At 39.3% G+C, this 134,582-nt stretch overlaps 1 protein-coding gene across 2 annotated transcripts; it reads left to right on the top strand.

Annotated features, from left to right (window-relative positions):
- Positions 1-45,622: 45,622 nt before the first annotated feature.
- Positions 45,623-119,817, top strand: prmt3 (protein arginine methyltransferase 3). Of its 2 annotated transcripts, none has more exons than XM_008106190.3 (16): positions 45,623-45,758; positions 45,832-45,961; positions 49,759-49,841; positions 51,825-51,874; positions 53,856-53,958; positions 55,847-56,000; positions 57,019-57,160; positions 62,076-62,141; positions 68,888-69,009; positions 73,926-74,025; positions 83,711-83,789; positions 94,105-94,292; positions 98,016-98,102; positions 106,279-106,329; positions 106,518-106,605; positions 118,206-119,817. In XM_008106190.3, the coding sequence occupies exons 1-16, from the start codon at positions 45,731-45,733 to the stop codon at positions 118,313-118,315; spliced, it is 1,581 nt and encodes a 526-aa protein (XP_008104397.1). In that variant the 5' UTR covers positions 45,623-45,730; the 3' UTR covers positions 118,316-119,817. The 2 variants fall into 2 exon arrangements, with proteins under 2 accessions (XP_008104397.1, XP_003214723.2); XM_003214675.4 differs by having other exon boundaries at positions 45,657-45,758; positions 45,835-45,961.
- The last annotated feature ends 14,765 nt before the right edge of the window (positions 119,818-134,582 follow it).

Here is a 134,582-nt window from a genome sequence, read left to right as displayed (position 1 = left end):
CCTTCTTTGGAGGCTTTTAAACAGAGGCTGGATGGCCATCTGTCGGGGGTGCTTTGAATGCGATTTCCTGCTTCTTGGCAGGGGGTTGGACTGGATGGCCCATGAGGTCTCTTCCAACTCTACTATTCTATGATTCTATGATTCTAATATGAGCCTTTTAGAGACCACTGGAAATTGTCTTTCAAAATACATCCAGGGAACATGTATTCTTTCACTTGCTTACACTTTTGTTAAGATTTTCATTTTGGTGGGCAAACGTATAGAGCTATGCTTTTTTAACCTGTTGTGGGGAGCTGATGAATCCGGCTTCTTTGGTTCCTGCTTTTCTATTTTGCTGCTCATGCATTCAGTAAGGGATTCTGGAATCAGCTGCTGTTTACCTTATAAGGCTTACGCAGGAACACACAGACTGAAGTGATGGGCATTTTGCACTTGATCTTTTCATACAAGCAGGTTATCAGTTCAAGATCCTGTTCACAAGTGAACTGCATGCACATGTGAAGGGTTATTGAATCATAGAACCTCAGACCCAACAGAGATCATGAATGCCTTCTGTCTATCTCTGGCAATCTATTCCACTGTCAAACAGTACTTTACATAAAATGTTAAGATGAAGCCTGTTGTCTTGCAATTTGAACTCATTGATTTGTTTTCTAGTCTCTGGAGCAGCAGAAATATCTCAACAGGGTGTCATGTCACAGATTTTACATGACATCTCTTGAGATATTTAAAGATTGCTATCATATTATCTCTCAGTCTTCTCCAAGCTAAGCATATCATGCTCTCTCCAGACCTCATCACATGAATGAGGTCCCACGGGCCAATTCACCAACTGCTGTGGTGAATTGGCAGGTCAGCAAGGCAATTCTGGTGCCCCATACCCCACCTCATTCACAGCTGATGCTACCCCATAACACATGGGGAGGCATCGCCATACGGCCTCCCCCCCCCCCCCCCGCGCTGGCCCCGGGGTTGTCTATGGAACACAGGAAGCCTTCCGTGTTCTGAGGGAAGTGTCCTGCCATGCTGCCAGGACGCTTCCTCCGTATAGCCCCACTAGAATTCGGCGTACGTTGTGTGATGGTGGCATGGGGCTCCAAGGAGGAAACGTCCTCATGTGATGAGGTGGTAAGCTGATGAGGTGGTAAGTCTTGGGGCTGCTTTTAAAGAGTGTTCTGAAACTTCATCTGGCCCAAAGAGCTGAAGTCAGATTGTTAACTAGGGCTGGTTATAGGGAATACACAGCTACCCAGTTGCAAAAAGCAACATACTATATTTCAAAAATGAAGTAATGAGGTTTGATTTGTTCATAGTGAGTTTGATAACTTGCTGAACCCCATTTCAAATTTTAATCTTGATTCAGAAAGAAGTTGAATTCTAGGGACAGTGATCTTGGACAAAAAAAAAAGACTCTCAGCTGTTTCTGGGTACAATTCAAAGTGCTGGTTAAGACCTATAAGGCCCTATATAGCTTGGGTCCAGATTATTTGGCTGATTATATCTTGCTATATGAACCTGTCCAGTCTGTAAGATCCTCATAAGAAGCCCTTCTCGGTCCCACCACCATCCGAAGCACAGTTGGTGGAGACGCAAGAAAGGTCAGTGGCTGCTTCTCAACTGGAACTCCCCTCCCAGGGAAACCAGAATGCCTTCTGACAACAGGCTAAAACCTTTTTTTTCAACCAGGCTTTTAAAGCAGAAGGTTCTTAAGAATGAGCCAGGGGGTAATGTATGTTATTTCAATTGTTTTTAATAGTTTTCAATTTGTTTAATATGATTTAACTGACTTGTATTAATAATTCTATGTTTATTTCTATTTTAATATTCATTTTTTGTAGGTTTAAAATTGTATCTAAATTGATTTTAAGGTTGTGAGGCACTTTGGGTCTCAAACAAAAGAGAAAAGTGGAGTATAAATAAATTAACAAAAACAGCAGATTTCCAGATCAGGTATTGTATTGGTGGTCCTTTTCTGGACATGACCCATCTTAATAATCCCCTTTTTGAATTGTGGTGCTCAGAAATAGACACAGTTTTCTAGACCAGGTCTGACAAAAGCCAGAAGATTGTCTAATTTATTATGTACTCTATTTTTATTCTGCCTTTCTCCCAATAAAGAGACTAACTGTCCTCAGCTGTGAATACATTTACTAAATATAAAATAAGGATTGAGAAGGGGCATTCCCCTTTATTTCTACATTTTATGTTCCTATGAATTGTCCTGTTATTTATTACTTTCATATAAACAAGACTCTCCACTTGTAAAGAGTAGGGATACTAGTTTCTCAACATTTTGTTGTGATAATAGGTAAACAGAAACTTCCAACTGCAAATCAACAGCAGTAGGCTGAGAAATAGCATACAAACTATTCAGGGTAATGCTGATTCATATTAGGGTTTTTTCCCCCATGTCAGGAGCAACCCGAGTTGCTTCTGGAGTGAGAAAATTGGCCGTCTGCAAGGACGTTGCCCAGGGGACGCCCGGATGTTTTGATGTTTTACCATCCTTGTGGGAGGCTTCTCTCATGTCCCCGCATGGAGCTGGAGCTGATAGAGGGAGCTCATCCGCGCTCTCCCCGGGTGGGATTCGAACCTGGCAGCCTTCAGGTCAGCAACCCAACCTTCAAGTCACAAGGCTTTTATCCCTTAGGCCACCGGAGGCTCCTATTCGTATTAGGTGAAAAAAACACCAGTTTCCTGACACTAGCATGCCATCTAAATATGTTTGAAACTACAAAGGGGTTAATTATGCCTTTTCACACTCAGTGTCATGTGCAGAACCTGACAGGGCTGCTTCAGTGCTCACATTAGCAGCCTGTAAGCAGCAGGGTAGTTTAGGAGTTGCAAATCCCATGTTGTGTGACTTGCATTCTTTTTGCCCTTTAAGAGAAACAGAAGGCCAGGAGCCTCTTCAGGACAATTTTGGAGAGGATTTTAATGCTGCCCAACAGTGTCTGTTGCTTGAGGTGATTTCACCTTTCTATTTAATAGAAATAGTCCTGACTTGTATTTGTTCGCTTGCGTTGCCAAAAGTAGCCTGTAAACCACATCTTCTGTCCTGATACAAACCTCCAATCTACCCTCGCTTATCATTGATCCTCCAGCCACAATGTTGCTGTGCAGAAGCATTATTTGGATTATTTAGATTTTGACTCTGGCCAAAGACAGGCAATATGTAACAATTTTAGGAAAAGGTTCATTCAAAAGAGTGAAGAACGCAACTCTTACTCTATTGCACTTCTTTTTAAATTGCGGGTCCCGACCCCAAATGGGGTTCTCTTAGCTCAATGTTGGGTCATGAAAATTTGGTAAAGGTAAAATGTTTCTGAATGCCACCTAGGCATTTTCACAAATCTGTTAGCAACAATGTGCAGTGTTTACAGTGGACAAGGAGCCGGGGTGGCACAATGGGTTAAACCCTTGTGCCGCTGAACTGCTGACCTGAAGGTTGGGTTGCTAACCTGTAGGTTGCCGGTTTGAATCTACGAGACATGGTGAGCTCTCAGCTGTCAGCTCTAGCTTCCAGGACATGAGAGAAGCCTCCCAGCTAACACATCCGTGCATCCCATGGGCAACGTCTCTGTAGACGGCCAATTCTCTCACACCAGAAGAAACTTGCAATATGTTTTTAGGTCACTTCTAACACGATAAAAAGTGGACAATGCAGAAAATACTTCGGCTGTACTTCATAAAAAGGGAAATCAGCCTGTTTAGCAAGCCTTGGAGGTGCTGGTTTACTATCAGTAAATCTTTCATTTTATACTGATATTATACACCGGTATAGCAGTCACAAAAAGATTTTTTGGGAGAAAAGGGATTGCAAGAGGAAAATGTTTAAGAAACCCTACTCTATTGGATTTCCTTTCTTACTTCCTAGCCCAGAGCTCCATATATATTCTGAACAGCAGATTGAACTTTAAAGGAAATAAAAAAGAAATACAGACAGTCAATGGTGTGTGTGAGAGTGAATCTGCTGCCCAAAGAGAACAGCAGCCCTAGAAGAGTACAGCAGTCCATTAATGCATTTGAATTATTGTTCCTGTAAACATAGTTCATCATATACAGCAGGAAACAATAATTTAAGGGATATTTTTATATCTGTCACAACACATTAAATATAAGTATATTTTGAAAGATGTAAATTTTATCAGTCAGTCCATGCAGTAATATTGAATAAAAATTACTTTATATTGAATATTTATAATTTGAAATCATTGGATAAAGAATGAATTCCAACATTTGTTTTCCTTACTTGATCCGTATAACAACTGCAGCTTTTTTTTTTACTGTGTATCTTTTGTCTCACTGTGATATAAACACGGTTGAATAGATGCAACTCCTTTCAAAACTGTTTTCAGCCACTGCAAGAATTGCTCTTTCTGCAGTCAAATCCAAGTAACATCTGCTCAGAGCAACCAGTCAATATTGTGGAAAAGTTCAAAGAATGAAGATCATTAGTAGTGTCAGCTTTACAAGCAGAAGGTAATGGCGTTAAAGTGAGCAAGCATAATACACCCAAATAGTGGCTTCATTAACCAGTGATTTATCATGATGAAAGACCTGTTTAACCTTTTGATCTCCACATGCTTTCTGATTTTAACAAAAAGCCCTATTATTTTGTTTTGTCAAATGATAATTTGTGGGATGTTAAAGAAGTGAATTGAATTATTCCAAAAATTTATGTTTTCTTTAGATTTATGGTGGGATAATTCCAAAACTATATTAAAATATATGCTACATTTGCTTGCAGTTCTGTTTTTAATCTGCCAATAGGCTAATAGCCCCCTCCTTTTCAGTGTGCCTTGTAACAAATAGAGTCAACATCCCAAGGTAGTATCCAACCTTTTCCAACTTAACCGAAGCTTACTCCTCTTATTTTACAATATAATAGCTCTCTTTCTCTTTCTTTTCTTGTCTTAGTATCACCTGTGCTTTCTGTTCTATTTCTGTTTTGTTTTCTTTCTCTTTCTCTCACAATTTCTCTAAATTGAATTTGGTTAAAGTGACCCTATGATATGGGAATGGGCCTGTCTCAATGAACTTTGGCACTGTAGACTAAATCCAATTGTTAGTTGTAGAAAGACTAAATCTATTAAGTCAATAGATTTTATGTAAGTGATGACTTACCAAATTCCTAATGATTCTGTTGGTCTTCTCTAGTTGTTATTAACAATTGGATTTAAGCTTATGTGTTCAGACCACAGAATGAATCATAGTGGGGCATAGGACGGAAAGGAAGAAGTTGGACTGTGAGATTGGGAGCCATTATTAAATGGATATGATAAAAATACAAGAAGCATAGATCAAATGTTCCCACAGGCCCATTGTCAGGGTGTATTCTCAATTCTGGGCCAGAAATCAGACTTTCCTTTGCCTTTAAATGTTAAAATGGCCTTGACCCACATGACTCTGGATAAGCCCTGTGTGGTGTGCTCAGTGTAGACATAGCCAAAGTTAGCAGCCCGATCATCATTTTATTTCCTTTACAATACTTCAAATCAACCACACATCCAGGGAGTCATGTATTGGAGGAAAGAGAGGACCACAACCACAAGTAATAGCATAACAACAACACTCTTGAAAATAACCTTCAATTTTTAGGGAGTGGTAAGAAAAACTCTCTTAACTTTTCTCTTTAAAAAGAATTTAAATAAAACAGTAGCTGTTAGAACATCAATCAATGGAACTGGAACTTTTAAACACTAAATTATTCCATACATTTTTTGAGAAACTGAAAAATTAAAGTGTTGATCCTTATTGTTGCACACACACAAAAAGAAGAAAAGAGCATAAAAGAACCTTTGTTGTCTATGCAGTGGTCAAGAGTGTGGTCTATAACTATGCCCAGTTTTATTTTGCAAAACTAATGTTTGTATGTTCTGCTTTGGGTTACTGGACCAGGATTAGATAAACGTTGATCACCAATGAATGCAATACACTTTTACTGTTCAGAAAACAGAAAGTAAGACTAAAGATCAGTTTGATAAAAATGGCAGACACAGTGCTTCACATGAAGAAAGGAGCTTCACATGAAGAAAGGAGCCAGTTGTATGTGACAGCAGGTAAAAAACCCCACATAGTTTCCACCCATTACTTGCTTATTACAATATGCAAACTCAGCATTATACTGTAGCTTCTTTTTCTTCTGGGAATCCAGGATCATAAACAACCAATGAGTCATGAATTGTTGTTACAGAAAAATGCTGAAGTGACATCATTAGAAGCAAACCACAGGCAGAAAGCCTGTAGTTTGCTTAGTCATTGGCATTTGCAAGAGGAGTGAATGGAAAACATGTGTCAGAATACATTCTAATTTATTGTGAAGCACTATGGAAAACATAGGAGAGGGTCTCATTCGCAGAATATCCTATCCATTGAGATCTTAATGGTATTGATATTGGTTTCATGCAAGTGCTAAGTAAAATCATGGCTTATTGAAGCCAATCGGGCTTAACTCACTTTCTACAAATCTACATGTACATGCCCACACTTAATCTTTTAAACTGTTTTAACTCATTCAATTATTTAATATATTCATAATGTAGTGGTAATGTGATATTATGGTTTGAGTGTTGGCCTAGAACACTGGGAGATCAGGATTAAAGTCCTTGCTCAACCATCAGAACCCACTAGGGACCTCATCACATGAAGGTCCAGAGGCTTGGAAACAGCAGGGGACAGCATGAGAAGCCATGGAGCAGCACTCAGCTTCATCCTCTTACTGTGGTTGGTCACAGGCTGCCACCCCATGACATTTCCCCACTGTCCCTGGCTTCCTCCTATGCTGTCTCTAGATTTTTCAGGAGATGGGTAGGCATCTGTCTCCTCAGGGCTCCCTCTTTAACATGCTGCCGGCATGCTGCCAGGATGGAGCCCCGCTAGAAGTGGCCCTGTGTCATATGAAGGGCTCCAGCAGACTCTGTCCTAGCAGCATGCTGGCAGCACACTAGGATGGGAAAAAAGCCCTGTCTGATGAGGTGGTACGCGAACTTGAATAAATTGCAATCTTTCAGCCACAGAAAAAGTTAAAGGCAAACCCCTTCTGATTAAATCTTGCCAATAAAAAGCTCTGATAGGGTTGCCATAAATCAGAAATGATTTGAAGGCACACAACAACAACAACAACAACAACAACAACAGCAGCAGCAGCAGCAGCAGCAGTTTATAATCGAAATTATTTTTAATGGATTTAACTGTGAAACTGATTTTACTCTATCCCACCCTGTCATCTCATGACATAGAAAATGAAATATACAAAGATTTAGCAAAGATTTAAGCAGAACTGGTGTACAATAACAGTTTGAGTATTGGACATAGAATCTGGAAGACAAGGGTTTGAATCTTTGCTCACTGGGTTGTCTTGGGCACGCTGGGAAACATGGAGGACTCGGAAGAGGGGGCGGGACTTCCGAGTTCCTCTTCCAAGTCTTCCATGTTTCCCGGTGTGTCTGGCTGGAGCGGTGGCAGAAAAAGAAGCCTCGCCGCCTCTTTCACGCTCCTCTGCTGCTGCCCACCCTCACTCTCTCTCTCTCACCCTTCCCCCCTCACTCACTCGCTCACTCACTTACCAGGTGGAGCAGTCTTCCTTCTTCCTTGGCTGCAAGAGCAGAAGCAGCCAGGGCAACATGGCAGACAGAAAGCAAGGGGCCCACTGGTAAGAAGGGCTTCACTCTCCCCGGGGCTTGCAAGGGGGAGAAAAGCCACTTAACTATTAAAAGCAGCAATGTGGTGGGTAAATAAATAAATAAATAAAAATTCCCTGTGAAACAGCAAGTCTGCTACAAGTGAACCGCAAAGTAGCAGGGGAACACTGTAGTTGTTTTAGGTTTTATTTGTTGGCTTAAGGATATGCAGGGGATTGTGATGCTGATTGTGGATGCCACAATGGGATGGTCACCTTTTTTTAATTTGCTCTGGTTTTATTTATTTATTTATTTCCTGGTATTTCTACCCCGCCCTTCTCCCCTGGGGGACTCAGGGCGGCTTACAAATTGGCAACACAGTGCCATCACATCAATAATACAATACAAAAGGCATTAAAAACTAAAAACATTAAAAACATCATAAAAACCAATATACAATAATAAAACATTACCATGCACCGAGGTAATGTCCTTTCGTTCACTATCGTGGTTTTCAGATTAACATAAACACAAATACTAACACCTCCCTATTATCTCTCCCCAAGTCCACTGGAAAGCAAATAATCTTCCCGATCCCATTGTGCCACCACAATGAATGTATCTGTACTGTACTGAATGAAGATATGCTAGCTGAAAGATTAGGGTTCTTATTTAGGGTACAATGCCTTCCATTTGCCCCTACCTCTATATCTACACACCTATGCCTGCCCATTCTGCCATTGCACTTCCTTCTTGAAAAGACGCATTTACATAACACAGATTAAATGATAAAGTGGAGCATATTACTAGGTGTTCACAAAAAGTTTGGAAGTAACAAATTACAACATAACATTACTGCGTATTGAACTACTTTTTCTGTCAAATTTGTTGTATAACATGATGTTTTGGTACTTAATTTGTAAAATCATAACCTAAGTTGATGTTTAATACGCTTTTCCTTAATCCCTCCTTATTATCCAAGATATTCACTTATCCAAGGTTCTGCCAGCCCATTTAGCTTGGATAAGTGAGACTCTACTGTATTAAAACATGAGGCAAGAAAAAAGAACCAACAGAATAAAACTACTTTATTGACATAGTAACAGCTTCTAGTTATTTTCAAACATTATCTTTATGAGTACCCTTACATTTATTGTTATGACTAGTGCTGCTTCCCTTCATGTTACTAACAGTAAGGGCCTCATTTATTGGGTAAAAATACTGTTAGGCAGGAATGAGCCTCTTTGTCACAAAATATAATTGTGCTTGCCTGGGAAACTGGACCTACAAATAGCAGTGAAGGCTAGTGGCTGTGTTGTTAGTGGGGAAGTGAATCCACTCCAAGATTTAGCCTGAACTTCTAGGACATTGTCCAAAATGTTTGGAGATAGAGCCCAGTTTCTTTCATATCTCTTATAAAATTTGAACAAAAATCCAGGAAAAAAAACCTCACTGTCTCATTGGCAATAGAGTCTCCATTGGCCAATGGTACAAACACCAGGTAGGATGTCTAAAGCTTTGACTGTTCCCAAGTCAACTTGTACTATAGCAATGGAAATAACCCCAAATTGTAGCAAGGAATGATTTCACTTCTCCCTTGTTTTTATGCATTCATGCAGGTATACAAGAATTATATTTCTATTTGTCAACATTGTCATTTGCTTATAATATTACTGATATATATCAGAATTTCCTTCTTTTTTAAAGAACATATTTATCGGTTAGAAGCTTTATTCACACTTCTGCTTAACAAGCTGGAAAAATTAAATCTAATGAAAAGCTAAGCTCTGCTAGATTGATTGCCTGCTTGCTTCCTTTTACCAGCACTGGAAAACAATCTATTTGGTTTTAAAAAGCAGCAGCAGCAATTTCTTGAGCAGACTTGACATCAAAAACTGTATTTGGTTTTCATCATCTAGAAAAAAAGGATGCTCCGTGGGATATGAATGTTGTTTTGCATTAAATGCAGTATGCATTTTTATAGAAAGCAGCATCAGTTATGAAATAAACAGTGCTCTGTTCTCTTTGCATGGTGTCTAGGTACACACATGTTTGGTTGCATTGGTCTTAGAGCCGGGCATTCGCCTTCTCCCTCCTCTCAGTCTCCACCTCCCTCCCACCATCTCTGGGCCCTTCTCTGCTGCCTAACAAAAGCTCCTACACAAAAGAAATTCTTCCTGGTCTGTAAAACAGTTGTGTAAAACTTGAACTGTAAAAGCCACAGTTGACTGCGTTAAAGCAGAACAGTTGGGAGGGTGGGGGAATCGGTGGCAGGTTGGAGCAGGCTGCGGCCGTGGTGTCCCTATTCTGTGGAGGGAACGACTTAGTCACACCACCTGCTCCCCCTATTCTTTCAAAGGCAAACCAGTCATGGCAATATGGACAGACGGGTGTTTAGCTTCAATACCAGAGACACAGGACACCAGACGGTTTGAGGGGCAAGTGAAGAAAAGATAAATTAAGTGATCAATAAAGATAAGGGGGAGCAGGAAAATGGCAGGGACAGGTCAGACAAAACATGGGGGCAAACGTGAGTTTAATAATGCAAACAGTAGCTGACTTCACTGTTCCAAATCCACATTATATTTAAAGGAACTATTTTTTTCTTCCACGGGCAGCATGTGTCCTTCTGCTAATGATAACTGTAAAGCAAAGTGTGCAGATGGACAAACGTTTGGTTCTTGTTGGACTGTTCATTCAACAGACACAAAGTGGGGAGAATGTGGTATGACTGGAGACAGCCAGCTTAACTTCCAATAAATACAAATGTTTGTGTGTGGAGAAGTGGAGTTGAAGTTTTGATAAAGGAGGGAGTTTGCATTTAGAATAATTCTGTTCTAGAACTGACATGGCCCCCTTGGCAAATTAACATGCACCTAAAACCTCCTTTAAAGATATTCTGTTTCGCTATGTGGTCACCATGGGTTGGAAACAACATGAAGGCACACAACAACAATAACATGTGATACCATATGCTACACTGCATGGGAGTACAGTAAAGATTTTCAAAATGCATGCCTAAAATTTTAGAGTGGGAATGTCTGACAGTTCCTCTGACAGAACCTAATCACATTAGCATACTACAGTAGAGTCTCACTTATCCAACATAAATGGGCCAGCAGAATGTTGGATAAGCAAATATGTTGGATAATAAGGAGGCATTAAGGAAAAGCCTATTAAACATCAAATTAGGTTATGATTTTACAAATTAAGCACCAAAACATCATGTTATACAACAAATTTGACAGAAAAAGAAGTTCAATACACAGTAATGCTATGTAGTAATTACTGTATTTACGAATCTAGCACCAAAATATCATGATGTATTGAAAACATTGACTACAAAAATGCATTGGATAATCCAGAATGTTGGATAAGCGAGTGTTAGATAAGTGAGACTGTACTGTAGATTATGATATGTGATACCTTGCAGTCATGTTGTTGTTTCTTTATATTTTTATTTAGAGGTGTTCACCAGGACTGCAAAATGCAGGCACAGTAGATGTTATCTTTTCATCCTAGAATACAATCTTTTTCCCTCTTTCGTTTTGTTTTGTTCCTAGCCATTATCACAAAATAATAACACAAACAGCTACACAGAAGTATTACTGATTTTATTCTATGATTCTATATATTGCATTAAACCTGAGGGAGCGGGGAGGCTCCCATCAGCATCAAATAAGACACAAGTTAGGCAGCCTCCCAATCTACTGGTAATGTCTGTGTAGCTGTTTCTGTTGTTTCTGTTGTGATCATGGCTAGGAACAAAAGAGAAAAACGACCCTTTTCTGTGTGCTACAGTCCTAAAAATATTGGGTAGCCAATATGGTGTCTTATTTTGAGTCCTGAACAACAACATTTGGCTATGCACTGGCTGAACTTGGGCGAGCAACATTTCTCTCGGCTTCAGAGGCAAACCTATTCTGAACAAATCTTGCCAAGAAAGCCCCATGATAAGGTCACCTTATCATTGCCATAAGTCAGAAACAAATTCAAGGTACAGAACAATAAAACTGCACTTTTACTTAAACAAAAGAAAACACTGCAATGTGAGTGACACTTCCATATCACAGAGGGAGTTAAGGGTGACCAAGGTGAGGGACTATGGGTCAGTGGGAGGGTTCATTCTTTTTGACTTAGACAATCCAAAGTTTAGTATCTTCAGTTTTTAAAAAAGCATTTTCCAGGATTTACTCTACATTTTCTAAGGCTGGGCCTTGTCAGTGAATATATCTAAATCTTCAAAACTTCTGTTTCTAAGGAACCTCAAGGCTAATTATACTGCTTGCCTAGTGTGATCTATGAATTGGACCACTGATTGCCAAACCCAGTTCCTGCAAGCTATTGACAGCCGTGAAATCAATATTGACTTTGTCAGCATAACTTGGATCAATCCCTGAGAGCTCTGTAGTAATTGCTTTAATAAATCCCCTGATTAATGACATATATGTGAGAGGGGGCAATTTTATTTCAACAATAAAACAGTTCGCTTTTATGAGATATTGTATAATTCTAACTCTGTGTAAGGCATGGTACATTAGCCCTGGTAGATCATTTTAATGGGAAGATAGTCATAAAATGAATCAGGCAAACAACTGGAGGGTGTTAGGATGTGTTTTAGTATTCGACACAATATGAACATGATTCATTGGATAGATTTCTTTTAAAGCTCATTAATAGCTTAGTACAGCTAGGATTTATGTAAACATTTATTTAACTGTTATGTGGATGAGAAACAGCATGATATTGTAATATAATAATCATTGCTCTGCTGATATTACAGTACGAGCAGACAACACAAATGGTACTGCAGAACACATTACGGGCAGTCTCCTATTTACGAACAAGATAGGTTCTGTAGGTTTGTCCTTAATCTGAATTTATATGTAAGTTGGAACAGGTACGTTTTAAGTACAACTCTAGATATATATAGAGAGAGAGAGGGGGGGGGAGAGAGAGAGGGAGAGAAAGAGAGAGAGAGGGAGGGAGGGAGAGAGCACTTTGGATAGCATAGGGAAGGGTTAACACCCTTTGACATTTCATTTGCTATCTGTGCCCCTGTTTAGAAGATTTCACCTCACTTTCTGTCCCTGTGATAATTAGATTTTGAAAAAAAATGGCTTGTTGTGGAAACAAGGATTGGTGGGAAAACTTCAGACATCTTTTCCCTATGAAAATTCTTTTAGGAGTGAATTTCTCTTCCTAGAGGGAGATTTCTCATTTCTTGTTGTCTCACCCCCAATTCCTAACTATTTGTAAGCCAGATGTTTGTAACTCGGGGACTGCCTGTACTTACTTCTTAGATCCACTATTAAGGAGGCTCAAAAAGCTCTATTCCAAGAATAGCATGTAGGAAAAAAATCAGTAGTAACTCTGAAATATATTTCCCCCATAGAGGTAGGAGGTTTAGGTAGCTGTAGTCTATTGAAAATACAGTAGAGTCTCGCTTATCCAAGCCTCACTTATCCAAGCCTCTGGATAATCCAAGCCATTTTTGTAGTCAATATTTTTAATATATTGTGATATTTTGGTGCTAAATTCGTAAATACAGCAATTACAACTTAACATTACTGCGTATTGAATTACTTTTTCTGTCAAATTTGTTGTATAACATGATGTTTTGGTGCTTAATTTGTAAAATCATAACCTAATTTGATGTTTAATAGGCTTTTCCTTAGTCCCTCCTTATTATCCAAGATATTCGCTTATCCAAGCTTCTGCCGGCCCGTTTAGCTTGGATAAGTGAGACTCTACTGTAGCTCAGTTCTAAAAGATGCTTTCAAATCAAACCTAAGACAAGCTGAATTTTTCTCTTACGACCTCATCAGATGGGCAAAATTGCCCGTCCTACAACACTTGGACTTCACTTGAGGCACGGAGACCGCGGGCTCACACCACACAACATCAAACAACTTTCGTCAGGGCTCCGTGCCTCAAGTGAAATCCAAGTGTGGTAAGAAGCAGTGCTGGCAACATGTGAGGTTTCTCATGTTGCATAGGAAACAATAGGGGAAGTCTCTCATTCAATGGGTTGTCATAAGTTTAAGTTGACTTGATGGCAGCTAACAATAATAAAACTATTTTCCATAGGTTTTTGCTTCAGCTCAGCACTGCATCATCATGCATACCCCCAACTGTCCTGGTTTGACAGGGACAGTCCCAAATAATTTTGCTGTTGTCCTACTTTTTCATTTCTGTGTGCATCATAATAAATTGTGGCAAGTTCTTGGTGGTATGGAGATACCAAGTCACCTTGTCTGTCTCCTGAGGAATCTGTATAATGACCAAGTAGCAACAGTACGAGCAGACCATGGAACAACAGACTGGTTCAAGATTGGGAAAGGAGTATGGCAGGGCTGTATACTCTCACCCTACCCACTCAAATTGCATGCAGAACACATCATGCGACATACGGGGCTTGATGAACCCATTTCTGGAGTTAAAATTGCATTAACAATTACATTAACAACCTTAGATATGCAGATGATACCACTTTGATGGCTGAAAGTGAGGAACCTTCTGACCAATGTGAAAGAAGAAAGTGCAAAAGCTGGGTTTCAGTTAAACTTCAAAAAAACCCAAGATTATAGCGACCAGACTGATTGATAACTGGCAAATAGAGGGAGAAAATGTGGAGACAGTTTCAGACTTTTTATTTCTAGGTTCGAAGATTACTTCGGATGCAAACTGCAACCAGGAAATCAGAAGACGTTTACTTCTTGGGAGGAGAGCAATAACCAATCTCAATAAAATAGTGAAGAGTAGAAGGTCTGCATAGTTAAAACAATGGTATTCCCCATAGTAACCTATGGATGCGAGAGCTGGACCATAAGGAAGGCTAAGCAAAGGAAGATATATGCATTTGCACTGTTATGTTAGAGGAAAATTCTGAGAGTGCCTTGGACCGCAAGAAGATCCAACCAGTCCATACTCCAGGAAATAATGTTCAACTGCTCACTGGAGGGAAGGATATTAGAGGCAAAGATGAAGTACTTTGGCCACATAATGAGAAGACAGGAAAGCATGGAGAAGATAATGATGCTGGGGAAAATGGAAGGAAAAAAGAAGAGGGGTCGACTATGGGCAAGCTGGATGGATGGTTTCCTTGAAGTGACTAGCTTGTCCGTGAAGAAGCTGGGAGTGGCCGCGGCTGACAGGAGGTCATGAAGAGTCAGAAGCAACTGAATGAATAAACAACAACTTTTTCATTCCTTTTAAAATGTCCCAGCTTTTCTCTCCTCCTATCAATTACTCCCTTCATCAGAGATTTAATTTAATTGCTGCAAACTGAGTTCAGAGTGCAAATGTAGTTTTCACTCAATTAACTCAGCAGGGAGGAGAGAAGAGGTGGGGAGGGAGCAGAATTTTGCCATTCTCAGTGGGCTTGAGGGAAAAAAAATTGCTACATCCTATACTTGTTTATATATTCTCCCTCAATAATAAACTGCTTTCTTGACTCTGCTACTGCTTGGCCACAAATGTCACCATTTTTCTTAGTAAAATATTGGAAATCGCCAAGTTATAAATATCTGATTTACAAAGAACTCATAGTTAAGAACGGGGTTAGACAACAAGAAGTGAGAGAAAGTTCCCCTTGGAAGGGAAATTTACTCCTTGAAGAGTGATCATGGGGAAAAGGTGTCTCCACTAAAGCTTTTTCACTAATCCTTGTTTCCACAACAAGCCAAATTTTTCTAACTCCAACTATCACAGGGGCTGGAGTTGCACTGAAAAAATGTACCTGTTCTGACATACAAACAAATTCAACTTATGAACAAACCTGCAGAACCTATCTTGCTTGTAACTTGGGGACTGCCTGTATATGCATTATGCCTTTTGCTTAGCACATTTACTGGGACATACGTTCCATGAAAAGTCACAGTTCTACACAGATGTTTCTTCAAATCATTCTCTATAGAATCATAGAACTGGAGGAGACAACAAGGGCCATCTAATTCAATCCCTTTCATCCAGACCAATCCCTTGTTGGTCATGTGCAGCAAGATATGTACTATCTGTGCAGCAATTTATTATCCAGTTCAAGGGATTTTTTTCATGCTGCAGTAGACAAGTATGAAAGAAATGACCTAATGAATCAGAATGCCTATTGTTATCAATGGATTAAAGTGCTATGTGCTGCCATGGAAAGAATTTCAAAATGGCTTACATGTGATGATTGTTTCATTCACATCATTCCAAATCTGCTGAAACCCAATAGGCATGTAAAAACATTCAGAATTAAAGTGTACCCTTTTCACTATTTACATCAAAATGAAAGGCTGAAACCTAAATGCAGAATAGGGTTTAATAATGAGTATGTATAACCATAATTCATGTTTTTGCCCTTGAGGAAATATTTTTGTGAAATGCAAAATAACCAAGGCACAAACAAAAGAGAAAGATAGCTTTATGTAAGTCTGTTTTCCCAAATGCCATTTCTTGGTTTTTTATTAATGGATTTCGCCTTTAAAAAAAAACAAAGCATGAAGCAGGAATTTTGCTACAATGCAGTCGTGTCAGGAATATGTTCACAACACGTCACTTTCTATATATCCAAATGAAAATAAGGCAACAGACATAATATCCAAAACTAAATAGTCCACAAACTGCAATTAAATCATAAACCTAATTCAAATGTGTATTGTAATTCTTTATATTGCAACAGAATGTAATTTGTAATTGCGTATGCTGTGAATAACCAGATCTGGCTTTCAGCTTTTCTAAATAGCTGGGGTGGTTTTCCTAGCAACATTACTGGAATTGAGATTGTTGAATGCATGGGAGAAATAATATTGTAATTTTATTTAATCATGCAGTCACACATCATGATTACTCCAGCTGTACAAATAGCAGAGCAATGGATTTTTCACTCAGTGTTAACATTATGCATGCTCAGCAAATGCTCATAACAATTGGTTCTTAAGTCAGTGAAATTTTAAATCATTCACTTTCCTTGTTAGGAGCTTCCAGCTTCTTTTGATGTGGGAGTTGGATAAGCTCGAATGTAGAGAAGTAATAAAATAATAAAAAGGACTCCAGAGGTGTTTTATAGACTTCAATTATCTCTTGCTTTTCTATCCCAGGCTTGGACTAGGTTGGAATGTGTTGGGCTCTCAAGTACTACTTGAGTCTAGGCTGCATTTGATGCTGGTTTCACATTCTCCGGGGCTTCTTTTTTGTCACTGAATCGCCTTAGTGAGACTGATGTACAGAGGTGCTAAGGACTACCCAAGACAAAGCGGGCATGCTTCACAAAAGCAAAGGAGCAAAAGGAAACAAAATTGAATCTCTAGCACCCAGCTCCTGAGCAAACAGACACAACTAATGGATCCCCCCTTGCTCCTCCTATCCAATTACTGTGATCCAGTAGGGAGAATATGGCAACATCAGTTCACACAAATTCTAATACTCCTAATCCCTTCCATACATATAAACCTCACATTCACCCACATTGCTTCATTACCAAGCCACCCAAGCAGACGGAGTGTTGGAATGGGCCCACCAGCTGCAAACCCCTGCCTCCTTCAGGTTTTAATCAGCTAATGAGGGATATGCAAATTACAAGCTTATGGGATTATGGCTTGTCTAACAGCAGTCCTCCACACAGTGATACAGTACTAATACAGGTGTTAGTAAACTGGTTATTCGTCCCCAACTAATTTAGACTCATTCATGTTGTGATTATGTTTTCGGCCCCATCATTTGTACCCAGCAAGAGCTCAATTAGTACTGTGGTGGTCTGATGTGAACCCTGCCAGATATGATGTTAATAAATCCCATCAGTTTGGTATTTATGAGACTTCTTTTTGCCCCCTTGCTTTGCCTGAGAAATCACCAAAGATAAGGGTAATTTAATTAAATGTTACTTATCCTTCACATAGATTTTTAAAAAGTGTTATTGGAGTGTAAGGTGAACTAGTGTAATAATTCATTTAACCTCAATTTTCATTCAGTCATGAGGTGCCAATTTTTAGGTCTTAGGCACAATGGAATATAGCCATATTCGGGATCCAGAAGCACAACATTTGGATAAAGAAGAATAATTAAAAATTAGTAGCTTTTGCTAAAACTTGATGGCTATTTCATTTGTAGAACATCCTCCTGCTGACATTGATTTAAAGAAAATAGGAGGAAGATTGAACGTTGTCATTGACTGAAAAATGTGATGTATAAATGACTGTGGAAAACATCAAAAAGTCGAAATCTTGTTCTTAGACCTGCCAGAGTAGACCCATTCATTCAATAGGATTCAGCAGTTGATTGAAAAAGGCTACTTTAGTTGGGATTAACCAAAATGCCCTTAAATGTAGAACTAAATGTAGAATTAAATTTATTTATATTCAGAAGAGATCTCAGCTAATACAATAATGTTCCAGTATAGCAAAAGTAGGAAAATAAATAAGTAAATGCACAAAAGGAGAAAGAATTACAATTCCATAAAAAGATGACCAAATGTCCAACTGTAAGTCCATCCCTACATAATTTTAAAGATGTTTAATATTGTTAGATCTTCTGTCCATTGGATCTGAAGTCGAGAAAGTAGAGAAATAATATCTTTGTGGCAATGAAATATTAATCTTTTAGCAATCAAAAGAGTGTGAAAAACACGATTTATTGATTTCTAACAAATAGATAAATTATTCAAAAGAATATGTACTTTCCTGAATATCAAGGACCTTTGATCATGTGATTATAGCTACTATGGGACAACTCCAAAACATATACATTAAGGAAGCCTTAGAAGTACTACATCAACAACAATCTGTTGATTTAGAAAGGACTTCCTTGAGTAGATGTTATGGTGACCAATATACTTGGAAGAGCAATTGTATAATATGTAATCAATCAGAGATCTATAGCCATGATTAGCTCTAATTCACTGCATGTTTGAAATTACCTCTCCACCAAGACTATGGACTGAAGTGCCATGTTATCGCCTCTTTTAATAGCCATGCTTTTTACCCTCCTGTGTCCTAGGGGATAAACGCCTCGTGACTTGAAGGTTGGGTTGCTGACCTGAAAGCTGCCAGGTCAGTGTGGATGAGCTCCCTCTATCAGCTCCAGCTCCATGTGGGGACATGAGAAAAGCCTCCCACAAGGATGGTAAAACATCAAAACATCCGGACATCCCCTAGGCAACGTCCTTGCAGACGTCCAAGTCTCTCACTCCAGAAGCAACTCCGGTTGCCTCTGACAAGAAAAAAAACAAAAAAACAAATCTGTTGAAGCTATGTTATTGATCTACTTTTATATTGTTATATTTTATTGTATGTTGTTGGGCTTGGCCCCATGTGAGCCACCCCGAGTCCCTTAGAGGAGATGGGATGGGATATAAAAATAAAATAATAATAATAATAATAATAATAATAATAATAATTATTATTATTATTATTATTATTATTTATAAAAATTAAAACCAATGACTATTGATTAATGAGAATTGGATTTTTTATTTCTCCTCCATGTTGCATACCATATGTATTTATTTATAGACACAAACAGACAAAAATAAATGGTTGGTTTGGACAACTTTCTCAGTCTCAGAGGAAGGCAAGGGCAAAGCTTATTTGAACAAATCTTGTCAAGAAAATCTTTTGGTAGGTTCATCATAGCATTGCTGTAATTCAGTGGTTCCAAACCTTTGGGCCTCCAGGTGTTTTGGACTTCAACTTCCACAGTTCCTAACATCTGGTAAGCTGGCTGGGATTTCTGGGAGTTGAAGTCCAAAACACCTGGAGGCCCAAAAGTTGGGAACCACTGCTGTAACTCATAAATGACTTGAAGCTGCACAACAACTAAAATGCAGGGGACACCATTCCATGTAAATCTCTGTGGAGCCTGGAATTCTAATGCACATGGGATTGTCTCCTTAAATGAACATGCTCAACACACATGCCCAGTGACCCTTTAAGACTTTCTATTTGCCTAGAGTTTCATGCAATTACCTAGGTAATCTCTATTTAAAGTATCAGAGACAGTCGTCACCCTTTGCTCACCATGAAGTAGACACAAGGCTTTTAATACTGTTTAATGATAGCACTACAATTTCACTTGACTTCATGGCTACAGCCAATGGAATTCCGGGGCTTTCAGTTTTCTGAGACATTAGAGCATGCTGAGAATTGTAAATGCTCCTCCCTAAACTATACAGGGTGTTGCATAAGTTAAAGTGGAATCATAGTGCTATAACTAAGTAGTGTGATTGGGTCCAAAATTAGATCTTGTCAATTAGGCTGAATGGTAAGGAAAAGCTATTCAGACTGAATTCACTACCACCTCATCAAATGCTGACTATCAATTCCTCTGTGGAGTGACTAGTAGTTTCTTCCAGTTATGATGGCTACATATTATACCTACTATCAGAGACAGAATGCCTCTTAAAATAATTTCCTGAGTAGAAGGGTATTATTGTGGTCATGTTTTGCTTGCGGACTTCCCTTAGGCATCTGCTTGACCACTATGGTAAACTAATGCTGGATTAGACACAGGACTTCAGTCTGATCCAGCAGGGCTTTTACATCCAAAGGTTTGTATTATTACCAGAACTTGGGGAAAATTGTGGGTTTGGAATACAATTCTCAGAATTTTGACTGGAGCATTTAGAAAGTTATAGTCCGAAAGAGTAAAATTTCCAGGCACTACTTTGTGGATGGTTATTGATTAAAGTTAAGTTTCATTGCCATAATTGCTATCAAAACATAAAAATGTATAAATCTCACAGAACTAGGCATGTATAGAATGGCACTGTTAGATATATAACTCTAGCACACAATGCTGAAAAGTAAGATTGTCCCATGTGTTAGCTTAAGAGAGAGGGGAAAATGCACTATTGGTAAATTAATATTAGGGCATTTGCTGAAACAAGCAGAGGAGGGGAGTGACAATGTAAATAGCTATTTTACAAAGTAGACAAAAAGCCTACTTCTTACAAGCCAACCACAAGGAGATTTTTGAGAGGAATCCCTTCCAGATAGTGATATAAAAAGGTCAAATTGAACTATTCTCTAACTCTGGAGACAAGGTACTACTCAAAATTAGCTACTTAGAGTATTTTCTGGAAAACTTAACATATGCATTTTACAATTTGGAAAAGTGTGTAGAAGAATAGGGAACAATTGGGGATAAAATAGTAGATCAATATGGCATGGTCCTTTTCCCTATATAAACTGAAAGGCACTATTAATAGATGGGGGTTTCTATTTTCTAAAACAAAAGCAAAATGTGAGAAAATAGATCTCTTACAGAAGAAAGGTTAATGAGCACAAGAATGGACTTTTCACAGACAAAGCTTTAATAAAACACATCTGTGGTATACTCAACTTATGGTTTTGGGCCATTCTTTCTTCCATGTATTTTCCTTTCTTTGTCCTGCTCTAAGGCTGTTAATGAGCTATAATTTTATTGTATTTACAAGGCCATTCCATAGAGCTTTTCTGAGAAGGGATACAAAGTATATGCCGGACATTTGTTCATTGGTGGACAGCTTTCTCTGGTTTCCTATGGCATGTGTGATTTGACTTGTCCCATGCTAAGAACCTTTGTATCTTAGTGAAGATTGATCAAGGAGAAGTAAATAATGCCTAGGTCTGGATCCTGTAAGAAGATGGGTGATAACTGGATATTTTGATTGCTATTACAAGTAGGTATCCAAAATCCCTCTATGCAAGCAGCAGAAATAAAGGATAAGGAACAGGAGGTAGAAAGAGAGAAAGGAGTGACTAAAGAGCACAGTCGAAAGTTGCAGAAAAAAATGTGCAGTGACGCTTCCAGATAGAAGTCTCACAGGCTTAGTAGCGCAAGATGTGTAGATATTTGCCAGGCACTTTGAGCAGAAAGTAACTTGTAGTGGTTCAGAAATTGAAAGCAGCAATCATCCACTGAAACTTAATACAATACAGCACTACCCCTGTATCTGTGGGGGATACATTCCCGGACTTCACGTATTTTTGCAAAATCACAAATAAAGCAAACCCTATTGAAAGGACTTCCAGCCTAGAAATACCATAAAGTCATGCAGGAGGACCTAGAAAATGCCTAGAGAGGTCATATTTGGTTGGATGAGGATAAATGAAACTACAACTATGAGAATTATACCGTGGTTGGAGATTTAGGATAGAGCAAAGGAACCACTTCTTCCCATAGCTACTCAATGTACAGCTTTAAAAAGAAATTGAACACTAGTCATGATAAACAAATATCGGACCAACCAATTTGCCGATTTCAGACAAATTATGTCATTGAATATTATCTCCCAGTGGGAAACATGAGCAGAAGAGAATTCTTGTATCCCTTTTCCACATGTGGATTTCTCACTGATTTAAAGTAGTATGTGAAAAAAGAACTAATATGTCTCTTCATATGTGTTTACTGTATTTTGAGAGTTGGCATTGTGAGAAAGACAGAGTCTGGAAGGAATGAATATGAACATTGTAACCTCAATCCAAGGCATTTTTAGACAGTCTTTGTCACAGAATATCAAATAAATATATTCAAAGACAAAGACAACTGTTCAATTATAGAATTAGAAACAAAAACTATTAGTTAAAATGCTTTGGAGGGAGACTGAAAATATTGTTACTGTTGTTGTGTGTCCAAATCAGGGCCGGCCCCACTAATGAGGCACCTGACGCCGCCGCCTCGGGCGCAGGCCCGGGGGGGCGCCGTCAGGCTGGGCGGGAGGCGGGGCACCGCCCTGACGGTGCCCCGCCTCCTGCCCAGTGCGCCCTGGCCCGTCTGGCCTGCTAGAAAAGGCCAGACGGGCGAGCGGGAGTAGCGTGGGAGGCGGGGCCAGCTCTGACGCCGCTCCCCCCCCGCCCAGCGTGCCTTGGCCCTGCCTCCCACGCAGCGTGGGAGGCGGGGCCAAGGCACGCTGGGCGGGGGGGGGGAGCGGCGTCAGAGCTGGCCCCGCCTCCCACGCTACCCCCGCTCGCCCGTCTGGCCTTTTGTAGCAGGCCAGACTCAGCGGAGGTTTCTCCAGGCCGCGACTGCAATCGCAGCCTGGAGAAACCTCCGCTGAGTCTGGCCTGCTACAAAAGGCCAGACGGGCGAGCGGGGGTAACGTGGGAGGCGGGGCCAGCTCTGACGCCGCCCCCCCCGCCCAGCGTGCCCTGGCCCCGCCTCCCACGTTGCGTGGGAGGCAGGGCCAAGGCACGCTGGGCGGGGGGAGGAGCGGCGTCAGAGCTGGCCCCGCCTCCCACGCTACCCCCGCTCGCCCGTCTGGCCTTTTGTAGCAGGCCCGACTCAGCGGAGGTTCCTCCAGGCCGCAATCGCGGCCTGGAGAAACCTCCGCTGAGTCTGGCCTGCTACAAAAGGCCAGACGGGCGAGCGGGGGTAGCGTGGGAGGCGGGGCCAACTCTGGCCCCGCCCCCCCGCCCAGCGTGCCCTGGCCCCGCCTCCCACGCTGCGTGGGAGGCGGGGCCAGGGCACGGGGGCGGGGCCAACTCTGGCCCCGCCCCCTCACTATTCGCCCTGGCCCCGCCTCCCACGCAGCGTGGGAGGCGGGGCCAGGGCACGCTGGGCGGGGCCAGGGCGCCGGTGGCGGGGGCGCTTTTCAGCACCCCCGCTTTACATCAAAAAATATCTCCGGCCGGCCCTGGTCCAAATGGATAACAAGTACTCAATTTTGGATGCTCAGTGGAATCAAATGGACACATTTGATTCAGTGAAGTGCATAGTTCTCAGTCCCGGTTTGACATTTTCTTCAAGTTATTGAACATTAACCCTCCAATATTTTTTGCAATCCCAAATCAGTTATGTTTTTAAACATTTTTTCTAAACTTTGATAAGAGTTTTCTTAATTCAGGTGTCTTCTGGCAATGATAACAAAAATTGCTAGGATATTGATGTGTTTAAATATATTTACACCTCTGTATTGACATCCCTGGAAAATATTTTTTTAAACAGAATATAAATATCAGGACTGCATGGAGTAGAAAAAATTCCACTTGTAAAACTTTTGAAAAAGAAAAAGGGACATCCAATAATAGTTTCTTTAAAAAAATGTTGTGCCTGAAAAATGATCAAGGATCTCCCAATATCAAAAAGGTCAGCTCATTTAAATTATTAATTAAAACAGGGATTTCTTTCAGAAAGTTCCCCAGTACTTCATTTAATTGCAAATCAGTAAACAATCAGAAAGAAATAAACAAAAATAATCACAAAAAAACCTGCAAAAATTCTCAAAAGAATCCATACAACACTTGCAATAAAAGCAATTATATAGATGCACACCCAAGGAACTGCTAAATACAGACATAACTGCTCCCACTGTGAAGCTACAAAATGACAATCAGGAACAAAAAATAGCAAGCATATGAAAAGGCAGGGAATTCTAAGTTAAGCAGTCAACCAACTCTCTAAACAAGAGATAATAGGAAGTTTTTAAAAGGTAAACAGGATTCAAGGACTGTCCAAACAGAGACAGATCACTCTGATCTTGACAAATAATTTAAGCTCTTCTTTATGCTTCTTTTTGTGTCCTCCTTCTCTATTTTGGCCACTGTGCTTTGCTTTTCAGCAGAAATGTTCTGCTGCATTTGGATCTACTGTACTGTGTTTATTTTTGAATAATAAAAATAAAAGTCAATCATAGAAAATGGAGTCTACATTTTACACTTCCGACTGGGATTTAATCAAGAAATCATTAAGTATTCTGGCACTGGCACACTTCTGGGCATCCATAGATAATGCCCATTTGTGATCACAGCCGTGTCACATATTTTATATGAATAACACACAGCAGGATTAGGAAAGGCCTTTCATACCTTTGATTTATTGATCTTGCTGTCACAGCTGCCAACTACTATGGAAGAGGAACAATTCATCTCCAAAAATGTTGTATCACATTTTTCATGTGTATGATAGAATTTTCCCAAGAACTTGACAACCGTACTTTATCCTGATCTCAAAATCATAGAGTTAGAAAGGAACATGATCATATTTTATATTGATGAAATAGGGAGCACTGTTATCCATATAACAGTAGGAGAAGGAACTAAAACCAGTAAGACTCACTTCTCAGTATATAATTCAGTACATAACTTTTTTGTATAATATTTTAGTTGTATTCAGCTTTCTTTTAATTTAAAGTATGCTGCCTAGTGTCCTCTCACAAAGAAAGGTAGGATATAAAATAAATAAATAGATGTCAAATGTTTGTAAATAAAACAGAATGATATCAAAATGTTGTGGTAATGTCCCTTCATATCAAATTTATATTAGAGTTTTCTTGGCAAGATTAGAGGGGGCTTGGCATTGGCATCTCTTGAGGCTGAGAGATGGTAACTTGTCACACATCATCAATAATAATAATAATAACAACAACAAATTATTTATAGGCCACCCTATTTCTGGGCAAAAAGGCAAACATTCAATGCCTTGGTGATAAACAACACATAAATCAAAAACAGTGCAAGGTAACATCATTATAAACTCCTAAATTACTAAACAAGAAAATAAAATTGATAATAAGCATAATTATCTAAACCAACACATAATCTCCATAAGAACCAACAATAACAAAATTCATAATACAGATAAAATAATTTACGATTATTTATAGCAGCCTGCAGGATCAAGATAAAATTGCCAACATCCCAGAAGGTTGTCCTTACAATGTCCTAACCCTAATTCTCCTCCTCACCATAGGCTAAAGTGAATAAGTGCATTTTCAGAAGTTTTTTAAAGGAGACGAGGGAGGGGGCCATTTTTATTTCTTTGGGAAGGGAGTTCCAGAGGTTGGGGGGGGGGCAATCACAGAGAAGGCCCCTTCTCTTGTCCCCAACAGCCGTGCTTGAGATGGGGGGTGGGACCAAGAGCAGGGCCTCCTCCATTAGCAGCAGTGCGCAAGGTGGTTTATACAAGGAGATGCAATTTGTCAAATAGCTTGGACCCAAACCATTTAGGGATTTATAGGTAACAACTAGCACTTTGTATTTAGCCCGGAAGCAGACTGACAGCCAGTGGAGCTGCTGTAACATGGGAGTGGTTCTCTCCCTGTATGGAGCCCATTAATAACGTGACTGCCGATCTCTGGACTAGCTGAAGCTTCTGAACTATCTCCAAAGGCAGCCCCATGTAGAGAGTGTTGCAGTAGTCCAGACAGGATGTGACAGGATGTGTACTACCACAGCCAGATCTGGTGTCTCAAGGTACGGGTGCAGCTGGCGCACAAGTTTTAATTGTACAAAGGTGCTCCTGACCACCACCGACGCCTGAGGTCCCAGGGTCAGCGATGAGTCCAGGATTACCCCCAAGCTCTGAACCTGTGTCTTCAGGAGGAGTGTAACCCCATCCAACACAAGCTGTAACTCTATACCCTGTTCTGCCTTCCAACTGACCAGGAGTACCTCTGTCTTGTCTGGATTTAGTTTCAGCTTGCTGGCCAAATTACCATGCATGTTACCATGGCTGAGTTGGGATCTTAATCCTGGTCCAGGCATCCTATTCAACACTCAAACCACTACACCACACTACACCATACATGTGTGTGCATGTATGTGTGCGCGCCCAGGTATGTTATGCATGAACAGACACATATGCACCATGATTTGAGGCAGAGGAGGGCACAGGTTTGCCTATAAGCTGCGTAGCACAGAAAGATGTTTTCTTGGACTCAAAGTTCCCCTGCACTCCAAACACAAATTTTCCTTGAAAAAAAGAATAGCCATATGATGACCAATTTCAGCCCCCGAAGCTGTTGGGGAAGCAATTTTAATGCATGGCAAGGAGTGAGTTGGTTTTTTACCTACCACACTTTTTTCAAAATAGTGAGCGGATTACCACTTGACTATGCTGGCTCTGAGATTCTGGGAAATTTACTCCAATAATTATTTTATCTGAGTGTAGAATCCAGCCAATTTATTTCTCAGTGAATGCATTCAGGAAAATCCAAGAAAGTCCTCAAAGGCAGAACAGGTGGATGGTAACATGGTGCATGCTATAATGTCTGTGAAAGCATGATACAATGGTTGTGAAGGAGGACAAAGTCTGCAACAGATAAGAGGCCACCAACCATCATTGTATCCATACCATTGGATTAGAACCTTTTTTGTGACAACTGAGTGTTGATTGCTGTGCATCGATCCCTACACAATAAACAAATTCATGCACGGGCTTCTTCCAAGCATTCAAGATCAGGCTATACTTTTCTAACAATTTCATTTCCAAGTTTTAGGGAACTTACAAGAGGGAAGGAAGGAGTATCAGGAAAAATGAAAAGATGGATGAATACAGTAGCTAAGAAAAATACAGAGATCAATTTTGTAAATATTTGTAAGAGGAAATGAAAAAGGGCAATGATGGAGGGACACATGGTCCTGGACAACAGAAGCAGCAGAAGACATAATTAGATAAGAGTGGAAGATAGAAGGACTGAGATGGGGAAGAAATGACATGAGGCTTCATGCAATATTAACCATTGATATTTCTGAGAAGTTTTATTCTTGGGCACTGAATGAGGTGGGTATGACTCTGGTGAAATGTTTGAATAAAAATAGAGGTAAAACCTTGCATTTTTGCATGATTCATGTGTGTGTGTGTGTGTGTGTGTGTGTCAGTGTGTGCATTTATTTTCAACATCATTCATTGCCCAAACTCCAAACTTTCTCAAGGCAGTAATTTTTCAACTTCATTTTGATAAAGTTCATAATATTTAACATAAATTGAAAGACCAACGTAACATTGAGCAAATGCATATCTCGATGTAAACATAACATTTATTTTTTTTAAAAAAATCATTTTACTTATTATCAAAATTTCTATCACTTTGTCACTGACTTTCCTATATCTGTATACTATTTAGGCTAATCTCCAGCATTCTACACAGAATTAAAACCCAGTGCATTAAACTGAAGGTACTTTTTAGAAAGTGCACTTAAAATTACCAGTTTCTTCAAAACTGCCCTCATAAAAATTCACTTCTTCAGGAGACATGGAACACCCCACTACTATCGCTTTAATTTGCCAAAATAAATAATTCAGTTTTTTCCCCTTCTTTGCATAATCCAATATCTGCCAAGGACAATAACAAATCATTGGGGGAATTTTTAATCTTCTTTTCTTACGTTTATCCTCCCTAACAATACTTCACCCTTAATACATCATCGTGCATAAGGCAAATTAGCATTATATAGTGTGGAAGCTGTAGCAAGCAATATATATGTATGGAGAACCCAATTATTTCATAATAAAATATATGTACCTTTGGTCTACTTGGCTTAGAAATTAAATGGAATGATAAAACACAGAACATTTTAAAGTGGAAATTATAGAGCTGCTGCTTGTTATTAGTGCACAGAACACATTGCTACCAATATTTTGCCCTGTCTGGGAGCTGCAAACTAATTCTTCTCTCACCACTTCTTTCCATAATCAAGAAGTTGAGGGAAATCTCTTCTCCCAATTCCCTACTTGAATTGGGCGCTGGTGACTGTTTTCGGTAAGAAGATTACGCAGCCAGACGACCCAAACAGCAGTGCCACCAATTAGCCACCATTCAATATTAATAAACAGTATGATGATAACAAATAAAAAGATTGATTCTTCAGATGCAGGAATCATTTTAATTAATTTAATCCTTGCTGAAAGATCAGCTGTTCTCCATCCTGCCTGCCAGCGGGGGCCACTCATTCCCAGCACTCCTCATCACCTCACACAAGTGAGCGAGATCAGTAGCCAGCACTTAGGGAACAATGAGAAACAGATTGTACTGTCAGGCTTCATTAAAGATCATCATTAGTATTCCAATTTGGAAACAGTCCATCTATCCTAACCTTTTAGCTATTCTTTTGCTTTGCTTTGTGAAGTTTGGTTCAGCTGCTGAATGTAAAAAAGGACATAAATGTGTGTGTATATGTATCTTGCAAATGTGTGCATGCATGCACACACACCATCTTGAAAGTTGCAGAAAAAGTGAGATCTACTTGATGCCTGTCAGTCAAAAGCTTAAAAATAGATCTCTGAGGATATAAATATTTTGCAACTTAAAAAGACAAACAAAAAAACAACATCACATGCAAGTGCTTACGTCTCTGAAAATTCCTGAAGCACCTTAAACACATAACTGGGAGAAATGGGTTGTTTCTTCATTCCTCTGCTGATTTTTCTCTTTCCCAGGATTGAAGACTCTGAGGTTGGAGCAAAATGGGTTGCCTATGTTCCTTATCCGTCTCATTGCAGTGGGAATTTTGAGCATGTTGCAAATATGTGCTGTAGGCATCAATAGCAGATGTAGTGGTGTCTTTCTATCTGCAGTGCAATGCAAGAAAAAATATCAGTAAAGATTTAGGATGTCCACAACTGATAATTTTTTTTTTGGCTGATGTAGTTGTTTTTTTTAATGGGTTTCAGCTACCATGTACTTTCTGAAAATATGTCTGGAACAAAAGCACAATCCACATACTTTGGGGTTTGCAAAAGTTTTTCACCTAACAATATGTGCACACTTTTGCAGGGGATAGGGACTATGAACAATTCTAAAAGGCATACAAACTGGTCAATAGTTGCCTGCATTTAAAATGTGAATGGAAAATATGTACACGAGGGGCAGGCTTGAGAAGCTCATATAAATCACATCTACGTTGCCATATAATGTGTGATCCTTGCAAATATATGAACTTCTGAAAATAGGGCTTTCTAAATTAATGTCCCAGTCTTAGGCACATTTATTAAGGTTGAAGTTCCTTTAACTCAAGATGATTTATCTCTCAGTAAACACCAATACGAACTAGATCAGGCATGGGCAAAATATGGCCCATGGGCCAGATTCAGCCCCCTGGGTGCATACCTCAGGCCCTCCTAATTTTTCCTGTCCTCTCGGCATAAGGACATGGTGGCCCACCATATCCTTATGCAGAAGGGAAGGGAGAGGAAGGCACGCAGTAGCCGATAGCTCTCTGGAGCGCTCTCAGGCACTGCATGTCTTGCCCTCCTCCTGGCAAAAGGATGGTGCAAGCAGCTCTGCCCTTATGCTGAGAGGATGGCCTGAGGATGGCACGCAGCACCTGAGTGCTCTCCGGAGTGCTCTTGGTCATCGCTTGTCTTGCCCTCTTCCTGGCATAATGCTGAGAGGTCAGCCCAAAGCTCAGAGGAAGATCAGGGCAGTCGACGCATGTCTCGTTTTCCTCTTGCCATAAGGATGGGGCAAGTAGCAGGATGGCCTGGGTCCTTCCTGCTATCTTTCCAGTCCCACACTCTCACAGGCCTTGACCCTTCTGGGCCCGTCCCACCCAGCGTGTGCCCAGCTGCTCTCCCTCCCAGCCCTGCCCTCTCAGTCAGGCCCATAATGCGGTCCCAAGGCAAAAAGTTTGCTCATGCCTGAACTAGATGGAAGAATAACACTTTGGGAAGTATAGCAATTTGAAGAAGAATTTTAGATTGCTTTTTTATTAAAAACCTATTTTGCTATGTGTGTTCATAACTTAGTTTGAAGATAATGGTTCACACAAGAGCAGGGACATCTTTGTAGTATCTGCTTCCATCAATTTCTTCACTAAATTTGATTAGTTACACAGTCTGATCCTCACTCAAGTATGTTTATTTGTAAGCAAATCCCATTGTCTTCAGTGTGACAACAAATTTGTGTAAAACTGGAGGCTTCTGTTTTAATTTTATATGCTCACTGTATTTAAAGTAACAGAATGAATTGTTCCATGTGAAATTTTATCTAGCTTCTGTGTTAATCTGCAGCAAATAGTTTTTTTTAAAAAAATGTATAATTCTAATGTTGCTTTTTAATAAAAAAGGACAAAAAGATTAGTTTCAGATTGTGTTCATATTGGACCCAAAGATTACCATAGAGCTGTCTAGACATACAGCATGTTGCTTTTATATTTATTTTTCTTAAAAAAGAAAGAAAGAAAAGAAAAAAGCAAGATCAAAAAGAAAAGACTAGCAATATTGCTGAACTAAAAACAGTTCCAGGACTGGATAGCTTTTTCTTCTCAAAGAACTCAATCTTTGCAATCATTTCTGAAATGGGTTAGAACTGTACTGCCCTCTCGTGCTTTTAGTGGAAATTGCATCAAAACATTTCAAAAGGGAGGCCAGAACTGAAACGTTAGAAAATGGGTTTGCCACACAAAGTACTTAGCTTTTAAAGGGAATGTGTTAGAGTTTCACTTTTCCTAGGAAGCTATGTCAGGAGTTGTGAATGTGAGAAGGCTGACTGTGGTCACAGATTGCAATAATGAGATTTGGATTTAATTCTGATCACTCCAGCTTTCTGTTGGAAGCACATTCTCGGAATGAGCTGGAACTCAGACTCCTTCTACACGGCCCTGTATCCCAGGATCTGATCCCAGATTATCTGCTTTAAACTGGATTATATGAGTCTCCACTGTCAGATAATCTGGGATAAGAAGATAATCTGGGATCAGATCCAGGGATATAGGGGCAGTGTGGAAGGGCCCTCAGATCTTGGAGCTGTTGGCATCTTGGGAGGGCAACTGCTCAAGCTGGCTGGGAGATCCTGGGAGCTGTCATCCCAAACATTAGCTTTCTTGAGCTCTGCCTGAACCCATAAATCTCTGAATGAATATCCTCTATCAGATAACATGAACCATAAGCCATTCTGTTTCTGTTATGAAGAAGCAAGAGATTTACAAACAATAGACCTGCTTTCTCCCAAAGAGGACTCAATGGCACATGTGGTCTATTCGAACTCTATTATTTCATGAAAACCTTTTCAGTTGTTCTTTAATTCTCCATCCTTTTTTTCTTATTTGCAGAAACCTGGCTTAAATTTTGAAGTGCAGCAACTCATGATAACTGTATTATGGAGACAGATAAACAGAAAAGCAGGTGGATACCCCAGCAAAAAAGAGAGAGATCACCACAGAATCATTAATTCGTTAGGCAGCTGATCTCTTATTCATAGCTGCCTGCAAATAAAGTCTATTTATTTCTGACATCATAGGTTAAACTTCTAACAAAGATCTACAAACAACTGATCTTCAGCAATAGAATAACCTCAATCATGCAAAGAACTGCTTCTGTTTACACTAGTGGCATGAAGTTATATCCTCCTCGGAAAAGGGGTATTAAGATGGGCACTGGACAGCAAATAGCATTCAGTTCCATAGAATAGTTTCCGTTTTTCCAAACTATGGATCAGTTTTGTTCATTGCTTTCTCAAGCCTTGAACAGTCACTCCTCTGGTCACTATTCAGAGATGACATTAGAACTAACTGGGCCACACAAGTCAACCCCAGGCTGCACTAAACCCATGAGTCTAGTCACACCAAACAACAATAGCAGTATGACTCCACTTTAACTGCCATGACAACATCCTATGGAATCCTGGTTTGAGTATTTAGAATAGGATGTAAAATACTTATCCAGAAAGCAACTACAAAAGCCCAGAAATCCAAAGGATGCAGCATGATCATTGTAGCGCTATGATTTCAAGTTGAATCATATTCTATGACTGTGTAGGGTCATGTGCTAAGGATTCTACACATACAATCTAACTTCTGCTTCATTATTGCTGTCATTCTCTGCATTTCTCTATGATAGGAATGGACCACTATAGCAGGTATATTTTTGCCACCACAGACTTTACCACATGAGCCTCATATTCTACTACAGTCACGTTTTCAATAGTTGAGCACATTTGCTATTGCACCACTCTTCAATTATGAAATTGCACAGATTCACAAATTCATGGTCCTGTCATTGATTGTACTTATGCATGCTCTTTCCACACTATTACAGGCAGTCCCAAGTTGCGAACAAGATAGATTCTGTAGGTTTGTTTTTAAGTTGAATTAGTATGTAAGTAGGAACAAGCACATTTTAAAAGTGTAACATCAGCCATATATATATGTATATGTATGTGTATGTATATATGTATACACACACACACACACATACACACAATAAAAGTGAAAATATGTATGTATGTGTGTTGCTGGGGTATCCACTTCCACAGACAAGCTCCCACTTCTACAAATAGCTATAGCTCCCACTATCCAGGAGACACCATTGAATTCACCATGATTTATAGGAGTTGTAGGGTCTGGGATGTATAGTTCACCTGCAATCTAAGAACACTCTCAGCTCCACCAACAATGGACCTGGAACTAACTTGGCATACAGAAACCCCATGCCCAACAAAAAATATTTGAGGTCTTTGGAGGGATTGATAGGAGTTGTAGTTCACCTACATCCAGAGCTCACTATGAACCCAAACAATGAAGGATCTGGACCAAACTTGGCATGCATACCCAATATGCCAAAATTTGAATACTGGTGGGTTTTGAGTGGAATAGGCCTGGGCATTTTGGAGTTGTAGGTACTGGGAAGTATAGTTCACCTGCAATCAATGAGCACTCTGATCACCACCAACAATGGACCTGGAATTAATTTGGCACATAGAGATCCCATGACCAGAAAAAATACTGGAGGTCTTTGGGGAAAATTCACTTTGTTTTGGAGGAGTTGAAGTTTACCTACAGACAGAAAGCATTGTGTACCCAAACACTGATGGAGCTGGACAAAACTTATTTATTTATTTATTTACAGTATTTATATTCTGCCCTTCTCACCACGAAGGGGACTCAGGGCGGATTACAATGAACACATATATGGCAAACATTCAATGCCAACAGACAAACAACATATATAGACAGACACAGAGGCATTTCATATTTTTTCCAGCTTCACGATTCCGGCCACAGGGGGAGCTGTTGCTTCACTGTCCACTGGTGGCTGTACTTCCTCATTCCTTTCCTCGGGTTTTGCTGGCAGGTTTTATGATGTTGTAAATTAGTTAAATTAGCCTCCCGCATAAAGCGTACCTAAATTTCCCTACTTGACAGATGCAACTGTCTTTCGGGGCTGCATAGGTCAACAGCAAGCCGGGCTATTTAATGGTCGGGTGCTTAACCCGAACCGGGCTTCGACTTGGCACATATACCTGATATGCCGAAATTTGATCACTGGAAGGGTTTGGGGGGAAATGGTCTTTCTTTCTGAGAGTTGTAGTTCACCCACAACTGTGACCTCCACTGATGAGGGACCTAGACGAAATTTGGTACACAGAATCCCCATGACTAACTCAACCTACTGGAAGGATTTGAAGGGACTGACTCACCATAGCGGGAGTTGTAGTTTACCCTTCAGCCAGAGAACATACTGAATCCCACCGACGATGTATCTAGAGCAAACTTGTCCAACATAACACACTTTCAGTACCTGGAATGATTTCAGTTGTAGTTAATCCACAAGCTTATAGAATTAAAAATTGACTTTTTCAAATAATCCAGGCAATGCCAGGTACCCAAGTTCGTACCGTAAAAAATCAGCTTTGGATAGCATAGGGAAAGGTTATCACCCCGTAACATTTCTTTTGCTGTCTGTGCCCCTGTTTGGAAGACTTCGCCTCATTTCCTGTCCCTGTGACAAATGGATTTTGAACATTTTGGCTTGTTGTGGAAACAAGATTTGGTGATAAAGCTTCAGTGGATATACCTTTTCCCCATGATAACTCTTTCAAGAGGGAATTTCCCTTCCAAGGGGTAGATTTCTCTCTCACACTTCTTGTTGTTTCAACCCTGTTCTTAACTGTGAGTCATTTGTAAGTTGGATGTTTGAAACTTGGGGACTGTCTGAGCTATGCAGGTCCAGTTTTTGTGCAATTCTAGCTTTTAAAAAGAAAGGGAATAGTGAGGAGGGAGAATCTTGCCCCAATGTCATTTTTCTGCCAGCATGTGAGCACAGAAGCAGAAGGGATCCATCATACCAAGGTAGGTGCTGAAAATGTTGCAGGATTTCCTTCATGTTCTTCTCATTTGGAAATAACAACAGTATGTCACAAAGACACAAGTACAAGATTTTACCTTTCTTGTCATGCCTGCTTGGTACAATAAAATATTTCATGCCAAATTTGTGGCGAACTTGTGACTTATTTACACTAAAACCAACTGAAAACATAAGACTATTTGGTTGGCTTGAAATACAGAGATGCATCTTGTACCTTCTGGGTTCCAAAACCTATTTTGCTTCTGGAAGGGGTGGAGGGAAGGAGGAGGGAGACTGGATTCTTACCCCACTTATCAGATTGCTAATTCAATTTCCCTTCAGTTCCCAGGTTTCTAGCATTGCAGGGAGTAAGACAATTTAAATCATGTACATCTGCAAACCTTTTATTTACTCTGCTTGCAATCCTCTCGCTACCTTTCCTGTCCCTTTTCTTTGGATGCCTGAACTACGTTTCTAAATGTTCAGTGAAATTTTAAGTTACCCATACCCGACGTTAAAACGGCTGGAAGAAAACTGCCATTCCCTACGCCTCCCGTAGCTACACTTGCTCCTGCCTAAAGAAGCTTGGTTTCAAACCTGCCAATGAGAGCAAAGCTGTCAGAGGAGACTATGGCAACAGCAGCGCTGTGCAGGAATTGGCTGCTGCCTGCAAAGAGAAGTGCCTTAAAAGCATTACAAGTAGCAGAGCTGCACCTCTTCTGCAAGGACTCCCAGCACTGCATTGCACAAGGTTTTAATGGACTTGGAATAAATTAGTCCAATTATCCTACCTAAATCAATTCTGTTCATCATTAAGGCTGATCTCTGTTTCAATATATGGGCTGAAGTTTTGTCTTGGTTGCCATTTTCTTTACAACAAGAAAAAGAACTATATTATCCAGGTAGTTTTTCCACCTCTAAAAATTGCATTGAAGCCAATGCTATGAAGGTGAGCTATATCCAGAACTTAGAAACATTACTTTTGAATATATTACCATGCTCTCTGGGAATTATAGGACATGTAATTCAAAAAATAACATTTCAAGCTTTCATATATGTACCAAATCTGAACACTGGTTCCTCCAGTTTAAAGTAAAGGTAAAGGTAAAGGTTTTCCCCTGATATTAAGTCCAGTCATGTCCAACTCTGGGGGTTGGTGCTCATCTCCATTTCTAAGCCGAAGAGCCGGTGTTGTCCATAGATGCCTCCAAGGTCATGTGGCTGGCATGACTGCAGGGAGCGCTATTACCTTCCCGGCGAAGCGGTCCCTACTGACTTACTCACATTTTGCATGCTTTTGAACTGCTAGGTTGACAGAAGCTGGGGCTAATAGCTGGAGCTCACCCTGCTCCCCACACTTGAACTGGCAACCTTTCGGTCAGTAAGTTCAGCAGCTCAGCGGTGTAACCCACTGTGCCACTGGGGGCTCCCATGATAATGATAATCTGTCATATAGTAATTTCCATGTCTTTTCCCAGCTCGACTTAGAAAACCTTTTTCATGCAAAGGACCTATTTTATCACTCAGCTATAGCCTATTCCAGGTCACTGCTAATTCTCATTTTCTAACTATTCTGCTTCCAGTTTACCCGATGTTGGTTAATTCATAAAAAGCTGACATTAATCTGCTAATATTCCCTATGCAGAGAACTAGAATGGTTCAGCAGTTTGAGTATTGGACTATGACTATGGAGACCAGGGTTTAAAAGCCCACTCACCCATGGAAACCCACTGCCTGACCTTAAGCAAGTCACACTCTCTCCATTGCAGAAGAAGGAAAAAGCAAAACTCCTCTGTTCAAATCACATCCAGAGAACCCCGTGATAGGTTTGTCTTAGGGTTGCCATAAGTTATAAATAACTTGAAGGCACTCAACTATTCTTTCTTCTGGTTGTTTTGCAATGCTATTTCCCACTTATTCACACATATAAAATGTATCTTCAGACATTCCTCTGTTACATAGTAGACTTTCCATTTACTTCTAATACTAAGGATCTAGTAAAGGATTTCAGATTTCGCACGCTATTAAAAACATTACAGAACAACACTTTTCCCAGTTGTTAAGTTTCTGCCAAAAATGCTCACAAACAAGATCCCACTGTTCTGGCATTTGAAAAGATAGAAGGTCTAGATTTTTTTTTAAACTGTCTTTTATCTAAATCTTTTAAGATAAGGATTCAGCAGCCGCCTTCAAAGAAATTGCTTTCTTTCTTTCTCTTGTTGACTAGTGAAATGTACCATTAAAGAACACAGCTACCTTTGGTATTTGACGCTTTCTCCCCAGCTCAATGCTACGGGTATCGCACGGTGCGGAAAGAAACCAGCAGAAACTTAGCATCTTAAAAGACTAAATGTTTATAATCAGTTTGAGGACTCAGTGGATTTGTGAAATTGTTTGGGATTAACAGGCTATTGATAGCTAATAAAACAATATTTAGCTTTGTCTGGGGAATAGCAGTGGAAAAAGGTGTAGGCACCTTGTCAAACAGGACCCATTGAGGAAGGATGATGGGTTAAGTGTGGGGGTCGGCGTGGCAGCGTGGGTGCCCATTCTTTCAGAAGAACTTGTCAGTTGTTAGTAAAGCTAATGAAAGGAAGGACGCCAGCATCAGATGCCTGGGGTAGCATTGAGGCAAGTTAGCTGACTAATCAGATTGAAAAAGTCCCATGGTATTTATGTCACTTTAATTTGCCTCCAACAATTGAAGACGACAGCACTCTATTAAGGAAAGCTTGATCCAGAACTAAAGCTAAATAAATTAGGGTCTCAGTTTAATCAAATTATCCTTTTACTGGCCTTGGATTAACTCAGGGAGACAGCGTCGGTCTAGGGACTTATGATTGGCTGGCTAATTTTTAAGAAGCCAATATGAAGAATGAGAGATTTTACACACAACTACTACATATAATACTTCAAACGGCCTCCTTTCCTCTTTAAAAACTGGAAATAATGCATGTGTAAGGAGAATTAGTATTTTTGTAAGGAGAGGGCCTTCAACGGTCTTTTTAGCATAATTTGCTTGAATTAATTCAATTTAGTTGAAGTAAATGAGCTTAAAATACAGCTTCTCCCATTTTTGTGGTTGCTTTTCATTACATTTGGCATCAGGCAACAGCTATTCATTAAATCAATCTAAAAGGTCTCCAAAGACTGCCACTATCCCAGGATTGTGCAACAACTTCAAAAAACTTTTTCTTTCACAAACGGCTCTCTGACTTATTAAATATACAGTATTTTATTCTTAACCAAAAGATAAATGCAAGATATTAAAATTCAAAACCTTTTCATGGTTCTATTTACTATAGCATGAAATTCTGCATTGAGATGATTAATTCATACTATACATAAGACCATTTTTAATGAGATATTAGTGTCAATGCAATCCTATACTCAGTGGTAAGGCTGACAGTGTTCAGGGCCACATACCCATTGGTTGCTGTGCATGCACTAGCATTCCAATTTAAGAAATCATTTATACCAAATTTTCTATTACTAGTATCACTATAACATCTTTATGACTACATTTTATTAGTATACTATATTTTAATGGGCATATTGTAGAATGATGGTGGGAGTAAAGCTTTAAACTTGTGTCCCAAAGTGGGGCAATTTATTGATCTATATACTACAAATTGTACAACTACCTGTCTCTAGGGCAATGTAAATGGACAATATTTGTAAAATAGCCATTTAAACTAATACAAAATACTTGAATGATTTAAAGCTTCTTGAAATATCAGGAATTCATGCCCTGAATCTGGGAAACTAAACATAGAATGACCTCATTCATCAGCCAGAAGGCAAATGGTCACTGGGGATGTATCTATACTGTAGAATTAAGACAGTTTGACATGATCTACGGATGGAACAAATTAAGAACTTTGGTCCAAAAACAAGGTGCTGGCTGCTGAAGCTGATGAACAACTGCACTGCATCTTGTCAGATCCCTAAAATCTGGAGGAAAGCAAGAGTAATAGCCATTTTGAAACCAGGCAAAGACCGCAAAGATCCAAAAAGCAGTAGACCAATCTCCTTGTTGTGCCATCTTTATCAAGTTCTGCAGAGACTTATCCTGCACAGAATTATGGAAAAAATAGACCCATTTATGATCCCACAGCAAGCTGGTTTCAGGAAAGAGAAAAGCTGCATATCACAAGTGCTGAACCTGACTCAGCACATAGAAGATGGTTTTGAGACAGCAGATTACAGGAGCTATCTTCATAAGCCTGTCAGCAGCTTATGATACTGTAAATTATCACCTCCTCCTGAGAATAATGTATAATATCACAAAGGATTGCCACTTCACCCACTTCAAAGGAAATCTGCTACAAAACAGGAACTTTTTGTTGTGTTCCAGGGTCAGAGAAGCAGATGGCGAAAACAGAAGAACAGCCTGCCTCAGGGGAGCGTTCTTGCTCCATCAATGTCTAACATTTACACAAATGATCAGCCACTGCCTGAAGGGACAGAGAGTTTCATCTATGCTAATGATCGTGACATCACTGCTCAAGCAGGGAGCTTTGAAATGGTTGAACAGAAGCTCTCTGAAGCTTTAGGTGTTCTTACTGCCTATTACTGGGAAAACCAGCTGATTACTAATCCATCTAAAATGCAGATGTGTGCTTTTCATCTTAAGAACAGACAAGAACCTCAAGCTCTGAGGATTACCTGGGAAGGAATTCCACAGGAGCATTGCAGCACACCAAAATACCTGGGAGTCACTCTGGACGGTGCTCTGACTTACAAGAAGTACTGCTTGACTATCAAGTAAAAAGTGGGTGCTAGAAATAATATCATACGAAAGCTGCTGGCACAACCTGGGGATCACAACCAGATACAGTGAAGACACCTGCCCTTGTGCTTTGCTACTCTGCTGTTGAGTATGCATGCCCAGTATGGAATACATCTCACCACATTAAAACAGTAGATTAATTAGACTTACTGCATTATCATAGGATACCTATGCCCTACACCACTGGAGAAATTATTCACCACCTGATATCCGCTGGAAAGTAGCAGCCAGCAATGAAAGGACCAAGGCATTGATATCTCCGGCCCATCCTGTTCGGATAGAAGCCAGCGTGACAACTATTTAAATCAAGAAAATACTCATAGGAACACCACAGCAAGCAAGAGTCCAAAAGTGGCAGGTAAAAACCCAGAACCTCAATCAGTGGCTGATGCCTCTGGACCACACAGAAGACTGGGCGAATTGGAAGGTGCTGAACAGACTGCGCTCTGGCACCACAAGATGCAGAGCTAGCCTTAAGAAATGGGACTACACAGGAGTCCACGACAAGTGAGTGTGAAGAAGAGCAAACTACAGACCACTTACTACAATGCAGTCTGAGCCCTGCCACATGCATAATAGAGGACTTTCTTACAGAGACACCAGAGGCACTTGAAGTGGCCAGCTTCTGGTTAAATGAGATTTAGCACAATGCCAAGTTTTTAACTTTGTTTGTGGCTTTTTATACATTATAACTGTATTCTCAATTTGCTTCTGACACGGTAAATAAATAAAATTACTTTAACTGCGATGTCTCAATGTTATGGAATCCTAGGATTTGTAGTTTAGTGAAGCACCAGCACTCTTTGGTAGAGAAGGGTAAAAATCTAATAAAACCACAATCCCATGATTCCATAGCATTGAGCCATGGCAGTTAAAGTGGAGTAAAACTGCATTAATTCTACAATGTAGATGCATGTAACTATCTGTCTCAGTTATACAATCTTTAGCCCTCTCTGTCAAAGTGTTGGTGCCTCACCAAATTACAAATCCTGGGATTCCATAGTATTGAGCCATAACCGCTGAAATTATGTCAAACTGCTTTAATTCTGCAATGTAGATGTACCCCGAAAAGAGACCATCAGGGCACCTTATATCAACAAGAAACAAGTAGAATCATAGAATCATAGAATAGTAGAGTTGGAAAAGACCTCATGGGCCATCCAGTCCAACCCCCTGCCAAGAAGCAGGAAATCGCACTCAAAGCACCCCCGACAGATGGCCATCCAGCCTCTGCTTAAATGCCTCCAAGGAAGGAGCCTCCACCACAATCCAGGGCAGAGAGTTCCACTGCCGAACAGCTCTCACAGTGAGGAAGTTCTTCCTGATGTTCAGGTGGAATCTCCTTTCCTGTAGTTTGAAGCCATTGTTCCGCGTCCTAGTCTGCAGGGCAGCAGAAAACAAGCTTGCTCCCTCCTCCCTATGACTTCCCCTCACATATTTGTACATGGCTATCATGTCTCCTCTTAGTCTTCTCTTCTGCAGGCTAAACATGCCCAGTTCTTTGAGCCTCTCCTCATAGGGCTTGTTCTCCAGACCTTTAATCATTTTAGTTGCCCTCCTCTGGATGGTTTCCAGCTTGTCAACATTTCCCTTCAACTGCGGTGCCCAGAATTGGACACAGTATTCCAGGTGTGGTCTGACCAAGGCAGAATAGAGGGGGAGCATGACTTCCCTGGATCTAGACGCTATACCCCTATTGATGCAGGCCAAAATCCCGTTGGCTTTCTTAGCAGCCGCATCACATTGCTGGCTCATGTTTAACTTGTTGTCCACAAGGACTCCAAGATCTTTTTCACATGTACTGCTGTCTAGCCAGGGGTCCCCCATTCTGTATCTTTGCATTCCATTTTTTCTGCCGAAGTGAAGTATCTTGCATTTGTCCCTGTTGAACTTCATTTTGTTAGTTTCGGCCCATCTCTCTAGTCTATTAAGATTGAATTCTGCTCCTCTCTTCTGGAGTGTTGGCTATCCCTCCCAGTTTGGTGTCATCTGCAAACTTGATGATCGTGCCTTCTAACCCTTCGTCTAAGTCGTTAATAAAGATGTTGAACAGAACTGGGCCCAGGACGGAACCCTGCGGCACTCCACTCGTGACTTCTTTCCAAGATGAAGACGACGCATTGGTGAGCACCCTTTGGGTTCGTTCACTTAGCCAATTACAGATCCACCTAACCGTAGTTTTGTCTAGCCCACATTTTACTAGTTTGTTTGCCAGAAGGTCGTGGGGGACTTTGTCGAAGGCCTTACTGAAATCTAGGTACGCTACATCCACGGCGTTCCCTGTATCGACCCAACTTGTAACTCTATTGAAAAAAGAGATCAGATTAGTCTGGCATGACTTGTTTTTGGTAAATCCGTGTTGACTATTAGCAATGACCGCATTTGTTTCTAAGTGTTCACAGACCACTTCCTTAATGATCTTTTCTAGAATCTTGCCTGGTATCGACGTGAGGCTGACCGGATGGTAATTGTTTGGCTCGTTCTTTTTTCCCTTCTTGAAGATAGGGACATTTGCCCTCCTCCAATCTTCTGGGACTTCTCCTGTTCTCCAAGAACTCTCAATTATGATTGCTAGTGGTTCTGAAATAACTTCAGCTAGTTCCTTCAGTACTCTTGGATGTAGTTGATCTGGCCCTGGCAACTTGAATTCGTTTAGAGCGGCCAGGTGTTCCTGGACAACTTGTTTCCCTATTTGGGGTTGGATTTCCCCAAATCCTTCGTCCATTTCATGTTGCTGAGGTTGAAGATGGCTTTCTTCTTGTGAGAAGACCGAGGCAAAGAAGGCATTAAGCAGTTCTGCCTTTTCCCTGTCGCCATCACCCCATCTTCTCCTCGCAGAGGACCTATCGCCTCCTTTTTCTACCAACGTAAGCAAAAAAGCATTTTTGTTGTTTTTAATGTCCCTGGCAAGCCTGAGCTCATTTTGTACTTTAGCCTTGCGAACCTTTTCCCTACAGGAGTTGGCTATACGTTTGAATTCTTCTTTGGTGATTTCTCCCCCTTGCCACTTCTTGTGGATGTCTCTTTTGAATCTTAGCCCGGTTAGAAGTTCTTTGGACATCCATTCTGGCTTCTTTGCACTTGTCATTTTGTTTTCTTTGTTGGCACTGTTTGCATTTGCGCCTTGAGTATTTCACTTTTAAAAAACTCCCATCCATCCTTAACTCCCTTGTCTTTTAATATTGGCGTCCATGGAATGCTGCTCAGTATTTCCTTCATTTTTTGGAAGTCAGCTCTCTTAAAGTCCAGAATGCGGGTTTGACTTTTTTCGTTTCGGCCTTCATTTGTATTGCAAACTGCAGGAGCACATGGTCACTTGCCCCTAAGGATCCGACCACTTCGACTGTATTGATCAGGTCTTCCACATTTGTTAAGATTAGATCAAGAGTTGCTGATCCCCTTGTTGCCTCTTCTACCTTCTGGACCATAAAATTGTCTGCAAGGCAAGTGAGGAATTTGTTGGACTTTGTGCTTTTGGCCGAGTTTGTTTTCCAGCAGATATCAGGATAGTTAAAATCTCCCATGACTACTACATCTCTTCTGTGTGCCTGTTTGGTCAGCTGTTGACAAAAGGCTTCATCAAGTCCTTCATCCTGACTCGGGGGTCTGTAGTATACACCCACAACGAGAACTTTTTGAGTCCCAGTTCCCTTGATTCTTATCCAGATGCTTTCAAGCTGGTTTCCCGGATTACAGTCTTGCATTTCTTCTGCAACGTAACTGTTTTTGACATATAAAGCTACTCCCCCTCCTCTCCCCTTTGTTCTATTTCTGTGAAAGAGGTTATAGCCCTCAATGGCTACATTCCAGTGATGGGAGTCATCCCACCAGGTTTCAGTGATGCCTATGACATTGTACATGTGGTACTCTGCTAAAAGTTGGAGTTCGTCTTGCTTATTTCCCATGCTCTGTGCATTAGTGTAAAGACATGTAAGACCCTGTGACCTTCCCCTGAGCTGTTTATTTGGGATTATTATGCTCTCGGTAACTGGTCCTTGCTGTGTTTGTGCAGCCCTCCATTTAGCCTTTTGGCGGTTCCCTGTGGTCGTGGGTAATATAGTGTTTGCCAGGCTGTTGTTCCCCTCCCCCAGTGGCTCAGGGAATTTGCTTTGCACCTGACCCTCATCTATTGGCCAGAGAAGGAACTGCTGCCAGAATGCTGTCTTTTTTCCTTTCCTTTCTTGTATGTCTGCTTGTAAAAGCTATCTTTCAATATCTGGACAGTGCTTGGATAATTCTAGATGCGTCAACATTTCACAGGTGAAAATCAGAACATATGAAGTGAAGTAATATCAGGTGTTGTCAAGATTGTAGAAATTATTGTGGAAGAACACACAATCTAAGAGAGGAAGGTGCACTTTGCTTTTGTCTGAGACTGCTGGGAAAGGCAACTTTTTGTTTGTTTATTTACAGTATTTATATTCCACCCTTCTCACCCCGAAGGGGACTGAGAGCGGCTCACAATGCACATATATGTGGCAAACATTCAATGCCATTAGACATACGACATATATAGAGAGGCAATTTAACATTTGAGCTTCCGGCTTCATGAGGATATGCTCGATTCCGGCCACAGGGGGAGCTGCCGCTTGAGGCGCAAAGCCACTTGTGACACCTAGTCCTTGATGGAGTACTTCCTCATTCTTCCGCATGCTGCTGGCAGTTTTTTTATAGTGTTGTAAATCAGTTAAATTAGCCTCCCCGCATAAGCAGTCCCTAAATTTTCCTACTTTACAGATGCAACTGTCTTTCGGGCTGCTTAGGTCAACAATGAGCAGGGCTATTTTTTATTTTAATTGTTGGGTGCTCACTCCGACATGGGCTGACCTCGAATGCATGACCTCTTGGTCATAGTGATTTATTGCAGCTGGCTACTAACTAGCCTGCGCCACAGCCTGGCCCCGGATTGAAAAATCTTATTCATTCAAAAGTGTGCCAGTGTAACTATACAACCCAGACGGTTTCCGTGGGCTATGTAACTAACTACAAATGTATATGGACCCATACTATATGTTTCTGAAAATGGTGGCGACACAGCTACATTCTGTCTTGGTGGGTCGGAAAACATAAATAAGAACTGCTTACAGACAATAATTGCTAATAGCTTTTCATTCAATCCTTTCCCTTGAATGGGTGAGGACTACTTCAGGAAACAGCTATTCCAAATTCTAGTTTGTCTGATTTCCTGACTGTAGTCACCAGTCATGCAATCAAACTGAATTAGCTGATGCTTCTAGCTAATTGTGTGTATTTACACAATAGTTATAATGATTTTGTTCCACTTTAACTATCATAGCCCTATTCTGAGAAATACCAGGATTTGTAGTTTGGTGGGGATCTTTAAAATGTTCTACTAGGGCAGTGGTTCTCAACCTGCGGTCCCCAGATGTTTTTGGCCTTCAACTTCCAGAACTCCTAACAGCTGGTAAACTGGCTGGGATTTCTGGGAGTTGTAGGCCAAAACCATCTGGGGACCCAGGTTGAGAACCACTGTACTAGGGGTCTCTGTTGCAGTTCTAGAGGCGAAATCTGAGTATCTCACCAAATTACAAATCCCAGGACTCTGCAGGATAGAACTGAAGAGTGGGAGTGGAGTGGGACAAAATGAGGATACTGGCCCCCTCTACACTGCCATATAATTCAGTTTCAAAATCCAGATTAATTGCATTGAACTGGATTACATGAGCCCACAATATCACATAATATAGTTCAAAGCAGTTAATCTGGATTCTGAAATACTGTAGCATTATATGCAATGTAGGTGGGGCCCCTATGTCCCCAATAAGAATTCTATCCTCCCATCAAAATTTCCTTCTCAAATGTACTACCTTACATTAACTTTAAACCTCACCCAAACCATACCCAAGTCAACAAGCTTCTGACTTTTCACAAAGCCTTTTTGTGTTCCTCCTTTTCCTATTTGTCGTCTGTTTAACTGGCTGTTAGGAATTGTGGGCGCTGCAACACAAAACAAATGGAGGGACGAAGTTTGCCCATGCCTGATCTAGAGCCGGAGCCTCCGATGGCCTAGGGGATAAAGGCCTCGTGACTTGAAGGCTGGGTTGCTGACCTGAAGGCTGCCAGGTTCGAATCCCACCCAGGGAGAGCGCGGATGAGCTCCCTCTATCAGCTCCAGCTCCATGCGGGGACATGACAGAAGCCTCCCACAAGGATGGTAAAACATCAAAACATCCGGGTAACGTCCTTGCAGACGGCCAATTCTCTCACTCCAGAAGCAACTCCGGTTGCTCCTGACACGAAAAGAAAAAAAATCTAGAGCCATTGCAGTTAAAGTGGTGTTAACCCGCATTAATTATACTGTGGAGATGAATTTCGAGTGTGCTTCCCAGAGGACTCAAACCTGAGATCGAAACGCCTCCCAATCCGGGGCTCTTATTATTCTCTCTCTCTATTCGCCGCTTTTCTTAATACGTTTGTCTCACACAGCGCACCGTAGACTCTCTCAGTACTCCTTTCAGGACTCTGATTGGCCGGCGCCTGGAAGCGTAAGCCGGAAGTGGGAAAGGGAAACACAGAGCGGGCAGACCACGTGGAGTCCGCGCCTACAATCGCCGCGATGAGCGCCGGAGACGCCGAGGGAATGGGTAGGTCGGGTCCGCCCTGGTTCTCCGTCGCTCTTCCCGCGCTGATGTTCACTCCTGTTTTTTCTCCTCGCAGCAGCAATGACGGGAGGCGATTCGGAGGACGAGGCTTGTTCGTGGGGCAGCGGCAGCGAGGAGGCCTGGGCGGAAGAAGGCGAGGAGGCCAGGGGCTCTGCGCCCAGCGCATCGTGCCTTTTCTGTGACGGGTTCGTCTCCTTTTGGGAGAGGGGGCACCTCCAGTTTTCGTTATTCTCTTTCAGTATTCAGTTAGTTGTGCCTCTTAAGAGAAACTATTGCATAATAAGCGTTTGCCTCCGCTCCCAACATGTCACAGATGAGCATAGAGTGGCCAAGCAACATCATAGATAGGCCAGGATAGAAAAAAAAAACTGACCAGGACAGACATGGGCAAACTTTGACCCTCCAGGTGTTTTGAACTCCAACTCCCACAATTCCTAACCGCCTCTGTTAGGAATTGTGAGAGTTGGAGTCCAAAACACCTGGAGGGCCAAAGTTTGCCCATGCCTGAGCTAGGATAGGCACAGTTTGCTTTTGGCTGGATCTACTGAGAATGGCAAAAAACAATGCAGTTTAATAGTTTTGAGTGCTGGGCTGTGCACCCTCGCTGGGCCATGGAAGCCCACTGAAGATCTTGGGTAAGTTCACACTCTCTCAGTGTCGGAGGCACAGATCTTGCCAATAAACCCCCATGATAATTTTGCTTAAGGGTGCTCATAAGTCAGCCATGATTCGATGGCGCACAACAACTGAGGGTACATCGACACCAGGCATGTGTAGACTTTTGCCCTCCGGTAGGCTGTTAGGAATTGTGGGAGTTGAAGTCCGAAACACTTGGAGAGCTGAAGCTTTCCCATGACTGATACACTGTAGCATTAATGTAGTTTGATACCACTTTGACTACCATGGCTCTATGATATGGAATCATGGGAGTTTTAGATTTACAAGGCCTTTAGACTTCTCTGCCAAATGGTGCTGGTGTCTCACCAAACTACAGCACCCAGGATCCAATGCTTTTTGCTCGAACACTGTTTCCATCCTAAATATCTTGGTGTCACCTTAAATCGAACACTAACATATAGGAAACACTGCACGAACACCAAGCACAAAGTAGCTGCACGCAACAACATCCTGCGGAAACTGACTGGCAGCTCATGGGGTGCAGACCCACAAGTAATAAGAACATCAGCCCTGGCCTTGTCTTTCTCAACTGCTGAGTACGCCTGTCCTGTCTGGCAAACGTCTGCCCATGCGAAGCAAGTGGACATAGCACTAAACGAAACATGCAGAATAATCACAGGATGCCTTAAACCTACACCTGTTGATAAACTCTACAAGTTAGCTGGCATTGCCCCTCCTGACGTGCAACAGGAAGTTGCTGCTGTGAGAGAAATAAGGTTGAACATTGTGAAAGCCACCCACTGCATGACTATCAGCCTCCTCCCACCAGACTCAAATCAAGGAAGGGCTTCATGAGAACCACTACTCCTCTTGATGTTCCTCCAGCAGCAGCAAGGGTGTCTCTCTGGGCAGCTAAACCTGGCAATTCTAACTGGATGGCCCCCCAAGAGGGTCTTCCTCCTGGGGCAAACCAAGAATGGGCAACTTGGAAGTCCCTGAACAGACTCAGAAGTGGAGTGGGCAGATCTAAAGACAACTTGACAAGGTGGCACTACCTGGAGGAATCCTCCACCTTGTGTGACTGTGGAGCTGAACAAACAACTCCGCATATGTATGCTTGCCCACAATGTCCTGCCTCATGCACGGAGGAGGAGTTGTTTAAAGCTACGGACAATGCGGTTGATGTTGCCCGTTTCTGGTCTAAAACTATTTAGTTGTTTGTGATTTCCTCTATCATTTTTAAATGTATTTGTTACGCAATGCTTTTGACACGAAATAAATAAACACCCAGGATTTCGTAGCACTGAGCCATGACAATCAAAGCCTTTAAAATTTGTTTTTTTCCCCCCACACCTTGATCTCCTCTCTTCCTTGAATTAGTGAGTGGAAACTACTTTTTCACTTTGCTCTCAGTTTGCAGCAATTGAAGCAAACCAGAACAAAGAGGGAAAGTGGGAAGAAGAGAGGGAAACGTGGACAGTTTTAGAGCAGATGAAAAAGTAAAATGGTAAAGGATTAATTAATATATATGGGGTTATGCTTTTTTAAAATTCTAGTCCACTAATTAAGTTTCCCTGTTTTGAATTTAACAGTAGCTATTGTTATCACTACAGTTCCCCTGTTCATTGGTAGTGTCCTTTTTTTTCTTCTGTCATAAGAATAAGAAAAGGCAAGGGCTTTAGTTGGGATCCTTTTGGTTACTCCAAAGTACAGTAGGCTCATTCAATCAACTTGAATGGTGAGTCAGCATATAGGTAGAATCTATTTTCCTCTAATTTGAATCAGGTATTCTGTGTCTTAATTAAGGAGACCTTGATATTTTTTAGATTATTTTGTGGCTGTTATGTGTCTTCAAATTGTTTCTATCTTTTCACAAGCCTAAAATGAATATATCATATTCTTGGCATTACTTATTCTAAAGGGATATGTCATTGCTTTCCTCTGTGGCTGAGAGGGCCTGACTTGTCACCCAGTTGGTTTCTGTGGCAGAAGAGGGTTTTGAACTCTGGTCTTCAGTGTTCTTGTACAACACTCAAAGCATTATACCACTGGCTCTTCAGTGATTGACTATTAAAATAAGTTTTTTAAAATCCTAAAGAATGCAACATTCTACACCTGCTTCTCCTTGGCTGTGCCAGCCTGATCATTTAATGCTCTGTAGGCTGTTCAGTTGTACATAGCAAGCTACTCCAACAAGGTTGTGTTATTCATATGGATGCACTTGATAACAAAAGTTTCAGTCTAGCATGTCTAGATGACACCAGATTGGAAGTAGTTGATGCAGAAGCAAACATTATTATAGCTGGTATATTATTCAAGTTGCTTCATTATGGATGAGTCTCTGCAATATTTTGGCTGGACAAACCACCAGCTCTCCTCTTTTCAGATTAAAGGACAGAGGCAGTATGACTGGTTGTTGTGTGTTTGGAGATGACCCATGTGTCTCAAAGCATATTCTCCATTCTTTCCCCATTAGAAAGAGCAATAGGAGAATGGCTGCCTTGTTTCTCTTGGTCCGAGGTGTGTTGCTTTATTCCATTTGCCCTTTGTGCTATATGGTGGGAAAGACCATATCTTTCAAACAACTCTTATGTATTTAGTTGAGTCCAATGTGCCATCAAATCTAATGTGTACCTCAGTTTCCAAAATCCTGAAACCCCCAAAGTATTTGCTGACAAATGTAATGAGTCCAAAACATTCCTGGACATTGTGGACAAATGGTCCACAAACATTCCTTTTCTTCTGAAGCTTTTACACTTTTTGTTATTTGGCCTTTACAGTGGCTGCCTGCTTAGAATTCCTTCTTTAAAAGCAAGTTTTACAGCACTAAAGCTTTCAGCAATGGAAAAGAAAACCTTGGGGTGCATCTATTTTGTAGAATGAATCCAGTTTAATCGCCTTGGTTCAATGCTATGAAGTCATGGGGGGCTATAGTTTTATAAGGCCTTGAACCTGCTCTGCCAAAGACTGTGAACACCTCACCAAACTACAAATGCCAGGATTACATAGTATTGAACTATGGCAATTAAATTCCAGACGACATTGCTCAAATAGGAGCTCCTGAATCAGCTTTCCCTGTTGCTTTGGCTCAGCACTAAGCTTACTGTATTATGCGAATCTAATGCACACCATAATTTTGTCAAGGTGATTTAGCCAAAAAGTGAGTGTTATATTTGAGTAATATAGTAGTTTTCTAAGAGGTGTAAGTGGTGACTGCAAACTGGGAGACAATCTTGGCCTATCTTTTCAGTTTTAAAATTGACTGTTGTGTCTGGCAGTAAATAGGGCTGAATATAAATGATGGTGATGAACATCGCAGCAGGGTACACATATATATTCATATCTTTGTTTTTGGTTTTTCAAGGTTTTTCAGTTCAGCAGAAGATGTTTTTGGCCACTGTACATTAGACCATGGATTCAATGTTGGAATGTTGGCTCATAAACACAGTAAGTTTACCTCTGCATTTTATGTAGATATCTGGTTAGTTCTCCACAAGTTATTATAACCAATAATTTTATTGGTTATACACATTGAACATCAATGAAAAACTTATAATAGTTGAAAAAATAAAACTCAACATATATTGGAAGCTTTCTATGGACATCTTTCTCAATATCTACCTTAAATGGTAGCCTTTTGGGCGAAGAGAGGATACAAACACTGTAAATAAAATGAGTAATACTTCATTTTCTAATCTTTTAAAATGCAGTAGTAACAAGCAAATCATTCCTACCATCCTGTCCTCCAAAACAATGTTATAACAATGTGTCAAATGCAGTTATGCATCTCAAATCATTTAAAAAATAATATCTCAGTCCATCCATACATGGGGCTTCCTTTAGCAATAGTTCAGAAGGTCAGTAGACACAAAATGTTGTGGCCAGTTTGCTGAGTGAAACTGCTTATATATGTTTCTATGCAGAATTCAAAGTTCTAGTTAGAACTTTTAAAACCCTAAATGGCTTAGGTCCAGATTAATTAAAAGGGTACAGGACAACTTCCTTATCTACAGATTTGATATCCATGGTTTCACTTACCCAGGCTCCAAAAATATCCCCCCTCCCCCGGAGGGACCTCTAGGTCTGTGGTATGTATTAGGCCAATGATAGAATATATGGCTTGCTATATATTCATGGTTTCAGATATCCACTGTGTATATGTGTGTGTTTTGGAAAATATCACCCATCAATAAGAGTGTGCTGTATTTCCCTGAATGAGTGAGTTCTAAGATGTCAGTGAAAGGCTTACTTTCAGTCGCACCGCCATCAATGCACATGTGGTGATGACATGGGAGAAACATGTACCTTTGTTTATTTAAGAAAGGTTTATCTGCCAGATTGTTTAGTTTTGCACATGTGTATTGGAATAAAAAGCTTTCGGAAACATGTTGACTTGCTGTTTTTATTTGTGGTGTAAAAAATCCACTGGGGTGTAGCGGTTTCAGTGTTACTTTTGTGCACATATAAATGTTCTGTTGAAAATAAATACTTTAATTACTTGAAAGTGATGGAGGTCAGAGGAAACTTTGGTGAAGTCATGTGAGAGGACTTTCTCAGTGACCAACACCAGACTGTGGAACCACCATCTGAGGGAACTGATCATCTTTCTAAAGCCTTCACTAGGTAGCAACTTCTTCCTATGAATTTTGATCAGGGTTAGGGAAAATGTGGGCTCTTTGTGCTCCACCCCATATTTTTGAAAAAAACAGTTTTGCCACCTGTAGCTTCTAGGTGGTTTGGCATACATTCCCATATGTTCTCTCCTGTCTCCCAGTCAGTTTTCAGGAAGGTCTTTTTCCAATACAGTGGCTTCCACGTAGCTTCTTTTATGAATAAACTATTTCTCTCCATGCTAAAATGGCTTGAGAAAAAAAATACATGGTGAGATTGTCCCTCCCCCATCTACTAGGATAATTTTGCAGCAAAAAAAAAGTAATGTATTTTTCCAGGGATCAGCAGTGAGATGCAGTTCTCTAAAGTCTTGCAGGGGACCAGTGTAGCTCCCTAATCTGTCCACCTCTGGCTTTGATGAATTTGCCAAAAGTCTAAATTTAAATTTTATTTATTGCTATTGAAATGTTTATTATTAATTTCAATTAATTGGTTTTGATGTAATTAGATTGATTGCATTTAATATACAATATTTCATTTTATTTTAATGCATATTTTGTGTTTTTACTGCTGCTTGTTTTTTAATGATGTTGTGGATTCAAATTCTGGGATGAAGGCGAAATACAAACCAATCAATACGTAGACTAAGCCTACCTGAGATGACTGAATCGAATAGGTTTTTGGGTTGTATAATTCTGTACAGAAATTGGCAACTGGTCTTAAAGTAGTAGTATATAATGACATAGTTCAACAGGCCTGATATAAATAGTAAATATTTGGTTAAAAATAATTCTGGTTTTTTTCCTCCTCCTCTTTCAGGACTTGACTGCTACAATTACATCAAGCTAATAAACTTCATTAGAGTGGAAGTAAGTAACCCAAGTATTCTGAAAAACTAAGTATATTAACAAGACTAATATTAAAACTATACTGTATCTGCAGAATGTGTCTATAATTTAGTTGCTGTATTCTGTGCTATGGAATGTGCTTATTTTAAACAGGTTTCTCTGACTTGCATACTTATCACATGTATTTTACAAAATGTAAGTACGTATCCTTTATTAAGCTTGGATGTCAATTACCAAATGAGCTCATAGTTATTCTCTTCACTCTTTGCAACAAGGTAAGCTATTTAAAAATTAAGTTCAGAAGTTGATGAGAAAGGAAAAAAAGCAACCTACATTACTGATACGCAATGGAAGTATAATGCAGTATAGTGTTCATGGTGAATGACTATTCATTTTTGGCTTGAAAACCAAATTTGAAACAGTTCATGAAGAGCTGGGCTTTTTAGTCATGCTCAAGGACAGTTTTGTGTTCCCAATGAACCAACTAAAATCTTTACCCAGAATTTCGAATTTTGTTTATCATTATTATTTTCTTTGAAATTCACTGACTTTATATTGGATATCAAAATCAAAAGATAACCAATGATACTAACAGGGAAGCAAAAACATGTGCCATACATCAGACCCTTAGTCTTGGTTTGGACCACCAAATCTCAGTAATTCCTCCACTCTCATTGGCCCTAGTAAGAGAAAAGTGTTTGCTTGTGGAGAGGCTTGAACATAAAAGAGATGAAGAAGATATTTGAAACTTGGTTTAAAGTATCAGTAGGAAGCAGATAGGAATGTTTTGGAGGCTTCTTTTACCTTTGAAGTAAAGGAAAGGAGGAAAAGATTGAACAGGATCAGTAGGTTTCAGTGTAGGCAGAGATCAGGAAAATAGACTTGAGTTGTCTATGCTAGACTGATGCTTTTGTTGTGTGCTTTGGAGTTTTTCTGACTTACAATGCCACTAAGCTGCATCTTTTCTATTCAAGATGTGTTTCGTAGAGGTTTGCCATTCCTCTGAGACAGAGAGAGACTTACCTGAGTTCATAGCTGAGCAGGGGATTTGAGATTTCAACCCTGATCACCAGAGTCATTCAAACCACTACACTACTCTAGCTCTCACTAGATTGTAACTGCTTTGATAAATCTTTGAGACTGCAGCAAGTACCCACAATTCATATGGTACGCTGACTGCTAGAAATGTAACTTTACATGGCCACTCTACTTTGGTTCTGGAGTGTTGGGTTTTTCTTTAGTGAAATGTTCAGATTGGTTTAGGAAACCAAGAAGTTCATACCGATTTGCTCATTGAAATATCATAATTGTATAAAGTACCTGTTTCCGATGAAGAAATAACTGTAAGAAAACATTGAAACTTAATATTTAGGAACATGGATAAGATTATTCTTCATACTGTATTTGCATACACAGTTGCTAAAAGTTAATAGTAATTTTTGTTGCTTCTTGGAAGTGCTGAATTAATCTTTCATGAGGTTGGAACTGTTGTTTAGGAAATTCAGAGTAAAGTTACCTGTGACTTTGCAATAGGAGGAAAAGTATGTTATAAGAATTACTGTGTATAGACAAACTATGGAAAGTAACTGGGAGTATGACTCTGGTAGGATTAAATTCATCACTTCAGTGTTGTTTTTGTGGAGTATGGATGCAACTTTAAACCAACCCAGTCAGGTGGTTTCTGCATGCAATTCATATACTTGTTTATTATCTCACATTTTGACAACTTCCTAGTTTCTTACAAGAAGTAACAATTAATGTTGCCAACTCTGCTGGACTAGAGAACATTCTGATTAATTGTTAATATACAACTAGCAATAGTACAGACTCTGTATTTTGCAGAACACTTTTCTGAAATGACATGCCGAACGACATGATTGTAGTTAGCTAGAGATAAGATTTTCATATCTGATCCACTTCAGTATTCTTTGTAAAGATGCTTTAGCATATGCTGGGTATGTTAAAAGGAGTTGAGAATGTCTGTTTCCATCTTCTGTTTCAGAAACCAACTGCAGAGTATTTTCTTTCTGTGAGTTCCCCACTTCCTTGGGAAGAGGAGAAATATTTGAAGCCTGTGTTGGAAGATGACCTTTTACTTCAGTTTGGTAGGGTTTCTTTTAACTTTACATGCAAGCACCATGTTTAAAAAGAAGCAGCCGCCTTCCATATTGATAGGGACTAATGTACTGGCTTGTTCTGAGTCAATGTGATAGTAATAATAGGCATAAAATGAGTAAATCAAGCTTCTGCTTCACTAAAGAGGCAAAGTTGAAGTATTTTGGCCACATCATGAGAAGACAGGAAAGCTTGGAAAAGATCATGATGCTGGGGAAAATGGAAGGAAAAAGGAAGAGAGGCCGACCAAGGGAGAGATGGGTGGACGGTATCCTTGAAGTGATTGGCTTGACCTTGAAGGAACTGGGGGCGGCGACGGCCGACAGGGAAATCTGGCGTGGACTGGTCCATGAGATCACGAACGGTCAGAAACAACTATGCGACTGAGAGAGAGACTCTGAATGTGGGTTGATGATTCTGCCTTGTGACCTAAAGATTATATTCTCCCTTTGAAACCTACCTGGATTTTAAAATCTTTTGAGGAAACCTGTTTCTTGGTTCCACAGCCTTCACGTATCTGTCAGGGATATGAATAAGATTCTATGACTATTCCAGGTTCTGGAAGTCCCTGCAAGAGAGTAATTTATTTTAAATTGTGTTTAACCATTTATATTTTTGTTGCATTTATTTGTATTTGAATGTTATTGCTAGATTTTTTGAATGCCTTGTTTGGTGGAAAGGCAGAATAGAAAATAACGTATCTTGTATTAACTCTGCTGTACTAGTTAATAATAATAATAATAATTTTTATTTGTATTCCGCCCTATCTCCCTGAGGGGACTCTGTGGATTCCAACAAAAATGGCAAACATTCAATGTTATAGTACATTCATAAATACAAGCACAAATAACAAACCAACGAGATCCCAAAATAAACCAGCATCTAAGACAAAAGTATAATGTACAACCAGAAATTAAAGAATAACATAACCTGTCAGTTACATCTAACATAAAGACATAAAATTACATTTATACAAACCACAATTAACATTCATTTAATAGTTATTAAAATTATTATGTGGTCAATAAAACCAACAGAGCCAGTTTGTAAGAAAGTTTGAAAGTTCTGTTGAAAGCCAGATCCGTTAATAGTCAAATATATGCCATCCAGGAATTAATCCTAGACATATGTGGCAGAGTCCCAGGTTAGATGATCCAGGAAGGATAAACTTTATCCAGTTATGTTCAAATGAATTGCTGCACAGACACCATCAGAGCCTGTGGGAGAGAAAAATGGTGCAGATGTGGTCTGTTAAAGTTCTGTCTCCACTGCCTGCTATAGTCTTCGGATTTTAAATGTGGGTTTCAGGCTGATGTTCTGCTGGTTTTCTTCTGCGCCTCCTCCCCCTGCTTCCCTATGTAGCTAGGTGAGGTCCTCTTGGGTGATTCAGGAATACCTTGTTTAGGGTCTCCAACATCCAAGCTGAGACTCACATTTTTAGACAGAATTCAGAAGTTTATGACTAACTTGAGTGTGTCCCACACATTGAGCTGGTCCCACTTTTGTCTTTGTCTATTTTGTTGAACAGGAATAAGATAATTTGACAGCAGGGAAACATAATGTGGATTAACTGCTAATTAGAAGAGTTACATTGTAAATGAAACATATACTTGTGTAGGTTGAGGATCTGGCAGAACCTGTGAAGAAATAGCATGGGAAAATGGCTTCATCTCAGCCTTTGGCAAACTCTATGTAATAATAACTGCTTCTGCCAGAGGAGTTTTTCTGTGTTACTACTTCTTAGTTCATGAGTGGAGCCTGAGGATTTACAAACATAATTCAGAGTTTCCTTCAGCATACAGAAACCATATACTTTGGATACTCAAACCTTGATAAATCTTAACCTTTGTGGGGCAACTTCTTCTGGTTCTTTTCCAGATATAGATGATCTTCTTGATTATACTAATATGCCTTATCCTAATGGTCTACCTGAGGCTTCATCGCTCCTTGAGCGTTTGAAATGGGCAGAGCACAGAGCAGAGCTGGCAGAAGATGCATTGGCCAGAGCCCAAGAGGATCTTCAAAAAATGAGGTATTGATTTGACTGAAGGGTTGTTTTTTCTTGTTGCAGAATCTTGGCAGCAATCTTGAATGTGTTATATTAAACTAGGTAGATGATGCTATTTAAAGGCCACTGGAAGTTCAACAACGTATTTGTTTAACTGAATGGGTTAGAGCAGTGGTTCTCATCCTGTGGGTCCCCAGATATTTTGGCCTTCAACTCCCAAAAAATCCTAACAGCTGGTAAACTGGCTGGGATTTCGGGAAGTTGTAGGCCAAAACACCTGGAGATCTACAGGTTGAGAACCGCTGGGTTAGAGAGGAAAATTGGCTTTCCATACAGTTTAAAAATGCGTGTTGCCAGAGATACAACTTTTCTGCCAAATCACTCTGAGACAAAAAGTGAAATTTGTGTTTAGACTTGGATTGCATATCCAAGATATCCTATTTACAGTAGAGTCTCGCTTATCCAACCTTCGCTTATCCAACATTCTGGATTATCCAATGCAGTTTGCCTTTTAGTAGTCAAGTGTTTTTGTAGTCAATGCTTTCAATACTTTCCAATGTTTTGGTGCTAAATTCATAAATACAGCCATTACTACATAACGTTACCATGTATTGAACTATTTTTTCTGTTGATTTGTTGTAAAACATGATGTTTTGATGCTTGATTTGTAAAATCATAACGCAATTTGACCTTTAATAGGCTTTTCTTTAATCCCTCCTTATTATCCAGCATTTTTGCTTATCCAACGTTCTGCCGGCCTGTTTACGTTGGATAAATGAGACTCTACTGTATATGCAAATATTCTAAAATCTGAAAAAATACGAAATCCAGAACACTTCTCCTCCCACGCATTTCAGATAATGGGTATTCAACCTGCATTACATTTTTAATTAGGAAATTTCTGCTCAGCAGCCAGCAGAGGGAGCTTTGCTCTGTAAAAAGATGATTGCTCTATAAAAACTGTGCTTCCTCTCCATACATTTCCTCCTTTTTTAATGGTCCCATCCCTGTATCTCAAGGGTATGTTTCAAACTGATTACAGACAATTTGCCCAGGATTTTGTGATGAACACAGAAGTCAGAAGTGGCTCATCAGTCAGCAGCATTGCGGATCTTCAGGAGAGCGAGGAGGATGTTTACTTCAGCTCCTATGGGCACTATGGCATTCACGAAGAGATGATAAAGGTTAGGAAACGAGGAGAAATGTGTCTTTCTGTCTGTGAGGATGGCCACAAAGCTATTTGCCATATATGCTGCAGTGTAGCTGCATTTTTAACCCTGTCCGTACTTGGTGGTAGTTACTCTGGACACATAAGAATAAATACCTTGACTAAGATCTAAAGGGCTATACCCTATATGAGCTTACATTCCAGTATTTGGATAGATAAATATTCACAGACACTGCTGTGGAATTCAGTTATGACACCAGCAGAATTTAACTGGAATTGAAATTTGCCACCTACTTGCCTCCCCAGTATTTTAAGATATTCTAGCTAGTATCGTGCATCAGAACTAGGAGCTACACTGTCATAGTTCTGTCTGTTGATTCTACCCTAGCACTTTGTTTTTCAGCCTGGTAATGCCCCAGTCAAAGGATGCAGCAGATTAGGGCACTAGTAATGACATCTGTAGTACCCTTCAAAGTTACTGGGTCCATTGAGAGAGTGCAGCTGGAGGGGTCCTTCAGGCTTCTGCCACAACTGCTTGTCTCCCTTGCCTGGGAGAGTGTTGCAAATGTCATTTCACTACATTTTGACCTGCAGTGTTCAGGAAGCCTTCAGCTGGAGTGCTGTCACACTAATAAAGCAGATTTTGTGGTTTATGTTCAGTCACTATCAACTGTAAACATAAATCCCCAAAGTTACAGGATTGTAACTCCACCTTAGAATTTCATTAACTACTGAACATGATGGCAGCCTTTGAATTATGCTCTTTCATGGGCTGGAATTTTAGTTCTACTGACTGGATTACTCATTCTGGAGTGGGCTTGCCCCATTTTGAGCCCCCAAAAGAAATAGTTTTGCTCAAAATTCCTTCCCACACAATACACTCTAGTTCCTGAATTTATGTTTTAAAAAGATTTCTCTGGGCATAAAATGATATGGTAGTAGGAATCAACATTTTTCAGTGAAGAGTGAGGCCTTCAAAGGAACCTGGGAGGGCAAAGTGGTCTTTTAACCTTTGGTAATTGTACATCCCAGCTAGTTTGACTAATGTTGAGAGACAATGGGAGTTTTGAAACCCAAAATTATATTTCAAGTTTTAAAAAATATTACTCCTCTACAGCAAAAGCAGAGTCTCACCATTCATGACCACAAGCCAGAGTGTGAAGAACTGATGCCCCATTGGAGAGCCACAGCAAGCTATTACATACACTGCTTTGGGCACCTGAAGCAGGGTGCATTTCACTCCAGGGGTGCATCTTCATTGGGGGTTTAATGCAGTTTGACATCATTTTAATTGCCATTGATCAATGCTCTGGAATCCTAGGAGTTGTAATTTGGTGGAGCACTAGCACCTTTTGACAGAGACAGATAAAGCTCTTGTAAACTACATCTCCCATGATTCCATAGGATTGAGCCATTGTAGTTAAAGTGGTGTCACACTGCATTAATTCTACAGGGTAATTTCACCCTTAGTTGCTTTTCAGACTTTAAAATTTTTTTAGACAATGTTCCAGGATGCACCCCCCCCCCCCCTCAGCACTTAGTTCTCTAAACCCCAGCAACAGCTTTTGAGATATTCAGTCATTTTCCTCAATTTACTTCACACTGATACTGGTTTCATTCTGTCACCAAGTCAAAACATGACTTTTTATAAAACACTTTGGGGCCTAATTTATTTTATTTTATTTGCACATGTGCAGTGCTCAGCAGTACCCTATATATATTCCCATTTTGATCTTGCTTTTGGACTTACAACAAATTTGACAGAAAAGGTAGTTCAATACGCAGTAATGTTATGTTGTAATTACTGTATTTACGAATTTAGCACCAAAATATCACGATATATTGAAAACATTGCCTACAAAAATGGCTTGGATAATCCAGAAACTTGGATAAGTGAGACTCTACTATAATTGAAAAATAATTCATGGTTACATCACCTGATATGCAGATGCAATACATCCACTATAGTGCAAAAGTGAAATTAACAGCACTTTTGTAGTCACTCTTGAGTGAGAGCTGAAGTTATTGGGGAAAAGATCTTGGCATATGTAATTGAATACCAGAGTCAGTATAATCTATGCTATAGTATTTTTGTCTTGAATCCCCATCTCAGGAGAAAGACAAAATATAAATCCAATAAACAAATAAGCAGGACAGTGAAGAAAACTTATAGGGAAAATCAACTAATTCACAAGTTGATGCTGGAGGACCAGTTTGTTAATACCACAGATTGCCCCAAAGACAAATAAATGAGTTCTAAAATAAATGAAGACTAAATTCTTCCTAGAAGCCAAAATGACTAAGCTTAGGTTATCATATTTTGGACATATAATGAGACATGATGCATTAGTAAAGATGATACTGTTTGCAAAACGGAATCCAGTAGGAAAGAGGAAGACTGCATTCCAGGTAAAAAGTCATGACCCTGAGTTTGTAAGACATTAGAAGGGTTACTATAACAAAATGGCTTTGTAGTGTCACCATAATTCAAAGCTCATTTAATGTCAGTTGACAACACATTTTGTGGATCATCCTACATTGTGCTTCTGATCATTTGATATTGAACCGTTACAGTTTATGTGTGTTAGCTATGGCTAAGGCTAAGACAAGGGTAGGAATATGCAGCCTGCCAGATGTTTCTAGACTTCAACGTTGTCCGTATTTCCTTTATACTCGGGAGTTTTGCTACTGTTGCTTATCAATCTATAGGGTGTTTGACCACATTAGCACTGTGATGAAATAGAGAACTGATGGTGAAAAGTTGAAAAGAGCTCACAGTGCCCCCAGTATAAATGATTGACACTTCCATGAGTGACCATGCATGGATTGAAGACAGCAGTTGAAAATCTGTTAAGTTTAGGCACCAATAATTGTGACAAATGAAGTCTGAAAGCTTTGCAGCTGATTGCTTTTGTGGCTGAGAGCTTTTAAAAGTTAGATTCTGCATATTTAATCAAACGAGACCTCCTACTAATCCTTTCATTAAGCAACACCATGACTCTTGTAAGATTTATTTGAAAGTTTATATCCCATATATCCTTCTAAAACTGGCTCCAAAAGATGGCTTTCATTTAGTATAGTGAAACAACAATTAAATGATTGAAATTTGTAAGGGCTGTAATATAACATTAGAGATGTGTATGCAAGAGCTTGTAGGTTTGGTTCATGATGAACAGTGAGAAAAAAAAAACCCTGTCTGAAATCTAGGATGCTGTTGCTGGACCATTGGTGCAAGTTGGAACACAGCAGCTGTATGTGTCTATGAAATCTAGCAGCAGTAAAAACTAAAGCACCTGAAGAACAGTGCTGTAAATTCACATGCAAGCGATGTTATTTAAAATGGCCATCTGGACATGTCCAGCGAGGTAGATAGCCAGATCCCCCAGGAATGGGCACTGTATAATCTTGGCACTGCAGTTGGTGTTCTGCGCAATCCAAAGGATGGAAAGCTGCATAGCACAGTCCCTTGATGGTTGAAGCATACAAATACATTCAAGTGAAAATATGTTCAGAGATTTAAAGGTAGATTATTATACATATTTCAGGTTCCTTCCTCGAATTCTGATTTCAAAACTTCATTTTTCAAAAAGCAGTAATATGGTTACGTAGCTTTAACTATGACTTTGCTTTCATACCTTTAAGTTTTCGGGTGCTTGCTGCTGCATAGTATTGTCCTTTTATCCTTTTGGTGTTGCATCTAACTGGTGCAGTGTCAAATTTGTATGCAAGCTGAGCTTCTCTCCTTTTTTAAGCTGTTCTTTTTGTGCTTTATACTTTTTTTTACCACTGTCAAGAAGAGCTAAAAATAAAATCACGAGGACTGTCTTCCTTTTCATTGCTGATTGGTTCTCTAGTCGTTTGTGGGGATAGTCAAGCATATGGTTTGTGGGTAGTTTGTCTCTCTGCCTACGCATATTAAAGGAATGATATTGGTTGCTGAAATGGGTTACGCAGCCAGCTCACGTATAAGTGTACTATGTCTATTCAGGTGCACAAATGGGAACACCTCCAGTACCTCGCTACGCACATTGAGTGAGCACTGAAGAATTTGCTGTAGAGTGGCTTAGAAACCTTCATTGCAGCTATTAGTTTTGTACCTTTCCATGAATTTATGGGCTGACTTCCCAGAAATCTCCTAGGATAGGCATGGGAAAAGTGTGGTCCTCCAGATGTTCCCAAAGAGGCATCGTCAGCTGTGAGGAATGATGAGTGTGGCAGTCCAGCAATACCTGGAGTACCACATATTCCTCATTTATGTCCAAGGAATAGAGCAGTTTGCTTTTCCCCTGTATGTGAAGAATAGTCATACAATAAGAGCACCAGTGGTATATTATTAAGGGTGCATCGATACTTTCGAATCAATGCAAGACTTTAAATGCTATGGAATCCTGGGATTTATAATTTGATGAGGTACCAAGAGAAGGCAAAAGACCTTGTACAACTCAACTACAACTCCCATGATTCCACAGCACTGAGCCATGGCAGATAAAGTGGTGTGAAACTGCATTAATTTTACAGTGTAGATGCAGCCTACTTTAATATCACATTTACAGTCACATCTTAGATATAAGATCTAAGGAGAATGTTCTTAGACTCCATTAATCTTGTAATATTTTTATTATTAATATGGCTCTTGAAAAACGAGACAGCATAAAAGCAACTTTAGCAGTTAACCTTTTGCTTTTAAAGTGATATTTTACACTGTATATGTTTAATTTATAAGTGATTGTGCTCATGCTCACTAACATACCAAAAAGAAAGTCAATTCAGTGCTTCCTGATCAGAATCTGAACTTTAAAAATGGATTGTCGGAAAAATCCTTTTCAAAAATGGTAATGGGATGGGAAATTTTTCAAAAGTAATTAAAATAGCTCAGGATGCTGCCATGTCATAATAAATTGAAGAGAGTGCTTTGATTTTGTTTTAATTAGGATAAAGTGCGCACCGAAAGCTATCGTGATTTCATATATCAAAATCCTCACATCTTTAGAGATAAGGTAAGTAGGCCCACTTTATAACTCTATGTTCTTCCAGCTGAAGTAATAAGAGGTTCTTGAAATGAGATTTCTTTTTTAGAATGGGGAGAATGATGTTTTGACAAGCTTTGATCGAGTGTTCTTGGGTCCTATTGCACAGAGAACATTATGCAGCTGCCAGAGAGTGCAGAGCACTGATAAGGGAAAAGCTGTGCAGTATTGCTGCTGTTCATTGCGCTATCTTGAGTGTTCATTAATAATGGCATGGTTTTATAGAAGCTCCTCTTGCTTCCTTTTCTTACACAGAGATTGAAAATAGGGCCAATGACTCTTATTTACAGTAATTCACATTAATTTCCAAATCGTACAATGTATGATAAATGCATGAAGAATTAGATTCAGATGCAGTTCCCCCGGGAAGGAGTTAAACATTTTTAGTTAATGAGAACAATAGTAGGCACTATATTTTGCTGCTGTGTGCAGAAATGGCATATTTCTGAAAAATTTCTGCCCCACCCCATCCTTTTAGGAAAATTGACATATATTCAGTATTTATCCTCATATAAAACCTAAATTTATTTTACTACTTTAGCAACACAAAGTGCTCCATTAATAACATACTGTACTTGTCATATAAAATTGCAGTATTTGGCATATTTGTTAAATTTAAAAACATAAAAGCCATGGTTTGTACAAGTAAAAATGTAAATACAGTGTGGAATAAAGAGGCTATGGCAGTCTGCTGCACATTATCTGTCTCCCCATAGGTATCTTAGATTTTGTCATCTGAGAAGTAGGAAAACAAAAAGCATAGATTTTTGTAATGAAATATAACAAAACACAGTTTCTGTACATGCAAGCTCCAGAAAGGATCATATTTGTGAGGAAAGGATACAAAAACTAGATACATAACCCACTAATACATACAATTTGCAGTTAAATGTAATGGTTCTGGCTGCAGTGATACAGTTCTAAGGACTTCCATCAGACAAGCGGGGGGGGGGGGGAGGGGGGAGGAGGGAACCGTTTTACCCCACTCCCTCCCATCTTTCCGTGTCTTCTGTGATGGCCAGCCATCCCATGTCCTTTCTGCGGCAAGGTCCTTCTTTCCCCTGCTTTCTGCTGTTTGGAGTCAGGTAATACCCAACCCCTGAAGACAGCTTTAGAGTTCCACTTCCATGTGCTGCGGAAATGGAACCCCATAGAGTCCCACCAGATGTGTCTTTATGTCATATGATGGCCTCTGTGGGGCACCCCTGGGGGTTCCATTTCCAAAGCACATGGAAATGGAGCCAGAAGTCCATCTGATGAGATTGTAAGAATGCATACCAATTTTTTGTGTGTTTGTTGTTTATTTTATTTTTTGTCAAAAGCATTGCATAATAAATAAATTTAAAAGTGATGAAATAAAGGAAATTGCAAGCAGCTAAATAGTTTTAGACCAAAAGCGAGCAACAGCGACCGCATTGTCCGTAGCTTTAAACAACTCCTTCTCCGTACATGAGGCAGGACATTGTGGGCAAGCATACATATGTGGAGTTGTTTGTTCTGCTCCACAGTCACACAAGGTGCAGGATTCCTCCAGGTAGTGCCACCTTGCCAAGTTGCCTTTTGATCTGCCCACTCCGCTTCTGAGTCTGTTTAGGGACTTCCAAGTTGCCAATTTTTGGTTTGCCCTTGGAGGCAGACCCTCATGGGGGCCATCCAGTTAGAATTTTATTTGTTGTTATGGGCCTTTAATATGGGGGAAACTATTTTCTGTTGACGTCTGAATTCTTCTGCAATGTATTCAACTGAGTACAGGTAGTCCTTGAGTTTCAAATATTTGACTTACATATGACTCATATTTAAGAACGGGGGTGAGACAACAGGAAGTGAGCGAAATCTACCTCTAGGAAGGGAAATTCACTCCCGGAAGAGTTATCATGGGGAAAAGGTGTCTTCACTGAAGCTATATCACCAAGCTTTGATTCCACAACATGCCTTTTTTTCAAAATCCAATTTTCACAGGGATAGAGGTGAAATCTTCTGAACAGTAGCACAGACAGAAAACAAAACAAATACCACAGGAGTGTTAACCCTTCCCTATATCATTCAAAGCTAACAATATTTTTGGCTAGAGTTACAGTTAAAAAAGTACTTGTTCTGACTTCCAAACAAATTCAACTTACGAAGCAATCTACAGAACCTATCTTGTTCATAACTTGGGGATTGCCTGTATTTGTAAGAATCCCTGATTAATATTTCAAATGAAACAAGCCACTATTGTGTAAAGTTTAAAATTTCCTTTCTATGAACCTTTTTCATCACATTTTACAGTTGGCATTTGTCTTTGTTTTTAATTACTCTCCTATCAGCACTAGGAGTAATAACACTGAAAACTGAATTAACAGCATTGTTGGCTTGTATTATTTTCAATATTTTAAGTTATTTTACAAAAATGAATAGATTTATTATAAAATGTTTTCATAACAGCATCTTTCAAGCAAAGTAACATATACACACTTAGGAAATATTCCTTCTTGGATTAATTCAGATAATCTTCTGGCAAATGATTAGTGGTGGTTCCTGTGTTACTTATGCTGTCTTATCAAAATTTAAACATTCCTGGAGGAACTGTGATGCCCTACTTTTCTGCTGTGAAGATCTGGCACAGCCTTGAAGCTAAACTGTGGATGAACAAAATAATTTATAACATTTTCTCCTTGTATTAGACAATTTGTTCAAATATAGGCATACCTCAGTTAACAAAGCCTCTGACAGTGAAGCTTCTTTTTTCACCTGCCTAGTCTCCCTTTTCATCCTCATCCTTTGTATATGAGAAAGTTTTTCTGAGTTTTGGGAGGCTGGTGAAAGATGGCTGCAGAACACAACCTTTGGGTGTGGGTTTTGCAGTGGTGTATCAGTGTTAAATGTGCAAGCAGTAACACTTGACCTGGGACAGATCAGTATTATACAGTTTGTCCTCCACATTGGCATAGGGTTAGGGGCACAGAACCCTCACAAAAGTGGAAAAACCGAAAATATAGGCTTATTTTAAAAACATTTTACAAGGATTTTTAGGTCTTCCAGCATGATTCTGTGGTCAATATCTGATAGAGGCTGACTGCAGACTCACACTGAGGAACCTACAAATGTCTGGAGAGAACATATTTTTGGTCACTTGTAGGGCAACAGCAGAGGCAATGTCATACACAACAATCTGCAAATGATGAAATCCATGAATCCTTAAACTGCATCTGAAGGATGACTGTATTCTCTTCTAGCTAATTCTGCTGTAGACATGTGTGCTTACTTAGAACAGGCAAATTAAATGAGATTCACTCCAGAAAACCTTACTCAGCATGCATCAAGAACAAAAGGGAGAAAAAAAGAGAGGACAGATATGCCTAGTTCACAAAAAACCCCAATTTTTTTCTTTAAAAGACATAGTCAATGTCTGCAAAAATAGAAATCTTAAGGAAAATGGAAGCTGGTGAAAGATAAAAGTCATCCTGAGAAGGCTTCTTGGAAGAAGTCTTTAGATCATCTCTGGAAGGTTTAGAATGGTTTTTTTTTTTAGGCAAGCTTATTGTTTCATTTCACATGCATATAGTTAGTTTTGACTTAAAAGTACGCTATGACATGTTGAACTGTTCTTTGTTATTCGTGTGTGTATTCTTTCGATAATATATTTGCCTCTGGTGCCTACCAAATTTTCTGTTTCAGAGGTAATGCCCTGGAACACATCTGTTTCATGAACTGAGGTATATCTGTTATGAACAGATTTAGATAAAGATCTGCAGAACATGAGCATGTGTGTTTTTAATACACCTGTGACACCTCTTTATGACTCGCTTCTTCTGATAAGTAACATAGTGCAGTGTTTTGACAAGTGTAAACTGAGATGGAAGATCAAATAAAAGTTGTTTCACTGTAGATACAACGAAAGAGTTTAGCTTTTTAGCCTTATACAAAGTCAAAACACTGACCTCCTTAGCTATAGACTTGAAGTGGCTCTGCAGGATTTCAGGATGAATTCTTTCCTAGATCTATTTGAAGATGCCAGAGATTGAACCTAGGACCTTCTACATGTAGAACATGTTTTCAGCCTCTGAGCTGTGGTCTAGGGCTATTCTGAACTGTGATCTTGAATAACAGTAACATTGTCACTTAGTTTTAAACTTATACTCTGCTTTGCCTTTTCTGGTCGTCTTTGAGCACAGTAAAAACACGCCATGCCATTTTTCCTTTCCATATACAGTGCACAATGAGTGCCAATCTGCCAGATTGTTAAGGCATATTTTGCTCTGTTTTTTGTTAGATGTTTTTGATACCTTCCCAGCAAAAGCCTGGTACAGCAATTTCACCTGTCAGGCTTCTGGCATTTTGTGACTGATCAGACATTAATGATAATTAACAATGCTCTGTTGGAGGGTGGCTTCAGAAATGTGAGGTGAAATAGTTAGGGATTTCTTGAGGTTAATAGAAAATTGAATGTAATGTCAGAGCTGTCAGCTAGCTTCTCCCTTTTATCATCCCTAAAGTCAGTCTTTTGTCTTGCTTCTGTGTTGACCTAGTGTGACAGATGGTTGGGTGAAAAGAGTTGATTTGCCTTTTGCATGATAATGTTATCCAGTTAGAAATACAGTTTTAAATTGTGATACTTGATGCAGAAGTACTTGTTTGGAATCTGTAGTCTGTAACTACAGTTGGTAATAACCCTGTTTGTGTGTATTTATTGTGGTCCAAGAAGAGCATAAAACAAGTATAGTCAGAAAACTAAACTAGCTAGGATGAATTCAGTAGTTACAATGCCTAATGAAAATGGGTAGATAATGGCATAGTTTAAGCTATGTCTCAGATTAAACCAGAAATTATATTTCTCAGCCCACAAGAATATGCTCAAGTCTCTGAATAGAAGAGAAACCTTTCCCTTTCTATTTGGCAAATGCTAGGCTATTCCTCACACAGAATCAAGGGAAGGGCTAATAAGACAGACTGCATTGGCCAAGATCCTGTTGAGTGCTGCTGGAGATTAAATCACTGCCAGCATATGTATTCTGGAGGTCTGGAAAGTGATGACTGTTTCTTCCCAGGAGGAATCCTCCCTCAGCTGGACAGTACACTTGCAGACCAGAATTGTGAACAATTCTAACAGACTAATTTTAGAAATTCACTTAGGCTTTCATCAAGATTTTCCCAACTCTTTGGACCTGGGTTCAAGGTTCTGGAATTGCTTTTAGAACATTGCCAAAATAGTTCAAGAGCTTTATGCATATGCAACATTTAATTTTTATTTTGTGTCAAAAACATTGCATAACAAATACATTTTAAAATGATGAAAAAAGGAAATCACAAGCAACTAAATAGTTTTAGGCCAAAAGCGGGCAACATCAACCGCATTGTCCGTAGCTTTAAACAACTCCTCCTCCGTACATGAGGCAGGACATTGTGGGCAAGCATACATATGCGGAGTTGTTTGTTCTGCCCCACAGTCACACAAGGTGGAGGATTCCTCCAGGTAGTGCCACTTTGCCAAGTTGTCTTTAGATGTGCCCACTCCACTTCTGAGTCTGTTTAGGGACTTCCAAGTTGCCCATTTTTGGTTTGCCCCTGAAGGAGGACCCTCATGGGGGGGGGGGGCATCCAGTTAGAATTGCCAGGTTTAGCTGCCCAGAGGGACACTCTTGCTGCTGCTGGAGGAACATCAAAAGGAGTGGTGGTTCTCATGAAGCCCTTCCTTGATTTGAGTCTGGTGGGAGGAGGCTGATAGTCATGTAGTGGGTGGCTTTCACAATGTTCGACCTTATTTCTCTCGCAGTTAGCAACAACTTCCCACAATGAATAAGAACATTAGCCCTGGCCTTGTCTTACTCAGTTGCTGAGTATGTCTGTCCTGTCTGGCAGAAGTCTGCCCATGCGAGGCAGGTGGACATAGCACTGAAAGAAACATGCAGAATAATCACAGGATGCCTTAAACCTACACCTGTTGATAAACTCTACAAGCTAGCTGGCATTGCCCCCCCCCCCCCTGATGTGTGACAAGAAGTTGTTGCTAACTGAGAGAAAATAAGGTTGAACATTGCAAAAGCCATCCACTGCCTGACTATCATCCTCCTCCCACTAGATTCAAATCAAGGAAAAGCTTCATGAGAACCACCAATCCTCTTGATGTTCCTCCAGCAGCAGCAAGGGTGTCCCTCTGGGCAGCTAAACCTGGCAACGAAATAGGAAGCTTCAACACAGTTTCACATAGGCAACATCATCATTACTCCAAACCCTGGGTTGATAAGGAATGCATAAATGCAAAAAAAAAAAAAATCACTTACTTCCATCTACCAGGCTTTCCAGTCTAATAATTCAGCAATATTAAACGTCAAATTACATTGTGATTTTACAAATTAAGCACCAAAACATCATGTTTTACAACAAATCAACAGAAAAAGCAGTCCAATACATGGTAATGTTATGTAGTAATTACTGTATTTACGAATTTAGCACCAAAACATCGGAATGCATTGAAAACATTGACTACTAAAAAAATTGACTACTAATAAAGATAGAATTGTTGCCTAGAGAAACAGCTATGGATCCGGTCAGGAGGCAGACTGCGTTGGATAATACAGAACATTGGATAATCAAAGGTTGGATAAGTGAGACTACTGTACTTTGTTCATTTTTGAATCTTCCTTGATTTTTTAATAAGAAGGTTGAGGGTTTATCTGTAATGCTTCATTGTGCAAGCTAAATATGCTGTTTTAATTGTTCAACTTCCTTTTCACTAGGTTGTCCTGGATGTTGGCTGTGGGACTGGAATCCTGTCCATGTTTGCTGCCAAAGCAGGTGCAAAAAAGGTGATTGGAGTGGACCAATCTGAAATTATCTACCAGGCCATGGATATCATTAGGTAGGAGATATTCAGAGATAGTCTTAAATTAGTAACTAGCAGGACTAAGCACAGATTATGAAATTGTTTAATCTTGGATACCATGGTTATGCATAGTGCTGACCTTAGATAGGTGGGGAGAGGAAAAAGTTTGTATGCACTACAACCTATATTAGGAGTCCCCAGTGGCGCAGTGGGTTAAACTCTTGTGCCGGCAGGCCTGATGACTTGAAGGTTGGGTTGCTGATCTGAAGGTTTCTGGTTCAAATCCGGGGAGAGCGCAGATGAGCTCCCTTTGTCAGCTCCAGCTCCCCATGCGGGGACATGAGAGAAGCCTCCCACAAGGATGGTAAAAACATCAAAACATCTGGGCATCCCCTGGGCAAAGTCCTTGCAAGCAGGCAGTTCTCTCACACTAGAAGTGACTTGCAGTTTCTCAAGTCGCTCTTGACAGGACAAAAACCTATATTATATTCTGCAATACTTCTTGCAACTGTGGGGACATGTGGGCTAAGGGGCTATATTAGCCCTTTAAGAGATCTTGGAATGCTGTATGCCCTGCATTTGTTTTATTATCCAAAATATCTTCTAGTGTTGGGATCCCCTGGGCCATTTTAGACCTAAGAGAGATGTGTCCTGTTTTAGAAAATGGACTGGCTCTAAGACAATTGAAAAACGTTGCTATTTGTTCAAACCTGGGAACCTGGAGGCTGCATGGAAGCTATGGGCCTCTTCTGTATTGTAAATAACCTGTATTGTGCAACCTGTATTTTATAAGTTCTCTAAAACCAAGTACATGTATTAGTTCTTAGGAGGCCTAGACAGTATGGCCTTTACTGCTAAATCTTTTTGTGCTGTTTGCTCCATTGGTGCCTGATTTTTTTAAAAAAGAAACTTGGGTCCAAGGGTTTTTTTAGTATAAGAATAGAGATCAGGATTTAAGGTTAGCAATTGAATTGTTATCACTACTAGTGACCAAGAACTTGTTGGTTTCTTGTCTCACTGCTTTACATCACTATTCAGCATGAGATACAGAGCATTTTAGAATGGCTAAGAATGGATTATTCTGGATTTGCATCTCACACAGATATATGCTGTCACTTGAATATTTGTATAACAATTGTGGAAAAAATATATTCTATTGTCTTTGGTTATATATACAGGGTGTTTCAAAAAGATAGACCCTATTTGAAATCACTATATTTCTGCACCCACAAGCCACCCATGAATGAAATTCTTGCCCCTTGAAGGAGTGGGACATAAGGATTGAGGTGATTACTGCTAGATGCCTTTCCCAGCACTCAAACAGCCCTTAGCCTCAGTCATTTGAAAAATGGCAACTGTGCAACATTAGCTATTCCCCATTTGTGGAGTTATTTTTTTTACATTTGTTTCTGGTTCAAAATGGTTAGTAAAACCTAATAACCTGATAACACATTAAACTGTTTGCAATCTTTCGTGTAATTGAAACATATTGCCACTGTGAAATATACTGCTTTGAAATTGGGCCCATCATTTTGAAACATTAATGGTAGTTAATGTATATATGCCCCCATTGAGGAGGAAAACACAGACAAGAGCCTGATGGAAGGAATTGGAAAAGTATGTTGCTGAACTCATACTCCAAAATCCAACCGCATCAGTAGTTCTGGGGGGAGATTTCAACGCAAGGATGGGCCCCGATGACATCTCTCTTCACAGACGATACAAGACTCTCCCTCCTGAGCCTGTAGATGATCTACATCTCTTGACACGACAATCTAAGGATCAGAAATCAAACCTGTCATATATACTGCAAATGTTTCTCTTAGGACCTCATCACACTAGAGTTTGGATCAACTTTAAATCCACTTTAAGGAGGAGCCTTTAAACAGCTCAGTCAGACAGGTCCTGGGCCTCACCAAACTACAAACCCCAGAATTCTGCAGGAGGCAGAAACCGAATTTAAAGTGGATCCATGGTCTGGTGTGATGAGGCACTTAAAGAACGCTTCTATGTCCTTCATGAGTGAGACATCATTGTGTGCTCATTTCTGCTTACTAAATTTGACTCTTTTAGAATATATTTAAGGTAATACTGTTTGTCCTTTGTGACTTGCCTGTCTTTTTTGGAAAATTATGTTGGTTTTTACTTTCTGTGCTGTCAGCAAAGCCTTTATTTCAATTCGCTGCAAAGTCAAAGATAACAATTTAGTGGATTCAAATTACTGTACACAGTTATTGTTGGTGGGTAACAGCAAACAGAGAAGCTGTAGGTTAGCAGTTTAAATATTTCAATTTGGGGAAACAAGGATTCAAATTTTCCCTTGGTTTTATTTGGGTTTGCACTCTGCTAAATTGTTGCATTAAGAAACTGTTGAATGGATTAATTTTTTGTTCTTCATTATGAATAGCGTAAGTTCTTTGCTGTAATGGTATCTGGGTGAATTATGAAAACACCTGTCTTTTGCAACAATTTTGGTTTTGTTTGATTTGCATGCCATACTTTGGGCATCAGGGAATTAAGAAGAATTAATCCAGTGAATGATTAAATGATCTTTAGGGCTACCTGATGAAGAATTGCTGCAAGGTTACATCTGCTGACTATAAAGATATTTGTCTTTAATTCATATCAAAACCATTTATAACAACCTAGTTGTTGCTCTCAACAGCAGCACAAATGTCACATTTGCCTATTTCAAATACATTCACAAACACTGAAGTTTGGATTTCAACAGTGACCTTTCTCAGAGAAAAGAATGTTTAATGCTTTCACAATTAACATTTTAGGACCACAACTAGCATCTTTGCATACAAAACAGAGGAAATTGTGCAAACTGACTTGAGTTTCAAGTGTAAAGTCCACTGTAAACCCTGATGTACAGTTGTCCATTTTTGTCAAATATTTATCAGTGGTTATGTTGGAGAGAAAGGGCGTCGATTTTTCTCACACTGCGAAAAGTCATTGATGAAATAACCATATTACTTGGATATCCTATTATAGTATTTTTCTCATTGTTATGTGGGGATTCTAGGGTCAAGGAGTGATTTAGCCAGCTTTTGAAAAATGTGCATTTTGCTGGTTAATTTATTTTGTAAGTTGCAAAAACAACTGCTGCAAATCTTCTACACACATTGCTTTCATTTCTTCTAAAAGTCAAAATATCTTAACTGTTTATCACAAGTAACATAGTGCCATACCCTTCTGATATGGAGATGGGCACAATAGGTTTACAGACACAAGCTAATTTGTTCAATTTTTAGAAATATTTTTATTCAGTCACTTGGAACAGGGGGAAAATTATAACTTTGATTAAAACTATTTTAAAACTTCTTAGTTATTTCCTGGTAAAGATCCATGGTATGTTCATGCTTTCTAGAGGTTCTTTTAAAATGTCTAAGATAGTATCTTTACCATATATTGGATGTGGAATAGCTCCATCCAAGCCTTGGATTTACACAAGCATTGTATAACATGCGAGGTAAAAGGAAGAAAACTAAAGAGCAAAAATCAGTTTGACCCCCATTTTTATAGCCTGCCAAAAATAGTCTTCTGTGCCTGTTAGCCCGCTACTGGTCCTGAAATGGTTTTTAGGAATTTCAAGACGTTTGAACATGTCAAATCAGTTTGAGTTTTTAAAAAACGGTGAAACAGAACACAAAAACTTCCAAACTATTTCACTTTTTCTCTTCTTGCAACCTGCACAATCATGCCTTAATCTTGTATTCTATGGTTTTTTGTGTGAGTTTAAGATTGGCTACCACACCAAGTCCACTTGAGGATGGTCTTTCTTCTCATGTGTTATGCTCTCCATATGTACTACTGCTTGTTTATGGAGTCAATATTCTGATGCCCTGGGCTTCTTAGTGGAGAATTACTATTTCTGTTCACCATTGGTAATGTTCACTGTGTTTATTTGAGCTGCTTACATGCTAAGTGCATTTCACTTCATGATATTTTTGAAGAGTGCTGCTTGTGTGCTAATCATTCTAAGTATTCTTGGTTATTAAATACATTCTGAGTGGTAAGTAATTCTAAGATTATCAGAACATCCTCATCTGTGTGATCCTTCTTGTTAAATATGGAATTGGTGAGTTCGTGGAGCTTTTCACCCATATCTTGCTTTCGCAGTACTGATTGTCCTCTGAGATATTAAAAATTTAATGAGATTACTGGGTTGTGTTGGAAGTCAGATGTAGGGAGATTGTAGGAAAAGCAAATGCTGAGGAAAGGGCACAGATAACAACTGTGGTGGAGAAATAAATTCCTGCAGTGTGAATAATTACTCTGTCCTCTCTTAACATTAGCTGTCATTATAATGGCACATGAAACAAAGATTGATTTGGTGTTCTTCAGAGAAAGTAAATGCCATTAAAACTTGATCTCATGTTTGTGCATTAGGTAGAAGTGCAGCTCCATTTTTTTAAATTGAAAGAGCCAAAATAATGCAGTTAACAATCACAGATGAGAAGTGCAACTAAGTAAATTATTTCTTTCTGCCATAGTTGCGTCATTTGAGGAAAACATTTGTTTACTTCTGGGAAGCATTAATTAAATGCTGTGTTGTACCTGAGAAAAATGATGTTCTGCATCATTTGAACATTATCACTGGATTGTAAGTTTTCGTCGGGAAGGGGGGGGCAGATTCAATTAGCTGGACTTGCCGTTCAGTTTTGAAGATCTGAATGTTTTGGACTACTGCTCCAAGACTCAACCATCTGGTAGTAATTACAGACCACAAAAACTTAACCAAACACTGCTTCTAGTCCTTATGGTACAGTATGCTTATGGATCTACCCTTATATCTGGCTCAAGATTTCAGTGACAAAGATGTCATGATGTGTCAATCCAGTCTCACAAAAAAGATGGTATGAATTGCTTAATTAATGGTGTTATTGGAAAACTTAATATAAACTATATTTAAAATATGCATAACATATCATTAATGTGTTTTGCAGGCTTAATGGACTTGAAGGCTCCATTTCTTTGGTCAAAGGAAGAGTCGAAGAAGTCGATTTGCCTGTTGAAAAAGTAGATGTGATCATATCTGAGTGGATGGTAAGGTCATAGATAGATGGTATATTCATAAATGTGAATCACATTTTATCAGAAGAACTTGATGTGATATTAGTGAGTTTTGTTACTGTATTAGAAGTGTTTCACATGCAGAAAGTGTTTCATATGAAGGAAAAAGCAAGATTTCTATTTATAATCTATTAATATATTTCTATCTCAACTTGTATCAAAACGATGTCTGAGCAGCTTACAAGTAAATTGTCTATTCCTGTGTTTGGCTTTGCCCCGTAGAAGTAGCCTGAAGATCTGATGCCAAAAATATCAAAGTATTGAGAAGTTTGAAATATATCAGTTCTGATGCAAATTCATATTCTACAATTCTGTATTAACTGCTGAACAGTCTAGTATAGGCATGGAAAACTAAGGCCCGGAGACTGGATGTGGCTTTCCTCAGGCCCTCCTCATTTTCCCAGTCCTCTTGGCAGAAGGACATGGTGACCTACTGTGTCCTTCTGCCAAAAAGATGCGGGAGGAAGGCACATAGCAGCTGAGAACCCTCGAGTTTTCTCAGCCACTGTGTGTCTTGCTCTCCTCCCGGCATACAGATGGTGCGAGGAAGGCACGTGGCAGCTGAGAGCCCCCTGGAGCACTCTCATCCGCCTCCTATCTCGCCCTCCTCTGGTTATAATGCCAAGAGGACAGTCCAAGGATTTTGGGGGGGGAGGATTGGGGCAGTCGCTATGTTTCCCGCCTTCCTCGTGGAATAATGGTAGGGTGAGCAGCCCCGCCCTTATGCAAGGAGGACAACCTGAGGATGACCTGGGCCCTGATGTGTCCTGCCCCCTCCTGGACCCACCCTCACCCTCCCGGGTCCACCCTACCCAGCATGTGCCTGGCCCCGCTCCCTCCTGGCTCGGCTCTACCAGCAAGGCCTGCAATGTGGCCCCAAGGCAAAAAGGTTTGCCCATACATGGTCTAGTAAATTCTAGCACTTGATCGTCCCTGATAATGTTTGTTGATGACAGAAAAATTGTGATCTGGCACAGATTCTTAAAGTATACAAAATGAGTATCAGCTGAAGCTACAAAAAGAACCATCATAAGCAGAACCCATGGGTATTGAAGCCCCTGCTTCCTGAGCTCATGTCAATCAGTCAGACTTACAGAATAAATGAATGATTTCTTGGGAAGTTAATATTATTACTATTTCTTCTGTACTTAGCAGCCAAGTGGTAGTAACTGATGTAATCACTAATGTGTTACTGGCAGTGTGAACTAACATCTCACCAGTATTAATTACTTTTTTTAATAGTAACTATTAATCATTATTGTGTATAATTTCACCTTGCACAATACATTCGACTTACAAATAGCTCATAGTTAAGAACAGAGGTGAGACAACAAGAAGTGAGAAAAACCTATCCCTCGGAAGGTAAATTCACTCCTGAAAGAGCTATCATGGGGAGAAGGTGTCTCAACTGAAGTTTTCTCACCAATCCTTGTCTCCACAACAAGCCAAATGTTTCCAATTCCAATTATCACAGGGACAGAAAGTGATGTGAAATCTTCTGAACCGGTGCACAGGCAGCAAAACAAACACCAAAGGGGTTTTGTGTCTTTCCTATGCTATCCGCCCTGAGTCCCTTCTGGTGAGAAGGGCAGGATATAAATGTGAGAAATAAATATCCGAAATGTGTGTGTGTGTGCGTGTGCGCATACACACACACACAAACGAGGATTGAATGAAAAGTAATGCCTCCACCTTTGCAACTCCTCAACAGATGGCAGTACTGGTATGTGGCAGGTACTGGCTTGTTAAGTAGACACTCCTCTACAGTTCCATTTGGCTGGAAGCCTTAGTATTGAATGGTTGTGTTGTTAAAGAGTGAAGTATGGAACCCTGCGCAGACGGTTGGTCAATGTGACTTAAGCAACATGCAGTCATTGAATTCTTGACAGCAGAAGGCGTCATCCCAAAGGAGATGCATCAGAGAATGCAAGTTGATTATAGTGATTGTGTTGATGTGAGTACTGTATGGCTAACAAGGGTCTGAAAGGAAAAGGGAAATCTTTTCCTGCAGCATGACAATGCTAGACCACACACTTCACATGCCACCACAGCAGAACTTCAGAGACTGGATCTCACCACCTTATGGCATCCTCCATACAGTCCAGATTTAGCACCGTCTGACTTCCATCTGTTCCCAATAATGAAAGAAGATCTGTGGGGACATCATTATGCTTCTGATGAAGACGTTGAGAGAACTGTGAAACGCTGGTTGAGGAAACAGAGTGTCGACTTCTTCCATGATGGCTTCAGGAAACTTGTTCATTGTTGGCAGAAATGTATCCAATTGTCTAGTGATTATGTGGAAAAGTGAATAGTGGTAGTTAAAGAGCACATTCTAAGGATTATTTCTGAGTTTGATTTATTAAAATATTCCCATCCAAACTCAAGTAATGAAGGTGGAGGCATTACTTTTCATTCAACCCTCATATATATGGCTGGAGTTACACTTTTAAAAGTACCTGTTCCAATTTACATACAGATTCAACTTAAGAACAAGACTACAGAACCTATCATGTTCATAACTTGTGGACTGCCTATATATCAAACCTTTATAAAAATCTTAAATGTGTGAGATTGTGTGACCCACATGATTCACGTAACCCCCAAAGCACTCCTAACAGTCTTTATTTAAAAACTTCTAAGAATGGAGACTCCACTAAACCTTGAGATAGCAGGTGCCATTGCCAAACATCTCTTACCGTCAGGAAGTTCTCTCTATGTTTAGGTAGAATACTTCAGTAGAGCTTCCTTTAGTAATTTAGGGATTAAGGCAGCTATACATAACCTTCTGTTGAGGCTGAACTTTTGTACTTGGAACCCACACTTTTCCTGTATTTACTTGTGGTTTCACGTCTAGGTGTTTGTATTCTTATAAGTACTACCATATGTAAATGTTACCCTTGCTGGCATCTATCCTTGCAACTGAGAAGAATGAATGACCTATATTCATTCAATAATATGGAATAAACTTATCATCTATACATGTTTAATTGCAGAAATTACAAATAACTGAACTGTGTAGCTCTTCTACAATGTAGTCCATTACATGGTAATAAAATGCTCCCATGTTTCAGCCATTTTTCTTTCTGAAACCCAAATTGCATAGATTTTAAAAATACTAATCCCCAAACTACACCTGAATCCCTGGTTTGGCCACTTTGTTTTGAGCAGGGTAAGTTTCCAGAACTACCATCTGCCACCCAACATCCACTGAATCATTTTTGAACCATATATAAGTTTCTTTTTGAAAACCGAAAGAGACACATGCAGGCATGGATTGGTTTAATAAAATATTCCCCACATTCTTAGTATCCTTGCTTTTGTTCATGATGCTTAAATTGTTATCTTTACTGAGAACCTGTCAGGTTGAAATCTCAGGTGCATTACTTGGGACTAAGTCTTATTATGCTAAGTAAAATGGGGATATGATTGCATGCAATTGCGTGGTCAGGTGTCCATATTAGAAAACCGATAAAACATACAATAGATAATTCTAAATAACCCAAATACATTTTTCTTTTGAATCTCAGAAGATAGGTAGAGTGACTCATCTTACCATCATAGCTGTTTTATTGCTGTTTGAAAATGGAAAGACAGATATGACGTATTAATCATAATATAATTCCAATATTTTTAAAGGTTTCAACCTTATATTTAAGTAAAATACAGCTATTATACAATGTAAATGGCTTTGCCATCAAGTAGCATTACGTTCTAAGAAGTTTTCTCTGTTTAGTGTGCATCTGTGTGCTTTTTTTGCAGCTAGAAGCTGAAAAATGCATCTAAGGTATTGTGTTGGGTATTGTGTGTGCTGTATATCTAGGTGAACATGCTTTGTGAACAAGACTGCTTTGTTTGCAGGCAGAATTGTTCTTCTGTTCCCTTGAGGTACAGAATTTTAAGAGGTAATGATGTTTTACAGTAATTAGAGTAATTTTACATACAGTAGTTAACTGAAATGAGAGCGGCAGTGCAGTGTGGTGGTGCTAGTTTCCCAGAATATATTTTTTTCCTGTAAAGGGAAATAATTTTATTGTGTACCCATAGTTGGGATTAAGGGTTTTGCTACATTTTTTCATGTTTTTTGTTTTTACATCTCTTACCTTGTTTAGTTAGTCTGGCAAGAATAAATGAAGGCAGATGGCAAAACAAGCAGAATTTGTTTTTTTCTTCTACAGCACCTTTATCACTTTTTATTTTCATCCATTTTTCTTTACTCACCCCATATGGAGAGAAAAATAGTTGCCTGCAAAATCATTCCCATATCTTCTGTAATCAACTGTTAGCAAACTTGTTAAAGAGAAGTTTGTCTGTAGAATCAATCATAGAGTTGGAAGAGACTGCATGGACTATCCAATCCATGCAAGAATACACAATATGGCAATACAGGTCCAACCCCTTACAGAGCGAAACCAGGGTGCATTAGAGGTAACATTCTTATACTTTTTTTTTTTACAAAACCTAGGCTTTTAACTTTTTAGAAGACATTTTGGCTGTATAGGCCATCTTTGGACTTGGCAATTTTGGCTGTTTAGTTACCCTTGGTGTTGGTCAAAGGTATATATTTTGGTGCTGGGCCAGTAATTGATCAAGATACAAGAACAGATGAAAGGTGGAGGTACCAAAAAAAACCCTGATAGCAGTTAAATATGAACTCTGAGCAGATATTAATGTAAGAATAATGTGGTGAGGCATGCAAGGGGTTGAAGTTCGATAACAACAGGAAAAACACACTAACACCACCCCCATTGTTACAAATGACACTTCTTTCCAGACGTATAAAATGTTTGAAACTTTTGAAATCATTGAAAAAAACCCAGAAATGTCCAGAAAAACATTTTATTAGTAGAATTAATATTATTTTGTTCCTTTGATAACATAAAATTCCTCTCTCTCTCTCTCTCTCTCTCTCTCTCTCTCTCTCTCTCTCTCTCTCTCACACACACACACACACACACACACACACATATGGTGTGGCATATGGTTATCATGTCTGAGTTATGAAAATTACATGGTATTCAGAATATAGTTACAAATTGAACTTGAAACATTTTAAAATTATTATTATTATTATAACTATTATTATTATTGTACAAACGGAGCCACACAGTTCAGAACTGTAAGTACCCTCTTTGGTTTTGCCTGTTTGAGCACTAGGTGAAGAAACTAGTAATAGTGAGTTCGTCTGGAGAGAGAAGGAGGTCTAAAAAATAAAGATGATGATGATGATGATTATTATTATTATTAAAACAGAGGAAATGACATTATTAAAACAAATACTCTTTTTGGCTCTACTGGCTCTCGATTATGTGAAGCAGACATAAAACTAATTTTCATAAAACAAATTGGAAAAAGGAAAGCATGGCCAGGAACTGAATATACTCTTACATAAAAGACTTTCTCTTACATACCATATTTCTTTTGGGGAAGCAAATATCAAGATCCCTTGTCTTTAAACATATACTTTTATCATTCTAAATTTAAATATCCGTAATATGTATTTCAGTTTCCCCCCAGAAAACAAAAAGCTTTTAATGACAAATGGAACACAACTCTTCACTACGACCACCACCCCCATCTCCCACCCCTCAAATTTTCCTATTTTTTCCCCTTGGCTGTCACATCTCCCTTTCCTTGTTCATCTTGTAGAGGATATGCCAGTTGTAAATCTTAGCTTGGCTCTTACTCTAAAACATGGATATTCTTCTCACCAATCTATGTAAAACCCTTCGCTGTAATTAGTTTTAAAGGGGCTAATGCAAGGATTTGGGGTCTCCCCCTTCAAATATCTGAATCTTGTCAGTGTGGAAGCAGGAGAGTCCCAAAGCATCATTGGAGAAGATGTCAGGTGTAATTCTCTCACCAGATGGCATCCCTACAGGTGATGCAGTAGCCTGTGAAATTACATTCTAAATTACACTAGAGATGAGCACCACACAAAGAGCAGTCAGCACCACACAAAGAGCAGAGAGTATTCAGAGAGTGGCAATAAATGAGAGACAATTATTGTATCTTGCAGGAGTGCAGAAGGATGGAAATCAGGAGTAGACCCTCCAGAACTGAAGTGGGAGAACAATGGATGCTACTGAATGCTAGCATTATTTTTAAAAATTGCAGTCTGTTTTTTGTACACAGGAGGAGCCCATTAACTGACAGTGTAAAACCGTAAGTGGGTGGTATCCAGTGGTGGTTTTGGCTAGACAGAAAGTACTTTTGCTTGTGGAAGAGAGGACCTCCTACTTTTGCTGTATGTACTATATTTTGTATCTTAGCTGCTGAACTGTTTAATACACTTTTGGAGTGTTCATTTCAGAGAATCTCCCGACTTTCAGGGGCAGCTTTCCGGTTGGTATTGTAGAGCTTCACTGGTTAGGATGGACTAACAAAAATCATGTGGCTTGCCTTGTATGAAAGAAAAAAGGAAAATTGTCGTTGGGTAGCCTAAAAAGCAATAAAATATGCAATCCATAAATCCCCATTAAAAACAGTTTTCACTTAAAGTACTGCAGACATGCATTCAGCAGCAAAGAATGTAAAATATAATTGCCTGCTTCAGGAAGAGAGGGGCAACACTGTCTTCTTGGCTGTACTGGTTATATTGGTAGTTTTCTGCTGGAAAAAAGAAGAGCCCTGGGGCTAAACAGCATGTTTATTCAACTTGTTTATTCAAACAAGTGTACTTAATGGAGAAAATTGCACTTAAACAAGTGTGCTTAATTGAAGAAAAACAACCCATGGGGTCCCAATCTACAATGTTTTTCTGATTGGAGCAGGAATTTGTCCTAGTTCTCTGATGCAAATTGCATACTGGAAGGTGTTTGGTTTGAAAAGTGCTGTTCATTGTAAGTCAGTGGGGAAATTGTGTGGGCCTTTGCCCCTTGTTCTGCAAAAATAACAGACACACAAATACTCCATGATCCATGCTTGCGGATGGAGATGTCATTTTCAGTGTCCTGGATACAATGGTGTACTTGCAGAAGAATTGCCAGGGTAAAAATTGACTTAGATGTAGCTTATCCCTTACTCTAAAACAGTGGTTTTCAACCTTTGGTCCTCCAGGTGTTTTGGACTTCAACTCCCAGAAATCCCAGCCATTTTATCAGCTGTTAGGAATTGTGGGTGCTGAAGTCCAAAACACCTGGATTAAAGGTTGAGAACCACTGCTCTAAACAGTGCCTCCAAAGTCATATAGCATCCATTGACTGGCAATTTTCTTTAGGGGACAGTGTCATCATCCCTGATCAAAAATGTTGTGGTTCATGAATGTATTACTGTGTTTGCTTCCAAATAATTTTTTTCAGGTTATGCATGTTTGTTTGAACATATGACTACTGCCAGCTGTCTTAAATAATATTCTGTTCCTTGATTGGGAGAAATATTACTTCTTGTGTCCCAGTCCATACAGTCAGATCTTTCTACTTTCCCATATATTTTTTCTTGGATCATCACCTTTCAAAACAGGATAAGCTATTCTTTCTATAAAGCTTTTGGTTAGAAGATTCCCTTGATGTTGATGTGATAGGCAGCTCTGGATAGAGCCAGACTTTGTCAGGGAATGCACTTTGGGCAAGTTTCATGCCAGTGGAACATGTCTATCCTTTAAATACAATTTATGAAAGTTCAATTATGGATATCACAGAGCCCAGTTCACATGAACTGTGGTGGTGCAACCAGGCTTGTTTGAGTTTCATGATGGAACATGGTCTGACTCTTTATATAGCAACTTCCTGTGCTCTAGACCAGGGCTTCTTAAACTTTTTTGACACACAATTCAATTTTTACCCACAACTTCTTTTCATGACCCCAAGTATATAAAGGACAGAGGGTGGGGGAAAGGTGAGAAAGATACATGTGCGGAAGGGAAGGGAAGGCAGAAAGATATTCATGTATTAGAGAAAGATAGAAGGGAAGGTGGCTCTAGCATACAGTTAAGGTGACCCCATTTGGGGTCTCGACCCATAGTTTGACTCTTGTTTTCCCCATAATTAGTGGAAATGAGCTAACTTCATACTTCACAAAAGGTGTTTTATTTCCACTATGTTATTGTATGTTTAATGATTTTAGGGCTTTAACGGTATGCAAAAATTCTTCTAGTTTAAAATAGAATCAGAAATTTCAAATATCACAGTCAGGTTTGCAGATGGGATCTTGCTGTTCTCTGCTAGAGTTAAGAGAGGCTGGCAGTATCTAAACCTCCGGTGTTGGGGAGCAGGGATCACATTTCTTTGCCCTGTTATTTTTTTACTGAGGCAGGGAATCGTCAAAGACCTGCTCCTACTGTTCAGAATGTGGGTGCTGACTAATGCTTACTAGTGCTTGCTAACATAAATTGCAGTTTGATTCTGTTCCATAACACGTCATTAGCTACATATTATATAAAAATATTTCTAAACTTATATTTATTTATTTATTTATGTTTATATAACACTTGCACATTACCACTTGCAACTGTTTATAGCTAAATCTCTTCAAATATGTGTTTTCTGATGTATTCCAAAAAAAAAAAAAAAGCCAATATGTCAATTGCAAAGTAATAAGGAAAAAAGTCCCAATAGTAAGAGCTATTTGACAATGGAATATGCCGTCTTGGAGTGTGATGGAGTTCCTTTTATGCAGGTTTTTAAACAGAGGCCAGATGACCCTCTGTTGGGAGTCCTTTGATAGTGTGGGTAGGGGTTGGACAGGATGCCCTCTGTGCTTTTCCAATTTATGAGTCAATGACAATAAAATAGGAATGCAATAAAGTATAGGGTGGATCAGTTTAAATCAAAGCAGTTTAAACCAGGGGTGGGGTAACAAGCAGAACTGGAGAATTCAACCATTTTCATGTTTGGTTCTAGGAAATACAGTGTGTAAGAGTGAGATAATCTGTAAGTATAAGTTTATCAAGAAGTTTTACAATGAAATTTAAATTACTAACATCAAATCAAATAAAGTAGTATTTTAATAATGATATTTTGGAAAATAATATACAGACACAAGATAGGTTCTGTAGGTTTATTCTTAACTTGAATTTGTTTGTAAGCCAGAACAGGTGTAACTCCAGCCTTTATAAATAAATAGTGTGTGTGAGTGAGTGAGTGAGTGTGTGTGTGTGTGTGAGAGAGAGCGCTTTGGATAGCACAGGAATGAGTTAACACCCCTGTGGTGCTTGTTTTGTCCCTGTTCAGAAGATTTCACCTTACTATCTGTCACTGTGATAATGGATTTTGAAAAATTTGGCTTGTTGTGGAAACAAGGATTGATGAGAAAGACTCACAGCAACCCACTGATGAGAAAGCTTCAGTTGAGATACCACTTCCCATGATAACTCTTTCAGGAGTGAATTTCCCTTCCTAGGGGTAGATTTCTCTCACTTCCTGTTGTCTCACCCCTGTTCTTAACTATTAAGTCGTTTGTACATCGAATGTTTCCAGCTTGGGGGCTGTCTGTATGATTTAGATTATAAATATTTGTTTGCAATTTCAAATAACTTTGTTTATTTTTTTAAAAAAATATGCACCCTTTTGGGGAACATTATGCTTTAAATATTTGCCATTTACAAACATTAAATTGCTATTTACAAATATTAAATTGTAAAATGTGTCCTGATATAGCACTTCATGAAAATGGTATATGTGGTCATGGTATTGTCTCCCATTTGTCTCTCATTTCATAGGGCTACTTCCTTCTCTTTGAGTCAATGCTAGATTCAGTCATTTATGCAAGGGACAAGTACCTGGCAAAAGGCGGCTCAGGTTAGTCTGCTTTTTATAAATAGTTCAGCTCTGGGGAAAAATAAAGATTTAGATTCTGCTATGCATGACTAAGAAAGTTCTTAACTGAGATGAAAAATGTTTCCATTAGCAGAAGCTCCAAGGCATTTGTTTCATGGTATGGGTAATACAAAAGCATTAATGGGATATTTGGGCCTTCAACAAAATAGCATTTTCAAGAACACATTGACTTTTTAAAATAATGAAGTATTATCCCTGCAAGTTTTCATAAAAACTTTTTTCAGGTTTTCTTTCAGGACATGAGTATAGGTGAAGAAAAGGGAATATTAATATGGCAGCATTTTCAAAAGACTGATCTAAGTAACTCATTTAGGTTGTTTTTAAGAGTGAAAGCTAGTGAGCCAACTGAACATCATAGGAATATCCCTTCTCTGCCTTACCCTGTAGCTTCCTGTGCTCTTCCATCTGCTCTGGTGCAGAATAGATTTCAGGGGGTTCCATTGACACATAATAATATTGATTATTTTATTTTTGTATCCCGCCACCATCTCCCCGAAGAGACTTGGGGCAGCTTACATGGGGACTAGCCCGGTCAAACATAGATTAAAACATAACACAAATACATTTATAAAGCAGCATCATAAACAATATAAAATAACATCATCAATAGCCAAATGCCTGGCAGAATATTAAAACACAGGTGGGCAGAGGCTTGTGTAATAAAATTGTAAGGACAGGGCGCTTGGAAAAAGGTGCAGGAGCCAGATGATAAATTAGGCCTGAAAGGGCAGTATCAGTCAGAACACTATATCCAGGGGACAGTAGTAAAGTGCAGGAACCAATTATTAAATAATGGTTGAGGTGGGACAGAATTATCATTCCATTGTCATGTGGACACCATTGAATTTGACCTCATACTGTTCATAAAATGCATGGCAGCAGTTGGCATTACATGGAATGAATTTATGAAAGATGGCACCATTAAACATGATTTTTAAAAAGAAGCACAGAAATACTTTTGTACTGTAAAATGCTTTATTATATTATTTTCTATTTTTGTGAATTAAGACCTCATTTCTCATATGTAGTTGATTTGAAGTAAACTTTGAACAAGATATGATCTGGAATTATTTGTTCATGCTTTCTTGTGTGTTTTATATATAAATATATATAAAGTGCATTATTGGAAAAGCTGTTAACAGTGGACATTTAATGAATCTAATTGAATGAATTAGACAACTAGTTTAATTCACTAAATTTTCTGAGTGGAAAGAAAAACATTCTGTCCCCATAACATTGAGGTTTCTGCTATATAGCATCTACATGCTATATAGCATCTGACTTTTCAAATGCCCTATCCTAAAATCAAGAAAAAAATTATTTGATATTAATATGTATGATACTACCTCACAGCTTTTTGGCAAAGCATTGAAAAGATTGTAGAATCAGCTTTATGGGGTCTCCTTAATACTAGAATCATCATAAGCATTACATTCCTTAAAAGAGTTATATCCACTGCTAATTACATGTACTGTATTTTGAATACTTACACCTAGTTTTAAATCTCCTAAGAATTATACTGCCAACTTTTTGAACATCAGATGTCAATGGAATTAATTGTTAACTGCTTTCAAACAGTTATGGGTATTGTAGTGTCTTTCTTCCCTCACATTTATGGAGTTTAATGCATTCATTGATCCTTTCTTTTGCACTGACTTATTTCCAGTACCTACTGTTTAATGTGTGCAGGCGCTTACAACATTTTAATCTGGATGTCATTGAATTGTGGGATTTTAGGGTCCTGGCCTGGAGGAAAGCAGGTATTTAGATGGGGAGGGGAATAATTTTTGACATACTGTCGTTGATGGGAAACTTGAACATTGTTGAAAATGTATGTATTATATTGTATGTCAAGAGGAGCATAAGCATAATGTTTTGTATTGTGTGCCCTTTCACCCTTGACTAGCTTTGCCTTACTGGTTTATTTATGGGAACACTCATTACATTCTGGTCTGTGCATTTTTTCCTTAAAATTCTTTCAGCTATTTTAGTGCAGTTTCCAAACATGAACAACAGTTCAGCTTCATGAAAGGGCCAATAAATCATGTAGGATAGCTTGCCCTCTCAAGTAAACCATAAACTGTTGTACACTTTTATGGATTATTTCTATTTGGAAAGTCAGTTCCATATTAGAAACCCCAGATTGGGGAAGGGAAAGGAAAAATCATTAAAAATGTAAATCAGCAACAGCAGCAGCAATTTAGCAAATCAGAAGCTTCTTTGAGTATAGCAGTAGAGCGAATGAACTTCAGCAATACAGGAACAGAGCCATGCTTTGAAAGTTATAAAATATTTTATTCAAAGAACCACATTGCCAATAAGCAGGTAAAACAGGGCCTAACTATCTCACTCACTCACTCACAGCAGGCATCTTGTCTGTGTCCATGCTCACAGGAGAAGAACATAATGGAAGGCTCAAAGCATTGCCATGTGCTCAGAAAAAGAGGCATGTCCCTGAGAAGTATCAGTCTAATAAGCAAGGTGATAGGAGAGAACAAAGTGACAAACAGACAAAGAGCCCAGGGAAAAACCCTTCCCTGACAACTAACTAACCTACCTGTCTAAGTCCTTGATGAAGACTACAAACTTGTGCAGGATGTGGTTGAGATCCAAAAGAAGGCAGTAGGAAAAAGTGAAGACCATATTACTGGTGGATAAGCCATTTAAGGAAATTGCAGCCCTGAATCTACAAGATCCTTTACAAGGATGTTAACAGCAGAGTGTCGTCAAGTTCTCTCATATGATTTTTTTTCGTGTCAGGAGCAACTTGAGAAACTGCAAGGACTGAAGGCGACCCAGAAATGGAAGGTTCAACAGGAGTTCTTGATTAATTGCACCCATAACAGTTCAAGATCACAAGTCAGGATTGTTTCTTGGCTTTCAGATCCTTGTTTGTTTGAAAGTGGTAAATCGGGATTACAGGCCACTATGAGCTTTCTCTTATTATTAGTTTAGCCATTCACTTGAAGCAAACGGAGGAACAATTGAGGACATTTACCATAAGAACCTTGCATTTAAGAATAGGGTTTATCCCAAGTGTATTTTCACTCCTCCTTATTGTTTACAGAATTAGCTTGTGGAACATCTAATTTTGACATTTTGTAATGGGAAATGCTGAGTCGCTTGTGTTCACCGATCCACTTGCTAGCTGTGTCCACAGTTGAATGGCTTAATTAAAAATACTGCTTAGCCAAGGGAGAAAGCAGGCCATTTTCAAGACAGACTGTAGCATTTAAAACACTCCAGGAAAGTTGGCCTTTGTGTTTTTAAATCCCTGTTCCCCAACAATAGTAAGTTAAGTTGCCCAAGAGAGAAACAGCTCATACAATGGGCTTACAGCTAACAGAATGGAATTAGTTTCTGCTTGCTTTTCCTCTTGGGTGTACTATGTGGTTTTGCAAAGCTTGCAGAGAACACTTCTTGCTCTACTTGCAAGTAGTACAACTGTGTAATTTCAGATTTTTCCAACTGCAGGTTTTTCTGGCAGAAGTCTGAGCCAGTACACCCAGGAGGTAAATGCTTTAATGGCCTGTATAAAATTAGACTAGACAATTGGTTGCTCAAATCTGGCATCTTGGAGGTGTTGCTGCTTGGCAGCCCTGACAAGTTTTTTACTATTCTGCTTTAAGGAGTAGTGTAGTAGTAGAAAAGAGGAGCAAGAGGTAATAGATAGTGGGTGGTAGGTATGGACTGGAGTTCAAGCTCTGAGTTAGCAGTAGTTACATGCTGTCTGTATTTATGTTACTTTTCTGCCAACAGTTGAACAAATAGTGTCTTCTGGAGGAGAATATTGCTGGGGCAAGGAGACTAGTGGCCCAGCTATTCTAAAAAGTAGCGTGAGAACCCACTTGACAAATGGCAACAACGTAAATACAAATCAGTTGTAGTTGTGTGGGTTTTTAAATAAGCTGAAAATGGGAGCTGAATTTCTTTATATGCTACTTGTGCTGGATATGGTTCAGATTGATTCAAATGGGCTTTGTTGAATATAGTCTCGAGTTCAACCTGTTGCTGAATGGCAGTCTTGAGAGCTCTACGATAGTCCCTCTCCTTCGTGTAAGATACTGTTTTGAGTAAGGTATTTACATGCCATTGCAATTTAACTAGAACGTGACTCTTTAGTTCAGAGAGTCAATGGGAAGGAGGAGAAGTGAAGTTAAAAGGGAAGAACTTTGTATCTTGGCTTTTTCTTACTCCCAGTAGTGTAGAACATTAATAGTATTTTAGCTTGATAGTCCAGTTCATTTAGCAGTATTTGTAATAGATTGTTTATGCCTTCAGGCATTTGTAACTGATGCTTTTCTGCCAGTAAGTTTAGAAGGTTAATGGCGGCCTTGTAGGTGGTTTCTTACATTTGTCCATAAATCAGCCAGCAGGTGGGGTTAAAGCAGCAGAAGACCTCATCGTGCATGTAGTTCTTTTTCTGTGGAGTGTAGCTGTAGATGGATGATACTGTCAGACACAAATGAGATAGAAATATGCTACATTAATATTTAGGTAGAACTTTTTCAAGAGTTAGGCAAGAGGTCTGACAACCCCATTGCCTAAGGAGACCATGAGCATTTGTAATGCATATCCTTTGATATTATGTATACTTATTCTCAATCCCGTTACCACACTGATGCCCTCATGTCTTTCAATTTCTTTCTTTTCTTCACTGCCTTTTTATACATTTTCTTTTCTAAAGTACTTAAGATAGATTCCTTCAGACCAAAAAGATAGGAAAAATAAGTTATAGAAACCTCTAAAACTCTGAACTATGTAGCTGCCAAACTGTTATTGCTTGAGGGTTGAGTGGGATAGAAGTATACTTTATATTTAATATTAACTAGCTGTCAAATTTGCATTCCTTTATACAATATATATCAACTTTCCTTCCTCATTACAACGCCACTAGCCTAACTGCACAGCTCATTTAGCAAAATTTTAAATGAAACATTTCCTTTAGGTGTTTGTAACTGGTGAGCTTTTAGCCAACTGATTTGAAACAGTTTTTCCTCATGTTCATTGCTTTCCGAGTAAGTTAAAATGTATATTTTAACCCTAAGATGACAAGGAACCCAATGATGAGTTTGTACTTATGCTAAAACTTAGATGCTATATGTTACTGTAGCGACAGTATTAATGCTGATTTTGGAAAGTTAGAATTAAAATCTGGCACTACAGTGTTTGGACTGACTGAATCACTATCTCTCAGTTATCTGCAAAATAGAAATAATTGAAACAGACTTTCCAGAGATTTTTGAGATAACAATAAAGAACATAGCATTTAAATGGCATTTGCATTTTAAGTATTAGTATTTTTTATTTTTAGCTTCAACAAAAACATTCCTTGAAAAGATGCAGAAGATGGGAAAGAAACCCCAGACAGCATAAGTATATAATTTGCATTGCTTATCTACACATTTGCTTATTAATATTGTGGCATTGCATCAAGGGCTCTTCCCTGATTTCTTCTACTGTGTCACCAAGGCTGGATCTGCCTTATATCCCAGGATCTGATCCCAGAGTATCTGCTTATCCCAGATTTTCAGGCAGTGTAGACTCAAGTAATCTAGTTCAAAGCAGATAATCATAGAATCGATTCTGGGATATAGGGTAGTGTAGACTCAGACAGAGAAAAAGCCCTTGTAGGAATGAAGACCAACAGCAGAACCACTGTATTGCAGTGGTTGTCATGGTCAGGCCACTTATCCTTCTGGCCCAGTATTACCTACTATGTGTTGTGATGCTCTCCAAAGTCTCAGGCAGAGTTTGTCTTCCCATCCCCTTTTACCTGATATTTTTAACTTTAAGTGTTGGCAATTGAACCTAGAATTTGTACAAAATAACATGTGTTCTACCACTAAGCTCTGCCTCTTCTTAACCGTGTAGTCTGTTCTCTTAGCTACTCAACTTTTCTCATTATTTTGTACCAGTATATTCTGATTTATACAGTCAACCTTCCCCATTTGCGGATTTGATGACTTGCTGATTTGATTAACATGTCCTCTCTAGGAATACCTAGGGCTTCCAAGGACAGTCTGTGATCAACTTCCACCAGAAATAGGGTTGTTTTTTCATTTGTGTGTTTTCTCCTATGACTCAAACCCCTGTGAAAGTGGAGGGCCGACAGTATTTTAGTCCTTAATATCAGCAATGTCTTTGTACTTTCTGACAGGTTGAAGTTACTATAGAAGGATAGACCAGTTGCATTTAGCACTACCAGAAAAAGAAAGACAGACAAGACAGAAAGACAAAAAGAAAAAAGCTGACATTACAATGTTACAATTGATGAAAAGGAGCCAAACAAACTTTTCTGAGTTCAGATAAGTTCCATTTTCATGGTCAGCAATATTCTTTAAAGATTGTTAATAGAAACTAGATCAGGGTAGACTGAGGATTATGTGTTTTAGCACAATGCTAAAAGTTTAAAGGAGATGTTAAAAAGCAAATGTTTTACTGTTATATTCCACTGAAAAATTCATATGATCAACAGTTAATGTTATATTCCAATAGAATGTGAGGCTGTAATGTCTTAATGAAAAATATGTTCTGACTTTATTTGTGTGTTTATTTGTGTGTGCTTGCCATTTTTTATATTGAGGAAACAAAGTGAAACTGGATTAGTAATTTTTTCCTGGAAAATACAAGACCATATTTTGTTTACTCTCTAACACAGTTGGATTTTTCATTATTGTGTTATGCTTGTCAGAGGAAACCATTTGCCTACAGATATTTTGCACATTGGATATGTATGACATTCTTAGGGTACCAGAAATGTAAATGCTAAAATTACTCATTCCTTCTTGTTCATTTTGTTTTGTGGTTGCTGTAATATTATTGTATCCACGTTTTCATTTATTTTAACAGTGGCCCTATTTGAATGCAAATATTTATACAAATAAACCTATAAATAAAAAGTTACTTAAATAAACCTATAAATAGTTTTTAAAAATGTAAATATTTATACACAGTTCTAGGGCAATATTGGTCAACTCTGACTGTTAAGATGTTTTTGACCTGTGTGCACCTAACATCAGTCTGAAGAAGTATAGTAGAGATTTCAGCATGAAAACCACATAAAGAGCTGAACATGCTCACCCTGAATCCAAAGATACTGCACCTCTATTTTTGATGTCTTTCATCTGTAAAATATATGAAGCGGTGGTGTGTAGAAGAAGGCTTTGATCTTAATCATGTTGCTGTTCTATGCCACCATATCTATATCAGTCTAGGTGGTGGTGACGAAAGGAAAAGTGCTGCAGGTACAGAAACAGTGGGAAAAATGAAGACATGAGAGAAGTGAGAGACTTTTGTCTGCTGGCTGTACAACCCTAGGGGGGAAAAAAACAGTTGTGTATTACACAGACCGTATTTTGGCCTTCTATTCTGAGTAGGAAGAAAATATGAGAGACTATTCAGTGCATCATTTACAACTATGCTTCTAGCTCTGTAGTTACTACGGCACTATCCTTTTAGCGTCCTTAAATTTGTGAGGCATCACCGAGGGATAAAAGATTTCCCATTGTACGTTGCTCAGTATGAGCTGTTACTAATGATAAATGATTTGGAGGCAGTGAGTCGAGAAGGACATAGATGACAAATCTATGAATTTCTAAAGTGTGCTGCAGTGAGATATTTCTGATCAGCAGTTTAATATGACCTGTGATGAGAAATAATCAGATAAAACCATAATGACAGAGTATGTAAGAGTGGGGAATGAAAAGGATCTGACATAGTGCCATTTTGCTTTTGTAAGCAGCAAAGACTTAAGGATCAAAATCTAAACCTGTTCTTATGTGGGTCATACAAAATATAGTCCAAACCTTTTCTGTCCCATCTTCTATATAAGTATAGGAAATAATGTCAGTGCTTGCTGTTCTGGACCGTTTCTGTCAAAAACGTGATTTAGTCAACATTGCACGGAAGTATATGCAGTAGGCACTCCTCTTTCACAAAGGTTAGAACAGGCATGGGCAAACTTCGATTCTCCAGGTGTTTTGGACTTCAACTCCCACAATTCCTAACAGCCTGGAGGGCCAAAGTTTGCCCGTGCCTGGGTTAGGGGCACAGGGCTCCCATGAAAGTTGGGAAAAAACAGCAAATAGAAAAACTGCTTTTTAAAAAAAAATTGACAGAACATCTCTTTCAGAATTTGTAGGTCTTCCAGTGTGTTCTATGGTCAGCTGAAGGACCTATAGATTCCTAGATATACCATAATAATCAAATTTGTAAGTAATAAAATCTACAAAAAAGATTAAACCTGCAAATGTGAAAGGCAGACTTCAAATGACTTTAAGGCTCAAAACGACACTTCATGGAATAAGTTGCAACTGTGAATTTAATTCTGAAAGTCAGCTGTCAGGATCAACATGAGGTGGCAGAAAAGCAGGTCTGGTGGTAAGTGTTAGAGTTACACCAGAGCTCCCTTCAGTTTACCAGTTTTTCTCTTGAAAAAGATACCAAGCATAGTATTGAATGTACATCACAAGTTGATGTGGAGAAGGAATTAGGTGGTGCTCGTGCCCATTCCTGTTGTGTAGGATTGGGAAAAATAATGTTATCACCACCACTGCCATCTTGCATCCATTGTAGTGTTCTTGAACAGAGAAGGAATCAGTTCTAATTACATGTATACAGAATTAGACTACTTAAATCTCATTTTCAGAAAAAGTAAAGAGTAGTGTCATGTTTTATCTTAGCAAAAAAAATCTAAATTAAAATTATGCCAACCTTGCTAAGATGAAAATCAACAAAGGGCAAAAAAATGGAGTATCTCATGAAGCTCACAAGATACATGAGGGCTTCAAATACATGTGAACAGATATAGAAACTGTGCATGTATAATGATGATTTATTATTAGTATTTATGTTGACCTTTTGGATTTCTTATTTAGCTAACTGAAGAAGGCTTTAAGAGTATCCACAGGCCTCAATCATCAACTTTGTAGCTAATAAAATAAGTCTTCCAACATTTTGAGCCATGCCTTTCCTTTCTCTTGTATTATGAAAGTGAAGAATTCCATAGTAATTTTGTTCATATGCTGTTTGCATGTATCAGGTTTAGTTCTTCTTCAGTTGAACACATAGCATATTTCAAACCCCAGACTCTGATACTATTCTATTATGCCCTGTTCACAAAGCCCAAGAGAGCACAAGGGTACAGATTATCACATGCTTTCTCAGGACTTTGGTATGCTTATCATTATCTAGTTTTCATCCTTAATATTCTGTTTGGTTGTGTGATCTGGAAACACATTTTCTACAACAGACACGTATCATTTATCAGTTTCCTTCTCAATAGCTTCTATTTATTTTTTGATAAAGTAGCTTGGAGTCTTCGTTGTTGAACATGTAACATCAAGGAATCAAAATACATATGCTAAATTGATTATTCAGTCTATTCTAGTCATCTATTACATTTTTTTTATCAATCCTTCTGTTTTGTGTCCCATTTAAGAGCTGGAAATTCCAAGAAATTGTATTGAAAATTGAATTAAACCTGTATCAGTTCAGGGTTTAAAATATACAAAACAGAAAATGTTCTGGTAACATGACCAAGCAAATGAAGCCTATTAAACCCTATGTAGACCAAATAAATAAATCTTCCATTTGTTATTTTAATCTGGGGAGTAAGATGCAATGAAATTTGGAGATGACTTTTCTAGGTAGAAATATTTACATTGAATGGTTGGGGTAAATTCTCCTCCTGTTGAAAACCCCATGATAGGGTCGCCTGTTAACATGCACACAATTTTAAAGTAAAAAGCTGTTGCAAGCTACCTTGTTCCAACATGTTGTTCACTAGGGTTTGGCCTTTGATTTCCTTTGAGATCAAGAGAATGTGACTTACCCAAGTCACACAGTAGGTTTCTTTAGCTAAGCACAGACCTTGGTCCTCAGATTCAGAATTCAGTGTTCAAATCACTTCACATCCTGCCTCTACTTAGGATGACCTATTGAACTCAAAATAACCCTGTTAGTGTTGCTTGGACAGCTATTAACATTTACCAAAGATGGTGAGAAGCATTGTAAAACCTGCTGGCAGAGTTTTCACTTTAAGGTAATAGCTGTCTGCAAAAGCATAAGATCTATAATTTATCTCTCTTCTGGTTCTACTTATGATGTATTTGTATACTAGTCCTCAAATATCGTACCTTACAGATACAACTATGGAACCATAATTAAATGTTAAATCAGTTTTCAATACTAATGAGTCCAGGGTTGAGAAAGAGTGAATGTAATAATGTTCTGTTGCTCAATCATTATTTTCAAATCTTGTGTTTGTTTGCAGTGTATCCTGATGTCTGCACCATTAGCCTGGTGGCTGTAGGAGATCTCAGTAAACATGCAGACAGATTAGCTTTCTGGGATAACGTATATGGCTTCAGCATGTCCTGCATGAAGACGGTTGTAATTCCTGAAGCTGATGTAGAAGACTTAGACTCAAGCACACTAATATCGGAAGCTTCTGTCATCAAGGTACTGTAACAAATAAAATACACTTCAGAAAAAGGAATATATTCATTCATTCTAGTCATTATTTGTCAAGACAGAAAAAATCAAGTATTATGTGCTTAGTATTTGATCTGTAACAATAATCAACTTGTACTTTGAGTATTTTGAAACTTGGACATGAAGTTAAGGAAATTGCAATCTTTGCATGAAAGCTTGGAAGTTTCTTCTAAAAGTAGTTAGCATACTCTTAGTTACATTAGATGGACATGGAGCATCCAATGAAATCCAATGACATGCAGGAAAAGCACAATCAAAGTACCCCCGACAGATGGCCATCCAGCATCTGTTTAAAAACTTCCAAAGAAGGAGCTTCCACTACACTCCAAGACAGTGAGTTCCACTGCACTGTTGAACAGATTCTATGGTCAGGAATTTCTTCCTAATGTTCAGGTGGAATCTCCTTTCCCGTAATTTGAACCCTAGTCTCCAGGGCAGCAGAAAACAAACCTGCTCCCACATCCTTTCAAATATTTACATATGTCTCTTCTCAATCTTCTCTTCTGCAAGCTAAACAGACCCAGCGCTTTAAGCAGCTCCTTATTGGCCATGGTTTTCAGACCTTCAGTCATTTTAGTCACCTTCCTGTGGACACGTTCCAGTTTGTCATTATCTCTCTTGAATTGTGGTGTCTAGAATTTGACACAATATTCCAACTCAGACCTAACCAATGCTGAATAGAGAGGCACCATTACTTCTCCCAGGCTAGAGACTATACTCCTTTTGATGCAGCCCAAAATCCCATTGGCTTTTTTAGCCGCTGCTTTTTACTTGAGGGAAGGATTTGAATACTTTAAATCTCTGGTAGATGTAGGAAGATGCCATATATGGTCAGCCCTCTGAATCCAACATCAACACCTTGAATATACTACACCCTTCCAAAAGGGTGACACAGTATCCACAGATTTTGGCATCCACAGGGTGTCATGGAATTAAACCCCAGTGGATGCCAAGGACCCACTACTATATGCCATTTGTATAGCATGCTGCAGTGTGAAATTTCTTCAGTTTCCTAGTATTGAGTCATGAGGTAGGTATGAAATTAAATAATGTTTTTCTATCAGAATCAAAATAGATTTTATTCTCTCTTAAAATGGAAGATTCCATTACATTGTAGTTTTTAAAGACTTCTTTCCAAATATTGCAAAACCTAAATATTGATTTTGGGGTGGTGGTGGTGGTGGTAAAGAAACAATAGCTCAGGTGTTTGGTGTATCTCTTATGGATTATGAAATGGACCAAATCTGTCTATCATGGTTACAGCAACTGTGATATGCTGGAATTGTTTTATAGTCTGCTTATATATTCTGTACAAAGAAAAGGAAAAGATACTCATGGGTTATTGGTAAGTAATTTTCCAAATAAACTCTACAGTTCAAACAAAACTATTTTTGCGTACAACATGAAGTAAAATGATCAAATGGACAATGCGTGTTGGGTATTAGTAAACCAAAATCAATGCCTGTACTGTAAAATGGGTGACTTTAAAATACCTAGGAAATTATAAAAATGTACCTAATTAATCACACAATGTGTGTTTGTCTCTGAGTCAGGTTTTTAATAAGAGATAGTGACTTTGCCATAGAACTTTCATACTTTAAATTAAGCAATCAGTAATCATAATTTGAACACAACTAAAACTGTACAATAGTGGAATGCCTGGGCCAGAAAGAACATAAAAAGACCTCGTAGTCCAAATATTATATTTCCATCTAAATACCCAATAATTATTTTTGCATTACTTCTCTGGTTGTGGTTTTTTATGACATTTTAAAAAGGATTTAGGACCCTAACGGTTTGCTCCAATTTGGAGCCTTTCCTACACTAAATATTAGAACTATAAATGTTGGCTCTACAACTGTAACTTGTCTCCATTGTTTTATGCCTAAGCAATAGGGCAAATTGTTTTGTTCTGGGTTTTTAAAAATATTATGAACTATAACACATTTTCTCCTCCCCCCCCCCCCCCCCCCAATCTTTTCTCAACTGGAAGTGCTCTTTCCCGGCCATAATATCAAAATGACAGGGACTCTAAGAGTTGGCCTTCAAATGCCTGGTGCATGCCTAGTTGAGAATTCCTAGGTCTAGACCTGGCTTAATTTCTCCAACAAGATCTTAGAAGATGTTCCTTCTACACCTTTTAAACATCATAGTTCTCCTGCTTTGAAAAAAATGCTGACATTTCTACCTTCAAGTGCCCAAAATGAAGCATTTTCCATATGCCATCTCAGAAGCAATATTATTTTGTATCTTAACAAATACAGCTAATAATGCTGTTGTGTCATGTTTCATTTCTATACAGTAGGCCTGCTTATTATGCAAGGTTGTTGAATGTGGTTTGAGTTATAAATGAAGAGCTTTGAATACCATAGAATTGTGCTGGAGAACCTAGCGATGCCTAGAGAAGTCTTCTTCTAAGTCCGCAGAACAATTTTGTGGTCATCCTCCACCAGAGCTTCCATCGGAAATTGACCACAGAATTGTTCTGAATGCCTCGAGCACTTCTCAGGCCCAAAGCCCAAGGCACCATTCATTTCTAGAAAGTAACTAGGCTTCCAGTTAATAAAATCCTTCTGTATGAGCAGAGGAAACATCATACCAATTGGATTTGTTCTAGTTTTACATATTATGTTATTTTTGTGTTTAGTATTTGTTTTTAAGTTATATTGTCCACATTTTCTCCAGAATTATCTAAATAGCTAATTGTTAATGCAAATTACTGTAGGCCCATTGTGTGAGCTCCGTTGTTTTAGTGGGTCTATTGTAAGGTAAAGATAAAGGTTTCCCCTGACGTTAAGTCCAGTCGTGACCAACTCTGGAGGTTGGTGCTCATCTCCATTTCTAAGCCGAAGAGCTGGCATTGTCCATAGACATCTCCAGGTCATGTGGCCGGCATGACTGCATGGAGTGCTGTTACCTTCCTGCCGGAGCGGTACCTATTGATCTACTCACATTGGCATGTTTTTGAACTGCTAGGTTGGCAGAAGCTGGAGCTAACAGCGGCCACTCACGCTGCTCCTGGGGTTTGAACCTGGGACCTTTCGGTCTGCAAGTTCAGCAGCTCAGTGCTTTAACACACTTCGCCACCGGGGCTCCTTGGGTCTATTGTGCTGCTGCTGCTGCTCAGTCGTTTAGTCGTCTCCAACTCTTCGTGACCTCATGGACCAGTCCACGCCAGAGCTCCCTGTCGGCCGTCACCGCCCCCAGTTCCTTCAAGGTCAACCCATTCACTTCAATGGATTGGTCGGCCTCTCTTCTTTTTTCCTTCCATTTTCCCCAGCATCGTGATCTTTTCTAAGCTTTCCTATCTCCTCATGATGTGGCCAAAATACTTTAGCTTTGCCTCTAATATCCTTCCCTCCAGTGAGCAGTCGGGCATTATTTCCTGGAGGATGGACTGGTTGGATCTTCTTGCAGTTCAATGGGTCTATTGTACCTGGGACCAAAATTTGGAAGTAGACATAAAAAATTAATTAAAATGTAACATGAAAACAGAAAACAGAAAAGTTACAGAAAACCTCTGTGTGTTTCTCTGTATTAGATTACTGAGTCACCAAGAGGGATAACCCAAGTGGTATCATATAATATTTGTTTTTAGGCTTATTTTAAGTCTGTAATACAGAATTTGTTAAAGCTGTATTGTGTTATCAATATAATTCCACATAATCATTTCATTCCATTGTCTTCCAGCGGATAGACTGCCATGTTGTATCAGTTTCAGAACTGGGCTTTTCATCAGACTTCACCCTGAGATTCACAAAGACTTCTATGTGCACGGTAATAACTTTTATTGGAACATTCCTAAGGATTAAGGATTCAATTTGGGATTATTTGGGTGTAGCTTAGAAAGTTTTTATTTGCAAATTAAGGTCACTGACCAGCCTGGAGGATTACATTTTGAGATGCACACAGACACTGTCCTAACCGTTGAGCATGTTTATTTTATTTGACAAGAATTTTGCCTTGTTTACTTATGGTTTCAGCAGAACAAGTTTGTGTATGTTGAGTGTCTTTGCATAAAATCCTACTTATATGAATCTGTTTATATGAGGTTTAGGGTGCAGATTGCATCTTCATTTTAAGACTGATAGGTGTGTTTATCTCTCTTGTTTTCTCTAATCTCGTAAATGTAGTGGCAGGGTTGAACTATTTGGTTGGAATGTTATTAATTTTTAGTCAAAGATTTGGAGTGTTTTGCAAAAACAAAGACACTTTGTCAAGTATTACACATTTCATCATGTAAGATTATTGACATCCTGTGACCAGAATTTCAACTCTTTTTATGATGGAGTATTCCAGGCTGACAAGTCATCCATCACATCAGACTGCCTAACCTTGCAATAAATGAAAAATAAGTCCATTATTTGTATTGGGAATTTTGATGATGGTTTATAGGTGTAATCATTTATTGACCATATTTTTTCTTGAATTTTTTATCAGTACTTTTACTTGGTTGAAGATCGAAGGCCAGATGTTTGCTTACTGCCTTATATTGATCTTCTCATATTTTCTTCCTGAACAACAAAAAAGCTAATTAAAGTTATTTGTGAATAAGAAAGGCTTTTGGGATGAGCAAATGAATTTAAACTTGTGAAGACTGCTGAAGTATATTAATATCAATTAACCCCCCCCCCCCCCCATCTGTCAGGGTGCTTTGATTGCGTTTTTCCTGCACGGCAGGGGATTGAACTAAATGGCCTATGTTGTCTCTTCTACCTCTATGATTCTACGATTCTATAATATTAAGAAATAAGTCTAGTTTTTTTCAATGGGAATTACCTTTTAACAAGAGTGCTTAAGATGGGCATTTAAAAGTTTCCTTTTATTTTAATGTAATAGTAATGAAGGATTTTACCAACCTATGGTACACTGTAGGAGATGAATGACAATGGAATATTGACTTAACACCAAAGTATTTTGGACAGCATCTTGTGTTAAATCAGGAGTGGGAATTGTATCATCCTCGAGTTCTCAATATCTTTCATCATTTGTTATGCCAACATATGTATTTTTAAAAATCTAACAGCAACAACAAAACATTATATGCATGAAGTGTATTTTAGTTTTGCTGTAATTAGCAGAAAAATATTAAATTGATATTTCAGTTAAATCTGAACAGGAAACAAGAAGCGTAGCAAAATAAAATAAGCATCAAAAAGATCAAAAAACATAAAGCCGTAATGGCTGGGACATACTTCATGTAACACTGAAAATCCCCTTCTTGGTAACACTGCCATAGCTATGAAATAATTCAACATCTTGGTACATGTGTTGCTATTCTGTTCATTTAAGTGGGGGAAAAACAGCTCTGTGACGGCGCGGGGGGAATTCAATTCATATTGTGCATCATTTTATTGTATTAATCCAACTGAAAAGATAAATAAATTAAATTGCTTATGATAAGCTTGACAAATAATTCCTGAACAGAATCACAGTGTACAGGTGAAAAAGTTATACATTCATTTGAGCACTGGCAGTGGCTATATATAGCACAAGCAGACATAACTAAAATTATTAAAATGCTTTTTAGTAGCATTAGTAAAAAAGCTAAATAAAAAGCACTGATTAGTTACTGTTTATTTATGAGGTTGGCTGTGAACTATTCCATGTCATATTTAACTGAATGGAGAACACTTTCAAGGTTATAATCCTTACATCTATCACTTTGAAGAAACTTCCACTGACATTGGAAATTAGCATCTGAGTAAATAGAATGGATAGCACTGCCAAAAAAGTTAATAATTTATCTTTAAAGGTCCAGTAAAAACTAAAAATGATTTTGCTGTTTTGTGGATGCAGTTTTTTAAAAGGAACACACATATGCACGGCTATACCAGCTCACTCCATTTCAAAGTTCAGTTGGAAAACAAGAAAAAGAAAGTGTAGACCAAGGTTTAGGACAATGAATCTTAGTCAAAAGGATGTTGATCACTCAGTTATGTAAGGATTTCAGGAGAGGTGTCTGTAGTTTTTTTTAATTTGTGAAACAGAAAAACATTTATATATTGCTCTCTTAGGGCACATCTTATTTCATCTTCCTATGATGTGTTGTAAACCTGTGATCTTAGCTTGATCTTTCTTTATCTCTTGAGCTATGCTACTGTGTAGAGTTCATTATGTGTGGATGGTGCCACAGTGCATCATCACCAAACATGCAGTTCTTCCAGCACCAGACCCAAGGTAAACACGAGTTTTTTTATTTCTACCAAAAAGGAATTATAGTTTAAAACGTTGAGAAACAAGTGTCTTCAAAATTGGTACTGACAATTTGATACGTATCCATAGACTGCTGAGGTTCAGCACTAGGTAAGCAGGATACTAGTCACCCAGCTCCAGAACTCCGCAATCTCACACACATTTGGCATTTCAGTGAATGGAATTTCCCAGTTATTGCATCTCCACAATTCTTTGCAATCCCTGTTTGGGCAAATAGAAATTAAGTGTGCACAGTGTTGGCTTCCAAGAATGCAAAGCATATGTATTTTGGCTGATAAGAGGCAACTTTGCTTTGAGTTTGTCATAGAGAATTGCATTTGGGTAGACTGAAAATATGCAATTCCTGTTTTCGTCAGAAGTCACACTTCAAATAATACAATCCACATTGTGCTGCAAGCAAAGTAAAATTTCTTTGGAACCCCTGTGAGAAGAAAGGCTTTGCCAAATTATTTTAATTTAAAAAATACCATTTTAAAAATTGAAATGGTATTTGTGCTGTAGGAACATAGCGATCATCTGCCTCTCCCTCCTTCTCTGCCGTGTGGCTTACAAGCATTTCCTCTCCATGGTTGGATAAACTCCATCAAAAGCACATTATCCTCCTACTTCTGTGGCCAGCTGCCTAATTGTATCTACTCTAGCTGCATGCTGTTGTAACATGATACTGACGAGAAACAAAAATGATAAATTGCTCCCTGCAGCTGATAGCAATGATGGTAACTTTTAATTTCCTTTTTTTTCCTGAGTGAATTGGTCAAATTGCTTTTGACTGTTTTCACAGGTTTGTATAAATCACTTGGGGATTTACAACATTAGACTGAAGTCTTTTCTTAAAGAGAAGGCTGGGGTAAATATGGAGGCAAATATTACTCGCACCTCAGTCTGTCATTAAAAAAAATAACCCTGCAGTACAGGAGAATGATTGAGTAAACAGCATGGCTTTGCGGTGAAATGTTCAAAGAGCTTAGTTTTGCTTTTTTTAAAAAATCAGTAGAATAAATACTTGTTTCACAAAGCAGCAAATATTTCACTTGTATAAGGAATAGTGCTGATATTTCCCCACTGTCCTGATTTTTTGTCTGCAGCTCCTTAATTTGGCAGCACTATTTCTACTGATGGTGATTATGTACATGTTCCCTGTAATCAACTTGGACGGATTTCTAGATTGAGCCAACTAGCTTAGCCTATATTTCAACTTCAGCTTGGTCTGTGAATTGATTTCACAGAACCATATAAAGGCTTAATGATCACATTTGCAGCTCTAGTGCTCCCCATTTTTCCTCTTGTATAGTTGACTTGGTTTATGAGCAAAAGAAATGGGGGGTGGGGGGATGTTCACATCTCATTAACCTATTGGCTCTTTTTTGTTTGCCTACATTTCAGAGCAACCCTTTTGCCTTCTGTATATACACTGTCTCTCCGTTGATGAGATGCAGAGAACAGACAGGAGAATAATTACTCTACTGCAGTGTGTATGTGTGTGTGTGTGTGTGCTTTATGGAAGTGCCCACTCCTCTCACTGTGCCTATCAGGCGAGAGCTTTGGTTGCATATGGCCATCACCATTGTGCTCAGTTTCATTATCCTGACAGGTACCGTTCAGGGAGACATGTTCAAATGACTGGAGCAGAAATGCTAGAGTCTATCATGAAGATGCCTCTGGGGATCTATAGGTCTTCTGTCAAGAGTTGAGGTAGTAAAGTAGCAAAGCATAGGTTGTTAGCATAGAAGAAACAGGATAGTTTATTGCATGCAAAACAAGAATATCTCATACAATTTTATGAAAGTCATTTCCCCACAATTTTGTATTTTATTTCATTTTATGTTCTCTTAAAAGTTGGTATAGATCTATTGTGTCTAACATTATGACAAGTGTTAGGAGATAATAACAATTAGCTATAGGATACAAAGCTATAGAATATGAACTTTGCAACACTGCATCTTTTGTAGAACTATCTACAGAGTCATACTGTATTTGAGGAGTGCTAGATTGCTTTGCAATTTATAGCATTTTGGCATATTTTGTTTAAAGAGTTTTTATTACTTTATACCTAGATTTCAAGGAGGATCACAAAATAATTTAAAATTGAAGAGGAAAGTGTATTTGTTTTAAAAATCAAGATGGAAACAGCATACAATGAGGCACAGGATCTACCTAGAGTTTTGGCATGTGGCCACAGTTCCACAAATAGAAAAGAACCTCTCAGAAGCTCCACTGAAATATACTTGCCACATGGAAGTACTGTAATTGGCAAGGCAGACTATGAGATATAGTATAGTATCTACAGCTTAATATCTGGAAAATCTAATCTTTATTTCGTAATATATACTCTTTGCCTTTCCAGTAAAGAACTAAAAAATCTGTCTACTCTTTTTTCTGTGCTTTGAGGGAAAACGTTGAAAGTACAGACACAAATGGTCTGTGGAATGAACCAGTAGGGGTTGGGCAACCTTTGGTCATCAGACCCACAGAAGCAGTCACATTCACTTGTCCCATCAGCAATGACCTACAAGCTGATTTGTCCAAGAAAAGTATTGAGTTGTCCAAGAAAAGTAAAGACGGTTCTTCAGTAGTTGACAAAGCTAGTTCCCACGTAAACTGCAGTTTCAAGTTAGTCCTCTCAGTCAGCATCACTTCCCTTTTGCTTTACAACAGCAGACATAAAAAGTAAGCAAAGCACTCCTTAAACCTTGAAGCAACAACACCCGGGGTTGCTACCCACTTTGAACTGCAATCATACTCTAGGTATGACCCAGCTCTGTTCAACCTTTGGGCCACATACATTTCCCCAGTTCACTGCACACAATTAGTCAGCTAGACAGAATACAGATTGTTTTTTTGTTTCTGAGTTCTAAAAAATGGAACACACAAATTCAAACTTAGTATAAAATTCTCATAAATGAACTAGAACTAAAATTAAATTGTGCTGCAATGCACATGGTGTGCAATAAATAGGAGTACCCTTTTTAAAGTATTAAAAGATGATCAGAATAAGGCACTCCTAAATATCTGTGAATTTGGTCAATAAAGCAGTTCAACTCATGCCACTTTCATAGTCCTATTCATCTGTGCTGGTGATAGAACCCCTGCCTCCAGGCTATTTCTGTATCAAATTTGTAATACTGGTTATCACCTTTAAAGCCAGGTTACCTTAAACAATGTCCAGAAATCTTTGGGAGCAGTACACTGACATATTTCCTGGTTGTACGATCACATATTTTTCACAAACTTCCGTAAGAGGGTATCCTATACCTCTTCTCACAAACAATTGCTTATTCACTGCAGCACAACAGCTATGTCTGAACACAAATTATACTCGCCATGACTAAAATGGTTATCATCTTTGATTGTCCACAGTGTACACTGGAAATTTCTCAACCAGGCTGGCACTTGAGACTAGCTGCCCCTCAGGAGTATGCCAGTGGGGTATTAAGCTTTATGGACTTTAGACAGGATGTAACAAGTAATTCTCCCCAAACAAATAATTAGGTATTTTGGTTTTGTGCCTATTTCTCATTAACAGTGCTTTACTAATTCTGAGTGAAGCATTGCAAGGACTGGTGAATTTATATGTAGCAATGTTAAAGCTTTTCTTGTTGTCTTTAGTTAAAATACTCTAAATTGCTAAACTATTAACTGTTCTAGCCCCAAACTAGACAGGCCACACAGCAAACTATATTAACCCTCAGATGCTTCTTATGTTAAACTATTCAAGGTAATTCTACATCGCTCCTGACCTTTTCAGAGGAAAATACATGGTCATCCATTAAAAAACCTCAGAAGATTAAGCAGAGAAAGAAGATGGGTTAACTTGTTTATCTGGTATGAAATGAATATACACTGGGTGGAAATTCATGGCTGTATAATATTTTTTTCATACAGGTTCAGACAAGTTGGCCTCAGTAATAAACCATAATATGCCTTTTTGGTAAATAGATATATCCTTACGTTATGTGCTTGACTAACATTTTGATGGAAAAGCTAGGTTGTGATGAAGTAGAAGGACTGGGAAGGAAAGGGGCAAGAGACACTCCCAACAGATACACTTTTTCTACTTAATGGTTAAGACCAGGTACCTCTTAAAACAGGGTTTTTTCAGCCCTGTTTTTTTCTAGTTGTCAACGGAGGGTAAAGTGGAGGAGAAGCGACAGAAAGGAAAGGGTTTTTCCTCTCCCTTTCTCCATATGATGGGGAAAAGGATGACAGGGCAATGCATGTTGCCATCCTTTCTCCCATCTGATGGGGACAGGGTGTCCCATCCCCATCATATGATAGGAGAAGGAAGCTGACTGGCACAATCTGGGGATCACAACTAGATACAGTGACATCTGCCCTTGCGCTTTGCTACTCTGCTGCTGAATACGCATGCCCAGGGTGGAATACATCTCACCATGTTAAAACAGTGGATGTGGCTCTTACCGAGACATGCCGCATTATCACAGGATGTCTACGTCCTACACCACTGGATAAATTATACTGCTTAGCTGGCATTACACCACCCAACATCTCCCGGAAAGTAGCAGCTAACAATGAAAGGACCAAGGCATTGACATCTCGGGCCCATCCCCTGCTCGGATATCAGCCAGCACACCAACGCCTTAAGTCAAGAAATAGCTTTCTAAGATCTACAGAGATACTCGCAGGAACATCTCAGCGAGCGAGAGTCCAAAAGTGGCAGGCTAAAACCTGGAATCTTAATCAGTGGCTGACGCTGGATGAGAAACTCCCCCCTGGGCACACAGAAGACTGGGCAACTTGGAAGGTACTGAACAGACTGTGCTCTGGCACTACAAGTTGCAGAACTAACCTTAAGAAATGGGGCTACAAAGTCCTCAACATGCAACTGTAGAAGATCAAACCACAGACACCTACTGCAATGCATTCTGAGCCCTGCTACATACACAATGGAGGACCTTCCAACAGCAACACCAGAGGCACGTCAAGTGGCCAGCTGCTGGGCAAATGACATTTAGTATACAGTAATGGCTAGGGTTGTTTTTTTTTTCTTAAAAAATCTCTATATTTGCAAATCCATTACAACTTATACCCTCGGTTCGCTTCTGACATGAGAAATAAGTCGGCTTCCCACACCCACAGATTCAACCATCTACAGCTTGAAAATATTCAGAAGAAATATTTAATTTCCCTGTTTTATATAAGAAACACCATTTTACTACATCATTGTATCTAATGTGACTTGAGCGTTCACATATTTTGGTATCCACAGGGAACTAAGCCCCAGCTGATGCAAAGGTCCTGTATAAATAATGCCTACATTTTCAACTTTAACTTTGAATATGTTTTAATGGTTTTTAACTGTGGAATTTTTAATACTGTTTATATTTAATTCTGTTCTAATGTATATTTTAAATTGTAGGCAAGTGCTTATATGTTAAGTTGTTTTGGGTCTCCTTTAGGAGAGATAAAGCTGGGCATAAAAAATAAATAAATATTCATTTGCTTTGAACACATTTGATGGTGTTAAATTAAAATATTATTCCATCTTTTGTACCAGTGATATCAAGAAATATTTTAAATGTCCTGGATTATAGGTTATACTAAGTCTTATAGACCTTTTTAATTGAAATAGTGGTTTTTCTTAGCAGGCTAAGGAGAGGGAAAATCCAGATCACACTTGTGGGGGTGAAGGAATGGATTGCCTTTTTCATGGTCTATTTCACTCTATGAGTTTGAAAACAACTAATTATTTTTAATATTATCTTTGTTTTCTATTCAGGCAATTGCTGGATATTTTGATATAGGTTTTGAGAAGAATTGCAACAAACAAGTGAGTACTTCAGTGTGACATTCTTCCACTTAATTGTTAAAATATGTTTTTGTCAGCTTTTTGCCTGCAGGTGTTTGAACACTTCAGTGTAGCAGATATTAAACACACGTGTGTTAGTCTAGGATATTAATGTGGCATGTCATTATGTCATGTACTTCATCTGAGATTTTTGAACTCTGTCCCTGCAGGTACAGTTTTCAACTAGTCCCTGTTCTGCCAAAACACACTGGAAACAAACAGTGTTTTTTCTGGAGAACCCAATTTCTGTAGAAGAAGGTACAGTATTTGTTTGATAAATAGATTTTCGGTAATATCAATTTTCACTAGACATACTTCCAAAATTATAGCAAGTACTAAAATTTCATGCCTAGGATTTCCTGTTCACCATTAAATATACTAAAAATCTCCAGCAATTCTGTTCTGCTTTGGACTGTAGTATGTATTTTTGTTCAAATGGTTGTCTGCACATTAAAAAAAAAATTATGTGCTGCCTTTAACAAGATTTAGCTCTTTTATGCCGTGTGATGCTTTAATATTCTCTCTTGTGTTTTTTGGCTATATTTACTTCTGCACATAATAATTTAAAGGCTTCAACATTGATTCCTTATTTGTTCAAGAAGTGTGGAGCAAGCTAGTGATTGATTAAATCAGGGATGAGAAATGGGGGGATGCCTTTGGGAGTAGGGTACCTTGGAGTACCACGCCCCTAAAAATACTATAAGCTCCAGGTTGGAGCATTTTTGACATGTTTTAGGCCATTTCAGTCCCAGGAAAGTTCTTAACAACAGGAATTTACTTTCTGTTTATGTCCTGGTTGTGTTTTTTAAAGGTTCTTCTTGGGATTAAAGTGTCCCAGGGTCCACCAAAAAATTAGAAGAAGTATCCCACACTTCAAAAGGGGTATTTTAAGGCAAAAAGCTGGGTATAAAAAATAAATTATGCTCCTTTGGGGGGGTCACAAAGTGGCCCAGGGAACCACATGCATGTCACAGTTTGCCCATTTCTTGATTCATTCATGCTAGACTATGTAATTTTACACTATATTTGTGTGTGGTTGGGGGGGGGGGGAGACCTTTAGCCTGGAGAAAACTAAGCCGGAACATAATAGCCATATTTGAAAGACTGTCACATTGAGGAAAGGGTAAGCTTGTTTTCTGCTGCTCTGGAGACTTGGGCACAAATCAATGGATTCAAATTGCAGGAAAAAAAAGATTCAACCTAAACATCAGAAAGAACTTTCTGACTGTAAGAGCTATTCAACAGTGGAGCTTAGTGTAGTCTCCTTCTCTGGAAGTTTTTAAGCAGAGGCTGAATGACCATCTGTCGAGAGTGTTTTGTTAGTGTGTTCCTGCATGGCAGGGTGTTGGACTGGATGGTCTTTGTGGTCTCTTCAAACTCTTTGATTCTATGAAAGAGATTGAGAGTGGGAAAGAGAGGGCGGGAGTGCATTAACCCCTGTTACAGTATCTCTTCTATTATATGTAGCAAAGCATATATCTTGCCATAATGTCCCAAAGAATTATGTATCACAAAATTAACACTGTATGATTTCAGTAGTAGTGAAATATTTAGCATGTATACACACAGTAGATATGTTCACTCATTCTCTATGCATAACTTTGCCATGAGGAGAAGCAGCTGCTGAATTCCACACATCTTCACCAGAAAATAATATTCTTCATATTGGATTTGTAGTTGCAGAATACTGCATAGATGTGATATGAGGACAGTCCACATATGAAACTACACATGGGGAGTAAGTGATGAGGACAATTGTATCATCTTAAACTGAATGTGGGCAGCAGGTATTCATTTGCTTCCCAGTTACATCTTGCCTAGGATGTCTGCAAGATAAGACGTCACTATAGGTGTCATCTCTTAGACTTCCAAAAGGTAGGTACATAAGGACAGTTCTCCATATCCATGGATTCTGCATCCATGGCTTGAAAATATAGAAATATAAAAATCCAAAAAGTGAACTTTGATTTTGCCATTTTATATAAAGAGCACCATTCTACTATGCTATCGTATAGAATGGTATTTGAGCATCCAGTCTTTTTGGTATGTGGGAGGGCGGGGGGCTCTGAAACCAGGCTCTAGCACAGGGGTCCCCAAACTAAGGCCCGGGGGCCACATGTGGCCCATCGAGCCATTTATCCGGCCCCCACGGTGGTGATGGCTTCCTCCTCTGTTGAGGAAGGTGCTTGCCGTGCGAGGGAGGAGGAAAAGGTGCACACCTTTCCCACCTCCTTCCTCACCTGGTGCGTGCCTTCCAAAGCTTTGCTTGTTTATAATGGTATTTTAATTATTAATTAATTAATTATTAATTATTAAGAGGTGTTTTGCTAGTGCTTTTGGTGCACAAAGGCAGAAGGAAGTTGGACTAAATGGCCCAAGGGGTCTTTTCCAACCCTCTTTATTATTTTTATTATGATTATGATTATTATTAACATTGAGGCTGTATTTGTTCCCGTTTTGTTTTTGTTTTTACCTCAAAATAAGATATGTGCAGGGTTGTTGTATGTCTTTTGGGCTGTGTGGCCATGTTCCAGAAGTATTCTCTCCTGACGTTTCGCCCACATCTATGGCAGGCATCCTCAGAGGTTGTGAGGTATGGATAAACTGATAAATAAAATGGATAAATTTGAGAACACAGAAATGCTGGACCACTCCAACAACTATCATGTCAGACTACACAGAGAAGCCATTGAAATCCACAAGCATGTGGACAACTTCAACAGAAAGGAGGAAACCATGAAAATGAACAAAATCTGGCTACCAGTATTAAAAAACTCTAAAATCAAAACAGTAGATGGGAACCAACCCTCTGAAGGAAGAGGAGCCCCAAGGACAGGTATTGACTGAACAAAGGATCCCCCCAGTTTATCCATACCTCACAACCTCTGAGGATGCCTTCCATAGATGTGGGCGAAACGTCAGGAGAGAATACTTCTGGAACATGGCCACACAGCCCGAAAGACATACAACAATCCTGTGATCCCGGCCATGAAAGCCTTCGACAACAAATTAAGATATGTGCAGTTTGCACTGGAATTTGTCCATAATTTTTTAAAAAACTATAGTCCAGCCCTCCAACGGTCTGAGGGGCCGTGAACTGGCCCCCTGTTTAAAAACTTTGGGGACCCCTGTTCTAGCATATACCAAGGGCCTGCTGTATCCAGGTAGAAATACAAAAAAAATGCAGTGCAATATGATTCAGGTTAGTAAAAAAATGAGGGCTGTAAAGAGGGGATAAGAGCTGAATCATGTAGGGCTTCAAAGGTTTAAATAGGAAGTTCCAACTGAACTTTAACAAAAAAAAAGGTAATGAGTGAAGAGATATCAAAAGTGGACTAACAAGGTCAAACAATAAGCAAAAAGATAATATTAGAAGGAGAATCAGAAACCAGAGCCAAAATGAGGTAAAAGAAGACCAATCAAAGAGAATCACAGTAATAAAGGTGTGAAATGACCAATTCTTTGCAGATAGAAAAGGTCTGGTTTTGGCAGTGTTATAAAGAAAAAAATGACATGACCTCACTTCAGCATTAATGCAAGGAACATTAGTTTTACATTAATAAATGTAACATGACATTTATCTGGAGACACACTTAACATTAAAAAAGTATATCAAGATTTACTTGGCCTGATCTCTCCCTTTTCTAAGGTTCAGTGACTTTCAGAACAATCACAGTCTTGAACATATGTGCCCAATAAGTGTGTGATCTTTCTAGACTGGTGATCACAGTAATTCTGGTTATTAGTGCATCCTTTCCACCTTTTATGAAATCCCTATATTGAATTATTCCTCATCAGAATATCTCCTTTTGTTAACTCCTAGATACATAAACTCTAGCTTGTTCAGTGCATTACAGCCAGCTGTACAATTTTGTAGGTAGGGGCACAGAACCTACAAAAATGGAATACAGTAGACCTCCAAATCTTAACTCTTAACAAATCAAAAGGTAACACATACACAAAAGACAGATAAGTGTTTGGGATGCCAGATTTTTTCCAGATTTCGGAATACCTGTATTTCCATATATATGCATAAGGTGAGATCCAAGTCTAAACATGATATTTATTTATGTTACATATACACCTTATATGTATAGACTGAAATTGGTTTTAAACACAGTATTTTAATTAATGTTGTGACTGAAACAAAGTTTTTGTGGTTTAAATAATCAGAAAGCAATATCAGTTACCCATGTGGACAGTTTTGAATTTTGTAGTACAGCATTTGGATTTTGGGATTCCTGATAAGGTATTTTCTTTTTGCTACCTTAGCAAACAAGTTTGAGTGCTGTAGTGTAAAAAAAAACCCATTCTGCATATCAAAAACTACCCTATCAGACTTACCCTCTCTGGTATACTAGCTTCCCTTTAACACAGATTTGTTTTTCATAGAAAGACATGAAGAAGTTGCCGCCTGCAGTCTCAGGGGTGGAAATAACCCTTCTGGTAGTGAGAACGTAACAAGTAACATTTCGAATTTTATTCTTACCTCGCTATTTTTTAGTCTGTGTTCTCTGTTGTATTAGTGAACAAGTTCTTTAGGGAATATGTGTACCTTTACCTTTTTTCATTACAGCTTCAGTTTCTTGGGCATCTACCAAATAATAGCAATAAAGGGAGAATTATCAGTAACTTCCGTTGCCATTGGATACAGGAGAAATGTGGCAGTGTAAAAAAATCTTTAGTTGCTTGAAGCAGCAAGAAAAGAGGGGAAGCATTAATAACAGCAAAATCCAGCAATAGGTCAGGAAATCTTCACATTGCTGTTGCATTTAATAGATGGGACAACTGGAGAAAATTATACTTACCAATATATTTAATGCTTCTTGAGCAACATGGGAATCCTCGTCTGTATTCTGCTTTAACTTCCAGTTCTCTGAAATTGAAATGTTCATAAAGTCTACAGTGTAAGGTAACATCATTCCATTAATTGGGTTAGATTCAGAGGTCTGCAAGTTCAACTGGGGGCCCTGCACCACCATAAACAGAAGTGGAGGAAAATAAATGTATTCCAGTTCTCAATTCCGTAATGCCCTACCCAAGATCCTCTAGAGAGCGGAATGAACGATGAAGGAAAGCAAAATATGGAAACAGTAGCTCTTTCACTTCCTTTTATGAAACCTCAATGTCCATTCGCTCAAAGCCCATTCCAGGCATGGAAGGAGCTCTTCCATAAATGGACTTTTGTTTCTCAAAACAATCTTCTAGATCAAATTCATTATGTAGAGAGTTTTCAGAACTGGGCCCTCCAGCAAGATTTCAAATTATAACAGCTCCTGCACATCATGCTTTCTGATCCCATATTTTCACATGATGTCAGTGCAACACTGTCCAATTTAATACAAGTTGAATATCCTTTTTCCAGAATTCTGAAACCTGAAATACTCCAAAATTGTTCATATGGGTGAGATAGTAACACCTTTTGTTTTCTAATGTTTTAATGTATGTAAACTTTATTTCATGCACAAAGTTATTAAAATATTGTGTTTAAAATTATCTTCAAACTATGTGTATAAAGTGTATATGAAATGTTAATGAACTTTGTGTTTTGACTTGGGTCCCATCTCCAAGATATATCATTATGTATATACTACATATGCAAATACAGGTATTATGGAATCTGACCAAATCCAAAACACTTTTGGTGCCAAACATTTCAGATAAATACTCAACCAGTATAGGGCAGTATGTTCTTTTGTGTTATCACAAGATTACCTTATTCTGCAGTAAAATTGTTTATTATTAATACCATAAACATAATGGCATGTACAGGAATGATAAATCGTATTGGACTCCAGCAAGGCACTAATATGGCCATTTAGAAGAAGAGGATTCATTTAACTAGAGCAGTGCTAACTGATGTGAATGAGCTTCAAAACAGGACAGTGGTGCAACCTGAGGTTCAACAGAATGTTGTTTCTAAGCTCCATTTGCTTGTAGTTCTTTGCTGCATTGCTAAATGACAGAGGATATTTATATAGGCAGGGAAAACATCCACTCTGAAGGGTATTTTGGTAGTATATTCTTGAATCGCAGATATGCCCTAAGATTTCCACAGTTGCTTTATGAATACTCAGTTTCTAAGTCAAGCACTGTCTTTAGCTTTCAAATCTAGTACACACTTGAAGAATCTGGCTTTCTTTTCTCTTTTGTTAAGTAAATACCCAGGATATGCTAATGACATCTGAGTTGCCAAATAGATTGAGATTCCAGCTCATTGTTAAATAAATTTAATTTGTCTAGAAATCTTTTTTTTAAGCGTTTGTACTGGCTTACTCCAAAGGAGGGGAAAAAAGCATTAAGTTGAAATACAAATCCACATGCAAAGAAAAACCCATTAGCAGTAAAACAGCACATGGTTGTGTTTTATGTTCTTGATAATGCCTTGCAGTGAAAATAAAATGTTTATTGTTTTCCAGAGTGACTCACAAGGTTGTACGAAGCAGAACTGTGTAACTGAGATTAGTTTTAAAATGTTAAAGGATAAAACTTTTCCCCCCAAAAGTAACTTCCTTGTTTTGGGTTTGTTTTATCATAATATGTTTAGGTATGAGTGGGCGGTTTTTATTCTTACGGTTAGCACTGAAAAACAGAAATCCAAAGTGTCTTCAGATGTTAACTGAGGAGGAAATGGTCTGAAAGAGGTTATTAATTTTATTATTTCTGTCTTCCCATGGATGATTGGTTTTCGGGTGGCTGATTCATTTGCTGCATCATAATGCTTTTGACTTCAAAGGTTTTGTCATTTGAAGAGGACATCATGGGAAACTATTTTGTCAAGAGGGCAGTAGGGATTCTTCAGGATTACTAATAGTGTTTCCAATATTTTTAAATGTCTGAAGTGTACTCCCATGAGGAATTACTTTCTGATACATCGACATTCCTGTGAATTCGTTTTGTATGGTCTGGATATAGTTACCCATTACTTTTGATGCCACCCATTTGTTTCCATATTGTACTAGCTTGGATATCCCATTTTCATTTGAACAGTTTCTCATGTTGTTTCTCAACAAATTGAACTTTGATCAGCAGTATAATTGTTCCACCATGAAGACACTGTAGACATAAAATACGTATTGGATTGGACCATAGTTGCAACTCGTCATTTTCTTTTCACATAGTGACCAGCTAGATCACTATGAGAAAACCCACAAGCAAGGCATGAATATAGTAGTGTTTCCAGCAGTTGATATACAGAAGGGAATATAATAAGAAACCATCCTGACTAATAGTAATTTATTTCTCATAGATTTGTCTAGTTGCCTTTTAAAGCTGTCAAAGTTGGTGCCCTTCAGTACATTCTGTGGAAATGAACACTTTGTGAAAACTTTTTGTCCTGAATTCATCATTCAGCTTCATTGGATGATCTTAGGCTCTAATATGTAGAGCAGGGGTCCCCAAACTAAGGCCCGGGGGCCACATGCGGCCCATCAAAGCCATTTATCCGGCCCCCGCCTTCTCCCTTGCCCAGTGTGCGCCTTCCAGAGCTTTGCTTGTTTATAATGGTATTTTTTATTATTATTTAATTAATAATTATCAAGGGGGTGCTTTGCTAGTGCTTTTGGTGCACAAAGGCAGAAGGGGGCTGGACTATATGGCCCAAGGGGTCTCTTACAATCCTCTTTTTTATTATTATTATTATTATTATTGACACAAGGACACAGTATAACACAGCAAACAAGATACATATGCTGGATTTCATATCACAAAATCACAAGTTCCCAAGAGTTTAGGGCTGTGTGATTTATTATTATTATTATTATTATTATTATTATTATTAACAACATTGAGGCTGAGTGGCCATCTGTCAAGGGTGCTTGTGATTTTGGTGCACAAAGGTAGAAGGGGGTTGGATTAAATGGCCCAAGGGGTCTCTTCCAACCCTCTTTATTATTTTTCTTATGATTATGATTATTATTAATATTGAGGCTGCATTTGTTCCCATTTGGGTTTTTTTTACTTCAAAATAAGGTATGTGCAGTGTGCACAGGAATTTGTTTATAGTTTTTTTTTCAACTATAGTCCGGCCCTCCAACGGTCTGAGGGACCATGGACTGGCCCCCTGTTTTAAAAGTTTGAGGACCCCTGATGTAGAGGAAAAGAAGAAAAAATATACCAAATCATTTTTCTAAATTGTTATTTTTTGTACATTCTCCTCCTCCTATCTTTACTTAAAATATCACCACACATTGTTTCCTTTCCTCATAAGGACAGTCTCATGCCCCCGTGTCTCCTTGAAGTCTAGTGACCAGAATACTTTTGACAGAAAACTACAACAACATAGTTTCATTTTTTCTTTCTTAAAAATTTCCTTTTTTCAACCTTGCTTTTTTTTCTTTTTTGCCATTTCTAGTCTTAGGGAAGCCTACAAGGCTTGTTAGAAGTGGAAATTAGAATTAATGCATTGTAAAATATAATCAGCTCTATTCTAAAACATTAGGGCTGAAGTAAAATTCTTTAACTATACATAGGATTAATTTGATGAGAAAAAGTAACAGCAACAACAATGGAAAGAGTTTGAAGTACAGTGTTCCCTCACTACTTCGCGGTTCACTTTTCGCGGATTCTCTGTTTCGCAGTTTTTCAATAAACTCTAAAAAATCATTAAAAAATTACAATTTACAGCCTGAGGAAGGGAGGAAGGAGAAGCCAAAGGGAGAGAAAAGGAGCCCAAGCGGCACCGAGAGGAGAAGGAGGCAATTTATCAGCACACGATTGCTTGATAAAGACTTAAAATAGTGTATAACTACTAAAATAATGTATAAATATTAAAATAAATATAGTGTCCCTACTTTGCAGATTTTCACTTATTGCAGGTGGTCCTGGAACCCAACCCCAGCGATAAGTGAGGGAACACTGTACTGTTTATGTGCATATACATGTTTTTAAGCCATCTATCAATTTATAGTGACTCCATAAATTTGATAGGATTTTTTCAGCAAGGAATTCTCAGAGGTGGGTTTCCCAGTTCCTTCCTCTGAAATACAGCCTACAGGACCTGATATTCATTGGCAGTTTCCCATCCAAGTTCTAATCAGAACTAACCCTGTTTGAATTCCAAGACCAGATGAGTTTCTGGTGCTTCTTTGAAGTACTACCTGTTTTCCCAAAAATAAGACATACCCATAAAATAAGCTGTAGCAGGATGTCTAAGCATTTACACTGTATAAGCCATATCCTGAAAATAAGACATAGTGATAGGTGTGGCTATGCAGCGTACAAGGTCGCCTCCCCCTGTCAGGTCCTGGTTGTTTTGTGTGTGCTGCAAGCTGAGGCATAGAGGGAGACATAGAAAGTGAAAGTAAAGGTCTCCTCAGTGAAGTGAGAAGCAGGACACTCTGCTTTAGGTGTTGTGTGTCCTCAGCGGGAAGAAGTAAAGCTGTGGCTGTCATTTTACTCAGCACTGTGGGTCTCTCCCCCAGCACAAACCAGCAACAGTCTGTGGGTCTCACTCACAGTGTCTTATTTTTGGGGAAACGCAGTATATATGATATTTTGTACTATATTTTAGAGCGTTTTAAAAGAATTCTCATAAAACTTTCAAGAAAATTACTTAGAGCACTATCTTGCTCAGTAGGTGGTCTTGGAATACTCATAAATTCAACAATGTAGCTACCTGGCCTTTTTAGCTACAAGGAACCCCATTATTTCCTTTGTTGAAAAACCTGAGCAGTACATTTTGTACAGAATAATATTTGAGGAGAGCTTTAGAAATAATCAGCACAGCTAACACAAAACAAGACATGTGGATATGGTATACATCCGGACTGCATTAAATACTGGTTGTTAAACCTTTATTATTGTTGTTGTTATAGACATCACCAAGGTCCATTTTTAAGTGCTGGAAAACAGAGAGCCAATTACAAAAAGAATGATAGTTAAAAAAAATAAGTTCAGATTTCACAATCACAGGATGCTTGTTTTAAATAAAAGAAGCTAGTCTTAGAATAGAAAGCATTAAAATTGTTTTATATGCTTAATGTATATATGTTCATACTCAGTCATTTTCTATCTGACAGCTGAAGAAACCTTAGTGGTGTAACAATCCAAATAGGCTATGTTTATATCTCTAAGAAAATTGCACACATAGGTTCCATTGAAGGGTGATAATTCTACCCTGGATGATTTTATACTGATTTTATCAGAAGACATTATCTTTGTTTAATTGCATGAAAATGAATTAAACTTGCTATTCAAACAGTCCTGGTAATGAATACCTTGAGGCAAGCTGGAAGACAGAACATTTCTATATCAACCTACTACAGTTTTCATTAAGGACAGCCTTCAGTTATTTATAACCAAGTTAATTGCATTAAGCGAACCAGACAATCGGTTTAATTCATTGTCATGAGGCAGATCTTTGCCTCTTTTTCGCCCCAATGGGCCACATTAAATCTCTTGTGCACAGCCATTTCTGCAGCCAAACTAAGGCAATGACTGAGTAATCATACGAGAAAGAAAAAAGGATCAGACCAATTAATCAATGCCATGTAGATATAAAATGACTGATGCGCTTTCAACAGCTCTTCTGCTCTCTGTGGCTGCAGAGAACGCTTCCAGTGACTGAGCAGCATCAACTGATGCTCAGGATGCAAGCAAGGCACAAGTCAATGCCATGGTTTAATCAAGACTGAATTCATTATCCTTCTTACCGCACTATTGTCAGTTTTTCTTGAGTCTGTCCATTCCTTGGAGGAAGGATATAAGTGCACATTTTTCTTTGCTGTCAGTTTTATTCATTTTTATTCTATTTCAGCAAAGAGATAATTTATGATTTTTAAATAATAATAATAATAATTTTATTTTTGTACCCCGCCTCCATCTCCCCAGTGGGACTCGGGGCGGCTTAGTAGTCATTGGCAGGATGGTGTGGATTTAGGCTTCCAGTGATGGCATTTTTTTGTAACGTGTGATTTCAACTATATGTTTCTAGGTAAAATGATTAGCTCACTGAGCTTTTAGGAGGAAGAGTAGGGTATAAATCAAATATTATTTGGGTTGTATTTGAAAGATCAGGGAAAGAGCAGTCTCATTTATGGCCATTGACACTATGTTAATTTATCATTTAGATTTCTGTTCTACATATCAGAGAATTAATGTATGTGTTTACAACAACCAAGTTTCTTTATCTTTAAAGGCACAATATTTAGCTCCATTTTAATGTGTTTTGCTGTGTCCTGTAATGCATGATAGGCTGAGTGAGTAAACACTTCCAGATTAAAATAATGTGTGTCGCTGTCCTTAAAATTTGTTGTACAATTCTTTTTTGTGTTTGTAAAAGTACTTCTGTTTTTATTATCTAAATTAATGAAACAATTGAAAATCCAAGGTTTGCATTAAACATTTCAAACATAATTTTATCCCCTACTGAATCACAGTTGTCTCCAGCAAGATACAAACAGCTGCTTAATAGCAGATTAAATACTCAACAGTGGATTAGGAGTTAAAATGCGTTTTAGTTGAAACACCAAGATATGGTATTTGAGTAGGTGATATTTGTTACAGTGCTTTTAAAATAACCCTAGCAAAGAAGCAAAAAGGGTGGGTATTTTTTAGCAGCAGTCAAGCTTTACAATATGAAACAACAATATTTATTAAATATAGAGAACAGATTAGTAATGCCTCTCAGCCAGTTTACCAGCTGTTAGGCCAAAAACATCTGGGGACCATAGGTTGAGAACCGCTGGAATAGAGGATAGTGCAAACCACTCCCAAATGATCATCAGTATTCTTGGTTCTTAAATATGTTACAGCAAGTTGATTCATTGAAAAGATGACAATATGAATACAAATCCAGGTATAAGTAACCATTGACTTCATAATGTAATGTTTCTTATATTTGTGTTTTGTTCTCGTAGGTGAAGAATTGAAAGGAAGGATCATGCTCCACAAAAACAGAAAAGATCCAAGGTCACTTGTTGTTACACTTTGCATTAAAAATGTGAAACAGACATACAGCATTCAGTGAAACTGTTCCATGATCAGCTTTAAGATGCATTCTTGTAAAAATGTAATATACTTATTTGCAGGTTGCTGCCTGTGAATAAAAATCATGGCTATTTGCTTCAGTTTTCTGGAAATGATGCTGTTCTGCTTTATGGCCCAACTATTTCCTAAGACCTGAGAGGCATTTCTAGTAAGCAAATGAGGTTCCATTGAATAATCATCTGATCAAACCTGCAGAGCATTATACTTGAAGCAGAGGTTTTTGCAAATCATGATGGTCCAGCTTTTAAATAATGTTTCAATGAATTGTGCAACTCAAAATACCTATGTATTTAGGAAGAGCAGGTTGGGTGCATAGTTTGGTTTTGCTGATGGTAGCATTCTGTGACTAAAGCTCTGGTTTTTACTTGGGACAAGGTTCAGGACAGAAGATTCTAATCTGTTTCTCCTTTTGCCACTTCAAAAGTTTATGGAGAGCATCAAAATCATCTCCTGTCCTAGACACTAGTGGAGCGACTCCAGTGGATTAAAAATGTTCTCTTGGTGAAAGGAATCCTGCCCATTCATAGAAAGCAAAGTCTAGATTTAGCTCACTGATAATCATTTTGAGAGTAAAAGAAATCTGAATGGATTACATGGTATAAAGACTTTGGGATTTATCTCCCTGAATGGTCAAATGTATGCTTTTCCAAATATATTTTTCTAAGTACAGTTGTGTTATTTGACATATTGAATTAAATATGTCTCTTGACTTTGAACCTATCATATTGAATTATTGTTCAACTGTCAGTTCTGGCAGTTCTGCTCTAATTTTTCATACTTTATGCTAATAACACAGAATTTTGATGTTATATATCCTTTATGTACTGATCAAAATTTGCCTATAAATTGTTGTACTCTAAACTTTGGACAATTAAAAACAATTTTGATATCTTCACCCAGTGGTCACGGGAATGTGGCGAACATTCTGGTCAATGTAATAGGGTTGAAATAAAGGTGGGGTATCTCCCACCTTTGCTTCAACCCTTCAGTTGAGATCAGCAGCCAATGAGAGACATTGGGGGATGGAAGAGAGCATGAATGAGAAGTGGCAAGGAAGTTGCCTCTGCCTGCCTTCTTCCATAGACTTTTTACTCGCTCCAATTGCAATAATTAAAAGACGGGGCCAGCTCAGTCACAGGATGTGGCTTTCTCTGAACCATCTGACGACGTGCCACTCATTTCAAGGGAACTCAAGCAACCCACCTATAACTTTCTCCTCTTTAAATCTTTATGAGTTTCGGGGTCACCAGGTGAGCTTTTTGTGTTATTACTATTGACCTTAGGAGTGCCCAGAAGACTGTGTTCTCCAAAGCTTACAGCAACCTTAGATATCTTCTACCTCTGATATAAAGAGAATATTGAATAGAGGACATGTTCAGGATGAGCAAATAATAGTTGTGTATTGAGCCAAGCCAATTCTTACTTAAACTGTCGATAATTATAAAATGTACAATAAAGAAACGAGTGAAGTGTGTTCTTGTACTTATGAATTGTCTCTATATATTTCTACTGATTGGTTTAACCTTTGAAAGCTGATTGGGTTGATTTTTTCATGGGTGAAATGCTATTCTTTTTCCTCATATCTCCACAAGGTTGTTCAGGCATATTGAGAATTAACAATAAAAAATGAATACCATATTTATTTTCAGTTACCATGTATAATTTTATCTTCCAACAGTTTTCAAACAAGTATACTTTTGCGTGCCTTGGTGTTGCTCTGCTGGGACAAAAGAGGCTTACAAATTCCTAGCTAACAGCTGCTAAATGTTTCATTTGCAGAGCTTGTTTTGCCAACTATTTTCTAATCAGCCCATGAAGATTCTTAATAAACTGTTGCAAGAGATGCTAAAATTTAAGCTTACAATTTTTAAAAGTAATCACATCACTAAATAGTTTATTAATGGGGCAAAGCCATATGGACTATTAAAGCGAAGAGGTTTGTCATTAGCTGATGTAACTACAGTTTGTGTGAAATGTTTTCATATTTAATGGTTCTTTTTGAGATTTTTTAAAAAACAATTTTGAATTAAGACACGAACTTTAACATACCATTCATTTGTTAATGAATTTATAGCTATTGATACATTTACTGTTTATATTAGGATGCTGGTGTGCTTCCAGATAGAGGATTGGAATGGTGAACATTCCAGAACATTGTGCATCTCCGCTGTCCTTTCCTCTCTACCTTAACAGATATTATTTTCTGTGAAAACATTCAAAGTCTACAAATAAGAGACTGATGAGAACTTGGAATGTTATTTTAAAAAGTAATTCATTGTTGTTATCATTCCAAGGTCTCACAAAAGGATTAGTTAATACTAGAGTTATTTATTTATTTATTTATTTCCAATATTTCTACCCCGCCCTTCTCCCCGAGGGGACTCAGGGCGGCTTACACAACTGGTAGGATCACTACCAGTACATCATAATACAATAAAATAAGAATAAAACAGTTAAAATAATTAAATAACATAATAAAATACAATATATAAAAATTTAAAACAATGCAACACCAAATATATATACCAATCATCCATCAGACCTTGTGCAAAAGCCTTAATCCGATCCATGTCAATGCTAACTGAGTTCATTCATTAAACGCTTGCGCGCATAGCCAGGTCTTCAGCTTCTTCCTGAACCCCAAAAGGGATGGAGCCTGCCGGATGTCACTGGGGAGGGAGTTCCACAGCCGAGGAGCCGCCACCGAGAAGGCCCTGTCTCTCCCCACCAGCCATGCTTGTGAGGCCGGTGGGATCGAGAGCAGGGCCTCCCCGGATGATCTTAAGGTTCTCGTGGGCTCATAGGAGGAGATGCGTTCGGACAGGTAAATTGGACCAGAACCGTTTAGGGCTTTGTAGGTCAAAACCAGCACTTTGAATTGGGCTCGGTAGCATATTGGCAGCCAGTGGAGCTGGCTTAGCAGGGGGGTAGTACGCTCCCTGTAAGCCGCCCCAGTTATTAATCTGGCTGCCGCCCGTTGTACTAGCTGGAGCTTCCGGGCCGTCTTCAAAGGCAGCCCCACGTAGAGCGCGTTGCAGTAATCCAAACGAGCTGTAACCAGAGTGTGGACCACCGTGGCCAAGTCAGACCTCCCAAGGAACGGGCGCAGCTGGCGCACAAGGCGGAGTTGTGCAAAGGCTCTCCTGGCCACCGCTGAAACCTGAGGCTCCAGGCTCAGCGATGAGTCCAAGAGAACCCCCAGACTGCGAACCTGTGTCTTCAGGGGGAGTGCGACCCCGTCCAACACAGGCTGTAACCCTATTCCCTGTTCAGCCCTGCGACTGACCAGGAGGACCTCTGTCTTGTCTGGATTCAGTTTCAATTTGTTAGCCCTCATCCAGTCCGACACAGCGGCCAGACACCGGTTCAGGACCTGGACAGCCTCCTTAGTGACAGGTGGGAAGGAGTGACAGAGCTGGACATCATCTGCGTACAGATGACACCGGACCCTGAAACTCCGGATGATCTCTCCCAACGGCTTCATGTAGATGTTAAACAACATGGGGGACAGTACTGACCCCTGCGGGACCCCACAAGTCAACGGTTGTGGGGCCGAGCAGGCGTCCCCCAATGACACCATCTGGGACCGACCCTCCAGGAATGAGTGGAGCCACTGCAGAACAGTACCTCCAAGTCCCATTCCCGTGAGGCGTCCCAGAAGGATACCGTGATCGACGGTATCGAAGGCCGCTGAGAGGTCCAGCAGAACCAGCAGGGACACACTCCCCCTGTCCAGTTCCCGGCGTAGATCATCGACTAAGGCGACCAAGGCTGTCTCGGTGCCATGCCCCGGCCTGAAGCCAGACTGCGCCGGATCCAGAAAATCAGTGTCAACCAAGAATGCCTGGAGTTGCGCAGCCACCACACGTTCCAGGACCTTGCCCAAAAAGGGGAGATTGGAAATAGGCCGATAGCTGTCCAATTGAGTGGGATCTAGTGATGGCTTCTTCAACAGCGGTTTGATCACAGCCAATTTAAGGCTCGCTGGAACAATGCCTTCCCGAAGGGAGGCATTCACCACCACCTTCACCCACTCGGCCAATCCCCCTCTGGCTTCTCTCACCAGCCAGGATGGGCAGGGGTCTAGGATGCATGTGGTAGCCCTTGCCTCTCCAAGCACCTTGTCCACATCCTCGAGCTCAACCAATTGAAATGAATCCATCAAAATAGGACAAGCAGGTGCTCGTGTTAAATCCTCGGAAGCTGCCATTAATATGATGTCAAAGCTAGAGCGGATCAGAGCGACTTTGTCCGCAAAGAACTGAGCAAATGCTTCACAGCGGGCTGCCGAGTTGTCAGGGATCCCATCTTGAGAGATGGGATTCAACAAACCTCTAACAACTCGGAACAGCTCTGCCGGACGGTTCTTTGCGGACGCAATATTAGCTGCAAAGAAAACATTCTTAGCAGCATCTATTGCCGCGGCGTATGCCTTTAAATAAAGGCACAGCCGTGCTCGGTCTGGTTCGTTCTGCTTCAAACGCCACAAGCGCTCTAGACCCCTCTTCTTTCGCTTCATCGCTGCCAACTCCTCGGTGAACCAAGGAGATGGTTTAGCTCGGGTACTCGAGAGGGGACGTTCCGGAGCAATCATGTCTATTGCCCTAGTCGCCTCCTTGTTCCAGAGGGCAACCAGAGCATCCACAGGATCACCAACCGAGGCAGCGGGAAACTCCCCAAGAGCCGTCAGGAATCCATCCGGATCCATAAGCCTCCGGGGGCGGACCATTTTTTTAGGTCCTCCACCCCTGCGGAGGTTGGGGGGCACAGTGAGTCTAAACCTGATCAGGTGATGGTCGGTCCATGGCAAAGGAGTGATGGTGAGCTCCTCCACACCACCACCTTCCTCCCATCCCTGGCAGAAAACCAAGTCAAGTGTGTGCCCTGCTCTGTGGGTGGGACCAGATACCAATTGGGACAGCCCCATGGTTGCCATGGTGGCCATGAAGTCCTGAGCTGCGCCAGTCAGGGTGGTCTCCACATGGACATTGAAGTCCCCCAGCACAATAAGCCGCTGGGACTCCAACGCCAGGCCCGAGACCATCCCCGCTAGCTCAGGCAGGGAGACTGTAGTGCAGCGGGGTGGTCGGTACACTAGCAGAATCCCTAATCTGTCCCGGTCACCCACCCTCAGGTGGACACATTCAAACAAGGTTGACTGCGGGATGGGGCACCTGGTCAGGGGGATGGAATCCTTGTAGACCACTGCGACTCCGCCTCCCCTCACTCCGGATCTTGGTTGGTGCTGCACGGAGTATCCAGGAGGACAGAGTTGGGTGAGATTGACCCCACCCGCCTCATCCAGCCAGGTCTCCGTTATGCACGCCAGGTCTGCCCGTTCATCCAGGATAAGATCCTGGATAATTGCGGTTTTTCCATTTGCAGACCTGGCGTTCAACAGCACCACCTTTAGTCCGAAGGGACCGCCAGCCCGGATATCCAAATTTACCATATCAGGAGACCGTTTTAAATGTACAAGAAATCTCTCCCTAGGCCGAATTAATTTTGGTCTCCTTTTCCTGCATCTCCTCCTCCCCTGAATAACTTCAATGGGGGCTCCTCGGCTAGCGGACATCCCCCCTCCCTCTACATGGCCCCTCTCCCTATTCTCTAACATCTGGCTAACACTGGCTATAGCTGGAGACAAGAACACTGGCTATAGATGTAGACAAGCCACTCCTTTCTCCCCCCCCCCCTTTAGGAGTTACTAGAATAAAGTGCACTAAAAAGCTTTGTAACTCCCCCCCTCCTTAGCTTGATATTAAAGTGCACGGTGCAAAGACAGGGGGGTCTAGTTCATAGGTTCCCATAAAACTCACAGGGAGAGGGGCTCATGGAGAGCTTAAAACAATAATGGGTTCTCAATTAAATGCCAGTAGCTAACGCAGCGTTATACAATTTTAAGAAATATGCTATGATATAAAAATCAGGACGGGTTATGGCTATATACTGGGTCGGTAACAGGCCCCCTCTCCCCAAAACTCCACGGGCAACCCTCCCTAGCCCTCCACTAGCAGCGTCATATTATAGGACTAAACACAATTCATAAAAGTCAGGTGGAATTTCATAGCAGATGTTAGCAGCAATAAACAATAGAGCAATAAATTGTAGCAATTATAGCAGTAAGATAAAGTGCTGGTCCAGATGTTGGTCTAATAGATGAAATCAATATATCCCCTGGTAGGGCAGGCAGCGCTCAGACCCAGTCAATATAGTTACTTATCGGGCTAACACAATGCAGTGGTAGGGCCCCAAGGGGTGGAATTGTGCTTTCGGTCTTATGGATGATGGAGGATGGAACTCCCCAACTGGGGGCAGCAAACTGCCCACGCTGACACAGCAATAGTTAGGTCTTTGGTTGAAATTGTTGAGTTGTTGAAATGTATCTCCGTGTGCAAAGGGATACATTCCTGAACTTGCAGTGGAAACAGAAAACCATGGATCTGAGTGAATTGAACAAATATCATAGTCTCCTTAGAAGACTAGAACATTTCTCTACAGAATTATCTTCTCTAGGAATTTTCTATGTCCTCCAATATGACTCTGGTAATTTCTGGCAGATGCACACTATAGATCACATGGAAAACATAGAAAATGCATAGTTTCCTCTCTAAGAATGCCCTCCAATATGACAATGGTATCTTCTGGGGATATCACATAATAGAATAGAAAATTCCTTAAGAGGATATTGAATGTAGGCTGATGAAACTACAGGTATTGTTGGGGGAGGGGGGGTCATAATGTACATAAAATTGTTATTGTATATACCCGAGTATAAGCCTAGTTTTTCTGCCCTTTTTTTAAGACTGAAAAAGCTCCCCTAGGCTTATACTCGGGTGAGGGTCCTGGTTGGCTTATATTTGGGTCAGCTTATACTTGAGAATATAGGGTACATTTATTATTTTTCTCTATTATTGTTGCTATTATTACATTTATTTTACTCTATTATTATTATTAATAATACATTTATTATTTCACTCTGATATTATTATTATTATTGCATTTATTATTTTACTCCATTTATTATTACTTGTATTATTTTCCTGTATTTATTATTATTACATATATTATTTTACTCTTATTATTAAAAGGCTACATAAGCACATTTACATTGAAGAAGATGAGAATAATTATTTGATCAGAGTTGGACAGTCTTACCTTAAATTTGAGCTTTATGTAAATATTCAAAAACATTTAACCTACTGATGCCTCAATTAATGTAATTTTATTGGTATCTATTTTTATTTCTGAAATTTACCACCCTTGGCTTATACTGGAGTCAATGTTTTCCCAGTTTTTTTGTGGTAAAATTAGGTGCCTCGGCTTATATTCGGGTCGGTTTATGCTCGAGTATATATGGTACTTTATAAAGATACCTGAATGGTGGCTGCTGGCTCATGGAACAATCACACTCGTGTCTCCCATATTGCCACACCCAGAATACACAACTCAAGCAAGCAGTTTCTATTCTTCCTCCATTGTTTGAGGTCACACTCCATAACTATAAAAGTAATTAAAGGTTGGCATCACACTGGAAAAGGATATTACTCTTCTTTGTGCTTTAATGTCGTTATAATGTGCATCAACTGCACCCATTCTCTAGGTAGAGCTGGCTGTGGTGACACATGCTCTTATTTCACCCCATTTGGACATCTATGTGGGGCAGCTTTTAGAAACTGGAAACTAGCAATCCCAAAAAGTTGCAGCCAGGCTATTGACCAGGGCTAAGTACAGGAATCATGCGACTTTCCTATTGAAACAGCTAAATTGGATGCTAGTTCATTTTTGGGAAGAATTCAAAATGCTGGTTTTGACTTTTAAAGCCCTAAATGGCTTGAGTAAGGACTTTCTATGTCCTTAGCTCCTTGTATAAGCCAGCACACATGTTAAAATCTGCAGATGAGGGCTTTCTCTCAGTCCCACCACTTTTACAAGTATGGTTGGTGAGGACTTAAGAGACTGCCTTCTCTGTGGCTGTCAAATCCTGGAACTAAGGCAAACAACCACAGAAAAGGGCCCGGGGTGTGGTGCAGGCTGTTGAGCAGCCAGCTGCAGCCAGCTGCAACAAATCACTCTGACCAAGAGGTCATGAGTTCGAGGCCAGCTCAGAGCCCGCGTTTGTCTGTCTGTGTTCTATGTTAAGGCATTGAATTTTTGCCTTATATGTGTAATGTGATCCGCCCTGAGTCCCCTTCGGCGTGAGAAGGGTGGAATATAAATACTGTAAATAAAAGAAGCAAGAGAAAAATGGATAAAGTACTCCATTTCCTGAGAGACATTTATTTTTTCTAACTACATTCCAAGCTATTGTATGCGAAGGTGCCAGAAGTTGTCTTCTAATTTCATAGGTATAAAATCAAGATGTGATGCAAAATTGTCTGAAAGTGGAAATCATCGTTTCTACTCCCACAAAAGGCCTTTGCTAGATGATTTCTGAATGCATCACCAGCTACATTGCAAATGAGCCTACCAGTCATCAGAGAAGTAAGTCCATTAATATGGTGGCTGCACTGGGCTTTAAAAAAAGAAAGAAAGAAAGAAATGAGCTGCCTGCTGAGATCTTAATAGATTTTCAGTTTCTCTCACACCTTTTTGTTGCTCTTTTTTATATAAAAAAAAAGTTGGGCATGGCATTTGGTTTAATGAGATGCCATGCCTGGGATCCAGGGGGGAAGTGTTTAATCTTAAACTCAGCAATATTGTAATGATTAAAGGAACTTCAGAGCACCATTGCAGAGCACTCAATGAGATTGCTGTTTGCTAACATTTCGTTATTAAAAAGCATGGCACTGTCCTGTATTCCTAGAACTATCACTCTTTTTTTTAAAAAAATATTTATTTTCATTTTTTCAAAAATTGAAGACAGCCTGCATGTTTTCTCTGACATCTGATCTTGACAACAGCTTTGTATAGTGTCGCCAAAGTAAAAGCTCTAGCCTAGATGATTTCTATGTGGTTTACTTGTTGAGTAGAAGCAGGACCCTCAGTAGGTGTTGCTAGTCATGCAACCAAGTCACAAGCCACACTTGCTGAAATTTTTCCTTCTATGCAACCATTAAGAGTACAGGAACCGTTTCCAGTTTTCACTCTGACAATCCTAATTTGTGAGGTAGTTTAAGCACAATGACATTACTTCTTTAAATCTTGGTCATGAAAAATCTGGGTTGTTCTGACATTTTAAAAATACAGGACTCCTAAAACAGAACTCTTATACCTGAAACAAAGCTGGCACAATGCAGAGTGAGGTAACCACTCACTATGTACTTTTGAACATAGTAGCAATCCAAATAGCTTGGGCCAGTTCTTCAAATAATATATATCCCATCCAGATGGTACTGAATGAAATAGACAAGTGGAAAAGAAAACTTGGTCATTAATCCTCTGAAATGCTAGCAGAAAAATGCACCATCCTAGTATCAATGTTTGGGCATGTGTGTCTAGCAAAGGGTCAAATTACCTTAATAAGTACTTGCTAAGCTTGGCTATATGGGCTTTATCTGAGATAATAAATAAGTAGGAAAACATTATGATGAAATAGTAGGTTAAGGGTGGTTTTGTTAGGCAAAGCAGACTCCCAAGTCGTTTTTGATTACATATTTTCAGCTATCTAAGATCAAAGTACTAGCACCACATGAAATGAGCCATAAAAGCAACTAATTCCATGGAATGATCATGTCATTGCTTTGGACTTCCATTGCTGCTGTTGCAAGTGGGTAACCAAAGCAAAACACAAACCACCAAATGGGGACAATACAAATTAAAGAGGAATAAAAGTTACTCAACAAATTAATTTGATTGTCCACTTGGGTACAACTCCAGCTCCCATGGAAATGTGTATAATGCAGTGGAAGGAAGCCCTAGAGAAGTAAATGAAACTGATGCACCCAGATAGCTGTCTTAACATGCAAAAATGGCTTCCCACTGTGTTTTATTGAAGAGTCACTGCTATTCAAACAACAGCATCTGTGTAAATACTTAGACAGCCTTTGTTCTTCATTGTCTGGGACTATTTAAAAAGATACCAGTTTTTGCTTGCATTCTGTTACTAACAACTATATGTTGGCTTTGTTTAAATCCTATAGTGTGACATGTTTTGGAGTGGGCAGAAGGAGGTTACAGCAGAGGTAAGAAACGTGGCTGTAACACTCCTGGGCGGCGCGAACACTGGGAACCAACACAGAAGCCAATAACAATATAATATCTTTATTAAAGCAAATAAAGTTCCAAATGGAAATAAGCAGCAAAGTAAAAGTAGCAATTGACCTTCCAGAAAAGATCAAGTTTAGTCCAATAAAATAAAGTCTTATGTCCAGTATTAGAGTTCAAAATCCAAAAACCGAAACACGCTCAAACTCTGAGTTTTGAGTGGGGAAAGGAGCAGGGAGCAAGTAAAGTCCTTTAGAATAGATGTCCAAATCTGAATTGCAGGTCAAGGCAAAACTAGATGTTCAGGAGCTGAAACGCAGTCCCAACGTGGCAAGAAGGTAAACCAGCACCCGGTCTACTCCAGAGTAAGCGCACCGTCAGGCTGCTTGGAAATCAGGAACAAGAGACGACGATGCTTCCCAGTCAGAAGTTAAGTTGACACCGCAAAGAAGATTCTCAGCGCAAAACTTTTAATGAAGTTCATAGCTCCCCCAAAGCAGGTGCTTGACTCCCCAATACTTCCCAAGAGAACTGAACCACCAAAACATCATGCCAGGTGCCTGCCTCCCTAAATTCTTCCCAAGAGAACTGGGTTTAGCCACAATCGCCTCACTCTGCTAATCTGACACTTCTTAAACTTTGCCTTTGAGAGTGGTCTGTTTTCAGAAAAGCCCTTCGATTAAACGGTAACCCCTCCGGAGAGCCGGGGAGAGCCGGCACCGTCTCAAGGGCATCCTTAATTGGCTCTGACACAGAAATGTCAGCAGGAGACATCTGGAAAGGAATTGAATCTTGCTCACGTGGGAAAAAACCCAAGTCCTTTCAGTTTGGTCAGCAATGGCTGCGGGGTCAGGGGCCAAAGGTGCCTGAGACATCACAGTGGCCCTCCACATATTGTTGGACTGCTACTCCCAATTTTTTTTTACCATGAAATCCTCTTCATCTAGTCATATAGGACTAACAATATTTGGAGAGCTGTATTATTCCCTAATCCATGAGTTATGGATGTTACAATGACCAAGATGGTCAGAGGTATTGAAACCAAACCTTGTGATGTAGGGAACTGGACATGTTTACACTGAAGAAGACTGAGAGGCAACATGACATCTTCAAATGTCTGAAGGGATGTTATGTAGAAGACATGGCAAGCTTGTTTTCAGGTTCTCCAAAAACTAGAACAGTCAATTGTAATGAAGTGTGGGTTTTTTTAGTTTACAGATGTCATGTTTGTGTTTTAAGAGGGTCAATATTTCAGTTACTCTGCACTCATGAGTTGGTTGCCATGAAGAAGTGGGCAGAGCCAACTGTCGTTCTGTGTGGAGAAGTGCAGGTTTGAAAAAGCAGACATTAGTCTGTGTCCTGCTGAGGTACAGTTAAGATTGATTCTCAGTTGGAGGATCAGGGAGACTCAAGTGCTTATTTGAGTCAGTTTAAAATAAGTTTGGTGACTTATTTTAAGGTAGTCTGTTTCCAGATAAGGAACAGATAGTCTGATTGTAATTCACAGGGTGACTGCATGTTAAAGCAGTAGAGAAAGAAGTGGTATTTTAAAGAGTTTGAAACACCTCAATATAGATTTGCAACTGTTATTCAAAGTGCCTCTAAAGAGAAGTTACTGTAACCATTAAGCTTGTGCCTGAATAAACATATTATTATTCTTTCTAACATCTCAATCTTTGAATTATATATTACCATCAAAAGCAAACGGGGAAAAGGAAGAAAAACCAAATTTAAAAAGTCTCTCTAAGACTTCACCTCACAACCTCTGAGGATGCCTGCCATAGATGTGGGCGAAACGTCAGGAGAGAATGCTTCTGGAACATGGCCACACAGCCCGAAAGACATACAACAACCCTCTCTCTAAGTAGCTAGTGGCTACATCTTTCCATAGAGGTGGTAAGAGTTGATAATCCCCTTAACATCTGGTGGCCACATTATAAACATCTTTTCCTCTGGTGGCAGCTTTTAAATAAAACATCTTTAATAACTGGTGGCAGCGGATGTAAAATATATAAAAATAATATAAATATAATTAATTAATAGAAACTCCTCCACATTTCCGCAATTGGTGTCAGAGGTGGGATTTTAAAAGATTCCCCCCTGCCTGACATCTTTGCATCAATAGATTCAAATTACAAGTAAAGAGATTCCACCTAGACGTAAATAATTTCTTTCTTATAAAGACTGGTTGAGTAGAGTAGACTATCATGGAGGGTGACAGACTTTGTTTGGAGGTCTTTAAACAGAAGTTGAATGCATAGCTTTCAGAAGTGCTTTAGTTATGTTCCTACATGGCAGAGGCCCTTGTTGCCCATTTCAAATATAAGATTCTTTAATTCTTCTTTTCTGTTGTTCCAAAATGAAATGACATTTGATCCCAGTTAAAATGGTGCAGGTTTGAAAATTCCATTTCTTACATCCCCGGCCATCTCATGTTCCTTACACTACCACAGTTGCTTAAGGCTGTGATCTTTTGCATGTTAGCTGTCTCGACCATCACTGAAGCAGATGTGATGATGGAGAGTAACATTGGTGTAGGCAGGCATGATGGGTATCTTACAGCTACTTAAGTTCTTGACAATATTCAGTATTACGTAATAATATTTTTTTATTTATTACCTGCCCTAATCCAAGGGGAGAACAGAAATTATTAAAATTCATAAATAACATCAGTTAAGACACATAACATCAGTTTAGAAGAACATATAAGACTTATACATATTAAAACAATCCACCTGTAGTTTAAAATTCATACATTAAATATCATTTGGATAAACATGCCAAAAAAGACTAGTCTTTAATGCTGTTTTAAATTCAAACAGTGTATTTACCTACCTGGTGTGGAATGCATTTCACCATGTTAAAACAGTGGATGTGGCTCTTAATGAGACATGCCGCATTATCACAGGATGTCTACACTCCACCCCACTGGAGAAATTATATTGTTTAGCTGGTATCGCACCACCTGACATCCACCGGGAAGTAGCAGCCAATCATGAAAGGACCAAGGCAGTGACATTTCTGGCCCATCCCTTGTCCAGATATCAGCCAGCACACCAATGCCTTAAATCAAGAACTAGTTTTCTAAGATCTACAGAGATACTCGCAGGAACACCTCAGCAAGCGAGAATCCAAAAGTGGCAGGTTAAAACCCAGAACCTCAACCCATGGTTGATACCGAATGAGAGACTCCCTCCAGGGCACACAGAAGACTGGTTGACTTGGACTTGGAAGGCGCTGAACAGACTGGGCTCTAGCACCACGAGATGCCAACCTTAAGAAATGGAGCCACAAAGTGGAGTCCACAACATGCGAGTGTGGAGAAGAGCAAACCACAAACCACCTATTTTAATGCAGTTTAAGCCCTGCCACATGCACAATGGAGGACTTTCTCACAGCAACACAAGAGGCACTCCAAGTGGCCAGGTACTGGTCAAAGGACATTGAGTAGAATGTGTTGGAATCACAGACGCCTTAAAGGGCCAGACTTAAAAGTGTCTTCAAAACAAAGTTTATTGAAGCAAAAGGAAAAGGATGCAGGGACGCAGTTCCACTGGTCAAAACTCAAAAACCCAAACCAGACCTGGTCCAAAAGGTAACAGAAATGTAATCCAAATATGGATGCAAAGAGCAGCAAGTCAAACAAAGCGCTCTAAGGCAAAACAAAAAGGCACAGTATACAAATGGTTAACAAAGGGAGTTGCAAGAAGAGAAGCGCCCGTCAGCCGAAGTCCAAGGTTGAAGCAGGAGGAATCCAAAGCAGCGTTGCTCCAGTGTCCGTAGAAGCAGCGTCTTTAGCCAAACCGGTTCAGGTCCAAACTGCAGATCCAAGTCCAACACTCGAGTAACTCCTGAGTAACCCTTTTCCCCCTTCTGGCACCCATACTACTGTCTGCAACATTATCATCCCCAGAGAATCCTTCAAATGACTCCTTATCTGTAGATGCTGTAAGTATGTCCCAGATCCTCTTTCTCTGCTGCTCATCATTAGATTCCTGCTCCCGAGTAATCCTTTCCCCCCTTCTGGCACCCATATTACTGTTTGTAACATTACTCACAGGCTCTACTACAACAGAATGTCAAGTTTTTAAACTTTGTGTTTTTAAATACAGTACAACTGTACCCTCGGTTTGCTTCTGACATGATAAATACCAATTTCCTTAAATATTTTGTTCCAAAAATTCTTCAGCAGGGGACATTCCCACCATAAATGAAAACATGTCCCTTTATGCATGCCACATCTCCAGCAGAGGCTATTTTGCTTCTTCTGTAATTTAACCGGTGTGATATACCATCTTCATTTGACTTTTTTGACTTTATACATATTTTCTTTTAATCTTATAGACAGATTCTTAACTACTCCCCACTTTAGTACCTCATTCCAGTCAAGATCCATTAATGGCCCTAGATCTCCTTCCTATACCTTTTCTAACAACTTCAATCCTATTTCCTCACCTACTAAACCATTATAAATTTTCCCAATTAGCCCTTCATAATGTGTTTTTTTAAAAAGCTAATTTTACAAAGTCGTGTAACTGAGAGTTTTCTTAGTTGCAGTATAAAAATTAGAAGCTATGAATACCCTAGAATTGTGCCCCTTTGCTTCTGTTTTCAATGCATAAATCTTTGCTCATGCAGGGATATGTAGCATTGAAAGAGTTTCCGAGTAACAGAATTCTGCCCTCCCCAAATTCAATTTTCCAGCTGAGTGAACAATGGGTCAAAGCTCCCCAGTGATGTGACAAAGGTCAGTTCTATTAAGAGATCCTCCTCTCATCTATGTAGCTTATTACCACTACTTTGCATAGCTCATTAAAAGCTTTATTAGAAGCTCAGATATATATCGATGGTAGTGTATGTGCTGGTAACCTCAAGTCTGGATTTCTGCAAAGTGCTATATGTTGGACTACTTTTGTGCCAAGTTTGGAAACTACAGTTACTTCAAAACTATGTTGTCAGATTGGTCACTAGTACATTTAGGAGTGATCATATTACAGCAATATTAAAATCACTCTACTGACTGCCAATTAGTTTCTGGTCAAATGATTGGTTGTAATCTTTAAAGCTTTCCATAGTTTGGGTCCAGATTATCTATGGAATCATCTCCTCCCATACAAACCATCCCATACACTCAGGTCTTACTCCAGTCAGCCAGGACTAGGTTGATGATGGTCATTCTGAGGACTTTTTTCTTAATCGAATCATAGAGTGTGAAATGATCTAACAGAAGACAGAGGACAGGTATTTATTTATTGTGTCAGAAATGAATTGAGAACAATTATAATGTATAGAAAAACTGCAAACAAATGTTAAAACTTGGCATTATACCAAATTTCCTTGGACCAGAAGCTGGCCACTTCAAGTGCCTTTGGTGTCGTTGTAGGAAGGTTCTCCTTTGTGCATATAGCAGGTCTCAGATTGCATTGTAGTACGTGGTCTGTGGTTTCTGGAACTTGACTCGGCTTTGCTCTTCGCTCTCAATCCATGGCTTGGTGTCGTTCTCTATTCCATGGCTGTCTGCTGTTGCTGACTACTACCTTCACTCCTGATACCGATGCTGTCTGCTTATCCTGACTTCGGACTGGCTTGACGACGTTCTCCCACTCTGCTCCTTTAACTCCTGGCCTGGCGTTTGCTTCTGCAGCAGCTTGTGTGATGTCTCAGAGACCCTTGAGCCATGACCCCGCAGCCATCATAGATCAAACTGAAGAGGATATGGGTTTTTTCCCAACTCAGCAAGATTCCGTTCCATTCCAGATGTCCCCTGTTGACAGTTTGGTGCCAAAGCTAATTACGGAAGCCCTTGAATCAGAGCCTGGTTCCCCAGACAGTGTTGTGTTTGATAGAAAGTCTTTTCTCAAAACACACGCTCCCAAAAGGAGTTTCAGAGATGAAGTGCGAGATTAGCGGAGAGAGAAGATTATAATTAAACCGGTTCTCTTGGGAAGATTCAGGGAGGCTTACATCTGGCAGTTGTTGTCATCAGTCCGTTTCCCTTGGGAAAATGTGGACTCAGACACCTGGTTCGGGGAGTTTTTGAACTTCCATAAAAGTTCTGGGCACAGGCTACCCGTTGCGGTGTCAACGTGACAGTTGGAAAG

This window comes from Anolis carolinensis, chromosome 1, assembly GCF_035594765.1.
Source record: "Anolis carolinensis isolate JA03-04 chromosome 1, rAnoCar3.1.pri, whole genome shotgun sequence".
NCBI lineage: Eukaryota > Metazoa > Chordata > Lepidosauria > Squamata > Dactyloidae > Anolis > Anolis carolinensis.
The sequence above is the reverse complement of the archived record's forward strand: the minus strand, read 5'-3'. Positions and strand labels throughout refer to the sequence as shown.

What these genes read in the sequence shown, in the direction of transcription:
- prmt3 (XM_008106190.3), top strand. Translation starts at nt 45,731, where the DNA reads ATGAGCGCCGGAGACGCCGAGGGAATGG. An exon ending in TAAACTTCATTAGAGTGGAA is followed by an intron (nt 51,875 to 53,855) that starts GTAAGTAACCCA and finishes CTTCTGTTTCAG; the next exon opens with AAACCAACTGCAGAGTATTT. An exon ending in CCCAATTTCTGTAGAAGAAG is followed by an intron (nt 106,606 to 118,205) that starts GTACAGTATTTG and finishes TTGTTCTCGTAG; the next exon opens with GTGAAGAATTGAAAGGAAGG.